The sequence below is a fragment of the Colias eurytheme genome, chromosome 2 (assembly GCF_061535395.1).
Source record: "Colias eurytheme isolate Ceu_HAF_F1 chromosome 2, ilColEury1 Martin Lab GWU primary, whole genome shotgun sequence".
Classification (NCBI taxonomy): domain Eukaryota; kingdom Metazoa; phylum Arthropoda; class Insecta; order Lepidoptera; family Pieridae; genus Colias; species Colias eurytheme.
This window is the reverse complement of record NC_142981.1, coordinates 6,836,590-6,946,788: the sequence shown is the minus strand read 5'-3', so window position 1 is coordinate 6,946,788 and position 110,199 is coordinate 6,836,590. Positions and strand designations below refer to the sequence as shown.

General features: G+C 32.4%; 1 protein-coding gene across 1 annotated transcript; it reads left to right on the top strand.

Annotated features, from left to right (window-relative positions):
* The first annotated feature begins 18,106 nt into the window (after positions 1 to 18,106).
* On the top strand, positions 18,107 to 88,320 carry TrissinR (Trissin receptor). The gene is made up of 7 exons (XM_090113665.1): positions 18,107 to 18,216; positions 59,654 to 59,940; positions 69,876 to 70,020; positions 71,070 to 71,229; positions 71,729 to 71,926; positions 83,884 to 84,045; positions 87,471 to 88,320. The coding sequence occupies exons 2-7, from the start codon at positions 59,712 to 59,714 to the stop codon at positions 87,948 to 87,950; spliced, it is 1,374 nt and encodes a 457-aa protein (XP_089969791.1). The 5' UTR covers positions 18,107 to 18,216; positions 59,654 to 59,711; the 3' UTR covers positions 87,951 to 88,320.
* Positions 88,321 to 110,199: the final 21,879 nt, after the last annotated feature.

Below are 110,199 nucleotides of genomic sequence, written 5' to 3'. Positions count from 1 at the left end.
ATATAAACATTAAAACAAAAGTTACTGAACAATTTCCTGATAGTAGATACTCTATCAAGTACCTTGTTTTATATGTGTTTTTTTTTGTATCGACGAACTCGTTATCTGTTAACAAACAGACTGAAATATAAAAAATTGATTTATATCGATATCGATGTTTTATTTTACAGTGTTTCCCATCGCTATTACTGTAAATATGCCGTATCAACGCAGTGCGGGATGGCAAATAATTTTTCACAAAATCAGGGGTTTACATTTTCCCTCATATATTTATACTATAGGGTCAAACTAAAAGCTATTTATGCGGTATATACTAGACTATATATACTATTATCTGAAATATATAAATAAATTTGAAATATCTTGAAATTTCATGAAATTATTAACCTTCAAAGTCAGAAGGTACGATGTGATAAAAATGGCTCATGACCGCACAGTGGTGAACATGCCGATGTGAATATGGAATACATGCCGCAACAACGGTAAGTTTGGCATTTTAGGTGCCGCAGTGAACGTGTTAAGCTACCAAACGTTTATTATTAAATTGTTGATATAGCGGTACCAAACATCCCTGTAATTTTCTTTTCGGCCAGGGAAAGTAGCTCTAATATTATATACTTTGAGTTTATCCAACTAGCTCTTAATCAACCGTTTTAATAACCGCATTAATGATAATATCACAGCCTGCCAAAATATTGTTTGTAATTAAATATCTACTGCCGAAACGATTTTGAAGTGTATATGCTTTAAAATAATTAATAAATTATTTTATACTAATAAATATTACATGAAGCTACAAAATTATTAAAAAATTGTAAAGAGCAATTTCAGAGTTTTTCCCCATACATGATCGTAGCACGTAATTCAGCCGCGTAGTATTTGGAAATTTCCAGGGGAATAAGATGTACTGCGGTAAAAAGCCTGTAGGTCAGTAGGTACATAAGCGACATTAAAATCTACAAACAATACTTATTAGTTATTTAACGTACATGGCAAAGTTATTGGCTCTTTGCCAATTAAGATTGTTTAGGTTCACAATCAATTAAAAATAACATTATTTTATGTATACAATTTCCCTCGTAAAGATGAGAGGTATTATTATACCGGATACAAAAAAATTTTCCTCGGAAAATTCCTACAGCTAAGCGAATGAAGTTTTGGTCACAAGCTCATTAGATATACATTTATATACGATTATTTCCTTTTTTGTATGAAAAGAGATATTGTGAATTCACTATGTTAAGGTGGAATGCCTGCGAAAATTAAATTGTTATCTATAGCTAATTTTAGATTGGTTAAAAATATAAGTATTTAACTAGTTATCTTTTTATGTATATGTAACTAGTTATCTTTTTATCTATAAATAAATTCCCGGGAAAACTTATGATCAAGTAGGTATACATTCACTAAATAGGTATTATATAAAAAGTCGCTTCCTGTTTGTTTTCTTAGGTCTACAAAATTACGCAACGTATTTTGATGTGTTTTTTTCAATAGATGGATAAGGTGGTTAAAGAAGGCGATTTCTGTAGGTATAATATTTGTTAATATGAACATATTATTAGCAAACGCAGAGATGCTTCTTCTCGCCTTGTTCCGGAACATAAGGTAGTGTCAGTCCCTACCATAGATACATTTAGCAATATGATTGGTTGGGACACACATCATACACCTCATACACATTGTGCAAATTCATTTCACTGAATTCCAACATTATTCGAGACTCACATGACGTGTGTAGGTAGGTAACCCCGGCGCGTCGCTGTCGACCTGAATATAACTTGCACAGAATGTTTGTGTGTAATATTTGGAAGTTCTTAATACGCATTCAACAGCAACATACCTGATGTCAGACAACTGGCTGGTTTAGTTTATACATACTTATAATAAAACAGTAGGTAACCGTAAATGCGTTTAGTTACAAATAAGTATTTTAAGTAGTTCTATCTAGAGAGAAAACGGTTTGAAACTGTAACATATAACTACCTATTATACATCATCCTCTATGTAGTATTTAACACATTCAGTACTCAATGTAGATTCTAGAAATGAACACGAGTTACTATATTCTCAAAACGTTTACCAAACACTTGTAACCCAATTACTTATAATATAAGAGAAATAAAGTCCCCATTTACGATAAAATCACAAAAAGCATATTATTATGTTTATCGAAGAGTAAAATAGAAAAGGTATTATTCATGTATTATTTAATAATTTACATGTAGGTGCCTACGATGTTTTACATGTCTTCTCATTTTAAAAAGGTACATAAGTAGTTGAAGGTTTTTTTTAAACATACATGTATGATGCAGGTACGTAAATCTTATAATATTTACATTTGTAGGCAATATTACGGCTGCAACTTTAATTAAATTTCATTTAATTACATGCTCACTAAAAGCGGAAGGTAGAAGATTAAAAAGTTTCAAACTGCCTCCACACACAATGAACTTCTTTATGAATTTCTACTCGTGTAACAACAACCGCAAAGTTTCCTGCACGAAAGCAATGCTTTTCTATATCTCCATATTTCGCTTGCAGGAAACGAATTAATTAATTTTACCGCTTTAATAAAGACTTTCTTTCAAACACGGTAGGGCATCAATTTTCCAAAATGTTTATTGTCTAGTAACATATTATTGAGGAATTATATTACCTAGGTACCTGTTTTATAAAATGGATGCATCCAACATGCATCGATTTTAAATTAAATTACGCGGGCGAAGCCGCGCTCGAAAATCTAGTTTATTTATGTATCTACGTTTCGGTGCTATAATGCGATCATATCGTTCCATACTCAATCTCTACTTAATAATATATACGTATTATCTATGATCTCTACCATCTTTTGGTAGGGCAACAAAGTAGATTCTAGTTTTTATTGGGTAAATCTTTAAAATTCAGTTTTTGAATACTCAAATAAAAATTTCATTTCAGTATGTTGTAGGGATATACATACATGACTTGGTTTTTTTTTCAGTATAATAGATCAGACTGTTTTCTTCTGGGAATACTAAGTCATAAGCCTCTAGCAAAGTATAGTCTCAGAGGTCCCACTATTTGGCGTTAATAATAAACTTTTCTTTTATAACCCTAGATACGGCACTTTATTCAATAAAATATTTAGGTATATTAGGTACGATTTAAAATACGATGAAATTAGATATATTTATTTATTCATGACATACATATTTATATACTTACTAGCGGTCCACCCCGGCTTCGCTCGTGGTACATAATATTTACGTTTTCTCTACACAAGAACCATCCTCGTACTTCAAGGAATATAATAAAAAAAGAATTATCGAAATCGGTTCAGCCGTTCTCGAGTTATGCGCTTACCAACACATTTTGCGATTCATTTTTATATATAAGATATATATATATAGACCATTGATATATTATGTAGTTATGATTATTAAGCTTTTTAAAAAGAATTTACCTTGCACGTAATCGTAGTCAATTAAAAACATAAATATCTTATCTAAACCTTCTTTGTCTGAACGCATATTCTCCAAAAGAAGAAACTGGCTAAGTACCAACTTAAAATGTAGTTTTAGCGTCACATTATACCTAACTAACATATTTTAATACAATTTGCTCCATTCAGCTATTTATACATAAATCCATTAAGATGTGCAGATCAATATAGATGTCGAAATTCTTGAGTACCTCTATAGAAAATTTATTAAAACAGGGAACAACACTTTAGAATTCGTTAAAATAAACTTAAACAATAATTAATTTCTGCCCATAATATAAAATTTTCCCAAGAAATATTCCTTAAGGGTTTGGTCTAGTAGTGCAAACAAATGCATCCTGTCATCCTATATGTAAATAATACAAATGTACTAAGGGAAAGTTGCTCCACTTAATTTTTAAAAATTAAATCATTCGTATGCATAATTTAATATTCGTAATAAGTACCAAAAATGACAATTTGAAACAATTTTCGTGAAAATTACACCGGGTGATTTTTTTTTATCAGTACACAAAATTTGCGAATACTTTCTATTGATATCTTCAACTTCATGTTTATATAACTGATCAACTTTTACAAAGAAATTTGGACGAAATATAAAAAAAAATAAGCTTTCCATACAAAATGCAGAACTCTATACATTTTTTTCGACCTAAGTTTCTTAGTGAAAGTTGTTCAGTTTAACTAATAAAACGGATAAACAAATTTTGTATAATTATAATAAAAAAAATGTAATGTTTGTGTTAAATGAAAACAAAAGATATTTATTTCTGACTAGCTTCCGCCCGCGACTCCGTCCGCGCGGATGTCAGTCTTCGCGTCTTCTACAGATTTATTATATTATGTGTAATATATAGATTTATATTGATAAACCTAATAAATCTTTTGCTAGCATTCTGATGCTTTATCGGTTGCACTGGATTTATCTCTTTTTTTTCAATCGCTTGAATGATATAGGATGGGTCCTTGATGGGCATCGAATGCTGAAGCAGGCCTCCGTCACTCGCTCAAGGTCGCGCTATAAGTGCCTACCGCACAGTAGGTCGGTACCGACCCAAGCGGCAGTTGGTTGGCACACGCGAGACTGCGCACCCGCGTCACGTTTCCCGCGCTCGCTACCAAGATGCCCGGTTATTGCGGGTCCACGCGGGTGAAACCGAAGGAAACAACTACTATCAATAAGATTTCATTTTTTTTATTGTATAATGTAACAAATATAATTAGGTAACAATAAAAAATTAAGTGTTTCAGCAACTCTGTGTTTAATTTACGCGCTCGGTACAACCCTAAAGTTTTCGTTTGATGACGCAATCACGCGGCGTGCGCGGGAAACTCGCTTCTCGATGCGTGTTCGTAGAGTACATTTCTTACTGCAGCCGAGTTGCGGCGCATTTTGTAGGTAAATATAGCGTAGGTATTTTAGCTTTTGTATGAGAGTGATGTATCTGTTACGAAGTAACTATTCTCTAATCTGTGGCTGAAGTCTCGAATCAATCAATTCTGACAGTAGGCAATTTATGTAAAATCTTGATAATGGTCCATCATTTTATTTTGCCTAAAAGTTACATACTTTTTTATATATTCTATTTTAAACGAATTATTCACTCCAGTCCAAACAGCAAATAAGCAGACTTCTGCTTCTGCAACGTTTAGTTGTCCCTGAATTTAGAAAAAATAGTCATGATTCTTATCTATGACAAAAGTGTTCTTTTTTGCATTGTATTTCAAATATTAATTTTTTTTTAACCGCATCTTCCGCATTCATGTCTTTTAGTCTACTTGATAAGTTGAAAATGGCGTAAACTAGAGATAAGGCTCTTAAAAATACGTGCGATAGCTCATTTGATTCGGAATGACGTCTAGAAAAATGTATCGGAAATGTTTATTAGCACACAAAAAATTGCAAAAGTTATAGGCAAATTAAGTTTCATAAAAATAGGTATTTCGTTTATTGTTAATAACTCCGAAATTATTAACATTTCAGAAATTTTGAAAAAAGATTCTTAAAGAGGAGGAAATTTCCAACGAAAAACTCCCGACTCCCGGAATTCTATCTCCATTATTTATAATTTTAATTGAACGCTGAAAATAGGCCTCCGCGCGGCATTTTTAGATAGCGCGCGCGGCTTCAAAACCGAGCACGTCACACTAATTATTTTTTTTAAGGTATTAAATATTAATTAAAAAATTTAAAAAAATTATGGTGTATTCCGAACACTTCAAAGAATTTGCTCCCGTTGGAAATTTTACTTAAAGTTAATTTTTCAACAAATTAGACAAATGTTAACTAACGAAATTTTTTTGAACTTCCGTCCTTATTGCACATTAAAAAAAATGTATAAATAATTGTCGGTAAAATTTTTCACTTCGTGGAGCCCTTCATATAAATATACTTAACAAGATCGCGCCATAAAAGTTTAAAAAATTTTATTACTTTGTTTATAATAATTTTTTCAATTTAAGTAAATTTATCAAAAAACTAGAAATTTCTAGTTTTTTGTTAACTTGAAAAAATTATTATAAACAAAGTATTAACATTTTTTAAACTTTTATGGCGCGATCTTATTAAGTATATTTATATGAAGGGCTCCACGAAGTGAAAAATTTTACCGACAATTATTTAAACATTTTTTTTAATGTGCAATAAGGACGGAAGTTCAAAAAAATTTCGTTAGTTAACATTTGTCTAATTTGTTGAAAAATTAACTTTAAGTAAAATTTCCAACGGGAGCAAATTCTTTGAAGTGTTCGGAATACACCATAATTTTTTTAAATTTTTTAATTAATATTTAATACCTTAAAAAAAATAATTAGTGTGACGTGCTCGGTTTTGAAGCCGCGCGCGCTATCTAAAAATGCCGCGCGGAGGCCTATTTTCAGCGTTCAATTAAAATTATAAATAATGGAGATAGAATTCCGGGAGTCGGGAGTTTTTCGTTGGAAATTTCCTCCTCTTTAAGAATCTTTTTTCAAAATTTCTGAAATGTTAATAATTTCGGAGTTATTAACAATAAACGAAATACCTATTTTTATGAAACTTAATTTGCCTATAACTTTTGCAATTTTTTGTGTGCTAATAAACATTTCCGATACATTTTTCTAGACGTCATTCCGAATCAAATGAGCTATCGCACGTATTTTTAAGAGCCTTATCTCTAGTTTACGCCATTTTCAACTTATCAAGTAGACTATTTTGCCGGAATTAGACATTTAACTTCTACTAGTCCCATTTTCCCTTTTTGATATGGGAGTGTATAAAGTAAATTTTTTAGATATTTCTCGTTATACTTTTAAAAAGTTATTATTGTCATTTTGCTCATTAGGTAAAGTAATTTCGATATCAGTTTTAATTTTTTTGATACCTGCAATAATAACGTCATAATCGCCTGCACATACTTATCGATTACACCCTGTATACAATCCACCATCCACATTCATAATGTTTTCCTGTCCTCCGCTCCTTTACGCTGTTCACCGATACATTTGAAATGAGTAAATCTGCTACCACTGCAGGATGTTTCATTGTGATCAGCAAATTTTCACCACTGTTGTCGATTATTTGTTTTTCATTTTTAATCAGCAATTGGGAATCATCAGTTTTGGTTTTTGCAGATTGGTGATGTACCCTAACAATACGTCGAAAAGGGAAAGCATCAACGAATTATCGTTTTCGTCCTCTTTTTTTATTCTTCGCGTCTCTGTTACTTCTGTTTGTTTAGTTCTCAACACCCACTGAATTTTCTATGTTATTGTGATCTTTTTTATGATGTGATGATAATCCATTCGTTTTAAAATTGGTACTTAGAGTTGGTAGACTAAACTAGAAATGGCGGACTAAATTTGTCAGCGCGTCTGTAAGATCAGAATATAAAACCAACATCCTGTATTTAAGTTACAAAATTAATAATCAAACAACATGCCGCTACGTTGAAAATGACTAGAAGAAAAAATTAAAACACCTCGGATCAATTTTGGAGTAAACAAATCATTTTCCCCGTATGGGGATTTCCCCGGATGAACTTGGGAAGTTCAAGTTCTCAATACAAGTTTATTTCGTATTTCTCAAACGAAAAATAAACATTTTTGGAACTTCAAAAAAATTATATTATTAGAAAATTTATGAGCTTACTTTAGTTTTAAAGAAATATACATCCCTTTACTGACACCCCGTAAAATAAAGAAATTGTTGCCAATCACCTTTGCAATCTATTTGGTTTCATTAAGGTGATTCCTACGATCTGTTCCCAGCCAATGTCCCGCTAGATGGCGCTGAATTCTACATTTCTAGTTTATTTGAGTTTTTGCGTAATTGGAAAAGATTAAGGTCGTAGGAATAGTCATGGCGGTTACTGAATATTATATTTTATTGAAATATGTCATATCATTGCCTTAAAATCCACCCAATTCGGTAAAAAAATGCATTATAACATCTGTCATTGCATACAGGGTCGTTTACACACACAGACGTATACAAAAATGATAAAGATTTAAGTCTAGATGGCGTGAATGTAAAACAAGTAGGATTGTTATAAAAATAAAAGTTATATTTGTTGGCGTAAACTATTTTGTTGTAATTTTGGGAAATAAATAATGTCAAAATTGATTACAATAAAACGCAGTTTTATTTTATTACATTACACTATTGTTTTTTTTATCAAAACATGTATTTGAAGTAGCATATACCTATGATATAATATTATGCTAAGAATAATTATTCATACAACAACAAATCTAAAACACTATTTACTATGGAAAAAAACCAGGAAGGTGAAAAAGATATTTACGATTTCGACGCACTCGACTTTTAGTAAAATATAGTAGGTAAAAATTAAACAATGGTAATGTAAATTCTAAACAAACTACTACCAAAATACAATTAGAACAAAAATCATTTGACTTGTTTATTTCACCCAGAGGCCAGAGGCGGCTCGTGACAAAATTGTATAGGTGTTCACTTGAAATAAAACAACGAAAATACAATAGCGTTCGGGATGATTTATTACAAAAAAATGAGTACCACATTTTATAAATGTCTATAACACTAAAAATTACAAAGTACAGGCTATTTCAAAACGAACTAGGTATCAATAATTAGTAAATCACCGAATTTGCATTCGCGAGCGTAGGTATCCATAGTGTTTGTCACTGACGGTCACTGACCTCTATAACTTATAGTTATAGAGGTCAGTGGTGTTTGTTGTGTAAACATGTATGTATTTGAGTAGTTAGTAGCATATTATATTCTGAATTTCTGATCCATGCCTATTCACTCAAAACTAATAACACTAATGATTTGTAACAGTAAATTATTTCAATAGGTAGGTATTTGAACATTTCCCAACAAGACGTAAGAATAATTATTCGTAGGTATACAAGATACAATAACAAATCTAATACACTATTTATTATTTTATTATTTACTAGCGGTCCGCCCCGGCTTCGCCCGTGGTACATGTTTACGTTTTCTCTCCATAAGAAGTAATAGCTAGAGAGCTAGCGCAAAGCTACCTGTATGTATTTGACCAGACCTGGATTTTTGTGTGTTGATTCCCCTATACCTACTATACATGAGATGAGGAGTCACTAAGCCCAGAGTGGTGGACGGGGCGCGCGCTTAGGTAAGACAGGTGGAAATTTTTGGCGAACTTTGAAACCATTTGACCACGTCTGCCATTTTGATATTTGAAAATAGATTATTATTACTATCGGAAAATAACAATGGCAGACCATTATCACGCGGATAACATTCTGGCAGACACTTATGAAAGTGCTGAAAAAAATACAATTTTGAAAGTATTTGACCAGATCTGCCATTCATATATTTTATTTATTAGGGTCTTAAAAACTTATTTTCGAAACGGCAGACATTTTCATTGCGTACAGACTTCAGCAGACAACAAAACTTTACAGACTTCAGCAGTCAACAAGACTTAGCTTCTACATGGTCAGATGTATATATGTATTACGTTCCCTGACCTTACATCAATGATTTACTTTATTAATGTTTTTATGGTCATTTACATTTAATTTTGAAAACTATGGAATAAAATTTATAAATTTGATGATACAAAACTAAATATACATTTGTAAAGAATCTCAAATATAAAATTGTGTTGCAAATAACAAATCATCATTTAAATATTTAGTTTATTTCTTTATTTAAGAAACAATTAACAATTACAAAACAACATAAAAAAACACGCATGCATTTATTGAAATGTTCATTCATCATCACTATCGTATGGCGTTGTGTGACTCGTCTTCATAATCCATTGAATCGGATTCTGTAAAAGTAAAACGTAAATTATATAATAAAAGAAATGAGTAAAGTCAAAAATAATTATTAAGAGTTAATCATTATAAACTTACCTAGTAAGGCAATGCCTTTGATGTCGCACGATGCCGCCGCGCCGCCAGTGTAGGTACTTCTGCTGCTACATGAAAATATGCTAGGGTTGCAACAAATGGGAAATAAAACAATTGTGATTATTACTATTATGATGTAATCATTTATTCATATATACATTCAAAACAATTGCGATTATTAAATCTGATGTAATTATTTTTTCATAAATATATAATTATTATTAATTACATAATATATTGCACTGTGAAATATTTACGTATCACTTTATTTTTGATGTTCTTAATTGTCTTTTATAAAATTTTAGTGACGCATTCGCATTGGGATCAACAATCCGATAAGAAAAGAATGGAGACAACATATACATAGCTTTGATTTCAATTCTACAGATACAAAATATACAATCTATCTAAAATGATACAACGGATGTTTCCTGCGTTTTCTCGTCAAAATACCGAAACAACGTAATTATTGTATAGTAGTTGGGCGTGAAAGTAAAAAAACAAATGAAAAGTGTTTTCCATATGATTATTTATTAAATTTACGCGATTAAGAATAATTTCAACGATACAATTTAGTAACCGAGAATTCAGAGGATTAAAGAAAATACCTGCCTGATCATTTTATCAAACTCTAAAAGAATTATGGTTATTTCGCATCACTCGGTTTATTAGTTTGGTAATAATTATTAAAGGTAGTTACAACCCTAGCCATTGAGTCGAACGGTAGGCAACACAATATCGACTTTGTGCGGGTACATAATTATGGTACATTTCTTCTTGCTGTGAAGCGTAATTATTATTATTAAGATTTTTTAGGCTATTTTGAATCAGCTGTTCTAATTTAATTCTAGAAATTTATTAAAACGTGATTTTTTTAAAAGTATATTATGAGTTTATAAATACCTCAACCAATAGTTATTGTGTCCTATCCTCATTTCTTTATATCTTGGTAGTTAACTAAAGTGTTAAATTTACATAACCTCAACAACAACATTTACACTGCCACTGCACTAAAACTAATATGGAATCCATCACACAGTCTATTGATCAGATGTTTGAAGTGTTTAACCACAGAATGGATGAGTTCCAAAAGGATCTCCAGACAATTTCAACAGCCCCAATGGGTAGCCCGTCTTCTAAATTAGCGTCTGAATTTACAGTCTTTCGCACATTTGTCTTGACATCACTACAGTGTCTACAGTCTGAGGTTATCCTCCTGAGTAACAAAACAAAAGTACCTACGACGGACGACCACGCTTCGAGTTGCCAAAGTAAAGCAAGCAAGTTTTCCATTTTTCTGTATGAGTAGACAGAACTTCAAAACGCCACCTGCTACGGTTTATATTATGAACGATGGTTATAAAAATAAAAGTTATATATGTTGGTGTAAACTATTTTATTGATCAATAATTTTGGAATTTAAAACTGTCAACATTGATTACAATAAAACGCAGTTTTATTTTATGACACTATTGTTTTTTTATCAAAACATGTATTTGAAGTACCATATAATATTATGCTGATCCAAGCATTTTCACTCAAAACTAATATCACTAATGATTTGTAAAAGTAAATTATTTCAATATACATTTCATAACCAACAAGTAAGAATAATTATTATTATTCCTACCTACAACAACAAACCTAAAACACTATTTACTATGGGAAAATAACCAGGAAGGTGAAAAACATTATATTACCTATTATTTACGATTTCGACGCACTCGACTTTTAGTAAAATATAGTAGGTAAACATAATATTATGGTTTTGATTTTTGCTACTAGTATAAGAAAACTGCGTGTTCAAACTACTTGTTTGTCTGTCTGAAAATTCGGAAGTAGGTACTTTGGTAGTTTACCGATTTATAATAATATTGTATATATCGTTGTTTAAAAAATATTCAAACACAATAAAATATGATATACTGATTTATCACTGGTTTCAGTGATGAACTGATGAGTCAATGTTAGCCACTATACTTTCGTCATACGTGTGTATGATTGATGTGATTTGCAACGTGGTGATATTTCAGAAAAATCACGGGTCAAATTGTCCCACCGAAAATATAACTGCGTTATAAGAATAACTATACCTACGATAAATTATACATAATACAATATAGTCTCAAATGCATACTAGTGAAATATTTTATTTGAATCAATAAAATAAAAAAAAAATAAAAAATAATAATAATACAAAAATAAATTCACAACACAAGAAAATCCGCGCGCAAATCATAGCGCGTGACAATGAAATCAAGAACTTTCGAGCCGACGCGACGCGGACGACGAAGGAGCCTAACAAAAGTACCTACCTACAATCATAGGCGGCTCGTGACAAAATTGTATGGCCGTGTTCACTTGAAATAAAACAACGAAAATAGGTACCTACAATAGCGTTAGCAGTACAAAAAAATGAGCACCACATTATAAATGTCTATTTATACACTAAAAATTATAGAGTATTTCAAAACGAATTCAATTATTATTTAGCAATAATTAGAAAATCCCCGAATTTGCATTCGTGATCGTATTCATAGTGTTTGTCTACACTAATATTATAAAGAGGAAAACTTTGTTTGTTTGTTTGATTGTAATGAATAGGCTCATAAACTACTGGACATTTTACCAATGTTTGCAAGTTTGTGATTACTTTGATAGTTTACCGATTTATAATAATTGTATACTTATATCATTGTTTAAAAATATTCAAACACAATATGATATAGGTACTGATTTATCACTGGTTTCAGTGATGAACTGATGAGTCAATGTTAGCCACAATACTAATCACTTTCGTCATACATGTGTATGAACAGCTATGATTGATGTGATTTGGAATGTGGTGAAATTTCATAAAAATCACGGGCCAATTTTTTGTTTTGAATCCCACCGAAAATACATATATTACTAATTGCGTTATTAGAATAATTAATTACTATACCCACGATCAATTATTACAATTTACAATATAGTCTCAAATGCATACTAGAGAAACATTGCAATTTGAATCAATTAAAATGCATAGCATACAAAAATAAATTCACAACACAAGAAATTCCGCGCGCAAATCATAGCGCGTGTCAATGAAATCAAGAATGTAATTTTATATCAAGCCGATGACGACGCCGAACTAAAGTACCTACAGTACCATTTATCTTCAGTGTACAATACAGTTTACAGACCTACGACGGACGAACAATAATGAGTAATAAATTGTTTACAAAAAAAAACATAGTTTCTAAGGTCATTAGTTTTATTTTATTTTATTGTTATTTTCTTTGAACGATTGGAAATGAAATTACTCAATTTTTACACAGAACTTTGATTTATTAGAATTATGCTCATTATGCATAAGATAACGAACGCGAATGCACGACATCTAGCGCGTCAATGTCTAAACATCGCCTTTCGTTTAGACATTGACGCGCTAGATCTGTAATAAGTATATAGTCTATGCGCTAGATGTCGTGCTTTATGTCGTGTTTCGCTTGGCAAAAGTCACGCACACTACTGTAGAAGTGTCAAATTTTTCCGGTATTTTACTGTTGTTTTTCTAAGTAAATATTGTAAATTATTGATTAAAAAGGTCGAACGCGCACACATTTCATTATAGAGAAGTGATAAAATGATTAGTTTTAAAGAAATAGTGTCTGTGTTAAGTGTTTAGAGGTAATCAAAAATGTATGGAGGGACGGTCGGAACATCCACCTTAACTTTATGTTCGAAGATAATTTTTTTTCTAGTAGTTACACGCGTATTTTTTTCGTTTATTTTCCATATCGAAATCAAATGTTTAAAAATAAGAATATTTGCACAAAACTAAGATAAAAATAATCAATTAACAAAAATATTAAATTTAATGAAGTAGAGCAACTTTCACTTTGGTATGAAGGAAAATCGAGCGTAGAGCACACGTCAGAACGCTCCGGCCCAAGGAGCGCGACTAAAGAAATTCTAAATATTTTTTTAATATTTAAAGAATTATCAAAATTCAAAAAAAAAAAATTTTAAAGGATTAATACTCATTGGTCTTCAACCAACTCGAATAAATTAATGGAAAAAATAACTTTTAGCAGTATTTATGAATAGATTTTGTAAGGCAAAAAATGGGAAATTTAATGAATTTATAACGTTCTAATTAAGAAAATCATAAGTTTTTCGGCAATTCTAATCAGCAGTTTTTAATAACGACTATATAAGGATAATAATGCGCTGATCAGATTGTGTAAATTGTAATCGGTTGCAACGTAGTGAGTGCACAAACTTAGCTCGAAATGTCTTTGGGGGAAAGAGACTTATCTTGAAGGCCTGATTAAGGTAACATAAAGTAACTTTATAAATGTGAAAAAATTCACGCGCATTGCGTATATAACACTAATTGATAAACAAGAAAAAAAAATTCAGTTTATCATTTCATTAGCCGGGAAAAAATTGTCAAATAACTTGTTGAAAACGCAATTTTGCTAGACTGCAGCCTTAAGGCCTCACTCAAATATTTCATTGAAAATTTATTAGAACATAATTTCATAAAAAGTTGAATCATGCGTTTCGTTTTTCTGCTATAATAAAATGCTTTTGTATAAACAACGGTGTTTCTGTTTTCTAGAGCTATTTTTGGTGCAATGAGGTTAATGAGTTTGAAATACAGGCGTTATAAAATTTCCTAGTAAGCTAGTAAGCTTTAATATTTTATCAGTAGAGAACTTGTAGAGAAGGTAGAGATAGTTACATGTTCTAAAATTGAACTCAGAACGTCGACTTATCGTGTACGACATTTTACCGATATTGCGATTTTAGCTCAAACGACATGTTGAACGGGCGCAGCAACGCCGGCGATTCCCGCTGATATGCAATATTTTCAAAGCTAAGGCATGTGCAAATTGATATGCAAATCTTATTTTTATAGTATCTAGCAGGAGACAAACACCATAGGAAGCAGTAGAAAGAACATTCTATGTCCGATTCACAAATACTTTTTAATAATTTTGTATTTTGATTATTACTGTCTAGTATTTTTTGTACATATTTGATTTTACACGAGAATTATACGTTTAGAAATTAAAGACTTTAACTAAAAGATACAATAAGCCAATACTACCAAGTGCCAACATCCAGAAAAATAATATGTGGATATATATACCAACTACGGAGAAATAGGTGTATGGAGATAGTTCACGAATTACAATTTTGTAAGACCGTCAAGACATATTTTGTCATCTTATTCTCCCAGGTCCCGCGCCCGTGACCACGTTCGCTGCAAAGTGTGCAAAACGTCAAGTTTATAATATAATGAATAAATCGTGATTAAAATCCGTTAGTCTTAAATTTCTAAATATAACTGTCTAATTAAATTAGCATAGGGTGGTTAATATTGAATTGCAAAGAAAATTGTCACCATCGTCTATATAAAGGGCTTAAAAAATGTATTCAACTCAACAAGCAGGTAACTCTCTACAAAGTTTAAAAGTAATTCCTCTCTCAAGTATGACTTGGTTGTGCCAAAAGCTTTAGCAACCGATACGGTAGAGTTTGTGTTTGTAGGTAGAATAATCTTTTAAACTATATACCTAGCTTGTTATATTGTATAACGTCGCAGGCAAATTGTATTATTTCGCCGTTTACAAACATTTTATAATATGCCGAAAATTTGTAGTCAGAAATTTTTGGTTTCGGTTGATGGGTTAGGTTAGGTTCGTTTTTTTAACGGGAACTATATTTTCTATCACCAAAATTTATATTTGTCATCAAGTTGTATCACCTAATAAATAGATCTATCACCACGAAATATTTTCGTTCTCAGATAAACAAAAATTGTTCCCAGGTATGAATTATCAAATTAATGTTAATATATGTGTAAAATAAGAGATCGATAACCAATAAAATTATATTGCATTACATGAATATAAACTTCGTTCTTTTTTTTTTTTTTTTTTTTTGTGTGGTGTCTCAATGTTAGCCAGAAGGGCTTCTACATTTTAACGCGGACGCGGGGGTGAACTGAAGGTTCACCCTGGTAGCGACATGCACAAGGGCGTCCCCCCTTGACGGGGACCACGAACCTCGGCTTGAGCTGTCGCTTGAGTGGAGGAGGCCAGAAGGGCCCTAATCGGACGGGCGCTCACCCGGGTGGGCGCGGGAACGCGGAACAAGGGACCTCGTCTTCGCCGGCGAAGACGGTGTACGCTTTCTGCTGTGGTGTGTGCGGTGTCGCGGTTGGTTCGACGTTGAAACTTCGTTCTTATAATAACAGTTTTGTTACTTAAATAATAGCTCTGTGCTCAGAATGGTAGATCTGTCACCAAATAAATCGATAATCGATCCCTGACTGCGATTCCTTTTTATTTGATATTTTGTCACCAATAAAGTAGTAACATTTTATTTCGTTCAGATATTGAATTAATAGTATTCGTTACCAATTTAATACATCAATTTATAATTTAAATGAAAAAATGATCAAAGGGGCGGAGACAAATTGGCGCGACAAGCTGATTATTCAGTGGTTATTATTTTTAAGAATAAATATTGATTATTTTAACTTTAAATACCTAAGTGTTTTATCTACTATTCTGCTAGCCATAAGCCAGCTATTTTAAACCGGCGCTGATTGTTCAGTGGTAATTATTTTAAACAATAAATATTGATTATTTTGACTTTAATTGTTTTATTTACTACTCTGCTAAATTTTTTATTGTGGAAATTTAGAACCTTGGGAGTCTAGTTAAGTAGCAGAATCTTTTGGTTGAAACGATGATGACAACCCTAATTTTTTATTTGAATTTAATGCAATTTTCTAGTAACATAATAATATGATTTATTGGTGATCTCTTTAAATTAGTTTGCTTAAATACTTATTAGGACACACCTATTATAATACATACAAAAAACTTTTATTTGCTACTAGACCTTATATCTCAGGATTTTAGGTGATTTATTCTGTAACTGATTTTGCATTGTTTGGTGACTATATTTTGGTGACAGATCTACTATTTTGAGGACAAACCCTATTATTTAAGAAACACAAAACTAATTAAATTGGTGATAGCTTAAATGATACCCTTTTTTAACTACACAGATATAGGAGCCCCGCGACACGGACGGCCGGCACGCTGACGGAAGCCGTTTATAGACGGCGAAATTCTACAATTTGCCTGCGACATGTACATATGTAAATCCCATAGAATCATCAATAGGTATTCATAAATATATAATATAAGTTTATTATCTTTTAAAGTACAAAAGTAATTTCTTTGACTCATAAGAAAATAAATACTAAGGCTGTTTTTAGATTCAAGGATCAAGGATATAAATTGGCCGGAGTGAAGTAGCTTGTGGAATTAAATTTTTAAGTTTTAATTTGTGAATCGAATTCGTAAGGTTCGCTCGATTATAGGTAAACGACCACCAACCATTTGCGAAGGTAGAGCCTCTAGAAATTGCGCAACGCATTTATCTTTTAAAAAAATTAAGAAATACACTGAGAAAGTTGAGAAAAAGGATATATTTTGTTTCGAAGTATGCGAATAATATTTTAACCCAATAAAGAAGGAGTATTTTGTTAGTAAAACAGATTGATTTCGGTGATATCTACAAAATAGCCACTAATTACTAAGCTACCTCTACGTGTAGGTATGTATTATCTAATCTGTGTAAACTATCCCCTAATTTTGTCACAGTTACGGTCTGTAGACATCATAAGCTTCACAATATTTATTCACGTCTTTATATACACCTACAAACTAATTACATTTACAGAGTAGTAAAAGAAACAAAGAACATGGATCAATAAGCATATCCAGGAATTGTATCTATCTAATTTATATACAAATGTAGGTACGCTTAATTAAATATTAAGGATATCTCAACAAATAAAGCTAAGTATTAACAACCTACACAAAAGTGAAATAATGTATACCAAAATAGACACTTAATCGTCATCTAAGTAAACGATTTTAATTTCCTTCTAATAAATCTCCCGCCTTATGTTACCTTATATGTGTAAAAAGCCAGTACAAAAGTTATGAATTACGATGGAAACTGAATTTCATTTGCTTTTTTTTTTGTAGCTAGTTAAAAATCTGAAAATACGAGTAATCAGTTTTTTTAACAGATGTTATTTCATTGTTGTTCAGCTTCAGTGTTTGTGCGGCCTAGCTTCAAAGCGGTAGTCGTTACGGCGCGGCGTCGCGCGTTTCGGTCACGAAAGCTCGTGAGCTGAAAGTTTCAAATCTTCCTTAATTATTTGATTATAAAATATATTGAGTGAATTAAATAAAATATTTTGTTATTTTCGAAGTGAGTGAAAGGTACTGAAAAATATATAGGTACTAGGAAACATTACAATTTAAATGTCCTATACATTAAAGGTAACTATCGCACTAATTGGTATTTGAATTATATTATTAGCTTATTATTAAATAATACAAGGAATAATTTTGAGTCAGCATACTAAATGTTTTAAAATATGACCACATTAATTAAGGAATTTACGGAAAATACACAATTTAAATTTTTAACCTATAGGTATTAAAATCAATAAGTCAATTCAATAACTTCATTTATAAGCTTAGGTAAAATATTAAAGTAATATGTATCAAAATAACAACTTCTGTCTGTTTATTTATTACAATTTAAATATTTTATCATGTGTTTATTTAGATCCTTAACATTATTAATATGTATTATTTCTCTCTTTCACTCATTCTTTCCGTGTTTTAGAAATTTAATTTAAAAATCAGGATATTGAAATCGTTAGAACACAAAAACAAACCTCTTCACCTCAATATTGCTTTTTGCAATTTTTTATTCGTGTTAGTTTCGTGTGGGCATTGTAAATAAAAGCTCAATTGTTGTTAGCACGTCTAAAAACAAAACAAAGTAGATAAACGTCTTATAATTATGTTATCTTAGAATGTTATAATTAAAATGGATTAAAAGGTCGTGTGTGCCGAGCACCCGTGTCAGAAGTGAAACTTCTATGGCAAGATTCAAAGATACCAAAATCGTCGCCTTTCTCCGTGACGTGACGGTATTGCCATTACGCGACCTTGAAATTTTACTCTCAACGCGCATAAAGAAGTTTCACCATTCTTCCCACCGCCATCTCTTCAATTATATCTCAACTAGATTTCCGCCCGCGGCTTCGCCCGCGTTTTCAAAGGAAAACCCGCATAGTTCTTGTTCCCGTGGGATTTCCGGGATAAAACCTACCCCTATGTGTTATTCTGATTTATAAGCTATATTGTGGTAAAGTTTCATTCAAATCCATTCAGTAGTTTTTACGTGAAAGAGTAACAAACATCCACACTTACAAACTTTCGCCTTTATAATAGTAGTAGGATATCTTCTAGATTATTCTATCTTCAATATCTATTAGAAATGAAGTTTAGTATGAGTGGTATGAGTTGGAGCTTTCGGATGTTTAAGTTGATAGTTCATAAAAAAGTTCCGTAGAAGTGCAGTTCGAAGTATGATTTCATTACCTATTCATCATGCTAATAAAATTGAACTGAAACCATAAAAAATTCTCTACGTTCTCGATCTATAAATTACTTTGAAATAAAACATATACCAATTACGCATATAGGTATAACCACACGATATATTTCATGTATGTAAAGTTTGCAATATAAACATTTTCTCCCAAAATACCTGATAACACTTTTTCTCCTTGCCTCGTAAATATTATGGAATATGTTTCTAGCACATGGTTTTCGAATAGCTCAACAGTTTATAGTATGTAATGGATTTTGCTTTTAGCTTTTCACGTTAAATTAGGAATCCTTGAAGAATCTCTCACTCTTTGACTTTTGGATGTTTCTGGACTTCTAGATAGAAATATTATGCGCGATCTGTTATTAATACAGGACATAATGTCTATAAATTAGCCAATAATGATTAAACGTGGCGGTTTAGCATTCTTCAAATTTTTATTTATAGCCACAATTTTCTTAAATACTTCAATCATAAGATCATTCTAACAATAACGAACACATCAAAAAAGACTTATCAAACACGGTCCAGCTGTTCATGCGTGATGCCCTGACCAAGGGAAATAAGGATTTATTTTTATAAACGTTCACAACAATATAATTACTACCTATTACTAGCTAGCTACTATTTATTATTCTGTGCTATTACGTAGATATAGAAATTTATTTGGCTATTTTATATTTTGACGTTATAAGATAAGGATAAGGATTGCCTAAGGATATTTTATAAACTATTCGTGGTCAGGTGTTTGAATATGATAGCCAATTTGTATTTATACCTATTCTTTGGTATATGTCTATAAAATATTATATAAATAGCAATAAGCTGTAAAAACATAGTATTGCATATTATGTGTAGGTAGATATTAAACCTGCCAAGATCGATTGTTATTGAAATTGCCTGTTGAGAGCTATTATTATATTGATAATACATAATATTACACACTTGCAGCATGCCATTTACATAAATTGCGACATAATTGATCCAGTGACAAGACCTTATTGACTAAGAATTGATCTTCGACGCTTGCCGATATCCATACATTATTGGAAAGGCAGACGATAATCTTACATTATTTACGTACTTACTTACAATTAAAGCAAAAAGTTTTTGTTGCAAATACAAAACTTTGCTAGTAGTTTAAACACTTTTAATGAGATTACTTAGAAACCGTACAGTCACTTCAATGTTCCACAGAATAGAGAGAGAATACAAAACCGGTATAATGAAGGCGCGATATTTAATATTGATATTATAAATATTTAACTTTAACAGATGTTATTATATTTTCGATACCTTCAAACAAATTATTCTTTGCACTTATTACGAAAGCTTAAAATATTAATTTATTAATTAGTATTAATATAGCATGTTTCCGCGAGTTGCACTTGCGTGCACATTGTTATTTGTTATCGTGCGATAGCCATGTTAAATAAATAAATAAAATAAATAAATAAAAATCATTTATTGAACAAGGTTCCTTACATCAAAATATAGACCCCAGACTCCCAATATAGCTTTCGCTGTGTTTCAGGAGTCTGTGCCTTCCCGATACAATAGGTACATTAGAATAGTTCAATAAAATACATTAAAATAGTAATTAGTTACAAAGAAAATTTTACTTAAAGTTGACACAAGAAGAAAATTTATAAATCATAATATGTATTTAAAAAAAATTTAATAAATTAAAATATTTAAAACAATTTACATTTCATAACATAATATTTAGTTCCACAATATTTACTGTTTAGCAATTAAATAATTAATACAATTAAAATAATTAATACAATTAAAATAATTGATACAATTAAAATAATTAATACAATTAAAATAATTATTTGATTAGTATCATTTATAATAAACGAAGTAATTAAAGATTAAAAAAAAAAAGTGTATTTTGAAGACGTAGTGCAAGTAGTGTGTGTGTGTGTGTGTGTTTGTATGTGCGTATGTATGTGTGTGAATGTGTTCCAATGTCGTTTTTAAAACATAAAAGAAAGCTGATATAGTTAAAAAAAAAAACATATTTTAAACTTATCATTATAGGTAGATAAATAAAATTAAAGAAAATAAAAAAATAAAATAAAATAATTTATAGGTATACTAGCTGTGCCCGCGACTTCGTCCGCGTGGAATAGTGACTGCATAGTAGGTAGTTACTACTTAACTTTTATTGAATAAACACGTACTACCATAAATAATTAAACGAACTGTTAGTAAAATTTATTACTAAACTGAGCTAAAAAATAAAAATAAATACCTAGTTAATTTTCTACGTAAAATTTATTTTAAATTATGTCATATTATTTTTAGGCACCAGGAGGGAAGGGAACAAATTTATTTTTCTTCCTTCCTTGTATGGATGTTTTTGACAATATATATAACCGTTTCTACGAAAAATATATTTTTTCATTCGTTGATCTCAAAAATAAAAATTCCAATCACCAGAACGACGGGAAATTTTAATAATTTATTTTTAATTGTGTTTTGCACAATTTTGTTAATTACGACTGGATGAAAATTTTGTTCGTGGTCGTCGTCGTCGTTGGTAAGGTGAACAAATCCTTATCAAAACATCATACGCTTAAGACAATAATTAGTATCGATAGCGGATTCTATTCCTTTGCGTTTTGACGTTTGTCTCAGCGCTCAGATCTTTCCTGTCTCACGCCGTAGTAACTAAACCGTTTAGACCGTGCAATAAAAATTAAATAAAAAAAAAAAACTCAACACAACGAAGAAAAGTGCATAGAAAAAGGAAAAAATGTTGTGTGGTTTTATGAAACCACGGTAAAAGTGAAACTTAGGCACAAAATTATCGTATTTGTACGATAATGACTCCGAACCCTGCTTAATACCTACTCGGCAGCCGACCGTCACGCGACATGCGCTACACAGACCAAAAAGTTTGAGACGATGTAATAAAAGTTTCACTAATTTTACAAACTTCCCGAAGATCTTTAAAAATAAATACCATTTTAAATATTTATAAAAATAAAAAAACAAAGTCATCGGGGCTGCCATACCATCATTATCATATCATATACAATTATATTTTTTTTATAATGGTACTTAATTTTAAAGATCGTCGGGAAGTTTGTAAAATTATTATTTATTCCTTTTCCTTCGTTGCGTTGGGTTTTTCTTTTTAATTTTTAAATTTTTAACTTCGGTTTCTTATTTTCATGTGATATTTTCAAGTGAGCGAGACCTACCTCTACCTCCATATTACATTCCTACATCATATTGATATCTATAAGTTTGTTGCTCCTTGACATCTTTTAAGTTGGGCCGTAACCGTGCACAAATTGTAATGGATCACAGTGGCAAAAGAAGTGGTATCTTTAGGAAAAAAAATTGCCAAGAGCCAGGCCTATGTGGCTTTGAGTAGAGTTCAAAATTTCCAGGGTGTGGCTATCCTCTCGCTCCCATATCCCCCTCTTCTTTCACAGACGTTCAACCCTTCTCTTTCCACACCTAGTAAATGGCAGAACCGATTTTGATGTAAACCATATTATCTAATTATACCTATATGTACACGTCATATCCTGTCGTTTGATGCTCCATTTGGTTTATTTATCTAACCACTGTCACCCCTAAATGTAATAAACGGATGAACCGATTTCGATAAAACACGTTGCTCTTTTATATTTTGATATTATGCCGCTTGAGTATATTATTTGACCACATTCGATTATTGTTCATTCCCACTTTCACCGCTGTAATCTAATAAATGTATAAACCGAATTGGATAAAAATATAACTAATATTTTTTCCCACATTCCCACTTTTACCTCTATATACCTAGGTATAATAAATGGATGAACCGATTTTGATACACTTTATCTAAGAACCAGCGTCGGAAAATATTATGCTGCCTAACACGCATCTAATTCGTATTACCTGTTAGCGAGCTACGGTGGCACAAACAGACAAACATAGCGGTCAAACACTTATCACCCATCTTTTTGATGGTTAAAAATGGTTAAAAGGGGTTAAAAATATAATACGACATAATTTAAAGGATATTTTATGTATAAAATTTACCTAGAAGTAAGCATAATTCTAATTTGACCTCTTCCCCCCCTACTACCTCAGCTTACCCCCCCACCCTTGGGGACTTTCGATATGATCACCTTGACATTTATAAGGAATAATTACTGTAGCGTATAACAGATAACTTACGTTTTATACTGTATAGTGTAAAGATTGTCTAATCTAAAAATGAACGCCCTTCCACTAAACTTAATTGTTTCAATGTGTGAGGACAAATAATTATTGAACCACTTTATATGTGTGCGCGCGTCGATTCTACTGCAAACTTTGACACTCGCGCACTGATTTGTCAACTAATCGGGCGATCAGTTCAGGTGCCTAACATTGTATGGCGGGGAGAGCGCGCTATGTACGGAATGACACGTCCGTTCTGTCGTGCATCGCGTCATTTATGCACTAGTTGGCCAACTGGTCCTGTCGTTCGGGCATGGACGGGACTGGAGGACTGAACGACCAATGAGACAGACCAATTTGTGTGTATTGCGTCTATACACGTACTTTGAATGTGAGCGTAAACACAGTGGAGGGGCGTTCATTTTTAGATTAGACAATCTATACAATAGAATGCCTTTGCAAATGTTCGCCGTGAATACTTAAATGGTCATAACTTTTTTATTTTCAAACCGATTAACATGAAATAAACACTTAATGTTAAATGAAGATTACCACAATATATTAGTGAAAACCGCATCTAAATCGAATAAGCCGTTTCTGAGATAAGCGTGCACAAACATACAGACAAACAGACAAAAAAAATGTAACTACAGTTTTGGGTTTGAGATCGATTTAATAATAACCCCTGCTATTTTTTTTACATTTTTTCATTGTACAGACATCACTTTTCTAGAATTTTATTATAATATATGTATTGAATATTGATTGACCACGCGCAAGGTTACTAATTTCCACTACATCCTCACGCAAATCGTCAATTTTTATGAACATTGAATCTGTAAATAAAAAAAAACAAAAGATAAGTGTACCTAATCTATAATATAAAAATGAATCGCAAAATGTGTTGGTAAGCGCATAACTCGAGAACGGCTGAACCGATTTCGATCATTCTTTTTTTATTATATTCCTTGAAGTACGAGGATGGTTTTTATGTAGAAAAAACGTAAATATGTACCACGGGCGAAGCCGGGGCGGACCGCTAGTTTTAATAAAAAGCTACTAACAAATAAAGTTTTATCAAGAACTAAAGTGACCTTCTTTGGGCGTATAATATAGTCTTGTAAAAGTTATACATGATAAAAATAAAATTTCATCATTTTACTTTAACTAATTAAAAACATGAGTCTAACTATATAATTATAATAAACAATAAATATAAAAGCTACAACTTAACTTTTGTGGGAACGCAATGCAAGAAGGCGAAAATTAAAAAAAAGCCGAAGATTTTTAAAAATGTAACCAATGAACACAATCACTGTTATCTACTATTACCCAAAGAGAATACAAATACTACGTCTATTACCTATAGCGGTCCGCCCCGGCTTCGCCCGTGGTACATAATATTTACGTTTTCTCTACATAAGAACCATCCTCGTACTTCAAGGAATATAATAAAAAAAGAATTATCGAAATCGGTTCAGCCGTTCTCGAGTTATGCGCTTACCAACACATTTTGCGATTCATTTTTATATATAAGAAGATATAACTGTAACTAACATCAAATAATAAACATCTACCCTCACTTATAAAAATTTAGTATATTCACACGAAATATAAGCGCACCTGAAATTTACTCTGGGAAGATATGAATTATTTTTTTAACTTTAAAAAAAAAACAAACTCACCAACATCATAATATTTAAATTATGAATTTCCAAGGAGCGTTAATATTATGTAAATTGATTTAATTTTAATGAAATCTCATAGATGGCGCTGTTTTAAATTTGTCTTTATACTACTAAGATTCATTATACTGTTTCTCTGCCAAAATTACTTAAATGATGTAGTTTTTATAGTGTAAAGGTAGACAATAGCATGGCTTACTCAAAAACAACATTTAAACATGAGTCTTTATATTGTACGCTGTCGTAGTACACGGAATACGTAAGAAAAATAAAGGTTCACAGCTCCTCCCCCGAAGGTGATAGCATGATAATATGTATATAACAGCCTGACCCGACCTGTTAGTAATATTCATGGAAAATTTGAAGTAAATCCGTGCAGTACTTTCTGAGATTAGCCTGGACAAACATACAGACAAACAGACAAACAGACAAACCGACAAACAGACAAACAGACAAAAATTCTAAAAACTATGTTTTTGGCTTCTATATCGATTATAGATCATGGATTATGTATTCTTTTAAAAAAATATTCAATGTACAGTTTTGACTTTCCTACGATTTTATTATATGTATAGATTTGGTAATTATTTTGTATATGTGGGCATTAAAAGGTGCTCTATTTCAGAATAATCGAGTGGTAAAAGCCATTCTTTTAGTTTTTGTAATATTTTATGATTAGTGAGAGCAAAAGCATTTTTAGTATATAAACTGAAACGATTATAAAGAATGGGTGCTAGATAATAAAACTGCCTTTGTGCAAAACGAGTCTTAGTGTAAGGTACAGGTACACGATAGGTTCTTTTAGTATTCAAGGGATTATTATTATTCGGTACCTCAGTGCGGTGAAACCGTTTAATTATTTGAAGCACAAAAATCTTACGAACACTCAATACATTAGCCCTCTTGAATAGCAGCGATGTTGGAAATTGGAACGGTAGTTTGAGCGATACTTTGAGCAGAGCTCTAAGCGCACGTTCTACTTGTATCATGTATGTTTTCGCAGCTCCACCCCAGTTAACAATACAATATGAGATCACACATTCACCCAGTGCTTTGTATGTTCTAATAATTAACTCTTGGGTTGCAATGTCTCTTAGGGTTTTAAAAATAACTATAAGTTGTCTGAGCCTGCTCGACGTGCTAATAATTTGTTCTTTCCAGTTTAGTTTCTCATCAATCCAGATACCCAGGTATTTCATATTGACGGTCCTATTCAGTATTGGGCAAGAGCATACGCTAGATTTGTTATGGCGGTTACATGGAAAGATATGTAATTTAACATTGACGTTCCCCCTTGGCTGCATAGATGAGGTTTTGCTAAAGCAAATATAATTAGTTTTCCCCGTATTTAAAGTCAATAGACTGTTTTCTAACCATTTGCTTATGCATCGAAGTCCATTTTCAGTTCTATCAATGGCTTCAGACCAAGTCTTTGCATTAAAGAGAACAACAGTGTCATCAGCAAACATAGTAACTTGTCCACATCCAATATTGAGTTTACATAATTCGTTGACATAAATCAAGAACAGAGTAGGTCCTAACGTACTGCCCTGCGGTACTCCGTACGTACACTTATACTCTGCACTAAGATTGTTGTCAACTCTTACTCTTTGGGTTCTATCGCTAAGATAGCTTTGGAACCAGTCTTTGGCAATACCTCTAACACCTACATTTTCCAGCCTAGTTAGCAGAATAGGTATAGAAACTGTGTCAAAGGCTTTCTGTAAATCAAGAAAGACCCCAATACATTTCTTATTCGAGTCAAGATACGAGGTGACCATTGATGTTACTCGTAAGGTTGCGTCTTCAGTAGACTTGGCGCTTCTGAAGCCAAATTGGTTAGAGTGAAGTAATTTATGTGACTCCAGGTATCTCATGAGTCTTTTATTGACGCATTTTTCTAGTATTTTGGAAAGGGTGCAAAGCAATGATATTGGTCTATAGTTTGAAGGAAGAGCTTTGTCCCCGGTTTTATATATTGGGCAAACTATGGCTTTCTTGAATACATCAGGAAATTTTCCGCTTGAGAGGCTTAAGTTACACAAGTGGGCTATAGGTTCCGAAAGAATATCTTTGAAAGTCTGAATTTTAGGTGTGGGTATATTGTCATGTCCCGAAGCATTCGTATTTTTGAGACCAGTGATGATAGTGTTTACCTCATATTTATCTGTGGGTGTAAATGCAAATGAATTGGTTGGACTATCATTGTCTCTGGCTAGAGTAGCTAGTTCGACTTCTGATTGGTTGAGTTTCTTGAGACTTTCATTGGCTAGAGCTGATCCGATTGAGACAAAGTATTGATTAACAGCATTAAGAGATTTGGTAGGGCAAGGGTTAATACTTAGTAAGTTTGTACAATTGTTGTTAATTTTGGTAATATGGCATGCTTCTTTGATAATTTTCCAAGTTTCTTTTATATTGCCAGTCTGCTGTTCAAGTTTGTGTTTATAGTAAGTATTCTTTGCTGTCTTAATTAGTTTGTTACATAAGTTTCTATAATTTCTATATTTTTTTATGATTTCTTCATCGCACGGTGATTTTTTAGTTTTAGCGTGTAATTTGTTTCTTATTCTTATGCTTTTAATTAGTCCTCGTGTAATCCAAGGCTTCAAAGGGCGTTTACGATTGGGTATTCTTTTTAAACATTGACTTCTTTCGATAGCTCTACTTATTGTGAGTGTTAGAAAATTAGCTGCACTATTCGGATCTGTAATTTCATAAAAATGTTGCCAATCTGTTTCATTGATAATATTTGATATAATTTGTTTGTCGTATATTGTTTTGTAAGCTTCTGGTTTATGTTTATGTAACTGAGTTTTGTTTAATACTAGTAAAATAGGGGAGTGGTCCGTTAATGCTTCAAATACATACGTTTGGCAAGATTTCTTTGTTTTGACCATAAAATGGTCAATACATGTAAGCAGTCTAGTAGGTTTATCGACAGCTTGTCGAAATCCTTGATAACACATTACGTTTAGGTATTCACATGCATGGTTAGATAAGTTCGATGATAAAATGTCTATGTTTATGTCACCAGTGAATATAACATTATCAGATTTAATTGAGGATAAAAGATCACAGATTGATTTAATGTAATTGCTAGGGTTCGAAAAAGATGGTGGTCTATACGAGCACACAATGGTGGTGTTATCAGATAGTTTTAAAATAAGGCAGTTACCGTCATCCAGTAAGGGTTCTTCGCTTGTAAATTCTATATCTTTTTTAATATAAGCAATAACACCATCATTTTGATTATAGCTATTAAGTGTATGTGTTGAACGGTAATTGTCTATGGGAGGTATTAAGCTATCCTTATTAATCCAGCATTCTGTGAGAATTACTATATCCGTATCCACTCCCAAACTCTCCATAAAAACTACTAATGAATCGAAGTTTTTATGTACGCTTCTTATATTGACAGTGAGAATTAAGAAATGATCATCCCTTATTTGTGTTCTCTTATGACTCTCAAATTCTAATAAATTGCAAGATACACAACTTATAGCGCATGAAGAATCAAGATCTTTAATTAAATTGGAGTTGAGCTTATCGAATGTTAATAATATTTAAGAAAAAGAAATCATTTAGAAACATGACACATACCTTATGGTGTAGACAAGAACGACATTTTTTTATTTTTAGAATATATTTTTTATTAATAACAGTGTAAAAATCTGTGCGTGTGCTGAAGTTTATATTTCTTAAATGTAGTGGTAAAAGTGTATAAATTGATGTGTAGTGGTTAGTAAAGCTTATTCGAAAACTAAAATTAAAATCTAGTCACAATGAATTTTTAAGTGAAAGCAGCTGATGCTCATTTTTAATAAGAGCTTGTTTAGCGTTGTCTTCTTTTCTTAGAAATACTCTTCCGTTGGATGTCCAACAATATTTATAGTGATATTCATTTGCAAATGTACGCGTAAGAAAGAAAAGCTTCCTAGTTTTTGGTGTTAGACTTTCTGCTATATAGATGGGAGTAGTTGAACAGGCCAGTCCAATATGACTCGAATTAAATTTGTTGTGAGAAGTTTTATTTCTATTAAAGTTCTTCAATTTTTCTAGAATTTTGTTTTTAAAAATGGTTGATGGAAAATCTACTAAAATGGTACTTGATTCTTTATTTTGTTTGCCAGAAATTCGTATTATATTTTTGATATCAGATGGTTTAATAGGTTCTTGTATAGCATCGCAGGATTTAGTAACAATATCAATACAATATGTTACACTTACATACCAACATGTATTTCACACTCTTCATTTTTTAAGTTTTATCGAAATTTATTCAGCAATTTGTTGTTATGATTTTTTTAATATATTTTGAAACACATCTAAGTTCAATAAGTTCTCTTTTGATTTTCAACTAAGTACATATATCTACCAAGATAGTCTATCAGAAATAAGCAACCTACTGTTTCTCTTTTAATCTCGTAGACTAAACTGAATATTTTTGGATTAGCTATCTTTGGCCTTTGGTAAATAATGTCCTACACCTTAAATTAGCATCATGCGTTTTTTAGAAGAATTACTCATTAGCAAGCATTGATTCTTGATACATCACATTTAGAGTATTTAAATTTTTTAAAAAGTCTGAGTGTCCAATCTAAATAATATTATGTACCTAAGTAATTTATAAAATATACAATACCAGACTGTGTGCCGTACATTTTTACTTACAGTTAAAAAGTTTACACAAACATTATAAGTACCTAGATATCAGATAAATATTAAATACGCATGATATTCTTGGAATGAGACGTACGAAGATTATAAATATAAATAAGAAGCAGGAAGAATAAAATATAAATCGGTAAAATATTATGTTACCTGGATTATCGGATTTTTTTAACAATCGGTAAAGTTGTTTACGCTCGCAATAAGCCGACAAAATTTCTTAAAATAATACTAACTACTACTTCAAATTATCAGATATATTTCTATATTTCTGTCCCGTTATGAAAACAATTTAGAACAGAATATATGAATCATCTAATTTCGGTTATTGATGTTCGTCACTTGATACCCATATCAATGAGGTATCCGAACCGCAATTGAGTTTTGACGACACCATAAACCCCATTTCTGTCCAAGTAATCTCATTTATTTCATTTTTTTACATCGAGCAATTCACTAACCTGTCATTTTGTGATAAAACACAATTAAGGTATCTACTGAATTCGGGTAGCTTTTTTCTATACTTAACAATATTAAAATCATTAAAAATTAAGTAGGTACATATATGTATAAATATAATTATTTATACTTAATTTTTAATGATGTTAATAAATTTATTAAAATACAAGATATTTTAGTATTCACAGATATTTTCTCACGAAGCTTGTGTAATAAAATATATATTTATAGTAAATTATGAGGTAAATAACATTATATTTCTTTATATCAATTTCGTAATACCAACTACAAGACCTACACTAGGGAAATGTAGGACCAAAATAGAACCTATAACTTTAAATGTTAATATTGTGCGTCGTGAACTGCCGGATTTTTATATAGGTATAAAAAGTGTATTGAATTTTGTCTTGTGACAAAATCCAAGATATTTTAATAAATATTTTCCACAGAAGTTCTAAGCACGTAACACACGCAAATACAATCTTTTATTTCGTTTCGCGGTTGTATTGAGATCACGATTTTCTTGGTAACGTCCGGTCTATTACAGTAGGTATACCTATTCATCGTAATAATATTACAAGTGCAAAAGTAACTTATTTGCTTGTTTGTGTAACATTTACACGCCTGTATATATTCATGATTAAAATTGGGGAGAAAAGAACAATGATCAAAAATTTTTTACAGAATAAAATAAAGTAGAACCGCTGCTCTATGGTTGTTTTTTTTTCTAATTAGGTAGAAGACGTATATACATTTAGGAGACTGTTCTTTTAGGTAGCCGTTGTAGGTGATCGCCGTTATTTTGTTACACAAAGCCAGAAACTTTTTATATAGAAGATTGAAGCGGCTTGGACAGTCCTGTATTCCAATATATTTATTGTTTCTATTTATATAGGCAACAGGTGCTTGCTATAATGGCAAATCTATCAGATTACATCATACGAGTTAGATAAGATAGATTAATAGATCCAGTCATTTAACAAAGTGAAACAGCACGTAGACGTACTACGTTATAACATATGAAGCATGAAAATTACGAATAATTTATGCGCTAGAATTAATATAATTAAATTGCCCAGCTCATACTTTGAGGTGTAATATTGTTGCGAAAGAATTACGGTACGTGGGGAGAGATTTTAAAAAAAGGTTGTGATTTACGATTTGTAACCAATCTCGCTAACATTTCGATAATATGTATAGGGTACCTTTGTATTAATTAGATCGTCATAAAATAACCTTTTTATGATTAATATTTATAGTATATATAAAATATATTCAGTATTTTATTTTGACCAGTTAATTTGTCGACCAAAGATAACCTTATTTTATTTTCAATATAAACCTTATAAACCAATATAACTCAATAAAATTATTAGTTCTAAAACTTCGTGATTCTCCAAGCTCGTGAGCTGTAGGGGAATCTTTCAAGTTTCTATTTGAAGTAGATTATATATATACCAGTCATAAGTAAAAAGTGACAATATTTTAAAAGCAGCTTTACTTTTTTATTTATATTAAGCGATATTTAATTGTGAATATTATTGATATTATAATATATTTAGTAATGTTAAATGTACTTAGTTTTGCTAAATATGCAGTCATTAGGTATAGTACTAGCGCTGAGCGCAGTCATCGTAAAGATAACTCTTATTGCAGTTTAATCTAATGTAATTTTGGTTGTTTAATCGCATGTGTTGTACTTAAGGTCTAAGATTATACCACAGATAATATAACTAACTGGTAACTAGTATAATACTATACTGGTATACTGGTAAACAACTTAGTGGATTTTTATTGATGATTCCATTATAAACATCGTTGAAACTTTAAAATAGCAAATACAAATCCAATTAGTTGGAATTTTCTTGAACTTCAACTAAAGGTAATTAAGTTTCCTAGATAACAAATTTAAAACCAATATAGGTATTGGAAGCTATTCAAAAGTAATATTTAACAATATTCTAATGTCATTTAAAAATATATCTATTCAATACATATTTAAAGTATGCCCTAATAACATACAAGATTATAATTTATAATAAGTAACGTATTGTTTTGAATATCTCGATCCTTTATTAATCTAAATAATAATTTATTGTTTATATTCGGTACTCTGGTACTCTATATAAACATATAAGGTCAAAAACAATGACTTCAAAATTTATTCTTGTTATTAATTTATACATTTTAATATTAGCAAATAACGCACTGGCAATGGCAAGGGTTGCAATGATATCATATTTGTAATTAGCGTATTAAAGTAATTCATTCAAACAGGAATTTTTATTGATTTAGGTCAGTATTATTTAATATTTTATTTCACAATGTGTTCAAGAAAATATGTTCTTAAATAAAATATCAAAGAGAATGTGCGAACTTCGATAGAACTTACGCCTCTAGCCTCTTGAACTTGTCACGAACAAAGAGTGAGTAATGAAAAAGCTTGCAGTCTGATACATGTTGTGAATTGATATTTCGACGCCCCCCGCGAATAATCCGGTAATCGTAAAAGTGAAAATGTTCAGGAAAAATAAAAAACCATTTTTCCTTAATAACTCCATTAAACAACAAGTATGAGAGACTTTTAATATCGCATATGGAAGCTAATTTTTTCAGCTATCTGGTTATTTCAACAAAATTTAAGTAGTCCCAAGGGCTTCGTTATAATTTAGCTGGATGCATTTTACTATACTAGTGTAGGTCAAGCTCTGGTCAGTAATGTCACTTACTATATTGTTCGTGTAAATTTATATTTTCGACGGCAACAGTAATATCTTGTTGCGCTAATATTCGTGTTATTTGTTTTGTATACTGAACATTTGTAAAAATCTATTATTTGGTTATTCGATTGTTTAACAGTAACGTACATTTTATTGTTATAACTATTACTGTTTATTCGAATAGTTTACACTTTACTTAAGTATTATTTGATGATTATTATAGTATATTTTATGAAATACATTGACATTTTAGTAAATGAAACAACTTTGGATTGTTTCACAAAACACGATAGTTATTATTATTATAAAAAATAGACACTGCACTGAAGACACGACTATTACACATGATTACATAATCATGAAAATTATATTATGGTCCTATTACAGTTAAAAATTTAATCAGAATCCTCATCAGAACCTCACAGAATGCGAATCCACCGTGACCAGTCAGTACTTGTATGGTGTGGTGTGTGATGTCTTTTTCCCGACTACCTTCTATGCAGTAGCAGCGCTTGGGAAAAAGAGCTTCGTGACTCCGGCCGTTCCTCCTACATCGTATCTCCTATCCCATTAGCTGATCGTAGCCTGTCTCAAAATACGCTTGACGAATGAAACAGGACACAGATCGTAATCCGGTTTCCTCCTCAACCCCAGAGCGGCCTCCTTGGCTAACTCGTCTGCCCGTTCGTTCCCCGCCCTGCGTGCGCCTTAATCGAAAACAGGGAGACCTCCCGCCTCTGCAATGCAGCTTTTCGGAGGGCCGCCCGTGTTTGCACAGCCAGGGGATGAGGGGAACTCAGGGTTACCGCCTGGAGTGCCGATCTGGAGTCAATAAGGACACCGACCTTTGCCGCTCCACTCTTGCAGGCTATGTCTACTGCTCTTTTGAGCGCTAGGAGCTCAGCCTGATAGACGGTACAATACGGTGGCAACGCAAGCTTAATGGCCTTTGTCTCGGCATCACCTTTCCATACGGAAAAGGCGGCTCCGACTCGACCCTCAATCTTGCTGCCATCCGTATAGACCCTGTGGACGTGGCTGTTAACCACGTCAGCATAGGTGTCCTCATTTATCAAGCCGAGCCCCAGCTCTACCTGCTCTGCCGAATGTGGGTCCTCAATCGCAAGAGCCATTCGTTCCACCTCCCTGTCCCTCAACACCGCCGGGTGCGACACACCCCTCTTGATCTCATAAAGCCTCGAAGCTTCGAGTATCCTGAGGTCAAGAGGGAGAATCCCAGCCAACAGCATCGCAGAGTTCAGGGAGACAGTCCGATATGCTCTGCAGATCTTCTGGGCAAAACCCCGTTGAACGGTGTTAAGCCTCTTTTGGACCCCCATCTTTTCCGTAGTGGGTGCCCACGCTGCTGATGCATACAAGATAGTCGGTTCTATAACTGCGATATATATAGTCTTAACTACTTGCGGGTTAAGCCCCCAACTTACTCTAGCTGCTCTTGCTAATAGCTTATAACGGGCGATTGCCTTTTTGCAAACGCTCCCGACGTTTCGGTCAATGTCAGGCCGCCATCAATAGTAAGGCCCAGTATCTTAATACTTTCGAAATATTGGATGTCCACACTCCCCATTACAAGTCGTGGCATGTCAAATTTTAATTTTCGTGTCGAGAGCAGGGCACATGTCTTGTGTGGTGCGAATTTTTGTTTATTTCTGACACCCCATTCGTCAATTTTCCTCAATGTGCAGTTTGTCTTCGTCTCTACTTCTAAAGCAATATCTCCATCAAACACTAGCACAATGTCTTCGGCAAAAGCCTGACAAAACACATCCATCTCCTCTAACATCCAGCAAGAGGTCCCACAGGAGCGGCCCACCTATGGAACCCTGCACGGACCTTGTTGGTATCTCTACTCACTTCACACCCGCAGGTATGCGGGGGACAAGAGGTGTGAAAGTTAGGTAACTTTCACACCTCTTCCACTCAGGTATCTGCTGATCACCCGCCTTACGTTCCCCGGACACCCAACTTCGGCCAACCGCACCTTTATGACTGGCCACCAGGCGCTGTCGAAGGCTCCCTTTATGTCCAGAAATACCACAACAGAAATCTTCTTCTCCTCCCTCTTATTTCTGATGTGGCCCACCAGTCTATAGAGGGCGTCCTCGGTGCTCCTCTGTAGCATGAAGCCATACTGATGGGGGCTTATAATTGTGGGCAGCAGGTAGAACCTGAGTCGGACGACCAGCATCTAATGAAGATGAAGATGAAGGTTTCGATGTGGTCTATTCTGATGCCTGCCTCGTTTATCTATCAAACTTTCATCTGTTTTGATTTTTCTAAGGCCGTGTAAATCATTTGCTCAGTAATAGAAAGTGTTTAAAAAAATACCTTGCATACTTGCACTCCATAATGAATGTATCTGGAAATCGATTTCTTAATAAAACCCCGAATAAGCCTGTACTAGCACTTACTTAAATAATGTTGAAAACTATTTACCTGAATAATATCGTAACAATGTTTACTGTCGAAGCATATTGATATTATTTTTCGTAAAGATCTAAAACCATATTATTCGTTTAAAATACATTTTAATGTTATTTTATGGAATATACGCGTAATTTTTCATATCTTCGTAAATAAAGATAGAAAAATTCTGAAAAAAATTTACATGGTGTATTTTAACTTCTAGATGCCGAAAAACGCATAACATGAAAAACCCCGTAATAGGTCATTACCGGATTATTCGCGGGGGGCGTCGATTTGTACCACTGAATTATATTCTCTTTATAACAAAGAAAAACATTCCCTTGAATATTATATATCAAATCGTAAAATAGATTATTTACTTAATGTTATAAAGCCTGGTAAATAAAATAAGTAAACAATAAGTATTTGTTTTTTTAATCAACATGTTACTGATGTAGATTTGTTTTACGAGATTGAATCTAGATTCAAATTAACATTTTGTTTTACTTTCTACTATGATTGAGTAAATGAACATAAAGAACATAAAGAATGTAAGTTCAAGTGAAATAAGAGTATCGGGCTACAATAATATATATTGGCATTCATTTCTGCGTGGTAATATTGTTTACAGTTGCTTGACATTGAACAAGCCTAAAAGATACTGATGTGCGACATTTTGCCGAATGAAATCAAGATTCAATTTGCATTTCGCGAACTTATTTTGGAACCTTTTGGTAATGGTTGTCCCAAAACAGTTTTTATACAAGAGAACATCTATCGACAAAGGTCGTTCATATATTTATACAGTCAGTCAGACTTATGCATATTTTTACTACGATTTATTGAAATTAATGTAGTTTAATCTCAGCAACATTATTCATAATTTATATAAATTAAACTAGATTATAGGTAGACTAGATTTACACGATAATTCTAACCATACCATAGTTTATGTCTAATGTCTATGTACTTCTCTGTCATATTATATTATTTTATAGTTTAAACATTATCTTCTAGTCGTGATCTGTGAGACAACGCACTGAACGCTTTACATGTTGATTCATAGAATATTGACATAGCCTAGGTAAAGTTAGTCCGAAGACTCACTTGAATACAAATGTGCCATATTATATAGTTGGTTACTTGGCTGTTATATCAGATGCTGTGTATCTGGATAACAATTGGTAACTAATAAATAAAATTTCTATCTTAATTTGTAATCATTATTAATTTTGAGTTTATTGGTTTATAAATTTCTTCTGAAAGTATATTTGTTAGTTACTTATTTGATATATAATAGACATTTTCTTAGATTTATGAGTAAGCATGCAAGTCTTACTACAAAAGTAAAGTACTAAAAAAGTAAAGGGAAGGTATAAAACATGATTGATTCCAACGAAATGACAAAATATCCTGGCTGGTGAACCGGAAAAGTTCGCTTCGGCCAGTATACGAAAAGGTCATCTGCAAGATATGAGTTTAGGAGTCTCTCTCTTATAGAATTATTTTTATTAAATAAATGTGGTATCTGAAAAAATATGCTATCTCATTTAGGGCTGATTTTTAAATCCTTGGTTAAACCCGCCCAATAAAGTACCTAAAAGACGATAATATTAAAATGTCACCTGTAAAGTGTCAAATACGGGTAATTCGACTACATTTTGAAATGGTAGTTTCATACGTTATTCAACGAATAAGATTTAACCAAGGATTGAAAAAATCAACCCTTAAGAGAGTTGTTATTTTTAAACAGTAGATAAATTTAATAACAAGTCGCTGTTCATAATAATATTGTACAAGATTTTTTTATTAAAAACAGATTACTCTATTCTTGGAATGGAATTGTCCGATCAATTTCAAGGATCGAAGATTTTTGACTTTGGGACGAAGACTTCGTATTCTAATTTATTTTTATCACGAGTGTTGGGTAGTTGTGTTATCTAACTTAAATAACTGTTGTTGGATATTTTATAAAAGAATATAATATTATTTACGTTTATTTTCAGATTGATCGTATATCATTTTTATTCAAAGCTATAGCAAACATTTAGTTAGCTAGTATTTTAAATCAAATTCACATAATTCATTTGGATTAGGTGCATGAAATTTCATGTTAATGTACCGCATAGACACGCAACACCACCTATACTTAGTGTCTTTATGCAAAAAAAAAAACATAATATGAGATCTGTTACTTTTAAAATTCTATCTCTATAATTATTACTCCTCTTCCTCGTAAAGTTTTCCGTCTTCGTAATAAAATAAAAATGAAGTTGCGATACCTTCACAAAGGAACCGTGGTGTAACAGAACCTCCCAATGTACGTGATAAAATTCAATATCTATTTTGACATGAATTTTACAAGTTCATATAAGTATGTATGTATAATGTATTAACTATTATGTATTAAATTATTATATAGAAGATAAACCATTTAGAGACTCATTGAAGTGTGGTGCCTCTAATCTACTTCGTCGAGAGTCTAGTCTACAAGCAATCTTATGTGTAGGTATTTACATTCAAAGCTCGAATGTTTCAATATGTCGTAAAATGTAATAATATTCAAATATTTCTGAAATTCAAGTATTTCTCAATTTGTTGCTCCCTAAAATTAATCAATTATTATTTTGTATTATTTTATCTAGTAAAATTTGAGCATGGGAAAAAAATATTTTAAATTATATATTTTGAAAATAAAAAGAACAAACTAAAACTATCTAACTATATATCTATAACTGGACAACTGGAGTTATAATTGGAGTTACTAACACTTCCTTTTATTTGCTTACTAAGACTCGATGAGATTATTCGGTTCTTATAAATTATATGTCTACTTATGTACGCATAATGTATATGAATAAGTTATAATACAGGTCAGGTATTTAATAGGTAGTAATAAAATAAAGTACGCGGGTATTTATATTTTATATAATATACTTAAATGTATCAACAACGAATAATAAAGATTACTAGTTACATTGGTTTAATTGAATATGTATTAGAAATAGAATAAATCTGTTTTCCGTTCAGATCATTAACCTTCCCTTGATAAAACTTTCCCGAGAAACAGATGTGAAATGAATATCTCATATATTCAGTCAGGATCACGTAAATAATAGAGGAAATTAGTTTTCACCCTGGGTAAAATCAATTCCAATTTCCAACGGTCTATAGTTGGTTTTTAATTGCGTCCGGTACCACTTACCGAATATTAATGTTAGGAAATTTAATTAGTTTCGATCAATTTAGGTAAACTGTCATCATCTCTAGTAACACGTAACACGTTTCGTCTTTATTATCACTATTATCATGTAGCTTGTCGATCCCTCGTGAGACTTCATGTCAACATTGAGCTTTATAGGATTAAAATATTAATATAGCACTATTTAAAGTGCCCAGTGTAGAAACCTTGGTAGAGACCCATGTTGCGACGTTATTATTATATTGTGTTGAAATAAAATAAAAATGTTTGCAATTTCATAAGTAAATAGAATGAATCCAATTGCAAATAACATTGAAAGGTCACTGAATATTAATTCTAATCTAAAGGGCGTGCGTTATCGCAATGATTATCTCATTCATATTCACTAAAATGCGTGGTAGGGAACCACGCAATTCCATTATCTGAAATTTGATTTTTACGAGAAAGCGTTGGATTGGTCATTAAATACGAAGCTACGACTGGAGATCATCTATTGTCTTCCACATGAAATAGTGCGTTTACATTTCAAATTAATGGCCCGTGAGTTATTTTTGTTACCCATTAAAACGTTCGTTTTTAAACGAAGGATTACATAACCAATTTTCTGTTTATGTGTTTTACATTTCTTTAAATATACAAGTGGTCTCCTGTTTTTTTGCGAAAAAATCTTTAATGTGATTTATTGAATCGAAAATACAATAGGAGCAGATCTAACCGTCCAACAGCTAGAATCAAATTATGTATTTAGGTAGTTGCGAATCCAATGATCGCTAAATATTGTTGTAAAAAAGTATCTTATTACTGGACGAAAATAGAGGTAAAAATGCCATTACAAATTTACATATAATATACATTATCTAATTTGACGAGATAACAGAGAGGAAGCCGTGGCGCCTTGTAATAAATATTCCGCCTATTAATGTCAAAGAGTGACCGACAAGTATGTTTTTTAAATCATTAATTTCGCAAAAACTATATTAAACATTATCAAACTCTATTTTAAGCTGAAAACAAAACTAGTTAGTACTGCGTAGCTTCTTCCTATTAACTCTTAAACAACTTACTGACTATATTGCATTTTCATGAATACTGAATGTGGTTTCGTAATAATTCGTATTCATGGGATATGAACACGATGTCCAATTTACAACATTAAATAGCCGTAAGCAAGGATGTAGCAGTTATTAATCCATGATGGCAACATGAAGTGATGCTGATTTTAGGTCTTTATGGACCGTTATCGTAACATTTCTGTTGTTGTGTAAACTTTAAACGTTTCCATGTTACCACCCGCCATCAAGATAACTATTGTTATGGCAATTTTTGTAGTTCTCTAGTTTTAACATAAATTGTGCATCTCTAGTCTCTACATATAAATATTAATTGCCCTCGGTACCTAAATATCCTTGAATTATGAAAACAACTCAGATAGATAGGTACTTTGATAATAAAATAAGCAATCCTTTCAAATAATGAAAAGTAAATAAACATAAGTTGTTAAATATATTGAGCGAAAGTGAACGTAATGAATGCTGTCAATACAGTAATTATTCAAATAAACGTAGGTGTGCCGTTATAATTCATAAAACAGATAACAGACTGCTCCGGATGTTTGCATGTTTTAAATATAGGAACATGATGTCTATAAATATATCATTCATCACCTTCCTTGAGAATTATATACATCAACTTTCCGACAGCCTGAATGGACAGGCTATTAGTAATGTGTGAAGGAATTTGATCGATTAAATAAATTTATTTATTACCTACGAAGCAAAATATTAAAACAGGTCTCCGGGGTGAGGAAAAGAATAAATGTTATTTGATTTATTTACTACTCCGCAATAAAATGATAATATTGTTCTTTTTGATTTCTCTGTCAGTGAAAATGTAATAAAGATACACTGATATACCTAGTTTAGTTCTTCCAAGAAGGTCTATTTTTGTTTGTCCAATTATTTACTGGAATATAAAGGTTGCTTTTACAGAATCCACATTTTTCTACACATTTATTATTAACAAATTATATTTTATGATATGTGTTAAATTATAGTAAAAGTAAGTAGGTATATGAAATAGATATTTTCGATATATATGGATAGTTCATACAAGCCTCCACAAGTTATCAACCAAGAGGTTAGAGAATTATCCTGCTTTCTATAAAAGTAGATTAGTCATTGTTTTTCAGCTCGAGAAATTTTCTGAAACCATTCAGCTCTTTTATAAAATTGGGAATGTGTTTTCAACATTAAAAATCCGCAGTCTTTTTATGAAAATCGAACCAAATATTTTTAAATAAGGAAATACTGGAGAGTTGTAGGTATATATCAAAATAAATCAGTTCATTACGAACCTATTTGTTAAAAAATGCATCTTTTAACATTAACAATGTTTTCCTTTCGATAATAATTTCAATTATTATTGTTTACAGCTGTTACTGTCCTAAATCCAGGCGGAGACGAATTCGAATCTTGAATCATTAAAATCTGTATAGCCGTTTTTGAGTAGTAGCTAATGACTTCCGTTTATACGTATGGATTAAATATAAAAACATGGGATCGATTTCGACTGTTTAATAATTTGAGCATAACAAGTGAATATTCTTGCTTAATAAATCACAATTTGGTTTTGTCTTGGAAATGTATGAGATTATTAAATATTATTTTTATATTTTGTCATTCTTATTATTTTTATTTTATATCTATAAAGATACAAACCAATAATATGCTATATTGACTACTATTAACCTTTAATTTAAATTGATGAGTTGAATACTAAGCCACAGATTACGTTTTCGGGTCCGATTGAAGCCGTTGCGGGAAAACAAAGTTTACTCCACAAATGGTTAACTGAAGTTCACAGCGGGAGGTTAGGTGTTTGTGGAGGCAATTTATACATCTCCGTTTCAAGGTACATTTAGCAAATACGGGTCAAGTGGATTTGATTTCAATACCTCAGTACATTGGTTCTTTTACAAGAACTTGCAAATCCAATCTCGGCGTATAGGAGCAATGGAGCAATGAAAATCTAAGAACCTACACTAGGCCCTTTGAACACAGATCAACGGAACTTATGGCGCAATTTACAGAAACGATGACTATAGCTGCTATCGGGCTACTTAGTTTGACACGCAAAATGGTGAAGATTATCGCACAGCTGCAGTGTAGACTGTAGGGTTGTGTAAGAAGTAAGAACACTAAAAGTTAATTACCGGTTTATTTCCTGAGTATGCAAATAAATAGTTGCTTCAATTAAAGTTGTAGGTATATATGACCTTAAACACAATTAACATTGGGTAGGTATGCTAAAACTTTGGCTAAAAGTTAAAACAATAAATCGCGTGGTATACCTATTAGTAAAAAATATACCTCAAGTAGGTATACAGATGATAGTTCTCATTGATTACAATAGTTTGTAGTAGAATGAGTAGTTTAATTTTTTTAGAACAAAATTTTACTTCAAAATGTACCTACATGTATCATAACATTTGTACCAAATAACATGCCAACAATTATAAACAAAGATAAGTCAAAGCAGATAGTCCATTAATCACATTGCGCATCCAGAACTATAAACATAAATAATAATCAATCAAAGACGAACGGATTGCTAAGGATTAGCTGATGTAATGAAAATATAATATGAACAGTGAATACGTTTTTCTTTACTTTCCCCACGTAATGTAATAAATAATAATATGCGATCATCTACATCGGATAAAACAATTTAGGAACTAATCTTTGACGTATTATGTAATATGACATACCCATGACATACCTATCTAATAATGACTTAAGGTAACTTATGTAAAATAATTATATGTTCTATTTATTTCAATCAAATGTATCACTGAGTGTGACTTTAAGAGAGAAACCGCGTGCATTACTTTTGAACAACTATTTGCCTTGTGACTTTACATATTTTCAATTTGAAGAGGGCTATTGTAGTTTACGTGTCTGACAGAATTTGCATTTATAAGGATGAGTAAATAGCAGATACTTGTAAATTCAAAGCAAGCACGTAAAGGACAACCTACATCTTCAATAATAACGTGTCCAATTCAATGTAAATATAATATTTTAAAGGTTAGATACTTACTATTTTCCTAAACTGAAATTTACACTTTACTGAAGGCTTCACTTCATATTATCTTGTGTCGCAATATTTTAAATCTTAAACTTTGAAATTGAAAATTTATCTTTATTAGATAGACATAATATCTTAGCTACGATACGATGAAAACATTTACTTACATATACGTTCACGTGATTTCTTATTGTAATCCTAATATTACGTGGCTTCTCCCAAGTCCTAAGGTTATTAAAGTAATATTGTACTTGCCGTTACCTAGCGATGTGTGTACAATTATTTGATAATGTCATAATGAAAGATGTTTCTCGTATAACGATAACCCGGGACAAGTTCTGAAAATAAAAATGTAATTATTAGGTACATAGTTATATGTATATTATTTTTTGTATCTTGATTACATATAATGACTGATGATTCTATGTTTATAGTCTTATTTGTACTCTACAGTGTAGGTAACTAGATATGTTATATTAGGACTGGAAATGTAGGCCGTACACTTAGAAACTGTATCGCAATTTATAAGTCGCAAGCGAATTCACACCCATCGAAGAATTTCAAATAAAGAAAGCGCTCATATCGTACCTCTGTTCATCCAATAATCGAACATCTTTTCTTTAGGTATTTTTTATTAATAAGCAATTTATATTTTATACCCGTAGCTGTAGGCTGTATCATGTATGGAATATGGATACAAAATGCTGTTCCTTCGGAAATATGCTTTACAAATAACATACTTTCGTTTGTTTCTATGTCGTTTTATCGACGTTATATTTGTGTAAATGTTGTTAAAATCATAGGAAAATTTTAAGTTAAACTTGTTGATTATTGAATAAGCTGCCTATTGTTGCTATATTTAGTAGATGTTTTACATTACTTATATGGCGGTGAAGCGTCCTCGTGACCTCGGCAAAGCTCGGTAAATCCACCTATTGACGGTATCAGGGAGTGCCGGTGTCCACTTACTCTCATATAAAGCTTAATTTATCCTTTTGTTCGAAGAATTTTACCGTCTGGACTGGATTGTATGTTGCACGATCGAGTACCGTCGCATTATGTATCTTCAATTTCATTTTGGAATATTCTGTGATTCTTTTATCTTGTTACTTTTTAATCAAATGCGTAGACTGATTAAATATTATACGTAGGTATGGTACTTGTGTTGATTTTAATCTTAAGAACCCATACTTTAGCATTATTCGTGATATGTTAAATGATCTTACCAACTCAGGATGTTCACTTAAGTTTGAAATACTTAATATTCGAGGAGATTTTTACGGCGAAAGATTTATTTAGTTTCCTTATTTATTGACTTTGTATAATATCGGATTTCCTAGATCCACCCCTCTGCCCTTGTAAAGATGAAGGTCTTTTACTGTAATGAGATACCGCCCGAATAATTGTTACACTAGACCCTCCTAGGTTTCTTAATTTACTTACTACTTACTTAAATAAAAGTGTTATTGTTACATATGAGCACACTGATAAAGATCTATAAATCCTCATTTTTAATTTCATTCTCTCCTTTTTGAAACCAACTAGGCAAGAGTTATTTATTTTATTAATCGAATCAATTGATAGCAATGTGGGTTTCCGTACGACTGGCCAGTATTCGTTCTGGATTGGATTGGATCGGATAGCGCTGTTTAAACATGTAATGTTAGATCGATTGCAGCGTTTGCCTAAATCCTTTGAGAGCTGAAATACTCCCAAATACTGGATAACGTACAACGCGAACGATAGGGTACGGGTAACATAAATTAGTTAAATACTAATTTAAATTGTCGCAGCTCGAAACGATCCCAAAATACCTACTGTTAGTATCCATGAAATTTTACAAGCTCTCGTTTTCTAATCCTTGTTCTTATATTATTTAATCAAAGCACGTCCTATAAATAGTCATTTAAATAACTTCTCTAATACTATAAATACAACTTTTCGAATTATTCGCAGCTTTATAATAATTAATATTGTTAAAATTTGTCGAGAATTACACTTGATTCACAAGAAACTTAAATTGAACCTTTCGAATTCTGGTCTGAATGTAATAACAGTATCCCTTAGGAATAAAATCGACCGTTAAGTTGAACATTAGCTATTTTATATTGGTACCTTCTTCAATACTCTAATACGATGATTTTTTATGATGATTCAATAAAATGTCGTCATTCAATGAAGTCGCTAGTCATTCAATCAACTAGCATATTCAACAAGATGACTGCGACACATATATTGTTAAATTTTGAAGCAGTTGTATCCGTTTTAATATAAAAATAACTAAACCATAACTGATTATCTTGTTGACGGACAATGTACAGTTAACGATGTGAAAATAAACATTTCAAATTTAGTCGAAATTAAAACCTTTATAGGTTTTTTATCATTTATTAACGGGCTAACCTTTAAAGATAAAGTATAGAACTATACAAAGAAGTGTTTGTTTGATTATATGTACCTATAAATATAATTCATCAGGCCATAAATCAAACATTACCTACTTAGAAATGTTGAACAAATTAAAATTATTGTAAGCTAAAATGTAGATAAACCATAAAGATTGTAAGATTTAATTACTTATGCTTATTTAAATAATCTCTTCGCAAATTATTGTAGCTGTACTGTACATGAATACAGCGCCTGAAAATGTCTACAGATATTATTTATTTATGTTAGTTAAAGAATTAATAAAAATCTTTGAAATTGAAGTTTTTCTAAATTAGTGCTCGGACAATGATTTCAAATAACTCCATTGAAAACAAGTAAGTAATAAAATTTATTATTGTGCTCGAATTTTCATTTTCATGAAAATTATTACTCTAAAGTCCGGTCGCGGAGCAGAAAGAATTTCGTACAATGACCTCTTTACCTACTGACAGTGGTGACAAACATTTTTGAATGAAATGCAGTTTACATGACATATTTGGAAGAGAAAATGTTTTTTACTAATTTATTAAGGCAATTACATGGTTCAACGACCTTAATGATTCTGTCACTATATTTGAATTTGTTTTTTTAACCGCCCTCTATAATATACATCATTGTTGAAGTAAAAGTGACCAAAGATTATGGAATTGTAAAATGTATCGTATTGTATCGTATTGTGTTAGTGGTTTCTACCTAATTTATGTTTTCTCTGAGAGGCAGTAACATATTACATTTATGAATAGTAAATATTGTGTACTATGTATGTTGTAAATGTAATGTAGGAAGACTCATCTTTCAACATTACCGTTATAAGCAAAGTCTCTACTACATGACCCATTCTGGAGACCTTAAGATGACTAAGCAAGTTATTATAAGTTCTAGAGTGGGGAACAGTTAAGAAAACACCGATTTAGAAATTAATTTTATTCAAAACGGACTCTACTATATTCTGGAAACCTGACGATGGCTAGGGTGGAGAACATCTCACCTACAGAGATATAAAAGATGGAGTACATTATTTGACGTAATTCTATAGAACGGCCTCTACGATGTCATGGTGTATCGAATGGTAATGGTGACCAGGCAAATGTATTTAGCGTTCTCTGTATATCTCTTCATACCTAGTAGGAATATATGCATGCAACCTACACACACCGAAAAAAATAGGGGAACGGACAAGAAATCACGTTTTTTTCGACTTGTTATGTATTTTGTAGTTAGTTCGGGGTTAATTTTTTAAATCCCTTACGTCTTTGAAATGATGACGAGAAAAAAAATATGTTTCGATTTTTAAACATTAAAATATTATAAGTTACCCCTTTAAGAGTTTGCTGCCTATTTATCCACTATATAGCAGCTTAAAATCAAAAATATTACGTGTTTTAAACTGAGTTTATTTTTTTCTATTGTTTATCTTTGAACACATTACAAAATGAGTGATTTTCCTGCGACTGTAGTTACCAGAGCCTATGACTATGACTGATATGGGTTATGACCCCTTCCGTTCAAAGAATTCAGTGTTAGTTGTGTCAGTATCTATGGTCTATTACAATGTTCAACGCTATAGTTAAACAGTCTTACATATTATGTTGGCGCGGGCAAGGAAGAAATTGGGCAACTTGGAATTGGTTTTATAAGGGTGCAAACTTGGATAATTTATTTATTTGTTGTGGCTTTGGAAAAAATGCTTGTGACGTGTGTAGATCAGTACCACCATGTCATGGTAACAGGAAAATTATAGTACAGTTGAAGATTAAAGGTATTCGAGAAGGAAATAAAACCTACCCAGTACGAGTTAGACTCGCGCTGGCGCCCACTGAGGGCTCCGGTCAAATCTATTTTTTATGATGAACTTTAAATTTATGTTTTTTAGCATTGTTTCCATTATTTGTGTCTATAAGACATCGCCGACATCTGATTAAATATGATATTTGTTTGGATTACTAGGCCGAACGTTGATTTAACAAGCATCACTCACGACGTCCAACTAGTTAGCGAATTTATAGCCCTTTGAACAGAGCGGATAGAACGTTCGGCATATTGTTGGATGACGAGTTGTTCTTTAGTCATTCAATTACATGTGGTCATTCAATAATCGCTCTAGTCTTCAATCAAATAGCAGATTCCTCCAGATGACTGCGACATATTATCTAGTATCTTATTAAAATCTAAACAAGTTTTTGTGAAAGTCTGTCTAGTTCCCTAGATCACAATGGGCAAGTCGATGTTATTTATACCGATTTCAGTAAAGCTTTTGACAAGGTTTCACACATACTATTATTGAAAAAGTTACACATATATGGAATCTCAGGTCAGTTCTTACAATGGTTTAATTCTTACTTGTCCAAGCGGAGTTTTTATGTAGTTGTCAATGGCTTTCGCTCTACAATACACAATATTAATTCTGGGGTTCCTCAGGGATCGCATTTAGGCCCAATATTATTTAACACCTTCGTTAACGATATACCTGACCTGTTATCTTTCTCAGTAAGTTTTATGTACGCTGACGATCTTAAGTTTTGCAGAACAATCAACTCAATCGATGATTGTTACAAACTACAAAGTGACATTGACAAGCTTGTTGATTGGTGCAACTGTAATAAAATGGACCTTAATCCTAAAAAAATGCTTCTTAGTAAGATTTTCACGCAAGATAAATCTGATACGCCACAATTATCTTATAAAATCTGAGATTGTCCAAGAGCAAGAGCAAATAAGAGACTTAGGTATCATTTTCGATAATAAATTAACTTTCGTCCCACATATACACCATATTGTTACACGTGCGGCCAAAATTTTGGGCTTTTTGATTCGCAACATGAAAGGTCTACAAAACGCTACATCAAAGATATCTTTATTTAACAGCCTAGTCCGTAGCATTTTGGAATATGGCTCCGTGGTCTGGAGACCACACTATGCGTGTCATTCCTTACGTGTGGAAAGGATCCAAAGAAGATTTTTATTGCACCTAGTCTTTACAAGTGGTAAATCAAAGAAACAGCTACCGTCTTATAAAAAACAACTTTCTTTTTTTAAAATGACTTCTTTGGATAATCGTAGAGTTATGCTAGACGTCCTTTTTGTATCAAAATTATTGTTTAATAACAAAATCGATTGTCCTCAAATACTGCAAAGACTCAACATAAGAGTGCCTTCTAGGTACCCACGTAAGGTTTTGCTACCACTCTGTCCTCCTCTTCGCAGAACTGTCTCGGGCCGTAATTCTCCAGTTCCAAGATTTTGTAATACTATTAATAAACACTGTGAGCTTTTCGACATTTTTTCGGACTCCCCCAGCAAACTCCGTAAAATTTTTCAAGATTTTTCTTTTAATGGATGATGTTTAACTGTATATGCATAATTTTTTTTTTCTGTTTTTATTAATTTTCTTTTTTATGTACTTAAAAAATAAACTGGTTTAACGTTTTTGCATGCTGTGTTTGCCAGTAAGTGTTTGTTACATTAACCATGTTTGTTTATTTTGTGTATCTAAACTTTTGTAAAAATTTAAAAATGTAAACAAACGTTGGTAAACCAATAAATAAATAAATAAATAAATTAAAATCCTCCGATTAAACAGATTTTCCAGGGAGTTGACGTCTTCAGAAGAGTTTTCGCTTTCGTGAAGTAAAAATTTAACAATAAAATAATATTGAACAAACCTTCGTTTTTCTTATAAATATATTTATAATGAAACCTTATTTGATTATTATTATCCCGAATGTTGGGTTGTAGAATAAAAACGCCTTCGTCACAATTCATATTTTATTATTCCTTCACTTGGTACATTCACTTGATAGTTTTCTTAAATCTTACATAAATCACAAGGCACGGCTATGGCACTTATAGACCGCACTGGTCGGCTGTTTAAGATCAATTGGCTCGCTGATCGTCTCTTCAAAAAATGTAAGCGATCGACTGACAACTAACCAACTGGAGGGGAGGTTAAGTTGTCAGGCGGTAGATTATAAATACCAGAAAACCTTGTCGATGGAAATGTTCTATGAATGATTTTAAAATTTGTAACACGAATCTATTTCTTTTTTCAAAGGAATTATTGTTATATAATTTATATTTTTATGAATCACTAGCTTTCCGCCGGCGGCTCCGCCCGCGGTTTCAAAGAAAAACTCGCATAGTTCCCGTTCCCGTGGAATTTCCGGGATAAAACCTATCCTATATTACTCGTGGATAATGTAGCTTTTGAATGGTGAAAGAATTTTTAAAATCGGTTCAGTAGTTTATGAGCCTATTCATTACAATCAAACAAACAAACAAACAAAGTTTTCCTCTTTATAATATTAGTGTAGAAGAAATCATCGGTTCACCCAGTTAAAAGTGCGGAGGTAACGGAACCAACAAAAAATTCAGTTGAATTGAGAATTTCGTCCTATAATGGCGTCGGCTAAAAATGTTGCTATACGTTTAGGTATGTCAGTTTTGACTTTCCTACGATTTTATACAATAATATAAAATTAAATGATTTTATACAATATAAAAAAAAATTGCTGATTTTCGGCGGTATGGCGACCATTTGGAACTGTCTGAAAAGTATGGCATGGCGATTTTCGTACATGGCTACTGGACGATGATTACCTGTGCAAAAATTAGCCTGGTACAAATGGTTGAATTTTTTTTTTAAATCAACGCATTCACGTCGGTATTGTGGGCTGTAAATTACACCGGAAAAGTATGGCATGACACTACCGCCTTCTTTATGGGCTATCGGTAAATCCTAAAATTTTTGTGTTACAAATCGTTTGCCTTCCGTAATTTATCCGACGAGTTCGACTAACGCCCACGCGACTAGTCTGCCGGTACCACTATTCTGACCATGATTTTTCTTTTTGTCATTGCGTACTAAGACCAAAATTTTGTGTCAGTATCTCCCGGCTTTGGATTGTTTTGGACCCTTAAAATATACGATAGAACAGCAATTAATCTTTTTTTAAAAATATTAGAGACACAGGGAAAGTCTGGTTACTGTTTTATAGGTATGTGTTTTCTGATAATATTTTACTGTCAAAAATTATCAACACTGGATATTATTCAATGACGCCTTTCAAAAACAAAACTAATTTACAAACAGATTTTTATATCTTTACATACCTATTTTTAACTTTCATTTCATGAACTGCTCATGTAAATACCTATTACAATCTGGTTTAATTTAACAAAACATTCAATTCGGTGAATTTGAGCGTTATTTTGCAAAAAAAACCGCACGTACAGTCCCCCGTCCGAGTCGAACTGACACCGTCAAATTTCGTCGAAAATATGCAATAGAGGTGAGGTTTTATGTGGGTTTTATTATAAATTCGAGTTTTTTCTTGATAATTTAACGATAATAATGAAAATTGAAAAAACAATCAATACAAATTGTTACAAATATCATAACATATTTTTTGGTATAAATTTCATGTATAAATATGTAGCCGTTTTCCTAACAAAATGCGTTTTATGTTCAAAAAGGGGTTGATTTGTATGTATTTTTTTTATGTTTAGGCCGTTCTAAAATGAAAAGTAAACAATACACTTTGTTAATTATATCCTTGAGTATCACATATATTTTTTTTAACACAATCGTACCAACAGTTTCCTCAACAAAATTCAATATGTATAAGGTGTTTTTCGGTTTTGACCATAGTAATCCCCTTAAATAAATGTCCTTTATTCATTTACAATACTTATTAGTTAGTTACATTTTAACTTTTTCAATAACCACGATATATTATATAAAAAAAAGTGTGCGTGTACACACATAAGAAATGAAACTTCTTTATGACCTTATTTTTCAAAAAATAATTTACTATGTACAATATTACAGAAATACGTTAGTCTAACACGCGATTTCGACTTTGGCGGCGGATTTTGATTGGACATAAAGAGTTTGAGGTTTATTCTTATAAATGTTGAATTCACAAAATCATAATTGAACACCTGACACCAATCAAGCAAACACAAACCTTACGCTCTCAGGTTAAAGGTTTACAATCCCTAAGGACGGCGGTCATTGCACCTGTGGGAGCAAGACACATTATTTTTACAAGGGAGTGACAGTGACAGGTAATAACAGGTTAATGTACGAAATTCTTCCTGCTCCGCGACCGGACTTTACCTATGAGGGAACCTTCAAAACAATTCATATTTAATTTTATTCAACTAGCATTTGTCAATAGAGTTATTAGTTTATCATTGGTTTATCACTAATAGTAAGCTAGTATAGTATTAATAAAGTGAAACTTTTATTACATCGTCTCAAACTTTTTGGTCTGTGTAGCGCATGTCGCGTGTATCGCGGCTGCCGAGTAGGTATACCTACTGACCGACACGCGACATGCGCTACACAAAGCAGTGTTCGGAACCGTTCGAACAGTTTCACTTTTACCGTGGTTTCATAAAACCACACACCATTTTTTGTCTGTGCCATTAGACTCCAAAAGAAGAGGGTAAATCCTGTCAAGTACCAAAAGAAAGTAGGTATTGGCCTGGGTAAATATAAGAAAAACTGAGGTGTGTCGTATTTGTTCGGTGAAGCTTCTCGCTGAATTAATGAGCCTTCATGTTTGTATTTTGAACTTAGAAAGGTGTGCTTAGCTAGAGTCGATCTTTTTATTTGAGTGTCGGCTTAAGTTGAGTGTCGGGTTGATAAAGGCAAATTGCGCTTTAAAATGAAAGATTTTTAATTCTTATAAAAATTAATAATAAGATGTTAAATTCACATATAAATCAATAATCATAGGCATACGTTATAATAATTATTTTTTTGTATAATGTGAGCCAATTTGCAAGTAATTGTGAAAATTACATACAAGGTCGGTTTTTGCTGACACTCTGAAAATATTGAAAGGCATTGAACATAAATGACAGACAGCACAAATTAATTCAGAATTCAGACGCAATGTACTATGATTCGTTGTCATTATAATAATACAAAATTTATTTAACTGGCAATTCGTTTATAATTTAAGTAGATAATCATTATTTTAATGACTTACCTACGTAATAGTTACAAAGTTTTGTTTTGGAAATTGTATATAATATACAAATTATATCTAAGTCATATTTTTACTGTAGCTAGGTATATTGGAATAGAAAAATATATCGTCTTATATTTTTAGTTTATTACTTATTAGTATAGAACTATAGATAAGATAAATCCTTAGATTCAATAAAATTAAAATACATAACGTACCTATATTGGGCATATGAGCAACAATAACAAATACATATTATATTCGAAATTGTGGTCCGAATAACAAAAAAAAAAAACCTTTGGAAAAGTTTTTTGATCGTATTTTATAATATCGTCGCGTTGTTCTAAGCAATCCGTACTAAAATATGCCTACAATAAAACCCATTTCATTGAAAACGATATGAATATTAAGAAATCCATAAGTTTTGTTAATGTGGTTTACAGACGAGTATCGGGAAAGGGTGGGTGGTACTAACGTAATCTATAAATTGATTTGAGTATCCGACATCTGGTGCCAGAATTGCCATTATGAGCTCAACAGGTAAACATTTTCATTTCCGTTCCGAAAAAATAATATCTATATGTCCCTAGCCTCCGTTATTATAGGATAGGTTGCCTAACCTGCATTGGAGTGTTTCTAAATATTTTTTTATTTCACATTTTTAACACTCCGCCATGTTACGACAAAACATTAGTTGATAGGTAGATACTAAATTAATGATAATATTGTTATTTGATGTAAAAATAAATATTCAATAAGGTTGTTTTTTATCACGAGGCGGGACTGATTGAATTTTTTCTATTCTTTATACTTAAATTTATATTTATAAAGCATTTGAATGCCATAAAACAATAAATATCAATTTCAACAAAAAAAAGTTTACGTTTATTAATTATCTGAACATTATAAGCAATAACATTTATTTTAATATCTATTTCTGATAGATCGACTTTCTAATTGATATCAATTACTCTGGTGAGTTTAATTGTCTTTGAATGAATTTTCAATGAAGCGTTTAAATAATTGCGATTTCATATTAAAAACAATTATTTCCCAAAGTTGATATATACCTACAAATAAACATTCCACAGTTGTTCTATCATCGATTGAAGTAGGTATTCAATTAAGAAAAGCACTTCCATAAAATGAGTGGGATAAGAGGGCTTCGAATTTACTCACTGCTCAAGAAACAATCAGACTAATTTATACTTCATAATTTTATAGGTGTATTATATATTTTTGTTTTCATGTTTTACTATCAAATATTTATTGTACAGTTTACGGATCTTTAACAACTAAAGTAAAATCGTAAAATAAAAAGGTACTTTTGCCTTCGTAAAAGTTTATTATTCAAGACCCGCCTGCTTCAACCATAAATGTACTACCTATCTATTCCTAAAAAAACCCCTGACTCTTTATTATCGAATTCCTTCTTATTCCAGTGACTTATTAGTTATTGGTTTGGTATTAAGTATTAACACTTAACAGCCTATAATAATTATTATTGCTTACACGGTACACTGGTGACTATTTTACCTACTGTTATATTTTTAGGGCTAATTACTAGTTCCCTATCATTTTTAGTAGCTCTTAGTGAATTTACCTATATTGGAACAATAAGTTTTAATCAGTAACGGTAAAAAGGAAATCAGACAAACAAATCGAGGCGGCATTTCTTACGCCTATTTTGTGAAAACGCACTAAAATTTTGAATTGTATACGGTGAAGGTTTTCATTAAACATCAAAATACAAACTGACGCCGGTTCCTTGTTGTTGACAAGTTTTCTTAAGACCCTTCCTGTAAGAGCTATAAAATAATTTTCTATTTGCACAGCATTTCCATGACTAATATTGTAGACCCTTATTTAATTTAGCAAACGACATTTGGCAAGCTGAGCACGTTTATTTTTCGTCTTAAAATCCCTTATTCCTGTACTTGATGTTAATGACTTTTCAGATCCAATCTGTATCGCAATATTTTACTTATTCTTTGATTACACGAAAATCCCGAAAGAGTTTGTAATTATAAATAGTCTTAACTATTAGGTACTTTATTAATTATAAGAACGATATTTAATACCAAAAGAAAATTTTGGTAAAATGTAGAAGATTTGCATTAACAAATTAAAGCTTAAGCCTAAAATAAAATAAAATAATTTGGAAAATCCAAAAGTGCACGCCTCATAATTTTTTTTTAATAAATATTTATTAATTATTATTTTTGTTTATTTAATAATAATTAAACCACATCGAATCAGACCCTGAAAAATGAAAGGGTTCGTGTCCCTTCGTCCAGCATACTCACCACAACTCACCATGGAATCCTGATATTTCATGAATGTCAAAAAACTGTTCTGAAATAGTGCTAAATAGTGCCCAAAGGAAAAAAATAGTGCTCTTGTACTTGCGAAGTTATAGCCATAGTTCGATGAGTATGCTGGACGAAGGTTTCGCCCAGCATACTCACCTCCGTCCGGAGAATCTGTATACGCTTCAAACATAATTCATACTTCAAAAAATAGTTCCCAAATAGTGCCAAACGGTGCCCAAAAAGAAAAAACAGTGCTCGAATAACTTCGGAGTTATAGGCTTCGTTCAGTGAGTATGCTGGGCGTAGGTTCTACGCCCAGCATACTCACCTCAGTGCGCGAATATCGAACGAGCTATAGGTATAATTTACGTCTCAAAAAATTGTACTTGAAATAGTGCCCAATATCAGTCCAATTTTTGCTTGACTTTTGACTTAGAAAACCATTAAATTTTAATGTAAACTTCTACATACTAACGTAAAATGGGGTACAGTCGTCGACACATGTTTTTGGACAAAAATATTAAACTTTCTAATTGTAGACTTCATGTTATTGGAAATAATTATGGTATTTTCTCACATGTCAAAAACTTTCGATTAAATGCATTACTATATATTTTATAAATAATAATAAATGAATGAAACTTTAAGCGTACCTAAATGAAGTCTATTACTTCATTGCATTGTGTGTTTGTCTGAATAAAAACAGTCATTTGCAGCCAATAAAATTAATTTCTTGAAAAATTGTAAAAAGGAAATTATACAGTTTCTTTTTGTATATATGTTGCAGGCAAAACTTATAACCAGTCAAAACTAGTACTGTGACATAGTTATACAAATTTTTAAAACTCTTTCCAATAGTTTCATCAATGAAAGGTTTAGCAATAAAAAACATTTTTAATTACTTACGTTATTTATTACTATTTAAAGGGCCAAAGTAATCAGAATTCTAGTTAACTAGTTCACAGCTTTTGTTAACATTCATAATATAATCAATGTAAATAGAAAAAATTGTAGTTTTAATATTGTATATAATATACATATAAAAAAATGTTTAGCGTCGCGGGCGCCGCGCGTCGTAAGCCCCATACCTATTGACCGTACGTGCATCCATTACTGCCACACTATATTGAACTTTATCACATGAGGAATACAGGTCAATTCCGTAAACGTTGTGGTACCGTCCTTGATCCGGAAAATGATTATTTTGAATAATTTTGTCAGTTGTAATGTAAGCATTAATAACAGCAACTTTATTTTTCATGCATGATTTATTTCATTTGATATCTTAATCCTTCAAGCGCCGTGATCTAGACAAATATATAAAATCATTGTTCCTAGCTACCGGGGTCCCATGCGACGCGCGAAGGCTTAATCATATTATTATAAAGTATTATTAAAATAATGTGTAATTAATAATATTGCGATTCTAAAGTAAATACTCCCTTACATAGACAATATAACAAAACAAATAATTTACACAAGACAAAAATTGTTAGAAAGAAAGTTAATAATATTGTATTCGACTGTACTCAATGTAATGTATGTAGAAGTTTACAATCAAATTTAATGGTTTTCTAGGTCAAAAGTCAAGCAAAAATTGGACTGATATTGGGCACTATTTCAAGCACAATTTTTTGAGACGTAAATTGTTCCTATAGCTCGTTCGATATTCGCGCACTGAGGTGAGTATGCTGGGCGTAGAACCTACGCCCAGCATACTCACTGAACGAAGCCTGTAACTCCGAAGTTATTCGAGCACTGTTTTTTCTTTTTGGGCACCGTTTGGCACTATTTGGGAACTATTTTTTGAAGTATGAATTATGTTTGAAGCGTATACAGATTCTCCGGACGGAGGTGAGTATGCTGGGCGAAACCTTCGTCCAGCATACTCATCGAACTATGGCTATAACTTCGCAAGTACAAGAGCACTATTTTTTTCCTTTGGGCACTATTTAGCACTATTTCAGAACAGTTTTTTGACATTCATGAAATATCAGGATTCCATGGTGAGTTGTGGTGAGTATGCTGGACGAAGGGACACAAGGGTTCTATTCCTGAGCATACTCAAGCGTAAGAAAAAAAAAAGACTCGATTAGTAAAGTATTTCGGTCGCTATCGTGTTAACAAGAAAAAGGATCCGCACATACAGACACACGGACGTCCAAGACAGAACTTTTTTAAACTGTTTTTTAACTAGTTTAAATAACAAAAATGACATCAAAAATATCATGAACGTTAAAAATAGTGTTTTTTCTTAATATGTGTGTGTATGTATTATCTTACAAGTGCAATGTATGATACATAAAGACATTTTAAGTTTGAAAAATCAGATGTTTTGCGCGAAGTGACAGTAGTACCCACCTCAACGCTTCGCTTATGAGGCGTGCAAAATAAACATACGATAAGATCATCTGTTAAACATTTTTTAATCAATTTTTTAAAACACATTTTTTAAAAGGGTTTATATGGCGTCACTGGTATCCGGATATTAACATACTGTTGACACAGCAATCATTGAAATATGCGGCTACACGGTTAGATCTGGTTTGAACGCCTAACCTAATCAATTTTATACGTCCTTTGTGGAAGTTTCGTTGACTTCGTTATTATGGTATCTATTGACAAAACGGAGGGATATATTTTACAAAGTAAAATAAATGAAATACAGAAGTATGTAATTTACCTCATGAAACTTTTTAATAAGCTTTGTTCTTACTCAGACCTACCTGCCAACAAAAATTATATTTATAATTTAATAACATTCATTTAATGCTTATCTGCATATCCATAATATACAGGGTGTACCAAAAAGTAGTGATGAACGGAAGCTGAGAGGTAGAGGACCTAGAGGGCTATCCGAATCACCCCCATGTATGTTATGCGATTTTTCGTATTTTCGGAGTTATGACGTTTTTTTTCAATTTTTCACCTATCGCCGAGTACGATGATATTTTCACTCATGCTGACGTCAATGATTGCGGAAGATTGTTGATTTTTTTTTGTGTGCTAAGCTGAAAGATAGGCCAATTCAGTATGGTAACATTTACTAACGTTAGATCTTTGAATGGAATAAAAAAAAGAATTAAATGGCAAGAAAGATAAAATTACCCAGTATGTTCACCACTTCAAGGGCCCGTAAAAAAATAAAATCACATAAAAAAAGTTTTCCGTTTGACTTTTAAAAACTTGCTCTATCTATCAGATAGCTACCCTGAAAATTTCATTTAATTATTGAGAAGGCTTCAATCGAAAAATTTAAATCTAAATGTGGTAAGTGCAAAAATTGAATTAACATGATGATCATTAAAACCAATAAATAGGTGTTTAATTACCAGAAATTTTTAAAATAACCCCGCTGTTGCTCAATGCAAGTTCGACATCACCGTAAAAAGTTGTCTTTTAAATGTCTGAATACCCTTTTATCATTTTTAATGGTTTCTTCTGCTACTATGAATTTCCGGGTTATTTCGTCCAAATTGTGGCAGTCTCTCGTCTTTGTAGTATCCCCACGGAAAAAAATCAATAGGGTTTATGTCCGGGGACCGTGCAGGCCAGACTAAAGGGCAAAGATACCCTGAAAGATGGATTGGTCGTTGCAGCCTGCGCATGCACCGGTGACGCCTGCCTTAAAGCCTGGCCTCCACGGTCCCTCGACCTAAACCCTATTGATTTTTTTCCGTGGGGATACTACAAAGACGAGAGACTGCCACAATTTGGACGAAATAACCCGGAAATTCATAGTAGCAGAAGAAACCATTAAAAATGATAAAAGGGTATTCAGACATTTAAAAGACAACTTTTTACGGTGATGTCGCACTTGCATTGAGCAACAGCGGGGTTATTTTAAAAATTTCTGGTAATTAAACACCTATTTATTGGTTTTAATGATCATCATGTTAATTCAATTTTTTCACTTACCACATTTAGATTTAAATTTTTCGATTGAAGCCTTCTCAATAATTAAATGAAATTTTTAGGGTAGCTATCTGATAGATAGAGCAAGTTTTTAAAAGTCAAACGGAATACTTTTTTTATGTGATTTTATTTTTTTACGGGCCCTTGAAGTGGTGAACATACTGGGTAATTTTATCTTTCTTGCCATTTAATTCTTTTTTTTATTCCATTCAAAGATCTAACGATAGTAAATGTTACCATATTAAATTGGCCTATCTTTCAGCTTAGCACACAAAAAAAAATCAAGCATCTTCCGCAATCATTGACGTCAGCATGAGTGAAAATATCATCGTACTCGGCGATAGGTGAAAAATTGAAAAAAACGTAATAACTCCGAAAATACGAAAAATCGCATAACATACATGGGGGTGATTCGGATAGCCCTCTAGGTCCTCTACCTCTCAGCTTCCGTTCATCACTACTTTTTGGTACACCCTGTATATTAGACTATATTAAAAAAATATTTGAGTGGACTGTGGCGCAACTAATTCGCTTTATAAAAAAGTTATTGCATTTTACTAACCATAAATATACTCTCACCGATAAAAACGATATGTCGCCCCGCGCCCGTTATTTTGGTGAACTTTATTGATAAAGCAATTAGGGCAGATAAAACGATTAACGAGCTGGGATGAGCTTCTCTTTATTAACCTATTACATGCCCATTTAATGCTTATTGCATTTATTGATTATACATTTAAAAAGCGAAATAAATTAAGTTGCTGCTTTATCTAAAGCTACGGCTTATCGCTCGAAATATTTGCAAGCTTGCTGTAAAAATTGAAAAACTTTTAAAAAGTAAAAAGTAAAATCTTCTCAACTTTTAAAAAGTATTTTTAACGTTATTCTTTAGTCTGGGTCTTGGTGCCTAAGGCTATAAGTTTTTTCATATCATGAAAGTATAAATATTCTGACTGATTTTTATAAAATTTTTACAATGCAGAGCTTTGTTGACACTCATGTATCATATAGATAAAAACTAGGTTCACTTCATATTTTAAAGTGGTTTTATTTCTGTTTATCTAGCTAAACAATTGAGCGTTTTTCGCTGGTTATACTGCGTAGTACAATTACCGGTTCCATAGACCATGGTATAGAGCTGTTGTACTTATCTCTCCAATCTTGTTGTCAAGGAAGCTTAATTGCGAATAAGCTTTTATTTTATGAATATTACATATTTAATCACTAAACATTTATTCAAATACCCACCTTTGTTTTCAGATGGACGATCTCAGGTTAATACGTCCAGTGAAGCGATAAATTCGACGGAATTACGAATATGTGTAGCATGAAGCGCTTTATCGAACCGAATGATGTGTCGTTCAGCATGTTGGGGGCTGTCAATCAAACAGCGAAAGAAACTAACTTCAGGGACCTGGAGAACTCATCTACGAGTGCTAACGAAAGTGACTTTTTTGTACCAGATGAAGAGTTTATATTCGACAGAACAGATGTGAGAGCAATATTCATCACATTATACACGATTGTGTTCTGTTGTTGTTTTTTTGGTAAGTGGATTTATTTTTAAGCAAAGTTAAGCAATGTATACCTAGTTAAAAATAAGGTTACTTGCAAAATTCGTCTTAAGGACGCGTTTACGAATCTGACAAAAATACGCAGTTTTTCAGTGCATTTTGCGGCGAAATAGTACAAAACCAAGTTTAACTAATAATTACCATAAATAGATTACTCCTTAATCTTTAAAAGGTACTATATTTTAAGTCGAAAATTTTGGTTTATAATATTGAAAAAAATAATTTCCGTTGCCTCTTCACCCAAAATTGACAATATCGTGCTGAATAAACGAACATTTTTCTTGTATTTAATAAAACAAATTGATTTATTTAAAAATATTTTAAGTAAGTAGACATGTCTAACTCAAAAAGGTACTAGATAAAACTATCAAAATGTTACAAATAGGCTGAGAAAAAAATTAAAATCAAATCTTATTTTTTCACATATTTAGCTGTAACGCGTGATACTTATTGCATTGAAATAAGGGTTATTTTATTTGTCACTACCTTGAATTATTGCAACACAATTTGTAATGAAATATTTTAGTAATTTAGTCTGCGCTCAGCCGCCGTTGTGAGTAGACACTGTGACGCTTGTAAGCAGCTCCTCGTTTACGAAAAGATCACTGTACGAATACAAAATATTTCACCTAATAAACTTGATCCTTCACGCATTTATTTTATTTATAGATTTTATACTTATGGGATTATAAATTTCATATTTAGTTTCTGACTTGATGGAGTGACCTGAACGTGTACTTCGAAGACTGCTACTGGAACTAATAAACGATTAGAGCTAGGTATGCCGAGTTTGGGCTCGTTTTGTTAGTTATGTTGAGAGTTGAGACCTTACCTCCGGACTTGATGGAGTGACCTGAAGGTGTACTTCGAAGACGGCTACTGGAACTAATAGACGAGTAGAGCTAGGTATGCCGAGTTTGGGCTCGTTTTGTTAGTTATGTTGAGACCTTACCTCCGGACTTGATGGAGTGACCTGAAGGTGTACTTCGAAGACGGCTACTGGAACTAATAGACGAGTAGAGCTAGGTATGCCGAGTTTGGGCTCGTTTTGTTAGTTATGTTGAGACCTTACCTCCGGACTTGATGGAGTGACCTGAAGGTGTACTTCGAAGACGGCTACTGGAACTAATAAACGATTAGAGCTAGGTATGCCGAGTTTGGGCTCGTTTTGTTAGTTATGTTGAGACCTTACCTCCGGACTTGATGGAGTGACCTGAAGGTGTACTTCGAAGACGGCTACTGGAACTAAAAGACGAGTAGAGCTAGGTTTGCCGAGTTTGGGCTCGTTTTGTTAGTTATGTTGAGACCTTACCTCCGGACTTGATGGAGTGACCTGAAGGTGTACTTCGAAGACGGCTACTGGAACTAATAGACGAGTAGAGCTAGGTATGCCGAGTTTGGGCTCGTTTTGTTAGTTACGTTGAGACCTTACCTCCGGACTTGATGGAGTGACCTGAAGGTGTACTTCGAAGATGGCTACTGGAACTAATAGACGAGTAGAGCTAGGTATGCCGAGTTTGGGCTCGTTTTGTTAGTTATGTTGAGACCTTACCTCCGGACTTGATGGAGTGACCTGAAGGTGTACTTCGAAGACGGCTACTGGAACTAATAAACGATTAGAGCTAGGTATGCCGAGTTTGGGCTCGTTTTGTTAGTGATGTTGAGACCTTACCTCCGGACTTGATGGAGTGACCTGAAGGTGTACTTCGAAGACGGCTACTGGAACTAATAGACGAGTAGAGCTAGGTATGCCGAGTTTGGGCTCGTTTTGTTAGTTACGTTGAGACCTTACCTCCGGACTTGATGGAGTGACCTGAAGGTGTACTTCGAAGACGGCTACTGGAACTAATAGACGAGTAGAGCTAGGTATGCCGAGTTTGGGCTCGTTTTGTTAGTTACGTTGAGACCTTACCTCCGGACTTGATGGAGTGACCTGAAGGTGTACTTCGAAGACGGCTACTGGAACTAATAGACGAGTAGAGCTAAGTATGCCGAGTTTGGGCTCGTTTTGTTAGTTACGTTGAGACTTGAGACCTTACCTCCGGACTTGATGGAGTGACCTGAAGGTGTACTTCGAAGACGGCTACTGGGAATAATAGACGATTAGAGCTACGTGAAGGTAGTCGTGATGATACACCCGAAGGGCAACCGGAAAGATATGACGATCAATTTTTGAAGGAGAACATGAAGACACATTTAATTCGATTTTATAAGAACAGCCTCCTTCCAGAATTGACCGATCCAAGATTCAAAAGAAATATGGAACTACAGGAACATTCATCAAATTGCCATAGTAATATAATGAAAACTAATTAAAAAGAATTGTTTTTCTTGAGTTTTATCCATTTTTTTATCTTTTACCCTACATAACCCTACCCTATCTATCCTACCCTACACTACTCTACTCTACACTACTTTATCCTATTCTACCATACTATACACTACTCTACCTTACCAAACTTCACATAAACCATGTACTTAATAGTCTTAAAAAAGCCTAAACATTTTATTTGGATAGGTGAGCCTGTTCTTGAGTTATAAAATTACAACGCAAAGTGGCATCACTACATAGTATAAAACAAAGTCGCTTTCCCTGTCCCTATGTCCCTATGTCCCTTTGTACGCTTAAATCTTTGAAACTACGCAACGGATTTTGATGCGGTTTTTTTTAATAGATAGAGTGATTCAAGAGGAAGCTTTATATGTATAATAATATCCATTAAGTAGTGGAGAAGTACTGTTATTTTTGAGGTTTCTAATGTGATGTCGTAAAAAATTACATTTATTCCGCTTACATTGCAAACGCAGGCTGAACCCTACGAGTTTTATCAAAATAATGTACTAAGTATTATACACATTGAAAAGGTCTACAGAAAAGTCCGCGATGGTATATGTCTATCTCTTATGGATAACCCACAATAACTTTTTTTTGTCATTTACTTTTTACGACAAATAATGGCTAATTTTCGAAGCGATTTTAACCAATACAGCATTAATCCTTAAGCAATTAAATACCATGGATACATTGTTCATTTAATATAGATCTATATGGCCCTTTACACCGCATGATTTAAGTGAATATTTTCGAAGATATTACAGATTTAAAAATTGCGGGACGTAGCGTTTGCGGCCGCCCGGCTATGTATTTTATACCCGTGCGAATTGCGATGCCGCGGCCGGAGCGGGCCGCTATATTTTTATACCTATACAACGTTCACAATTTTTCTGTAGTGTATTTAGTATCAGCATTGCACCCGTGCGAAGCCGGGGCGGGTCGCTAGTATTATTATAAAGAGGAAAGGTTTGTATGTATGTATGGTTTTCACGCATAAACTACTGGATCGATTTTGATGAAATTTGGCACAGATAATCTTTAGACCCTGAGAAAGAACATAGGCTATGTTTTATATTTATTGCGAAATATATACCACGGGCGAAGCCGGGGCGGACCGCTAGTTGATTATAAATAGATAGATACATTATATTATCACTATCATCACTACATAGTACATATAAAACAAAGTCGCTTTCTCTGTCCCTATGTCCCTTTGTACGCTTAAATATTTGAAACTACGCAACGGATTTTGATGTGGTTTTTTTTTTAATAGATAGAGTGATTCAAGAGGAAGGTTTATATGTATAATAACATCCATTAAATAGTGGAAAAGTACTGTTATTTTTGAGGTTTCTAATGTGATGTCGTAAATAATAACATTTATTCCGCTTACATTGCAAACGCAGGCTGAACCCTACGAGTTCTATCAAAATAATGTACTAAGTATTGTACACATTGAAAAAGTCTACGGAAAAGTCCGTGATGGTATATGTCTATCTCTTGTGGATAACCCACCATTACTTTTTTTTGTCATTTACTTTTTACGACAAATAATGGCTAATTTTCGAAGCGATTTTAACCAATACAGCATTAATCCTTAAGCAATTAAATACCATGGATACATTGTTCATTTAATATAGATCTATATGGCCCTTTACACCGCATGATTTAAGTGAATATTTTCGAAGATATTACAGATTTAAAAATTGCGGGACGTAGCGTTTGCGGCGGTACCAGCCGGCCGCCGCGGCCGTGCCATTGCACCCATGCGAAGCATGGGCGGGTCGCTAGTTAGATATAAATAAAGATACATATTATATACGTATGATATAAGATTTTTGATAGATTTTATTAAAGTGAAACTTTTATTACATCGTCTCAAACTTTTTGGTCTGTGTAGCGCATGTCGCGTGTATCGCGGCTGCCGAGTAGGTATACCTACTCGCCACGCGACATGCGCTACACAAAGCAGTGTTCGGAACCGTTCGAACAGTTTCACTTTTATCGTGGTTTCATAAAACCACACAACATTTTATTTATAGTAATGTTTCAGTATATTGGAACTTAAAAAGTATTTGCAAGTACCTATCAGTAGTATATGTATGTGCCAAATAAAAGTATTTTCTTTCTAGTTTTCGAAAACCCACTTGCATTTGATACCACAACAAAATTATATACTAAAAAAACGAGCCCAAACTCGGCACACCTAGCTCAGCTCGTATATTAGTTCCAGTAGCAGTCTTCGAAGTATACCTTCAGGTCACTCCATCAAGTCCGGAGGTAAGGTCTCGACATAACTAACAAAACGAGCCCAAACTCGGCACACCTAGCTCTACTCGTCTGTTAGTTCCAGTTGCCGTCTTCGTAGTACACCTGCAGGTCACTTTATCAATTGCGGAGGTAAGGTCTCAATATAACTAACAAAATGAGCCCAAACTCGGCACACCTAGCTCAAATCGTCTAGTAGTTCCAGTAGCCGTCTTCGAAGTACACCTGCAGGTCACTCCATCAAGTCTGGAGGTAAGGTCTCAACATAACTAACAAAATGAGCCTAAACTCGGCATACCTAGCTCTACTCGTCTATTAGTTCCAGTAGCCGTCTTCGAAGTACACCTTCAGGTCACTCCATCAAGTCCGGAGGTAAGGTCTCAACGTAACTAACAAAACGAGCCCAAACTCGGCATACCTAGCTCTACTCGTCTATTAGTTCCAGTAGCCGTCTTCGAAGTACACCTTCAGGTCACTCCATCAAGTCCGGAGGTAAGGTCTCAACGTAACTAACAAAACGAGCCCAAACTCGGAATACCTAGCTCTACTCGTCTATTAGTTCCAGTAGCCGTCTTCGAAGTACACCTTCAGGTCACTCCATCAAGTCCGGAGGTAAGGTCTCAACATAACTAACAAAATGAGCCCAAACTTGGTACACGTAGCTCTAATCATCTATTAGTTCCAGTAGCCGTCTTCGAAGTACACTTTGGCAAGTACTTGTTTACCAATCAATCACTGTCCAATGAAATTAGGTAAATGGTATCTACTTTTGTGACCATTCAACGTTACAAACAAATCAAAGTAAATTAAAAAAAAAAAACATGGCAATAAAAATAAGTTCAATTATCAAGTCGTGTCAGTTTAGTCATAATTTCGTCGTTTCTCGCATTTCGCTGTGTGTGTGAGCCGTGCACGTGTAGTAGTAAGACTCAAAACGTAAAATTGATGCGCGTCAATTTGTATATGCGTCCTTAATTACAGATAGTAAGTTAAATTATCTAGATCGTAAAAAGAATTTCAATGCGCAATAAATTAATGTTCAAAATCGTCCCGAGCTTTTGACTTTCAATTAGACAATAGATACAGAATTGTTTCGTTCTAGCGGGTCTGCCAACGACGCGTTTGCAATGACAAGTTCTACAGAATTTATTCTAATTTTTTATTTTAATTTAACAGAAACTTGTGCTTAAACTCTATATTAAGAATTTGTAGACACATCTTCGAAGGCACATTAGAGCAGTCTGTTTGTTATTACCAAACGATTATGTTAATAGGTACAGTAGGTAAGTGTACGGTTCTGTGAACCAAAAATATTCAAATACAAGAACGAAATGTTCCTGTTAATACTCCTACAGTCATACAAATTACCTACAAGTGAACAAGTCGTTGAAACAAGGGTAAGGTGAATATAAATTGACTTCATGTAATATTTAGGACTTTTTCTTGTATTTGATTTTATGCTCAGTAAGTTCCCCCGGTGATCACGCTCCATGTAAAGTCTTCGAAATAACGGTATAAATAATATTTTAATGAACGAATCGCGCTTAAAATTTGTTATAACTTGTTATGTTGTATAATAGAAAGAAATTAATCTCAAGTATGTACCTACTTTATTTCATGTAACAAATGTAAATAGTAATTAACAGAAAAGGATTGTATAGAATGCCGTGTAAAATGTAAATCAAAGATGACTTCCCGAATAACAGTGTTGCCAGGTAGCTCTGAAAGTAGCACAGATTATTATCAATGTCCAATTTATGACGCCAACATAACTTATAAGACTTTATTTATAAAATATATAGAGGCGATATCTGATAAAAAGTAATATGTCCTCTGCTAAGTACATGTAAGTATTTTGTTAGTCTCGAAAATACCAAGAACCATTTAGCATTGTATCTTGTATGAATATAGAAGCGATAATAGATATGTATACAGAAGTGTTTATATACTTAATGAGACTACTTGCGTACACATTGTATAATATTGAGTTGGTAGGTACCGTCTTCACATCGAATGCGAATGTTTCTACAATGTTTAATGCTGCAACGTCTTACAGTGCCTACATTATTGATATTTACTCCAACTAAACAGACTTTTACTAGCTTCATAAACAGTTTTCTCTTTTATTTGTCTGTACGTCCTGCATGCGTAGTACAGTATTTCGTATGGATTTTGGCCTTGTAGTACCTAACTAGCTTATGACCTTATGAATTTGAATTTGACCCTTATGTTTTCGAATATGTGTGAGCCGCGCTCACTATCGATGACGACCGATATCGGAGGACGATGTTGAATTATTTGTGGCTTATAGCTAAAGATCTCAAGAACATGTGGCTCAGACAAGACGAATATTGCATGGAAAACATTAAATTTATTGGAAGATGCTCGAGCGCTTTGTTATCTCACGTGGTGGAGACATCATCTGGCTACCAAGATCGTGTGATCTTACACCACTCGATTACTTTCTGTGGGTCAACGTGAAATCTCAAGACCAGCCGCCCTAGAGACCCACAGAACACGCATCTTTCATGAGATGTAGATCCGTTTGGGTAAAAATTTCGTCTAAAATCGGTTTGCCTAGATACAACCCATTTAGTGGAGTCACGACGGCCTTTCGCCTGAAATTATATTCCATATATCCATAAATTTTCTTTAAAATAAAATATCATTTAGCAATATAATTTAAAGAGATTGTTGTAAAGTGATTGTTGTAGTTTAAAGTTCGAGCGCTCTTAATGAAAAATAATTAAAGCAGGTAATTGGAGAGCGATCTTATTGTGCCAATGTTAAATATTAAAGTTTGATTAATTCAAAAAAGGAAAATTCAGTCTATTTCTGTCATCTATAATATGAAAATGAATCCCAAAATGTGTTGGTAAGCGCATAACTTGAGAACGGCTGAACCGATTTCGTTAATTCTTTTTTTATTATATTCCTTGAAGTACGAGGATGGTTCTTACGTAGAGAAAACGTGAATATGTACCACGGGCGAAGCCGGGGCGGACTGCTAGTTTATTATATTATATAAGGTATTTATCCGTGGTCGTTAACCTTCTCCTTTTTACCTGACGTGGAATTTCTAAAACGTCAGTGACACTGACTGATGAAAGCAGCCTTTTACACTGATAAATAAATTGTCCCAGGTTATTGACGTAACGAATTTATATAGATTTTATAACCTTTCTACGAGCTCTTCCTGTTATATTGCTGGTTCTCTGCCAAAATTGGTTTAATTGGTCAATGTATATCAAAGTTCTTTCTACTTTTAAGGTTCTAACTTGAGTATTGATACTTCTTTTAAAATTAATTTATAAAATTATATTTAAAAATCCACCGATATTGAATTTATGTCGCTTTCTCGAATATTTCATAAATAGTTTCTGTATATCTAAAAGATATACTATATTATATACAAGTGGTCCGCCCGGCTTCGCCCGCAGTAAGTACATACCTATTTCGCAATTAAAGGTAGCCTATGTTCTTTCTCAGGGTCTAAAGATTATCTGTACCAAATTTAATTAAAATCGGTCATGTAGTTTATGTGTGAAAAGTGAAAACCATTACGCTAATGCGTTTTCACTTTTCACAACTTGTCGCAACACAGACAGACATCAACTATGTATAAATTATTACAATAAAATTATCAAAGACTCTTAGTTAATATTGTGACGATATACAATTTCACTTAACCACTAACTTAAACAATATTTAATAAATTTCCACGTGACTGGATTTGATCTGAAGCAAAGTCTATTTAATATTTAGTCCTTTCAAATAAACTTCATCAATAATCAAACTTATTTAATATCGAGGTATTTACATTTTAGCAAGAATGTTTGGACGAAGAATTTTTATTATTGTTACATGAGAATTACATTAGGGGAAGCTTTGCATAACACAAAGACTTCTAAATCCTTCGATCATGGTAAATACGTAGTTGGGTGTACCTAAAGGCCAAATCCGACAAGATCCCATTAGAATTTCAAGCTGCTGAAAGGATATGATAGGGATCAAATATATAAGGCAGCATTGGCTACTTAATTTGTTTGAATAAATGTAAGAATATTCTATCTTGAAATTTAATATAAACTCTGCTAAGAGTTAAACTCCTACTAATTCTTTTAGCCGTATTCATTAAGTCAGGTAATTATTTTAACTGAATCTAAGAACTTTTAAATTCTGAATCGAATAATGTTCTACTTTATTGGATATAAAATGCAATTAATACAGAATTATCATTGCGTGCATCATATTAATTAAATTGTTCGAAATGAAATAAGGTAATAAAAATAAATGCAAAGGACACAGCTGACCCTTAGTATAAATTGAACTTTTGTTTTGTCTTTTAAACAATGCGGAATGCCCGTTCAGATACACATGGGTTATATAAAATTACAAAAACCCCATTACCTTTTATTAGCTGTAATTTACATGTGAATTAATACGTGGGTTTTAATAATTATGCATAATCCTACTAATATTATAAATGCGAAAGTTTGCGAGGATGTGTATGTGTGTATTTGTTACTCTTTCACGCAAATACATACTACTGAAGATATTGTAATTTTAAATTTACCACACATATACTTAGAGGGTAACATGGATTAACACATAGGATAGGTTTTATCCCGGAAATCCCACGGGAATGGAAACTATGCGCTTTTTTCTTTGAAGACGCGTGCGAAGCCGCGGGCGGAAAGCTAGTAGAAAATATTATACAAGTTTATTATTCTTAGATAGATATTAAGAATTCACTAACGATATTATTTAGGTAGATAAAGAGAAGTGGTTTAAAATTAAGAGTAAGATAGTGAATTGAAAATAGCTGTGGCCATCGTTGTTTTTACCGTCGTCCCATATCTTTCGATGAAAACAATAACGTAATACATACCTACTTATAAATGTAACACGAATAAATTTTGCATTTTCAAATGAACGAAAAACAACTTGCTCCATGTATGTATTATTATGATAACTTCAATAATCTAATAATATATAAATTAAGTTTTTTTTTAACTTTATTGTTTTATTTCGATAAATTCATCAATCTTTATTTAAAAATAACAAATAGAATGAGTATTCACATATTAATATCAATAAAATTTTATATGCAACGTATATAGGTATGCGTATTTTAGATAATTTTAAACAAAAAATACTTACGTCTTACAATGACTACAAAGCATTAGTTGTATAAAGAGTTTATTATTATTTTTTTATTATAAGAGTAGGTATTCAATAAATAATCTTGATTCTTGACTTTCTCTATTTTTTTAAATTAAAAATATATTTTTTTTTGTTGCAGGAAATCTTCTTGTTATTCTAGTGGTGACACTATCAAGGCGCTTGAGGTCTATAACTAACTTCTTCTTAGCAAATTTAGCAGTCGCCGACTTATGTGTGGGTGTTTTTTGCGTCTTCCAAAATTTAACCATATATCTGATACCCAGGTAAGTCTTTACCTAGCAATATAGGTACATTAAATACACTACTTCATTGTAAATTCTTACTTAGTGTAAATATTATGCCAAAAATCATACTACATATTAAATTATCTTGATTGAGCGCTTAGAGATTGTAATTTGTAATGTAACACGCAGACATATTTGTTTCCTCTCCAGTAATGCAGCACTTGGCATAGAGTTATTATTACGACTCTTTTATGTAAATTCTTTGGAACGGTTGAAAGTGGGAAATGTATAAAATTCTGTTTTGTTGCTGGCTAGCTCGACTTTTGATAAGGTCTAAATGAAGTGCGCATTATAGTGTTTATTTAAATCAGTGAAGCTAAACAAATCCCTTAAACAATGGGGCTCTGTTAAAGCAAACGATTTATCATTGATGAAAGTGGCATTAATAACGTAGATAAATTTTTATATGTTTTTGAACGATTTCGCGAAACGTAAACATTATTTACCCTGACATACAATAGCCGACGAAACGAGCCGACGCGACTGCAATAAAGTGATTTACGCTTCCAGTACAAAATCATTTAGAACTTGAATTGGGGATTTTCAAAGTTTTATGACTATTTTACAGTATACCATAATAAATGGATGAATACGGTAACGTGTTAAGAACTTTGAAATTCAATTCAAGCACTTAGCAAATACTAAACTAATTAGATACTATTGCGGCATCAATATTGAACTTTCGATAAAGTTGAGACGTGAACGTAAAGGACGATCGAAGACGAGATACTTATTTGAATATAGAAATCTTAGAGTATATATTATTACAATAGATAGAAATGTTTCTAACATACAACTCGTCTTATAAATATTATAGTTTCAATTGAGATATTAATAATGTTTGTTACTGAGTCACATAAAAATATAAAGAAGACATAATAAAGCTTAATCTGAAATCTTTGTTAGTAAATAGTAGTAAAGATTTTATACAAATACATATCTACTAACTGGGAAAGTCCAAAAGCTTTTGTGTGATGTAGCTTGTCACTTTAATAATACACGAAGTTGAAACATGTCTCTATTTTCAGTTGGGTTTTTGGCGACTTCTTGTGCAAAATGTATCAGTTTGTGCATTCACTGAGTTACACGGCTTCAATATTTATCCTCGTGGTAATATGCACGGAAAGATACTTCGCTATTATACATCCAATAACGTGTAAGCAGATACTAACATCGACAAGACTCAGGGTAAGTTTTTCTCTATTTATTGGTAATTTTAAAAGACAAATCTAACATATTGAAAACATAACTAAAACATAATTCAAAATGAACATATTGATGGGAAATAAATAAAATCTCTTTAATCTAAAAAAAATATCCAGTGCTTTTCTGATGCCTACACATTTCATTACAATGAGACCCTCGGTCAACACCAAGTATGAAATGACTATTCACGTATTCAATTTTGACGGCAGCGATTCGCAATACTAATGTTGATCCTATTCAGTAACAAAACGGCAATATTATATTATAATAATATTGTCAGTTTGTATCAATAACCGCTTCTGTACTTAGGACGAAGACTTGATTTTATTGGAGATAATACATGAATATTATTATCTTTCCAGTTCATATAGTATGTGAAATTAACAGCTATGATAATATATTATGAACACATATTATTGTTGTATAAATTAAAGCCGAGGCTATATTTGCCTACATAACGAAAATTTTGTTTTATTTTTAGTTGGTGATTCTTGGTGTTTGGATAACAAGCGCTGCGTATAGTGCTCCGAAATTTATTTGGGTGGAAACGATTACAAATGATCTTGGAGACGGCCACTTGGAAACTATATGCATCCAGCATCGTATGAAATATAACTCGGAAATATTTGACATGGTCAACTTCGGTCTATTATATGTTACACCGCTTTGCGTTATGACGGTGAGTAGGTCATGAAATTATAGTTTATTTTCTTTATTATGTGTTAAACATTCGAGTTTTTACGACAAAATTAGTATGTTCAAACGTTATATTCCTCAGAACTACACACGTTGCTCTCATAAAAATCCACGATAATGGTTAACAGATTAAATCTCACATTAAAAAGCCCAAGTATGTTTTGGGAACGTTCATATAGGCTCATAGCATCGTAATAATTATTAACGATCTTAGTTAATCATTCAAATAATTTGAATACAACAACGTAGAGTAAGTTTGGCAAACTTCTGAGTTTTGATACATAGGCTTCATTTTACTTATTCACATATTTCCTCAAAGTTATGCAACGAATTTAACAAACAACCTTCACGGAAAAATGAAATATACTTGTATCTAACTGAACATTATGCCGTTAATATTTTATGATGGAATTGAATTTTAAGTGTAAACATATACCATGAAACCTCAATTTATATTTTCAGCAAATAAAAAAATCGCGGGTTTTTAGGTAACTTTCGACAGAATGAAGTAACAATTGTGCAGTAGGTACTTGTATCGTAAATTATGTGACCGAATAGAGCTGCACTGCAAATAACTTTGTAAAATTTTATTAGTAGTTTAATTAAGTTTGTAGACAAAATTCCACTGCTATGATCGATTAATGCGGTATGCGTAATACCTACCTATCTATAAATCGGAGGATAGAAGCACTATAGTTTTTAATTACTGTAACTCATTCACGTATTCTATCTTCGTGGGATCCAGGGCAAATATTGACTTAAACAAACAATACTTTAGTATAATCTTTTATATAGTCTTAGTAAAAGCTATGTTAAAAATCTTCAAAAGATATATAAGAATCTAGATATTAGACAACTAACGTAAAAGGTAAAGTTTTCGAAAGTTTGCTGAAGCCTTATTGTATACGATGCAACGGCTTGCCACTCAAGAAACCAGTCAACATTTTAGTTCAAAATATGTTGCAACAATAACTATTATTTGTACTTATGTGTGTTCATTCATATGAGCCTTTATAAAACGTAATTTTTATCGTCGACCATAAATAAGTAGGTAAACCAGACCAATAGGTACAACACTGTAATAACATTTAAAATTGATAAAAAATGGAATATTGACGTAACAAAAGCTTAACCTTCTCTATTTTTGTACTGTTTGATAATAATTCCAACCATCTAAATTTCAAATCTTTTCTGCGCCTTCATTAATAAATGTATGCAAATTTAATTAGGAAGTTACATACCCGAAGTGTATAAATCCTTTTAAATTGGCTCTCATGTGTAGGTACTTGTGCTAACAAGCTTAAAGCCCTTCGTCCTTCTGCGCCTTTTAAATTTCACACTTATCTAAAACCATTATTTGGTTTGAGAATTACACTGTACGAGTTAACACGAAGTATTTTAAACGATATCAGTGTCATTTAATTTTTGCCATATTTTTGTTCACTAGAACATAAAATGCTATATATATTATTTGAATCTTTATCGCAGGGCCCCGCAGAGTGAGTAAAATCAATAGGCACTCGCCAATTCGATTATAGATATTTTTTTCGTAATCTTATGTAATAAATATTCTCAAATCTGTAATTTTCAGTTGTATACCAATAATATGTTACATACATATCTATACTTATTAGTATAAAGCTGAAGAGTTTGTTTGTTTGAACGCGCTAATCTCGGGAACTACTGGTCCGATTTGAAAAATTCTTTCAGTGTTAGATAGCCCATTTATCGAGGAAGGTTATATATAGGTTATATTATATGCTATCTATATATTATCACGCTACGACCAACAGGAGCGGAGCCACGGGGGTGAAACCGCGTCGTGCAGCTAGTTATTAATATACAACTGTGTACGTATTTATAAAAGGATATAATTTAGACGATCACCAAAAATATTTTTTGGACTCTAAGCTGAGGCACCAAAAAAAATAAACAACTCCAAAAAAAAAATTGACTGTATTAAAAGGGCATCTAAGTAGTGACAATATATAATATTTGGTCTAAAGTGTATTTTAAAGGCGTCCATATATTTTTTTGGTAGTCAATAATACGAAAAAATGGTTTTATTTAATAATATTTTAGGAAACGTTATTTGGTAACCATTTATCCATTCTGGTAACCGTTTAGAATTTGTTTGGTAGTAAAATAGGTACTTTTTTGGGTGGTGTTTAAACACAAGCCTTTATAAAAATCCCATTCCATACAGTTTGGTTGTGGTTTGGTTATATACATACTATGTTTTTTGAAATTTAATTCAAGCAAAGTAAAAGAAAAGTGTAAAAATCTATGAATGACACAGCTATTTTGAAATCAAACTGTTAAGAAGTAACTCTGTCTGTCCGTCTATCTGTACGTGTGTCTCTTCTTCATGCTTAAAGCACTAAACCCCGATTTTGATGTTTGTTACAAAGTTTGAGATCTGAGAATGAACATTGGATAGTTTTGATCCCGGAGCTATGCGAGTTTTCCTTGACAACGCGCTACTTTATGTCTCCAACCGCTTTATAGATTTATTTCGATTATATTATGTGTGTGATGTAATACCTTCCTTCTTCAAGCATTCCTCGACTGCCCCTTCTAACACTGTTATTCTATTATTATTAAGTCTAATAAACACTGTTATTCTATTCATATCCCTATCAATTTTATAAACAGCTACCGCCAATTAACCCTAATAAATCATATTGAAGAATGAAGTGGCCAGCGGCTTCGCCCGCGTTTTCGGAGAAAAAGCCGCGTAGTTTCCGTTCCCGTGGGATTTCCGGGTTGAGTACTAAATTTCATTTTAATCGGTTCAATAGTATTTGCGTGAAAGAGTAACAAACATACATACACATACATCCATCCTCACAAACTTGCGCATAATATTAGCAGGATGAAAACTTAGCGTATATAAATTAATATCGCTCTACATTATTCGCAGACGAAAAGAAAGCTTTTGTTGAAGTTTTTGCTTTATTTTTTATTTCTATAGACCCGAAGTAATAAGCCAGAAATGGGTAAATTATTACTGTTGTTTAAGCTTTACCTAATTAATTGGACGGAAAGGAAATTTATTTAAACTGTGATCATTATGTATTTCAATTGTCCAGTTATTAATTGGTTCATTATTATGGTCATTAAGCCAAAACTGTAATTAATAAAACATTGAATTATTTTTCTAGATATGTAACTTTATGTAGGTATGTTCGTTAAAATATAACTCAAATTCTGCAGAGCTTTAGTTCACGTCATGGTAAATATTATCCAACGGGTAGAAAATTTAAATCTCATAATTCACGAAAAGTAAATTGAAATAGCAATTAATGAATAAACTTCTATTACCTATAATATATATTTCTATACATAGTAGGTACATATTATATAACATCACTACATAGTATAAATAAATAAATAAATATTATAGGACATTATTACACAAATCGACCTAGTCCCACAGTAAGCTCAATTAAGGCTTGTGTTGTGGGTACTAGGCGACGATAAATATAATATTTAATAAATACATATATAGATAACACCCAGACCCAAGAACAAATAATTGAGTTCATCACACAAATATTTGCCCTGACCGGGGATCGAACCCGGGACCGTCGGCTCAGTAGGCAGTTACTTTACCACTGCGCCAACCGCGTCGTCAGAAGTATAAAACAAAGTACATATAAAACAAAGTCACTTTCGCCGTCCCTATATCCCTTTGTATGCTTAAATCTTTCAAACTATAACGCAACACGCAACGGATTTTGATGCGGTTTTTTTTTTTAGATTTTAGTATGAAGTATGAAGAGGAAGGTTTTAGTATGTATATAATTTATTAGGTTTAAGTCAAAGCGGGCGAAGCCGCGGGCGGTAAGCTAGTAGAATATAAAATATATTTCATCTTCTCTCGCGTGGAAATTACAAACAAAGAAAATAACGAAGATGTTATACAAGAAAATATTAAGTAGATGTTTACATTGACTTTATTCTTTGGCTTTGTTTATATCTTTCCACAAATTAATGTTAATTAAAATTATATTAGATATAATTTTTTTTATTTTGGTTATTCTTTACAAGTTCAACTGTTACTCATTATAGATATGTGTTATAAATATATGTCTACAAGCTAATAATTTAATAAAAATATTTAAAACTAGCTGTGTGTGTCTTATTAGTCTTAGTGTGATGATATATAGCCAGTAGCCTATTAGCCTTCCTCGATAAATGGGCTATCTTCTCAGATCATTTAATGATCTAGGCTATCTTACATCGAAATAATTCAAATCAAATCGGACCAATAGTTCCAGAGATTAGCGCGTATAAACAAATTAAAAAACTGTTCAGTATCTGTAGATAATATTTTTATAACACATATTCAAAGTATGAATGTAAAAGGGTGATTATTTATTTAATTACAGACGCACAAAGTATAAAAAAAATACTTGCAAGATACTTTGGAAGATATACATATTCTGTTATCGCCTTGTATGTAAGCCTTTTGAGCCCAACAATTTACTAGAACTTGATTAAGATAATCCCTCAATCTCTTCAGATTAGATTGGCTAGCCTAGTCTGTATCATCAGTCATCACTACATAGTTCAAGTTCATTTATGAGCAAAGTCTCTGCCCCCTGTAAGTCCCTGTGTAGATTGTACGTATGCTTAGATCTTTACTTACGCAACAGATTTTGATACGGATTTAGATAGAAACGTTTACAATTAATTAACATGTAGTAAAAAACAAATTTTGAACGATTTTTATAAAACAGCCATTCGTCCCGACTCAACAAACACAAAACAAAATATAGCCTATTAGGAACATTGTAGCTTTCTGCTGACGAAATAAATTTTTAAAAGGGTCCAGTAGAGTTAGTCCCGTCTGGGCACGAGTATTTTTATTTTCAACGTTTCAGAATCGCCAGGCTTCTTCAGGAGAACGGCTTTACTAATTCGGCTATTTTTTAACGTTTTTGCTAAGGCACAAGGAGGGTTCTTACGGAGATAAAACGACAAAAGGACAATGGGGCAAAACAATATCTGGCAGGACAGATAGTTATAACATAAATTCCTGATATAATATTAATATAAATTAAAAATGATTTGTAACACTCGCATAACGACTACCAGAATAAGATAAATCACCACAAGAATGAATCACACGAAAACTGTAAACTGATACTAAACTGGATATCTCTAAACAAGCAAAATCGTATTATAAAATGGACGTACACTTATCCAAAAATGTTAGCATATATCTAACGCTCAACTGAATATCAGAAAGAGTTCTTATTTCACTTGAGTGCATTATGTATATTAGGCAAAATGTACGCGAATACCGCCCATGACATGAAACGGGAGGATTATATTTACACCACTTCGTCTATCTTTTATATAATTTTATTCAGATCTAGGAACATTCCAACTTAGACAACCCAGCTGACCAAGGATAAAATGCAGCACATGCTACTAATAAATTTAGTAGTTTTACTGCCGGCTCTTGATTATCAAAACTAAAACGATGAAGAATAATTCATAACTAGCTCCTAGCATATCTAGTAAAATCGGACCTAAAGGAGAATGGGCAAATTGGGCCTGAAACTTGGGCTAAGACCAATACACACGAAATATTGTTTTTGTGATAGATCATTACACATACCTAACGAAAAAAATAAAATAAAAAAATAAATCAACCGGGTTCTTGTACAGTCAAGGCAAAAAGTTTTATTTATTTTGCGCACAATAACGGTGTTTTTAATTCGAGTGAAGTAAATATAAACCTAAATGTCACTGGAGTGACTGAGTTTAACCACAAAAAGCGCCTAACTACGTTGAATTATAATAAACACGGTATAGGTACCTGTTACAAAACATAATATTAGTGTATTTTGGTTATTAGAAGGCTTCAGATTAGTACGTCTTTGTAAGTGAAAGTGAATAGGAGTAACATAAAGATATTGTCATTGTCTTGCAACAGTTATTAATTGCAAAAAATATTATACACAAAGTACATAATAAAACTTGATGTGACTGTACAAAAACCCGGTTGATTATTTTTTTATATATATTTTTCCCGTTATGTATGTGTTATGATCTATTATAAAATCAATATCTCATGTGTTTTGGTCCAACTCAAGTGTTCAGGCCCAACTTCCATAGAAAATGCACATTCTCCTTTGCATAAAAAATAAGAAAAATCTCCGTTATACCGGCGGCTTGTTAAACAAGGCATATTTTTTATTTAGTTAATTTGGTCGAATAAAATAAGACGAAATTTTTAAAGTGCATCTTTTAGAAATTCTGCAGTATTAAAATAATCAAATTAACCTTAGACTTTAAGTTTACTCAACCGACAAAGGAATGTTTTTATATATCTTCAATTAATAATCATTCGACATCAAGTCTTTTTTTATTATCTATATAAATGAAAAAGAAATTTCAATAAAGCATAATGATGAGGAAAGTTGTAATAATATTTTTCGTGGCGACATAATAATGATTGAAATACCAGGGTATAAATTTTCCATCACTTAAGGGTCAAACACAAAGCAGAAGGTCACCCTGAGCTTTGAGTTTGATTAGAAATAGATATAAATCACAGAATAAATTATAATTTATGATAATGAAAATAGTGGGTTTGAATTTTTATCCAATTTTTTCATCTTTAGAATAATCCTATTCATCACTCTCGGTCGTTATCGTTTATCACATTTTAATAATACATAATGTAATTGTGTGCACAGTGTATCCGCTTACCGTCAGATGAGGCGTTTGCTCGTTTGTCACGTAAACCACAGGTTATATTATGAGGTTATTAATTAGTAATTACACATTTGCATCTGCAAATATTGTTTAATATGATTATTTTAAAATTTAACTAAAGTTATATAGGTACCATCTACCGACTACCAGTGTTCTAAACTACGTCGTTTTCTGGCCGACGTCTCTACTCAAACATTTATTTAGAAGCACACTTTTGAATCGTCATAACCGTTTTAAAATTTACCATCGATTCGGAAAGCAGTATATATGGGGAAGAACTGGCAAAAAACTCCAAATTCTATTACATATGCCTCACCATAATAAAGATATTATAGCTATACCTACATATCTGTAGGTAACAAGCACTCAAAACACAAATTTAATTAATCATAGTTAATAAATAATCATAAAAAATATCATTGCGTTAATTAAATAAAGTTTTTTAATAAGAGTTGTTTATACACTGAACATGTGTTAAGTTACAAGTTAGAAGGAATGGTAATTGGAAATGAAAATACATTAATATAAAGTTTTAGGTTCGTGGGCCGACAAACTCCTTCGGATTTGCTTAATTTTTCAGTTCAACGATTATCTGTAGAAACATTTTCCTTCTAAATGTATTGAAAGTTTTCCTTCTTAAATACACGGAGAAATTCTCTAAAATATAACATAACCATTGGTCTGTATTTTAGAAGTATTATTAGACAATGTTATTTGACTACTTATATGCTAGTTATGGATATAAAGGTAAGTACATAATATTAGGTTTATCAGTATGATGTAAGGCTACATAGGCTACTTTTTATCCCAGAAATCGAACTCGAAAAGGTAAGCGAAACCACGGGCGGAAATCTAGTAATAAATAAATAGAGGTTAGGTTGGCGGTAAGCCAATTATGCATCGAATGGATACTATTGACAAATAGGCTGCTGGTTGAGGTAGCCACGACTCATGGTTAATAGTAATCAGTGTATATTCTGTAATAAAGTAAAATTTAGTCTCGAATGGCAGAAGTATGAATCTCGACTGGATTTTTTTTATATTATTGGAAGGCTAACGAGCAAACGCAATGCCCGATAGTAAAGTGGGTCGCCCATGTATGTCCGTAACATAAGTTATGGGTGTTGCCTTTTTTTTTAAGTAGGGAAATCTTATGGTTGTTGTCTATAAAATGGTTTATAAAATGGTTATCTATATTATGTATGTTTTTTTCTATATATTATCTTTATACTAATGACTGCTACTAATTAATGAATTCAAAGAATAATCATGACGTTAAATTCTCTGCAGAAGGTTTTATAAAGCGTTAATTTTGAAAGTCTTCTTCGTATTTTTGCAATTGTTTTTGTACAGAAACAATTTATTACTGCTCGCTGACGGATGGTTCTGAAAATTGCTTTCATTTCAATTTTAATTTACTGATAAAATGTAATTAAACAGAGACTTTGTTTGCAATATATATCTATGTCGAAGTAAGGACTGTAAAAATCGCGTGATTAAAATCTAGCTCGTGAGATTCAGATTATAATCTAATGTTTTTAATTTTTATATTATTCACTTTAGCTGGATCCTGCGGCGTCACTCCTTTTGAAGGTACCCGATAAAAAAGGCCGGAGTGCATATAATATGCGGCCTTAAATCTAAAGGTACGGTCTACGAAAAGGGTCTTGAAAGGTTATCAGATAATACAATATTCATTCAATCATATTATTAACAGATCGATCAGTAATTTTCGTGTAAAAGATTTTCTTAATATACTGAAAATTATGAATCTATAAACAATAGCATTTAAAAGTTATGTACATACTAGCGGTCCGCCCCGGCTTCGCCCGTGGTACATATTTCGCAATAAAATGTAGCCTATGTCCTTTCTCAGGTATCAAAATATCTCCATACCAAATTTCATGCAAATTGGTTCAGTAGTTTAGGCGTGATTGAGTAACAGACAGACAGACAGACAGAGTTACTTATTTTGAGGTAAAACAAAGTTTATAAGGTCTTTCACTAACTTGACATTTTAAAGATATCAATGCCTTTGAAAGAAAATGTTCAAGAAAATAATTTAATTATTAAGTACATTGTGATACATACAAGTTGAAGATATAGGTATCTTCAACTTGTATGTGATCATGCGATCATACGCAAAGGTTAACTCCACGATTGAACTCGCTCTTAATAATAAGTGTTCAGTAGCGATATATAATAGGAACGTAAACATGTTGAAAACAGATAGGTCTTGAGCAAGATGATTAAGTTTTCATCGCGTGTTAAAATGGAGCAGTGGCTAATTGAAGCGCAACTCTATTTATCACTTGGCTTATTTTGCTAATGAGGGCCTCAGACAATCTTGATGTCGGTTAACTATAGATCTGGTTGGCTTAACAGCTGAGGTTTTACAAAAAAACTATGTATTCCGAACTCGTACCGAAAATAAAATTATTACACATACGATATACCAAAAATAAAATACATAATTACACATACAATGAAATATTAATGTTATAATTTTACATCAATTGATTTCAGTAATTACTTAAATTATAACATGTTTAAAATAACGAGCAAGTAGATATAAAATGCCAATCAAATAAAACACATACCTTTTCAATTCAACTAGTATATGTTGGATAATATTCTACTAAGGAGTTCAAATTGTATGTGGATTCTGATTCTCAAATAAATGTTTGTTAGAGACATAAAACTACATTTTTATTTGAAAACTTTACATCAGAACATCATTTCTACGTAGGTACATATTTTCAGCAGCAGGTAGGTAATTTGTATTAAGTGAGCTTGCATTTCTTAAAATTTCTTAGTATTTATAATTACTTTTTGACTTTATTCAGCAGTAGAATAAATCAAGCTTTTCGCTAGGAAAATATTTTCTTGCATAAATCATACCTATTTTTTCTCTTCTGATCTATAAGTTAGGTATCTATTATTATATAATATGTTACCGGAAATGTATGAAATCAAGGAATTGTATACAAATCCTAGGAAATGTGTAAAATTCCGATACCTACTATTTAGGAAATGTTTAAAATATTGTTTAAAAAACTATTTAATGCATATTTAAGGTACCTATATCCTAGGAAATGTATAATTTTCTCGGATTTGTATATAATTCCAATATCGTATTAGGAAATCAGAAATGTATCCTAAAGTAAATGCTTTCTGTAATAAAACACGTTGTTCATTATTTTTATTATGGCACTTATTGAGACAATCGGGTAACAGTCATACCGTAAAATAATAAAAATATGTTAATATTATCTTACTAATTAATATTTCTAAAATCAACTATCTACTAACTTTCAACTTCTATTTATTCATATAAAATCAAATTTTCATTTGGCAAGTAAGTGAGTCCATATAGTTATTTATATTTTGCAGGGTAAGCTTGAATTGCTTGATGTGCATTATACTTTATTGTTAAAGCACAGACATCTTGCTGTAGCAATACCCCACGTCCTGCTGTCCCCGCGTACCTTCCAATATCTTAAATGTTTTACATTTCCGATTGCCATTTAGGAAATGTATACATTTCCTAGGAATTGTATACAATGACGGATCACATACATTTCCGTTAACATATAATTAAGATAAGTTTTATTAATAAATTAACAAAAAAATATATTTATGATTAAAATAAAAATATGTGTTGTATACACAACATATTTTACTTTTCTTGGGGAAATATTATTATTTATTTTACCTATTTTTTCACTTTTTAAATCGTTAATGCACGTGTTTATGACTCGATAGCGATATGCATTTGTAAATTGTTACAGTATTAAATTATTGCATGAAGGGTATCTTAATTCTGCTAAAGCTACAACCTCTGAGACCAATACGTCAGTCCCAGAGAGAAATCTTAGGGCGTTTGTCCACTACAAGGAATTTTACGGTCCGGCATTCCGATTTTTTACGGTCCGGTATGGCACGCCATTAATCTATATACTAGCTTGTGCACTATACGTAATTTTACTGTCCGACATTTTACTTTTCCCTATTCCGGATGGTTTTTTGTGTCTACGAGTCGCTGTAGGTATAATTGTTTTCGAATGCCCACTTGCTTGGATTTTACTGTTTTTACTGCATATGCCCATTAAAAGCAAGCTCTTGTTTTAGTTGGCAATGAGATTTGAGAAGTCGGTATTGTTATTTTATATACATTGACCAAGCATTGACCTATAATTATTATCTAAGTAAGTGTTGGTAAGTTAAAGTTCAAGTGGGAATAGCTTTAGCTCCTCGTCACCGATTAAAATAAATAAGTGAAACACGCATTTTAAATCTCTTACGGAACTTTACTTTTTATTATAACGAAGTAATATAATATTTCACCTTCTATATTTTTTACTTGTTTCTTGTAAAATGCAAAAACAATCATTTATGATAGCATTATACCGCCAAACTTCCTTGAACTGTACCGCACTGATCCGAGTAAAAACGGACAGGTGCACAAGCAATTCATCGGTTTTTTCATGCCACACCGGTCCGTAAAAAATCGGAATGCCGGACAGTAAAATTCCTTGTAGTGCACAAGCGCCCTTACAATATTTGCTTGCGTATCGATCCGTCTTTGGAACCTGAGATATGTTATTTGAGCCCTTCGCATTTATTGATTTCAACTAACTCTGAAATCAGTTGAAAAGTATACTCTTCTAGTTAGAAATATAAAATGACAATGTAAACAATTTGTTATTTATAATTACTTAATTAAATCTTCAAAAAACAACAAACCAACCTTACAATTCCTTCCCACTTTTCCACGACAATTATTCAATAAATTTAACCAAATAAAAATAATTGTAAGTACTATATTTTGTCCTTACGTTGAGTAATTAATCTATCTACTCAAATAAATAAATGTTAAAAGTTAAATGAAGGTACGATATTTACTCTTTGTTCTGAATTTTGGTTGTTAATTTTTGGAATTTAAGTATCCATGGCATTTTAAGTAATGCAAATGGTGTTGAAAGCGATAGTACTCCATTTCATCGGGTGTCACATTTATAAATTATTTTTATATCTTTTTTAAAGGCAAGTAGTTGCAAATTAGCATAATCGTACCAAGAAATTTTATAATGACGCTGCTGTAGAGCTGCTTTAAATTTAGACCTTCAAACGGGATTATAAACATCAACATGAGAGAAGACGTGCTTTCGCATTCGTTATAACTATTGGCATTGTTTGTTTTAGGTTCTATACACGAGGATTGCGGTAGGTCTATGGCAAAGTTCAAACGGTCTGAGGCACATGGGACACGCACAATGTTGTGCCACACAGTGCCCCAGAATAGAGAAGCCTACTTCAGGAGGTTATGAACCTCAACGTACTTTTGTAGGAACCACTGAAACAAAGGTAAGAATGACGATGTAAAATGTAAACGTTAAATACATTCCAAACAACACGAAAAAACACACTTGTTCCCACGGGTGTATTTTGTAATCTTCCGTGTAAAGTTATCCGTGCAAAGTTATAAAACAACGGTTCATAAATACATATAGGTACTAAAGAGATATTGTTAAAGTATCCGTAAAATCCTTTGTAAATTTTGACATCGTGTAAATTCTACTTAACATTTACGTCACTTTATAAACACGTTAAAAATCCCTTTGTTTCAAAATATTTTGCTATAACGCATGAAATCCCCACCGCGGCGTAACTCCTCGATGATATTCGACGTTTAATACAGCATTTGTGAGACGTGATAAGCTTTCATTTCATTTCTGCGATGAAACATTGAGAGAAATAACAAAAAATAATTCTATATGTCAGGTTTTGTGTAAAAACGAAGGTATAGGCGGGTATAATATCTTAATACTATTATAAAGGCGAAAGTTTGTATGGATGTATGGATGTTTGGATGTATGGATGTATGGATGTTTGTTACTCTTTCACGTAAAAACTACTGAACCGATTACAATGAAATTTAGCACACATATAGAGGGTAACTTGGATTAACACATAGGATAGGTTTTATCCCGGAAATCCCACGGGAACGGGAACTATGCGGGTTTTCCTTTGCAAACGCGGGCGAAGCCGCGGGCGGAAATCTAGTATATATATATCTTATCTTTGTGTGCAGCTGTCCTTGAAGGTATTTGGTACCATGACAGGGATTACATATTATATAAAGCAGAGAATATGTATAAAAACATCTTTAAATCTCACAGAAATAGGTAATCTTTTTTCGTTTCATCCGTGTAAATGTAATAAAACATTAAATGAGAAAAGAGATTTTAATTTTTTACAATGAAAAAGTAACTTATAACTATACCTACATAAAAAATAAATTGTTATTATAGTTTATATGACATAGGTATCTTTTCTACCGGCTTTGTAATTTTAGTCATAATAAATATTCATTTTAAAATCGATATCCAAAAATTGCATTCCTAAAAACTCCACGAATTGTTTTAGAATTTACTATTCCATTTGTGTCGCGCAAATTGTAAATGCAAAAGCGCAGCCTGCGTTATCTTCAATACATGGCACTGCGTTTCAATTGAAATAATTTAAGAGCGGAGCTTTTATTTCATATTTCCATTTTATGTTATTGTAAAAAGCATCCTGTGCGTAAAGTAATAACATATATCCGCAATATTTTGTTGCAAACATACATAGAGCCACAGAAGGTAGAGTTTCATAAATAGACTACAAGCCCGCATAGGACAAAAATATGGGTCAAATGAACCACCATGGGACATATCTAGAACGATAGCAGAGCAAAAAATAATAAGATTCATCACTATGCCGTCACTTGTAAGCTGTCCAACTGAGTGCAGATGAGAATTGAAAAGTACAGGTAGACTCGGTAAATTTTGGTCATATATTTTTGTACGGCATTCTTAACCATCGATAGATCCATTAAAAATAATAAGAAACCGCTCAGTGCCGTACAAAAATGGTGGTCCACCAAGTCGGAATTTTTATTTAATTTCCGAGAGTTACCGGGGGTAAATTTGGTCATTTGACCATGTACGGCATCTGTGTCATACTATTGCTATACTGCTTTTAATCCATTATTCCGCAACGCCGTACAAAAATCATGGGGACAAGGGGAAAAAATCGAGAGTTGTAATCCCCTCTCTTTCCCCACTCCAGGGGGTCATTTGACACAACACGAAATAAATTTATTTTTAAAGTATTTTATGCATAGATAATATTTTTTCATGTGCCGTACATTTTCGTTGGTTCAAAGGGGAAAAATCTGAAAAAGAAAAAAATCCATCTAACGAAATATTTGCTTTATATTTTTATAATAAAATATAAATATACATTAATATTAAGAAGCTCGAGGTGGTTAATTATCACCTTGGAAAGTCGGAGTCAGGTGGAATGGACTCCGTTAAATTGATGAACTAATAAAAAAGCTATGAACGAAAAGATGTGAATTATATGCAATCAGTCCATGAATACAGGTAAAGTCACAAGCAAATGCTAGTAATATATACATATTCAAAATGTACAAGTAAAGCGCTTTCAAATGATACCAAACACTGCATATTTATCTTAACTTTATTTTTTTACTCTGTATGTTTTGTCCGCTAGAGGGCGCCACATTAGATTTTGTGAAACCCCATATAGCCTTTAGCTAGCTGGTCGTTGGTTATCCAGTGAACAATTCAGACGCCTCTAATGATATGTCATTTGTCGAATTCTGATAAGTAGTTTAGAAGTTACGAGGGAATAGATGAACATACATACATGACCTGTAAACAACCATAACCCTCCTTTTGCTTTGCCGTAGTTGGGTAAAAATATGTTAATGCCGTACTGTATCAAATGGCCATAAAGCACTCTTAAAATTGTAGCTTTCGTCGCTTTCATCAGCCTAAAAGATGTGGTCTGCACAAAAATGTACGGCATCGTTTTTTCCTAATTTATCTATGTTAATACTATTTAAAACAACGGATAAAGTGTAGAAAACTATTATATTTCATTAATCTACGATGTTTAAACTTTAACAAAATTTCTGGTTTTGCATTTCTCTATAACTTTTTTTAGAACGGTTTCTTTTGAACGGCAATACTATACAACAATTGAATTTTACAATATCATGTTAAAAAAAAAGTTCCCGTACAGGGTCAAATGACCTTACAGCTCTTTATATCAAGAATTCGATGAAATTAAGATGATTATTGGTATACATTTAAAAGAACAATTATTTTTTGACGGCATTGCTTTTAATAGTACTTTTGAGTGCTAGATAATGTTTTGGAACCGAAGCCGTACTTAGTCAAATGACCCCCTGGAGTGGGGAAAGAGAGGGGATTGCATCTCTCGATTTTTTCCCCTTGTCCCCATGATTTTTGTACGGCGTTGCGGAATAATGGATTAAAATCAGTATAGCAATAGTATGACACAGATGCCGTACATGGTCAAATGACCAAATTTACCCCCGGTAACTCTCGGAAATTAAATAAAAATTCCGACTTGGTGGACCCACATTTTTGTACGGCACTGAGCGGTTTCTTATTATTTTTAATGGATCTATCGATGGTTAAGAATGCCGTACAAAAATATATGACCAAAATTTACCGAGTCTACCTGTACTTTTCAATTCTCATCTGCACTCAGTTGGACAGCTTACAAGTGACGGCATAGTGATGAATCTTATTATTTTTTGCTCTGCTATCGTTCTAGATATGTCCCCTGGTGGTTCATTTGACCCATATTTTTGTCCTATGTGGGCTTGTAGTCTAAAAAGGTCGCATAAATCAGGAAGGAAAATGTCGGCTAGTTAATAATAAATAAATATGTATTTACTCTTACTTTAACAGGGAACCTCAAGCCCGAAAGCTGTGAAAAAGAAGAAATCCATCCACGAGGGTCGCAGCTGTCATCACCTCAGCCATTTGTCACGCAACGTGCTACGCGCGCGACGCGGCGTGGTACGGATGCTGATTGTCGTGGTGCTCACTTTCGCGATCTGCAATTTGCCCTTCCATGCTCGTAAAATGTGGCAATATTGGTCTACCGGATACGAAGGGACGAGTGACTTTAGTGCGCTCTTAACGCCTCTAACATTTCTCATAACATACTTTAATTCCGGAATCAACCCTTTGCTATATGCATTCCTGTCTAAGAATTTCAGAAAGGGCATGAGGGAATTACTTTTCTGTAATTTTCACGGAAAGAGGAAAAGTGAAAATTTAATTTTATTAAACCGTGTCGGCGGCACCGGCTTGCGACGGAGCTCGACGCGCTCCACCCGCGCCAACTGCAGCACGGTCACCATAGCGCCCAACGGGGAATCATGAGGGTTGTATCGCAGGAGATTTCTGTATCGGATGGAGAACGCAGATGTTTCCTGATTAACGTCGAGCACCGATGAGGTGACTGATAGCAGCGGACTGTACACGATATCCACTATATCGAAAAAAGACTTGTATGATTGAGTGTAGTGAATATTTGCGTAGTGTCGCTGCTTTACATTTTATTGACTCTCTGAACTTAGTGATCTCAAGAGCTTACCAAATAAAGTGAATAATGTGATTGAAATCGTTTAAGATTAAGTGTTGTTGCAGAACTTTGTAAGTTTAATATATAGAGAGCATATCGAAGGATGCAGCATGAAAAGAAAAAGATAGATACCTAAAGTATTTAACTAGTCATCAACGTTTGCCTGCATGTATAAGTTATTATATTATATAAGAAGTTAAGAAGTAAAGTATTTCATAGAAAAATGCAGCAAATAAATTATTGTAAATATATATAATTTATGAAACTTATTAATTGTTATATTTTCTCATTCTAAATTCTATATACTTAGATGTATTAATTATAAGGTACCAAAATTACATATTTCGTATACCTATATCATAATTATTTTTTTTATTATTGAAATTTAATATAATTATAATTAATAATTATAGTAGTACCTAGATATTATCGTAGAAATATTTATTAGCGATCGAAACATTTGAGCTCTATGATATATCGTTAACATTATAATCATAGGCTGTTATTGCAACAAAATTTGTTTAATTAGCACTCCGTATAATTAGCAATTTAAATTAATTCCATCATTGCATCACTGCGTGTTCCCAAGGATAGTTGAAAACTAACTGAAATAACATAAAATTAAAGCCTATTGCGGACATATATGGCACAAAACAATAAAATAATATCAGTAAAATATGAACTGCCTTCCGCCATTGCACGGCGTTGGCTTCCGGATGTGGAATGACCTGTTACCTCAATTAACATTATTTCAAGTATACCTTTATAATCAAATAAAACATCCTATTTCTATAAACACGGTTTGGGGATCGCGAACGTAGAAAGTATCGAAAATTTATTTAAATGTATATCTATAAACTAGGTTTTACCTTTTCAATATTACACTAGAGAAACCCGTTTACACTCGAAGAAAATTACATTTCTACGTTCTGACTCCATGGACGATTCAATTTGATTCCTGTGATACTATCGCGAATTAATTTGCTAGTTTTATTTTGAAATATATTTTTATAAAATTCGTGAAATTGAAATTGAAAAATTACGTATCTAATATAGGTAGATAGGTATTAAGTAAGTGTTTAAAAGTTTATTTGATTGTTCGTAGCATGTAAATAGTAGGATGCCATTTATATAATTGTTTGTAACATATTTTGTAACTTACATACCTACAATCTCTATAGATCTAAAATGTAAATAACAACGAACCTAACTTGTTAAAATGTACAAATTGCAAGTATATCATGTGAATATTTTTATTCCTAGAAATATAGAATTAGTTTTCTATTATTGTGGCTAAATGTAGGTGAAGTTGTTTTTAATAACTAAATATTAAAAAAGAACAGCAATTAATTGTATTTATTTTTAGTGGTTAATTAATGTGTGTATTCTACCGATTTGAAAGCTCTTCTAAAACCATTCACATCAATAAATAAACTCATTGAGTTTTTAAGCTCATTGATAGATAGATACCCACTTGGTTCTCCACACTCAATTGAACCGTTCATTGTTTTCATTTTATAGAAACTGTTTGTGGGTAATCCAGCTTAACACTCACTTAGCTGCCATTCCAAAGCCGTGAATACTTTTTGAAACTGGGCCAAATGGCATTCAATTATTGGAGGAATTCCTTAAGCGCAGATAGCCGCTGAAATATGGATTCTCGCAAATATTCCACAACTATCCATTTATAACAAACAGTGGTCTACAATAAGTAATAACAGCAAGAATACAAAATGTGTAGATGCCTACACTAGAAGAATGTAAATGCGGTCGTAGCGGTATTGTACTCGCTTCCATTTTGCTTCCACACTGGCTTTGTTGTTATTGATGCACCTAATTCTATTTCAATACCCCTATTTTCTTCACACATTATTTTCAGCCCTAAAACGTTACGATTCGAAGCGACAAAGACTAAATGAGTCAAATAACTTTTCTGGTGAAATTCGTTGTAAATCAAGCTATACATATAGGTACCTATATAGCAAGCTACATAGACATTTAACAAGTAGTCTACTTATTTTTGACAAGACCATTGTTCCGCTTCATCTGTCAACGGGAACGAAGTGTATCTATTGAATTCAAGAAGCAATGCTATACAATATAATATTATCTATACTAGCTGCTCTATAAAGCAAAATAATGATATACTTAAGTGGATTGTATTTAGTAGTTATTATTGGAAAATATTTTCCTTTAGACATGGACAAATCATACAATAACATCTGCAGAAGAGGCGAAGAAACAATTTTTTCATTATTTCCAAATTAACTTTATTAGTAATTATTACCATAATAAATAGGTAGTATCCTGTATCCCAACTCTGCAAATTTAAATCGATATATTCAATTTTTCTTCTTCAGAAAACAGATAAAAATAATAGATAACAAATTAATACATTTAAAAGATAATGCTTGTTCTGAGGATGGAAATAGACAAGGTATCTAATTATTCTTATTATCATATTCGAACCAATGTAAACACATTTGCACAGGTTTATTGGAATTTTAGATTCAGAAGTTCTATTCTGTTCTTATTAAGTTAAAGTAAAGTTAAAGGCACAAGAAACACGATTTATGAAAATGGTCATGCCTTACAATTTCCCCAACAACATAGCACAATAAAAAGTGTGAGTTAAGCTTTGCTTCCATTACAACAAATCATAAAAACAGACATGTCTTCGTGAAACATTGGCGTTATCTATGTAGGTATACTTGAGTTTTTAATCCTGCTCTTGGCTACGGATTTACGGTAAGCGACACAACAGGATTTTATGAGCGAGTTGATGAACCGACTTTCATTAAAACGGAGTAGTGAACAGGCTCTGTATACAGACTTAATCGGCTTACATCACAAGCTTCAAACAATTAATAAGCACTATTTTTCAATGGCCCGCCAGCGACGCCACGGTCCAAAACTTTAAATTATTTATAAAGTTTGCTCTTGTGACCAAAATCTACAACATACTATTGTAGTCAAAAAGTTACAGACCCAGTTAAAGTTAAAATGACTTTCCGAACAAGGTACACTTTGTGAGCATTTTTGTTTGTATTATAAATATAAATAATTACTGCACTCCCTTTTAATTTTAACAATCAATGTTAATTTTTTTAAGTTTATTCGAGTAAATAATTTATTAAAAACTTATAAAACAAAAACAACACAGCCAAAATTGATGTCAAATATCTGAAGAAATAGTGACTACAGACTACCTGCTGATCCAATTTCATTTTGTCTGAAAAACAGAATTACATAATTGAAATTAATAACTAGGTTTATAAATGATGTTATCAAAACAAAGAACATTTTAATTGCGTAGGCATCACTTTCAAAGGATCAACGCCATAAAATTATATAATTTCTATCTCATCTAATATAATATTAAAGTAAGCTAGTATAATTAGATTTATGTATGAAGTGTGCTTCATAAGATAGAATATCAATTATACTCTAATTAATAAGGGAACGTAAATACTAAAGATTTAGTAAAATGATTATTTAACTAAGTATACTCTATAGCCGCTGGAGTCAGGCCGCTGGTGATCGGTCGTTATGGAAATCTTTGGGGGAGGCCTATGTCCTGCAGTGGACGTCTTAAAAGACTGGAACGGAACGGAACGGAACTCTATAGCTAGTAGCTACGTTCCTTATCGTCGTCTTGCGAGAAGAACGTAACACGTCTGTCTCACTTAATGGACTTGATGTAATGATGTTATGCAAATCCCTAATGAAGTTCGCCTTTATGTTTCTTAAAACATTTTTTATTTAGTCGGTTTGTATAGAACACTATCGTTCAGTCTAATAGTTCGCAGTATGTTTGAGTGTTTCTCAAATATACTGCGATTTACTAGATGAAAAATTTCAACTGAAGCTCTCTCTATAATTACTAGAATGGATCTTAATATAAATTTCAGGTTCCAATTTTATTGGATTTAATCACTGCATAATTACAAATACTGTTAAATGAATTTAATAACGATCTTAACAAGACTATGGGAGCTGACTTAATTAATTCCATTGTATCAATATAGTCTCATTGTAGTCCGAGGGATTAAATTTTAGAATGGTTTTTTCATAAGCTTTTTAATTAACTTGCTGCGTTAGTCTGTAGATAAAAATGGATCAAATATTGGTAGCTGGATTAGAAAAACTTAAGCTTTGTAGCGAATTACTAACTACTAAAAACTCCGGTATTCCTCAATGAATATGGCATTGAGGCTTTCAAAAAAGAGCACATAGGTCCTACAAGGCCGGCAAGCCACCTGCTATGTTTCTGGAGCTCCAAGCAATGGGCAGCCTACAGCAGAGAAGACTTTACATATCTACATTATACAGCATACTCTGCCATAAAAAATCAAGGAAGACTTCCCGTATTGGAACTGGTTTGTTTTATTTCGCTGCAACGTTTTCAGATTTTCTTTCAGATACATTATTTATTTTATATTTTTAAATAATTTACAGCTTTTCAACTCTGCTCAATAAAAATAAACAGATGGAAATTAATGAGCATGTAAATTAACCTTCACTGAAGTATGAGCAAATGTAATAGAAATCACGAGTTTTCGATACATAGCAGATGTATTTCACATCTGTTTTACAAATCGATGGGTCATATAGACATTCTCGGTTGAATCCATACTAATATTATAAATGCAAAAGTAACTCTGTCTGTCTGTCTGTTACTCAATCACGCCTAAACTACTGAACCAATTTGCATGAAATTTGGTATGGAGATATTTACGGATACCCGAGAAAGGACATAGGCTACTTTTTATTGCGAAATATGTACCACGGGCGAAGCGGACAGCTAGTTGCTTATAAAATATAAATATATAAAGTATACCTATAATCATTATTATAAATATAATATGATTGAATTAAAAGTATCCCACCTCGTGTTTATTTTATTTGTACCTACCATTTAAAAACGTTAAATTTTAAACGAAAGTAAAAATATGTAAAACGTGGTTGCCTTTTTTTAAACAAATATTCGCCTTTACACTTTTTCCATTATAGGACTGAAAAAGGCAATTCGAACAATCGGGTCGCTCATTTGTTACGACTACAAAAAGAGCATCCATTATGATCAAAGATTGGAATTCATTTCAAGAGAAAAATCTTTATTCTACTATATCTTGTTATTATTGTAGTTATATAAATAAGTATATGTCACGTTGAAGTGATGTATTATTTAGCAAGTGGTATGTGGTTACATTACCATATTTTAAGGCTAATTGAAATTTATTGAGGATAAACGTAAAAATAAAAATGAATTGTTTTTTTCGGAAACCGGCGCATTACTTTTAACTGTATCCATTACACAACAACTGGAAAACTATAAACTTCCACAAAAACAAACATTGCTCTTTGTAACACTGCACATTCCAAAAATATTGAAAAAGCAGCAATCAGCTTTTCTGCCAAGATTGTTCTGACCGATCTTGTTGTCGAAACTCGCAATTCAAACGTATAAATTGTAAATAGCCATTTCTGAAACTTCCAGCTATCCACGCTTGTGTTAAATCTAATGGAATCTTATAGAGAAGTAGACAGCGTCTGTTGCGAAACTTTTGGGTTCAAAGTTGGCATCCAGTCTATTACTTCAACTTCGATTAAGCTTATTACGCAAACTGGCTTGTTGTGGTTTGTAAGATAGCCAGGTAAATGTTGATTATAATTATTAAGTTTGTGAAGTATGATTTATGTAATATTAGCATGGCAACCTAACTTTTAAACCATAAAATTTATATTACGTAAATTTTGATAAGGACTGCTTTGCAATAAAATAACTCATTAGCGAAATAAATGTTATCTTCTAATTTTTTTTTATTCCTTTAATTATCAGTGACAGAAAAAGTTTTTATTAAAGGGTACGTAGTTAGATCATATTAGACACAACGTTCAAACTACCTTTAACTTCTCGCAATGCAAATGATTAAACGACCCGTACCCGTAAGTGAAGTGATTAAGGTAAAGGGCTTCGTTCATAAAATATCTACTTACAACCAACGAGGTGCCATTTGGGCAAATACTTTTAGGATTGAATGAAATATCTAGAGCATGTTTATACATAAAACGTTACTACAAAATCATTCATTTGCTTTTTAGTACACTGTACACATACTCACTTATAATGCTTTACACATTTTAGTTTTCATGTAGGTATACCTAATAATATCTCTAACTCTTAGTTATAGCTATTTTGTAGTTATAGTAAAATAAAACAAGAAAGTAAACGCTTTCTCAAACCATGAAGAGAGTGTGAAGTCGGAGCAGAACACTAGTACAATACAATATTTCCATTCTACGAAGAGAAACATTTGTGTTCGTATTATTTCTGCAATAAAATTCAAAATACTTAATACATACTTTAACTTTGAAGTAATAGGTACAATAATTCTACGAAATCTTTGCGAGTTAAGTTATTACGTGAATAAGGTTACCGTCTGTATTTCGTAGTCTGTAATTAAACAACTAACTTTGTAATCTAAATATGCCCGACGGTCGAAACGTTCCTGATGAAGTGTGTGCTTATGTTGCCTGTAATCTGAACTCTTTGTAATTAGTGAAATTTAATTAAGATATTTATGAAAAAAAAGAAATAGGAATTTTTTCGGATTCCTATACAGCGTTATTAAGTTTAATTTGAAACGAACTCATATGAGTATTGTATAAATTATTTATTTATCCAGGATCTCCACTCGCATCTATTAATACATAAGAAAATATGTAATATGTGTCGGAGCAATATGAAAGAATCTAACTCTACACTGTAGAGTGCAGATAATATTATTTAAGTAGATATATAAAGTGGTCTAACTAACAACGCATATTAATATATTACTTACAATCGTAATAGAATGTGCATGGGTTGTATGGAGTTATTAAAATATTGTATGAGTTATATTTTGTGTAGGTATTTTGTTTTTGGTCTAATCTCTACGAGTTACGACATAATCAAATACATGGCGTTCTTCCTCTTTGTAAGTAACATTGTTAACATTTTCTCTCAGACTAGAATCTTGGTATAATTTGTTTTGATCCATTTTTCCAGCTTTCAAACAACATCTATGGGAAATATTTGTTTATTCTTTGAGCGCACGTGAATGCCACAGATATATTTTGGTAGATATGTCTTTTCTTTCTATACAGGTCGTAGAACAAACACAAAGCGAAATTACATAGGCACTCAAATTAAAATCAGATAGTATACAATTTCAAAGTTGTAAGGAATTTAATTTTGGGGGGAAATGAAATGGAAGTTATTTACAGTCGGTATCCAGGGCTATTGAAATCAGAAATATTTAGAACCAAGATTACAGAATAAGAGCGACATTATTAACCTAAAATGGTTTAGAGTATCTATTTGTGATTATTACGTATTATTTATTATAATACAAATACTTAGAGTATTACGTATATTAAATATTTGTTTTCAAAATTATAAATACTATTAAAAAAATGGTTACATTCCTATTAATAAATTATTCAAAAGTTCTTTTAGTTAGGCGGGTCCACACAGAGCAAATGGCCTTGCAAAATATTTTCCGCCGTGGAAAATGCCGGCACACGCGATTTCCTCGGCCCAGCCATGTTCACTGACCGAGCCGAGTATGTGGGGACTGGGGACTGGGGACCCGCCTATTGACATATCTATTCTACTTCAACTCTAGTTGCAACATTATATATTTATACTTACTAAAGATAAGTAATAAAAAAAATAATTACCTTTAAGCATATTTATTACTAGCTGCGCTTCGCGGTTTCTCCCGCGTAGCTTCGCTCCTGTTGGTCATAGCGTAATGATAAATAGGCCTTCCTCGATAATTGGGATAATCTAACACCGTAAGAATTTTTCAAATCGGACCAGTATAGTTCCTGTTGCGTTCAAACAAACAAACTTTATATTATTAGTATAGATAATAATAAATAATAAGTAATCCATAAAATTATATATCTCAAATATTGTGAAAAGGAACCCTAATATATTTTTATATCAGGCAATAAAGTAAAATTTATTAAGGTCTAAATAGGTTTTAATAATCATTGACTACGTAAAAAGGTTCCAACAACGTTCAACGTAACGAATAACAAATAAGTAGAATAATGTGAAGAAGCAGCAAGTAATTTGGTTCATAATATTATATGATGTAATTCAAAATAATTAATGCGAGTATAATATTAGGATTTTAATATATGTATAAGAAAATGATTACCAGATAGCGTTTTAACAAAAGCAGTTTTTTATAGTTAACTATGACCACCATAATATGATACATATTATTATTTAAAAAATATTAGAAATTTCAGTAAGATAAATTATTAAGATAAATTTCTACTGTCATTAATTTTATCAATTTAATAGTTTACCTATATTTATAATGATTTGTGTTTAAATATATTAAGACTGGTTAAAAAAAAACTCTCATAATAACTCTATAATGTACCTAAATCAAAGTACAGCCATCACCGAGTTTAATAATATTTATTTTCCTATTTTATAAGAGGTACATATTTTATTATTATCACAGACATGTCTGTGATTATTATACTAGCGCCCTGCCCCGGCTTCGCACGGGTATACAGGGTGTAATCGTTAAGTGTGCACAGGCGATTATTCCGTAACTATTACCTACAGCTATCGAAAAACTTTAAACTGATATTGAAAGTAGGTACTTAACCTACTGAGTAAAATGGCCGTAAATTTTTTTTAAAAATAAAACGAGAAATATCCAAAAATGTTTCATTAAACGCTCCCATACAATTTATTTCCCATACATTTTGTATTCATAGCAGATTTTCGAAGTGACATCCTCATTGTGCAATACAATGAGGAGCTCTATTTACAGTTTCTAAATGAACTTCCCTTCAATTTTTCCAAGTAATTATAGCAGAAAACCAAAAAAAAGGTAAAATCTTTCATATTAAATGTACATGGGATATTCATATCTCATACTAAATGTATGGGAGGGTTTAAAGTTAATTTCTTGGATATTTCTCGTTATTTTTTTTAAATGTATTATGGCCATTTTACTCAGTAGGTTAAGCAATTTCGATATCAGTTTAAAGTTTTTTGATATCTGCAATAGTTACGGTATACCTAGTCACCTGTGCACACTTAACGATTACACCCTGTACATAGGCACGCTCTTGCCGCACCGGGTGGCCGGCCGGTACCGCCGCAAACGCTAAGTCCCGCAATTTTTAAATCTGTAATATCTTCGAAAATATTCACTTAAATCATACGGTGTAAAGGGCCATATAGATCTATATTAAATGAACAATGTTTTCAAGGTATTTAATTGGTTAAGGATTAATGCTGTAATGGTTAAAATCGCTTCGAAAATTAGGCATTATTCGTCGTAAAAAGTAAATGACAAAAAAAAGTTATTGTGGGTTATCCATAAGAGATAGACATATACCATCGCGGACTTTTCTGTAGACCTTTTCAATGTGTACAAATACAATACTTAGTACATTATTTTGATAAAACTCGTAGGGTTCAGCCTGCGTCTGCAATGTAAGCGAGAAAATGTAATTATTTACAACATCACATTAGAAACCTCAAAAATAACAGTACTTCTCCATTATTTAATGGATGTTATTAGACATATAAACCTTCCTCTTGAATCACTCTATCTATTTAAAAAAAACCGCATCAAAATCCGTTGCGCAGTTTCAAAGATTTAAGCGTACAAAGGGACATATCACATAGGGACATAGGGACAGGGAAAGCGACTTTGTTTTATACTATGTAGTGATGATGATATACTTAATACCGTCCCCATTGGAAATACGAGTACATAATTTGATATTAGATTTATTTTGGAAATGTGTTAGTATGGGTTCTGCAATGAAGTTGTAGTAACTTTTAGTAGTCTCTGCAACTGCAATATAAAAACTTTGGTCACCCATCCTATTTATGACCGTACCAACCGTTGCTTTTTCATTATTTGTTGATATACCAGCAACAGAAATACATTATCTTTGATTATTTACAATTTTCTATCTCAACTGTACCTACATGTTCTGGTGACAGACGGAAGGATAAACTCACAGACATGTCTGTCTGTCAGTTCAGCCGTCAGCGAAGTATCAGTAATAGGGTGCCGTTTTTACTTTTTCGTTACGGCACCCTATTATCACTCCTGATACTTAAAACCTTAGATTACAAAATAAAATACAGATGGAGCATGTCAATCATTGATCGACCTTGTCAAAGAAAATACGAAATCAAAAAGGAATACGTTCCTCCGCTAGTGCTATAGCGATTCTAGTGTCATGCAATACGTCAAAAGGGGTTTGATATTTTAGTAAAAAAATGCTGTCTTGTGATATTAAAACGCTGTAAAACTTGTTCCCGAAAACAAACAAAAAGATAAAACATCGTTTTACAGATTTTCTGTAGATTATTTGGCTTATTTAATTTTGTATACAAATAATAATTTTACAAATACGAAGGAATTCAAAACTTCAACGTATGCTGCCAGTATTTTGAAAATGAATTTGCCATTTTTAGGGGTAAAATGGTTAAAAGATATTCGGGGTAGTGCTGTTGGATTTTTCGATCGTGAATGTGATTATTTGTATAGTGCAATAAAAGTTCATGGTCATTATTAGATTATTTTAAAAAGCATTATACATTTTTTTGTTACTTTTATAAAAAGCGTCGTTTTCGCTTGCGATTTAATTCATGTGAGCACATGATGGATATGATGAAAATAAAATGTCCAGCATTCTCGACTAAAAACTACCGCTATTCGCATTCATATGTTTTGAAAAATAAAAACTTTTTTTTAATGTAATTTATTTAATAAATTTAATGTAATTTATTTAATAAAAATTGAATAAAATTATTTTGTCCATGTATAGATAACTTTAGTAGATACTAGCTAGATAGGTGATAAAATAATTTTTACAATATTATAAAATAATATCAAAAACCCGAATTTATATTAAAATAAAAATTAAAACATGACTGCTAATAATTTATGTAGCCTACGTCACTACCACCACAGCTACCTTCATAATTCAGATGATTGCAATGACACCTCACAAGTCACAACTCAAAATCGATCCAACAGTTTATACTGCAGGGCGTGTCAAAGAAATATTATACATACATACCTACACTCGAAAAACATAACCCTCTTTCTTCCGTAGTCGGGCAAAAATTTGGGAAATTTTTCATTATCTGGTAACATAACACGCACACAGAAGCACCGTGTACGTACAGTGCAACGGCGAAATGACAGCACACATAGCTTTATGGAAATGACGATAAATTATTCGGTTTAGTTCGGCAACGCTCCATCTGTCTTTTATTTTGTAATCTAAGCTTAAAACTATAAAAAATATATAAAAAAGCATATGTTCGTAGTTCAGACGACTATATTTGATTTAAAAATTATGTAATTGATTGAAATAAATTTCTCGTAACAATTATTAGTGTAATTCTTTATTATGAAATTCTCCACCTCTTTCCTGGGAAGAAAGTTATTTACGTACTTTCATAAAGGTCTTATTGAAGAACTTTTATCTTAATGGTTAGAGTGAAAACATCTTTGCTTAGCTATTTCAAATTGGAAAAAGTGAGTAAAAGTTGTTTTTAAATTTCTAATAGGTATGCACAAATATTAATAGTTTCAAAGTTTCAACAGGTACTCGGAAAAAAACGTACTTAATGAGTTTAATCCTACATAAATTGATCTATGACGGCCAGACAACATCAAAATTTATAATAATATTGAAGTACAGCGCCTGAAACCCATTAAAAGTCTAAGTTAAATATGTACTCGCATTAAACAAAAACAAAACAAGCTTCTCCCATCCTGTTTCCTTTATTATAATCGAAAAGATAAGAATTTCTATTGAGTAACAAGTTGCTTTATAGTTATTTATTTCTTAATTCATAGAGCGAGCACTCGAGAGCTTTCAACGTCTTTTCAATATCTTTGCATAACTTGTCTTTTAAAATGTAAGTCAGTACTTTAATAATTATATTACCAACTAGCGGTCCGCCCCGGCTTCGCCCGTGGTACATATTTATGTTTTCTCTACATAAGAACCATCCTGGTACTTCAAGGAATATAATAAAAAAAGAATTATCGAAATCGGTCCACCCGTTCTCGAGTTATGCGCTTACCAACACATTTTGCGATTCATTTTTATATTATAGAGAAGATAATTGAAACTTCAATTTAATGTCATTATTGTTTTTTGACATTGTTTATTTAAAGAGTTTTAATGATTATTTTTAGTATAATAATGTACATTAGCATAATAATAACCTATGTATGAATTTTACGCTTATTACAGGTTATGTGGCGTAAAGTTTCCGAGGTGGTAAAAGTTTAAATATATTATCTTACAGACTACAGTGCTCACAAATGTGTGAATACCAAAAGTATAGTTCTTCAACTGCCTGTAAATCTCTTTAATGGAAGAAAGGGTGCCTTAAATAAAGTTGTGAGAACAAAGTAATATGGCAAGCTGAAAGTGCCAGTCGTCTTTTAAAATAATTGCTATAGTAGTTAAGAAACATGCCACAACATAGAAATTAGATAGATATTTTGTTATAAAAATACATAGTATTTTAATGTTTTATTCTTCCATCTACATAGACTACCAAATACAGATTCAATGTAATATCATCGAGAAGATCATAGTCTAGTGAGTGGCTTTTATATTTTTTTAAGTAGGTACAGAACAAGCGCTAGACCGCAATCAGGAATCTGTTTTTTTGGCTAACATTTTTTGCATGTGTAATAAATTGGTAATAAATTGGTAGTTTCATAGTATTAATTAATATTTATCTTACTGTTGTACGATACAAATATTCGAATTGGTGTACTTAATGTTAAATAGCTGTGTTTTACCTGAAAATAAAACACATATTAAATACTTACCTATATTTGAAGCTTACTTCATTGAGAAGGTACCTAGCTTTTTCCGCCTATTTTGCCCTCTCTTTCCGTTGTATATATGCTATCTCTCTCGCACACCTCTCCACCAGGTGGCGGGGCGCACGATAATGTGCGGGCGCTGGATGTTTTTTCATTGAGTCGAAATCCACAACAGGTGGACGTTAAGTGTAAGCTTCAAATATAGGTAAGTATTTAATATGTGTTTTATTTTCAGGTAAAACACAGCTATTAAACACTTGACCGTAATTTGAAGCTTACTTCATTGAGACCTGTTTGTTACCCACCTGGTGTACAATGTGACGCCAATGTGAATTTGAATACATAAGTAATTACTTATTTCTTTATTTGAAAGAGTAAGGTGTGCAGATAGTATACCTACTAATAAATCACACAAATTTTTATATTATATAATATATTAACAATCCCAGATGAAAAGTTAATCAAATAAGAACCAAAAAGTTAATCATAATGATTAAAAGTATTAGAACTTATGAGATTGGTTCAAGCGTACCTTAGTTAACCTTTTTGGGCTTGAAAAGTTAAAGTTACTACAATTTCCACTATCTTTAGCGTAAATCTGCGAAAGCGCCAGTAACGACTTTCAGTTACGCATTTAGATGTTACTTACAAAATGAAGCAACAGCTGATCCCGACGAGGCAAAAATACCTCAAACTCAAACCTTTATTTATTCAATTAGAACTCTGCAGAAGCATCATTGAATCATCTTAACATAGAATTACCAAATGTCTCAACTCACACAGTTTTAACCCAACCTGCTACAAGCGGACAAGAAGAGACCTTGGTCCTTACTTTTGGGGTCAGAAGTAAATTTAAAAGGTCACCCCTTGAATAAGGCAATAAAATAACAAAACAGGTAAATGGTTTAAATTATAATACAGATTTTTAACATCCAACTAAACCGTGCGGTATCTTTTAATGTGTAGAGCCAACGTCGCAATCATAATCTAAACATGGCTGGTACTTTCAGTACAATGCATGAATTATTTATTTAAAACTGATAGGTCATAAACTCTGTACTGGAAACAAATATACTGAACTCAAGAGACTAAAATGATAAAGAGCTTATCTGTGTCCCAAAACTGCAATTACTACAGCTAAGTACGTTACTTTTAATCAATTCAGTTTTAAGATATAATTATGATTTACATCAGAACTTATATACCGAAAGTCTCGGGACTACACAACGTGACTTATTTATAATAGTGTTTGTGCATAACACTAGGCAGTCAACAGCTATATGAACGTCAGATAGGAAAAGAGCCAAATTTATCCAGTCAGTAATAAAGGATTTTAACTATACTTATTATAATTCAACCAACTACTACTAGCTACTCCGTACGTCTTTTGGGTAGACGGAGGCAAATAGGATTTTTATTCCAACTATATCATTTGATATTTTGAAAATGTACTCCACATTTTCATACCGTCAGAGTCATTTTGCAGATTATAGTGGTGCAGCACTGAACACTGTCTATTAGGTGGCTGGTGCTGCTGACCGGGCCTTCAGTTCCGCTTTCCAGAATACCTTCACCCTTCTAGGTGCTACTACTACTGAAATAGCGGTACTCTATCGCGTCGTTCAGGTCTCTAACTGACAGGATTTCTCATATTATCGTAACAACCTCGCTCGTTCTAATGCTGGGGCCACACTAACGGGAAATGCCATTAATTAACGCGATAATGGACGTTAACTTTAGGTGTAGCCAGTATTATTTAACAACGGCATTAACATTGCCGTTTGGCGAGGCGATAGCTTTATCGCGAGAATTAACGCAATGAAGCGGTCACACTACGTCCATCTTGCTAGAATTTTAGTAAAATTAACGCCGTTTTTTATCGCCAACAATCGGCATTCACGTTGACCGTTCAAGTGTAGCCACCCACTTAACGCCTTAAAAATCATCGGAATAATTATCGCGATAAAGGGCATTAGACGTTAGACGTTAGTGTGGCCCCAGCATTACGAGAACAAATTATCGCCAAGGAATTCTGCTGCAGGATAATGGCAAGAGAGATTATAAGCTTAACTATGCATTATTATGCTCAGGAACATGGTGGATTTTGAATACTATCGTCGTCTGAAAGTATCTCCTTTCGATTAACTTCATTAAGGATGCAGATCTGATCCCATCTTTGTTCCGTAGGAATGCTACGACAGTCTAAACGTTACACTGGACAAAGATAATTGCCCTAAATATAGTCGATTGTTCCAACATCCGTAATATGGCTAGCCTACCTTGCTAGCCCTTGATTGTAAATGCTACCAATGCAGGCATTGCTCTCGTGTTGTCCACAGTTGTGCGAGTGCAAAAATGAAGAACAGAGCTCGTGGGGAGCTATGTCCAATGAATCTGTGTTAAGATTATGACAGTATAGGACAGTTAGCTGTGGATGCGAAGACAGGACATTACTTTATTCATCCGTAAACACGCGAGGCAGCCACGGACAGCGATATAGCAAGAACTAAACTAGCAAAGTTTAGTTCGCTTACCAGACTTATATTTTAAAAGCCGTATAGTCTGTACCTACTGCATTTCATTTATTGCCCCCCCCCCCCCCTCAAAGCAAAGAAATGAACAGTCATTTGGCAGAGCTTTCTCGTTAGGGTAGGGGTTCCAAGTAATATCTAATAATAAGAGGCTTTTGTTTGGATAGATTGACTTTCCGTTATTTATCCTCTATCCTATGTAACTCAACAGTCAGTATTCTCAGTATTCGTTGAGTACTTAAACGTTTTACGTAAATAGTTGTATATAACTTTATTATACAATATAATAATCCTGGTGGGATGACAAGAAACTTGTCTAACAAACGATTATCCTAATCCCTCAGCGATTCAATGTGTGAGCCCTGAAGAAAAATCTCCTGGGTGCAATAATGAGGTCAAATGGGTTGAAAAACGAGTCAAATAAATTGCCTACAAGACCGGGCAACTAAAATAGGCCTATGAGAGGTCAAATATACGTAATCAATCGTTTGAAATTTGAAATTTGATTTTGAATCAATCGTCATTTGTTACATTCAATCGCTTTGCGATTAAAAAATCTCTTCCGATGTTTTTATATGAAAATTGGTCGGCTAGTGCCATTGAATGACGATACCAAACATACCGTTGACACAAGGCTTGGTGACAATCCTCGAAACCACCGCCACAAATCATCTGCGAGATGATATTTGATCCGACTCGCCTTCCTTTGTTGTGAATAGGCTTTACATTGGTAAATACGATTTGTTCAATTCCAATTTCCATAATTGGTAAACCAATGGTGGTTTCCTGATTCCTGAAGCGTAAACTTTTAGGATACGAAGTATCAAATTCATGCGCCCATTATTTGACGTCTCTAACCTTTATTGTATTTATTAGGTCATATTACTATACTGCCCACTGTGAAGAAGATTTCAAAACCTTTTTCTACCTACCTTAGAAGAATGAAGATCCGATACGGTCATATCCAAAACTTCTTTCGTGGGTCCTCGTTGACGAAAGCAAATATCTATGATCATTTTAATGATCAATCCTTTGTATATTTGCACCAATCGCCATCAAAGCCCCGCGAGGGCTGAATCATTTGCACCATTTCTCCGTGAGGGACGGTTGTAATCAAAGCCCCGCGAGGGCTGATATATATTTGCACCATCTTTTCCGTGAGGGACGGTTGTAATCAAAAGCCCCGCGAGGGCCGATATATATTTGCACCATTTCCCTGCGAGCGACAGCTGCGCGAGGGATGTTTGTAACTAGAAATAAGTAAAGCCTGCCAAAAAATGCTTAAGAGACACCCTGCGAGGGTGGATTTGACCTGGCTAACCCCTGCGAGGAGTAGTGGCCACATTTATGTATTCTGCTTCGAGCAAGAATACACCTTAGTGCTAATATAAAATTAGCAGTAAATAATCATTTAAATAATATAGCAATTAACAAGGTCCTTTAACTTATTTTCCAATGTTAGCGACAACTGTCCAGGATGAATTAATAAGAATTGATTTGACAATGGTAATTAATTATTATGTTTATATAAAAAAGAACTAACTATTTAATAAATTCATAATTCAAATCAATTCACTAAATTTTAAAATGAACTTCGATTCATATTTATTTTTGTTCATGCAATCGATGTAACATTTAGTTGCTTTATATCCGTTTTAACATTCCTTACGAACGCAACCATACCGTCGTAGGACGTTATATTTAATTGCACAAAATAATCTCCACTCACCCGCAATTTTTTTACTTTTTGTCAAGGTGTACAAGTTTATAATATTATTCTAAAACGTTAGAAGTGAATTGTAAATCCTTTGAAATAAATGTATCTAAATCTAATTTATATTAAGGTATCTCGATAATTATTATACGATAACCCTTTCAACACAAGTTCAGTAAACCAAAGAATTTAATTGTAAAATTTTGGTACTTACTCGTTTAAACAAAAAAGTTGCATCATTTGAAACATAGGAAACGTAATTTTCAATCAAATTAGCCGTGTGTAATATGTCTATTTTCACATAAAAACGGATCAGAATAATACTCATAAAAGGACACGTATAGACTACGGATAGTTTTGAATGTGTGGTACATTCATGGTACGTATCTACTATACATGAGCGAATTCCATCATTATTCAGTTGAGCGGTAACTCCCGTACGATTTATAAAATAATATCACAACATGTTCTGACATGTCGTGACTTCTTGGAGCTGACTCATCTCGTTCGATAATTTTTAGTAATAAACTATTATAGGAATTCCGAACCGTTCCTAGCGATAACGACATTGTAATAAAGTCGTAGCAATGGATTGTATGCCTGTAAAGCTTTGAGTTGGCTCATATCCATACTAAGTAGGTATTAATTGTAATTTTTCCAAGAAAAATTCACTTGTAACCTTGTAATAAAAACACATTATTAAAAATGAAATAAATAATTAAAAATATCTATATACAAGAGAGGGTATTTGATATATCTAGTAATATCAAATAGTCACAAAAGTAATATTAACGATTCGAGTAAAGCCGAACGGTAACACCGTTAAAATAGCTTTACTCACAGTATTAAAAATTCAAATATTAATTAGTACATATTGCATAATGAAATATTTCAAAAGAAAAGTTACTATTTCAAGTAAAATGTAACGGTTGTATCGTTAATTTTAATTATCTTTATTCATGCTATTAAGTATTTAAGCATATTGAAAAATAAACTATTGCTGAAGGATTCATTAAAAACCTCAGCATTTTAAATAAAGTCCAACGATTATACCGTTGACTTTAAAGATTTTTACTCATTTTTAAGTAAAATATTATTAGAATAGATGTAAAAATAACTCACTGTACCGATCCGACGGGATACACTTTTTAACACTTTTAGCACTTGCTTTAAGCAATACTTAATACTTAATAGCACCAAGGTTGTAGTCTTGTAGACAACCTTCTCGCGGCGGAAGCTAGACGCCAATGAAAAAACATCCAGCGCCCGCACATTATCGTGCGCCCCGCCACCTGGTGGAGAGGTGTGCGAGAGAGATAGCATATATACAACGGAAAGAGAGGGCAAAATAGGCGGAAAAAGCTAGGTACCTTCTCAATGAAGTAAGCTTCAAATTACGGTCAAGTGTTTAATGCATAATGTTCTATCGTACGTATTGTAAGTATTTTGGAGTCCTGTAGGTTGCCGGTACCCAAAGCGATTCTATAATCGCTACTCATCAATACAAATACCGTCTCTGCTTATAAGGCGCTTTCTGGAAGAAATATATATTATGTGATAGAAACGACTGCTATAAAAACGAAATATAAATAAAAGAGACCTATGAAAGGTTTTTGTGGTATTTTACATAATCTATAATATTTCCTCCTTCATTTGGCATGAGTTACTACTGATGCTTACTTACTTACTAGTAGTACTAATATAATTTCGTTATTTTATAAGCTGTTTGTTTCTCCTTCCCTCTTCCTGCCTCAAATATTTATATAGTTCAAAGCACGAAACTGTCTTAAACCTCACCCTCAAATTCATTAAAATCAATCCTTAGGTAGAAATAAAGCTACTGATTTATTTTTTACGATTATTATTTTATGTAAAAAATAATAACTGAAAATATCGAAAATATTCGTAGCTGTATGCTACGAATATTTTTTTTAGATAGAGCTATAAAATTAAACAAAACGAATTAGAATTGATTCCGAAAAACAGACTTATTTTGGGCAGACATTTATGTTACATACTTTCATTATTATATTTGTACAATGTACAATTTGAACTGAGACAAGACAACGTTAGCTACAAGCGACCAGCTTTATTATACAACCGAATTGTATCTACCAAAATATGTTTTTAATTTACATTCCCCGACGGGCACGCTAGTTTTTAAACAAAATAATTATTAAGATCATCTTTCCTTTGATAATTTAGGAGACTTTAAAATGATTTCTCAAATTATAAATTTTCGTTTGTATGTATACGGACAGTTATTAATAATTCATAGATTAAGAACAATATAATAATACAATTAATTAAAAATTTAAATACCCAATCTTATTATTTTTTTCTGATGACGTATGAAAAATATGAAAAATGTTTAGGCATATGAAAGATTGCAAAAAGGACAGTCTTATATACCTTATAAATTGGCATTCCGGTCATTTCATCGACAGTCAGCAAAGACCATTTTTCTCTGTAATAGAAAACGTCTCGTAATAGGCAGAGGAAATAACTGCTACACCGAACAGGTCCCTTAAGGTCAAAGAGGTCCTAAATTGGGTAATTTCAACCGGAGAATAGATTAAGATAAGATTAGGGAGACCTAGGTTATACGACACAATTTGTCTTAGTTGAATATATGTGGAACTAGAGCTTAGAAGAACTGTATACAAAGAATAAAATTTCATCCAAAAGATCAAGGATTCAAATACTTTTTAAAGCACTCTCCCCGTGAACACGTTCGCTTTAGTGTTCAGACACATCGGAATGAATAATAAAATATGTTAAAAATGCAACAAGAAAATAAAAAATAGTAATTAAAAAAAAATCAAACTCGTATTAAGTAGGCGCGCTATTGTTTTCGTTATGCTATCAAAATACGGTAAGGGAAAGATCAATATTTTCATAAGATTGGTAGAATGTTTGGAGCAGGTACCCACTAACACTATATATAAATACCTCGAATTGCGAATAAAGAACTGAAAGTCTTCAATAGAAATGATTATTATAAAAGGAAAAAGCGAAACACTAGTTGGATTCCTTTCAGGATATTTTTATAGATATCTGAGAACTTAGCTCAAATAGAATGTGTCGCATTTTTGCGTACCTACAATACATAGATTGTATATGTATTGTATTCTTCATGTTCCAAATAGACATTGTATATTATAAACCTTATACAGTTTCTTTGTTCAATTAAATTTATTGAATTGGCCAAGATTTGACCATATAATTGTTATATTGTCAATTAGATTTTATTCTATGTCATCTCTTAATTTAATTTCCATCAGCTTACTTTAATTTCCATCGGATATAAGAATTAATTGAAATGTTTAACGATTTTAAAAGTAATTATTATTACATAATTAGTGTTTGGTTATCCAATCTCGCATTCACTCTTCATTTCCAGTTAACAGAAATATATTTTATAAATTTAAATAGCAACTCATTATAAGTGCGAACTTACTTCTGTCTATCAGTCCGGAGTCCGGACCCTCCCGAACTAGGTATAGTGCACCGATTTGGAAGAAGATCCAAGAAAAGACATGGACACATCACTTATATGTCATAGGGACTTAGAACATTATAAAATGATATATGAAGTGGAAACTACTGAACTTAAGGAGAAAATAGACTCATTAAATGATATATTACATGACCTCAACCAAAAATATTCTGCTGCCCAGTTACAAATCAATGAGCACATAAAAGAGGCAGATTACCTTATAAAGTTAAGCAATGAAAATATGGAACGTTTCGAGTCTCTAACCAATAACTATGTATGTAAGTGTTCCATAAGTGACAAGGAGCAACCGTCGCCCCATAAGCCCATTGACTGCACTGACATGCATAGTATTCCATCCACGGCAACAATTTCATCTAGTAAAACAAAACATCTTTCCATGCAGGAAATTACTGTGTTGTCGGATAACATTGGTCAGGGATTTGGCGCTTTGCTTAACAACTTAGGGCATAAAGTAACTAATTTTTGTACTCCTAATAGTTCATTTACATATATCATGAATTCATTAGATAATTTTAGTTTTAATGAAAATAGTATTGTTGTTATATTATATGGAGATAGTCTTAATCTAAAAAAACATGACATTGATATAGGATTTCAAAAAATGTTGAAAATTAGTAGTGAGACAAAATGCAAATTTATGTTGTGTACATTGCCATATTTGCCTGGTTTGACACAAAATCAAAATAGATTTATCTATAACATTAACTTAAAATTATATAACCTAACAAATCATCATAGTGATGCATTTATATTTTTTGACATAAATTCATGTACAAAATCTTTTTGCTTGACAAGGAATACAGTGTATCTGCCATTTAGATATAAGAGAGAACTTGCTATGTTAATAGCATATAAAATTATTAACCAGTCTGGTACATGTTTGGTATCAGACCATCGATCTACTATAATTTTATGTAGTAGTAATTATATACATCAACGTAGGTTAAGTGTTGACGGACAAACTAGCCCTAAGCTAGATTTAAACTAGTATGTAAGACAACAGCTAAGCAGCCTTTTTCCATTGTACATCAAAATATTCAAGGCTTGGCTAGCAAATTATTAGAAATAGAATTATTTTTAAATCATTATAGTATAAAAATATTTTGTGTAACAGAACATTGGCTTAAACAATGTCAGTTGTTATTAAATATTGATAATTATAAATTAAAAAGTATATACTATAGGGCACATGCTATTCATGGAGGTTCTCTTATTTTTGTACACAATAGTGTTAAATGCAAAGAACGAACTGACATTGTAAGTCTTTCTGTAGAACGCACCATTGAACTGTCCTGTGTTGAGCTTGAGCGTTATATTATTGTTTGCGTATACAGACCTCCTTCCAGTGACTATAATATGTTTGAGACAGTCATGGAAGAA

Bases quoted from the DNA above. Each gene is read 5' to 3' on its own strand.
- TrissinR (XM_090113665.1), top strand. From the start codon at position 59,712: ATGTGTAGCATGAAGCGCTTTATCGAACCGAATGATGTGTCGTTCAGC. The intron at 71,230-71,728 runs GTAAGTTTTTCT...TTTTATTTTTAG, and splicing joins TAACATCGACAAGACTCAGG to TTGGTGATTCTTGGTGTTTG. The intron at 84,046-87,470 runs GTAAGAATGACG...TTACTTTAACAG, and splicing joins TAGGAACCACTGAAACAAAG to GGAACCTCAAGCCCGAAAGC.